General features: G+C 37.7%; 3 protein-coding genes across 8 annotated transcripts; all 3 read left to right on the plus strand.

Annotated features, from left to right (window-relative positions):
* Positions 37,985–96,946, plus strand: FAAH2 (fatty acid amide hydrolase 2). 6 transcript variants are annotated; one of them, XM_013986212.2, is made up of 4 exons: positions 37,985–38,338; positions 47,532–47,614; positions 95,106–95,174; positions 95,258–96,946. In XM_013986212.2, exons 1-4 carry the CDS (start codon positions 38,147–38,149, stop codon positions 95,355–95,357), a joined length of 444 nt encoding a protein of 147 aa, XP_013841666.1. In that variant the 5' UTR covers positions 37,985–38,146; the 3' UTR covers positions 95,358–96,946. The 6 variants fall into 5 exon arrangements, with proteins under 6 accessions (XP_013841666.1, XP_005673746.1, XP_013841662.1 ...); XM_005673689.3 differs by having other exon boundaries at positions 95,276–96,946; XM_013986210.2 differs by lacking the exons at positions 95,106–95,174; positions 95,258–96,946 and adding an exon at positions 66,751–69,083.
* On the plus strand, positions 79,406–82,482 carry LOC100511853 (putative germ cell-less protein-like 1-like). Its single transcript, XM_003135138.4, has one exon. The coding sequence runs from the start codon at positions 80,467–80,469 to the stop codon at positions 81,973–81,975; it is 1,509 nt and encodes a 502-aa protein (XP_003135186.1). The 5' UTR covers positions 79,406–80,466; the 3' UTR covers positions 81,976–82,482.
* On the plus strand, positions 140,149–143,535 carry LOC100511114 (zinc finger X-linked protein ZXDB). Its single transcript, XM_003135136.4, is given in 3 exon segments — positions 140,149–140,632; positions 140,635–142,302; positions 142,305–143,535. Coding segments are annotated over 3 exon segments (2,427 nt in total). The 5' UTR covers positions 140,149–140,247; the 3' UTR covers positions 142,679–143,535.

Genomic DNA, 144,179 nt, shown 5'->3' on the forward strand with positions numbered 1-144,179 from the left:
GACCACATATTGGGACACAAAGTGAATCTCAATAAATTTCGGAGCATAGAAATTATCTCAAGTATCTTCTCTGACCACAATGCCATGAAATTAGAAATCAACCATGGGATAAGCAAAGAGAAAAAACCTACTCCATGGAGACTAAACAACATGCTACTAAAAAACCAATGGGTCAATGAGGAAATCAAGAAGGAAATTAAAAACTACCTTGAAACAAATGATAATGAAGACACAACCTCTCAAAATCTATGGGATGCTGCGAAAACAGTGCTCAGAGGGAAATTTATAGCAATACAGGCCTTTCTCAAAAAAGAAGAAAGATCCCAAATGGACAACTTAACCCTCCACCTAAACGAATTAGAAAAAGAAGAACAAAAAAGTCCTAAAGTCAGCAGAAGGAAGGAAATTATAAAGATCAAAGAAGAAATCAATAAAATAGAGACTCACAAAACAATAGAGAAAATTAATAAAACCAAGAGCTGGTTCTTTGAAAAGGTGAACAAAATTGATAAACCCCTGGCCATACTCACTAAAAAGAGGAGAGAAAGAACCCAAATCACCAAAATTAGAAATGAAAAAGGAGAAATCACAACGGATACAGCAGAAATACAAAAAACCATAAGAGAATACTATGAACAACTGTATGGCAACACGTTTGACCATCTGGAAGAAATGGACAATTTTCTAGAATCTTACAGCCTGCCAAAACTGAATCAAGCAGAAACAGACCAACTGAACAGACCGATCACTAGAGATGAAATTGAAGAGGTCATAAAATCACTCCCTACAAATAAAAGTCCAGGACCAGATGGCTTCACAAGTGAATTCTATCAAACATATAAAGAGGAATTGGTGCCCATCCTCCTTAAACTCTTTCAAAAGGTTGAAGAAGAAGGAATACTCCCAAAGACATTCTATGAGGCCACCATCACCCTCATTCCAAAACCAGGCAGAGATACCACAAAAAAAGAAAACTATCGGCCAATATCATTGATGAATATAGATGCAAAAATTCTCAACAAAATCTTAGCCAACCGAATCCAACAACATACCAAAAAAATTATACACCATGACCAGGTTGGATTCATCCCAGGTTCGCAAGGATGGTTCCACATACGCAAATCAATCAGCATCATATACCACATTAACAAAAAAAAAGTCAAAAATCATATGATCATCTCAATAGACGCAGAAAAAGCATTTGACAAACTCCAACATCCATTCATGATCAAGACCCTCACCAAAGTGGGTTAGAGGGAACATTCCTGTATATCATCAAAGCCATTTATGATAAACCCACAGCAAATATAATCCTCAATGGGGGAAAACTGAAAGCCTTCTCACTCAAATCTGGAACAAGACAGGGATGCCCACTCTCACCACTGCTCTTCAACATCGTTTTGGAAGTCTTAGCCACAGCAATTATACAAAAGAAATCAAAGGCATCCATATAGGAAGAGAAGAGATCAAACTGTCACTGTATGCAGATGACATGATTCTATACCTAGAAAACCCTAAGGACTCAACCCCAAAACTCCTTGAACTGATTAATCAATTCAGCAAAGTGGCAGGATATAAGATTAACATTCAGAAGTCAGCTGCATTTCTGTATACCAGCAATGAAACATTAGAAAAGGAATACAAAAAACTATACCTTTTAAAATTGTACCACACAAAATCAAATACCTCGGAATACACCTGACCAAAGAGGTAAAGGACCTATATGCTGAGAACTATAAAACCTTCATCAAAGAAATCAAAGAAGATGTAAAGAAATGGAAAGATATTCCATGTTCCTGGATTGGAAAAATCAATATTGTGAAAATGGCCATCCTACACAAAGCAATCTACAGATTCAATGCAATCCCTATCAAATTACCCATGACATTTTTCACAGAACTAGAACAAACTATCCAAACATTTATATGGAACAAAAAGACAACTTACAGAATGGGAGAAAATCGTTTCAAATGATGCAACTGACAAGGGCTTAATCTCTAGAATATATAAGCAACTTTTACAACTCAACAGCAAAAAACCAATCAATCAATGGAAAAATGGGCAAAAGACCTGAATAGACATTTCTCCAAGGAAGATATACAGATGGCCAGCAAACACATGAAAAAATGCTCAACATCGCTGATTATAAGAGAAACGCAAATCAAAACTACCATGAGATACCACCTCACACCAGTCAGAATGGCCATCATTAATACATCAACAAATAACAAGTGCTGGAGGGGTTGTGGAGAAAAGGGACCCCTCCTGCACTGCTGGTGGGAATGTAAACTGGTACAGCCACTATGGAGAACAGTTTGGAGATACCTTAGAAATCTACACATAGAACTTCCATATGACCCCGCAATCCCACTCTTGGGCATCTATCCGGACAAAACTCTACTTAAAAGAGACACATGCTCCCGCATGTTCATTGCAGCACTATTCACAATAGTCAGGACATGGAAACAATCCAAATGTCCATCGACAGATGATTGGATTCGGAAGTGGTGGTATATATACACAATGGAATACTACTTAGCCATAAAAAAGGATGACATAATGCCATTTGCAGCAACATGGATGGAACTGGAGAATCTCATGCTGAGTGAAATGAGCCAGAAAGACAAAGACAAATACCATATGATATCACTTATAACTGGAATCTAATATCCAGCACAAATGAACATCTCCTCAGAAAAGAAAATCATGGACTTGGAGAAGAGACTTGTGGCTGCCTGATGGGAGGGGGAGGGAGTGGGAGGGATCGGGAGCTTGGGCTTATCAGACACAACCTGGAATAGATTTACAAGGAGATCCTGCTGAGTAGCATTGAGAACTATGTCTAGATACTCATGTTGCAACAGAACAAAGGGTGGGGGAAAAAATGTAATTGCAATGTATACATGTAAGGATAACCTGACCCCCTTGCTGTACAGTGGGAAAATATATAAAAAAAAAGTTGCACATGGTATATCAGTAAAATATTAGTGGGACTTTGTGAAATGAAGGGAATAAAGAAAAGCCTTATTTTCTGACAGTAAAGAAAAAAAAAAGAATTCAGAACCATCAGACCACCTTTTCAACAATTGCTAAAGGAGTTATCAAGGTTTAAAAGAAAAAGCCACAACTAGAAACAAGGAAATTATGAGTGGGATACCTCACCAATAGAGGCTAACATAGAGTAAATGTAGGAAAATATCCACACACAAATTTATCAAAACCAGCAATTGTGAGGAGAGGAAAGTACAAATGCAAGATATTAAAGTGCATTTGAAATTAAGAGATAAGAAACTTAAAACAATTTTGTATATGTGCATAATACTGTCAAGACTTTATGGGAACCACAAATCAAAAAAAAAAAAAGGAGTTCCCGTCGTGGCGCATTGGTAACGAATCCGACTAGGAACCATGAGTTCGCGGGTTCAGTCCCTGCCCTTGCTCAGTGGGTTAACGATCCGGCGTTGCCGTGAGCTGTGGTGTAGGTCGCAGACGCGGCTCGGATCCCGCGTTGCTGTGGCTCTGGCGTAGGCCGGTGGCTACAGCTCCGATTCGACCCCTAGCCTGGGAACCTCCATATGCCGCGGGAGCGGCCCAAGAAATAGCAACAACAGCAACAACAACAACAACAGACAAAAAAAAAAAAGAGGCAAAAAGACAAAAAAAAAAAAAAAAAAAAAAGGACAACAGACACACATACAAAAAAAAAACAAAAAAAAAAACAAGAGTTCCCATCCTGGTGCAGCAGAGACAAATATGACTAGGTAGGAACCATGAGGTTGTGGTTACAATCCCTGGCCTCATTGAGTGGGTTAAGGATCTGGTGTTGCTGTGAGCTGTGGTGTAGGTTGCAGATGCAGCTTGGATGTAGCATTGCTATGGCTCTGGCATAGGCTAGCAGCTTTAGCTCCGATTAGACCCCTAGCCTGGAAACGTCCATATGCCACAGGCGCAGCACACAAAAAGCAAAAAAAAAAAAAAAAGAAAGAAAAAGAAAAAACAGTACAAATACATCACCAAAGATAGTCATCAAATCACAAGGGAAGAGAACAAAAGAGAAAGGGAAGAAAAAAGTCCAATATCAACAAAGAAATTGAGAACAGCAATAAGTACATATATATCAGTAATTACATTGTGAGTAAATGGATTAAATGCTCCAACCAAAAGCCATAGACTGGGAGTTCCCGTCGTGGCGCAGTGGTTAACGAATCCGACTAGGAACCATGAGGTTGCGGGTTCGATCCCTGCCCTGCTCAGTGGGTTAACGATCCGGCGTTGCCGTGAGCTGTGGTGTAGGTTGCAGACGTGGCTCGGATCCCGCGTTGCTGTGGCTCTGGCGTAGGCCGGTGGCTACAGCTCCGATTCAACCCCTAGCCTGGGAACCTCCATATGCCGCGGGAGCGGCCCAAGAAATAGCAACAACAACCACAAAGACAAAAGACAAAAAAAAAATAATAATAAAAATGTCAAAAAAAAAAAAAAGCCATAGACTGGGTGAGTGGATACAAAAAAACAAAACATGTACACATGCTGCCTACAGGAGACCCATTTCAGATCTTGGGGCACATCCAAACTGAAGGTAAGGGGATAGAAGAAGAAATTCCATGCAAATGGAAATCAGGAGAAAGTTGGAATAGCTTATTCATATAAGACAAAATAGACATTAAAATTTAAAAATGTTACAAGAGACAAAGAAGAACACTACTTAATGATCAAGGGATCACTTTAAGAAGAAGATAACAATTTTAAATATAACTTCAACCAACATAGGATCACTAGAATATATAAAACAAATGCTAACAGCCATAAAATGAGAAATCCACAGTGATAAAATAGGAGGGACTTTAGCACCCAATTAGATCTATGGACACATAATCCAAACACGAAATCACTAAAAACCACAAGACTTAAATGACACATTAAACTAGATAAACTTAATTGATATTTATATAATGTTACATCCAAAACCAGCAGAATACACATATTTTTTTCTTTTTCAGTTTTTTATTTTTATTTTATTTTATTATATATAATGATTTTTATTTTTTTCCATTATAGCTGGTTTACAGTATTCTGTCAATTTCCTACCGTACCTGCATCAGAATACATACCTTTCTCAAGTGCACAGGAACTTTTTCCAGAATAGATCACATTTTGGGCCGCAAAGCAAGCCACAGTCAATTTAAATAAAATTGACAGAACATTGTAAATCAACTATAATGGAAAAAATTAAAATATCAAAAAATAAAAATATAAATAAATAAATAGTTAAAAATGGAAATCATATCAAACATTCTTTTCTGAACACAATGCTATGGGACTAGAACTCAACCACAAGAAAAACATTGCAAAAAAAATATACAAACATATGGAGGTAAACAATATGCTACTAAACTACCAATGGATCACTGAAGAAGTCAAAGAGGAAGTCAAAAAATACCTAGAGACAAATGACAACAAAGAAGCATGATGATTCAGAACCTTTGGGAGGCAGCAAAGGCAGTTCTAAGAGGGAGGTTTATAGCAATATAAACTTTCCTCAGGAAACAAGAAAAATCACAAATGAATAACCAAAATTACCCCTAAAACAACAAGAGAAAGAAAAACAAATGTCAAATTTAGTAGAAGGAAAGAAATCATAAAGATCAGAACAGAAATAATTAGCAATGGATCCTACTGTATAGCCCTGGGAACTATGTCTGGTCACATATGATGGAGCATGATAATGTGAGAAAAAAGAATGTATACATGTATGTGTAACTGGGTCACCTTGCTATACAGTAGAAAACTGACAGAACACTGTAAACCAGCCATAATGGAAAAAATAAAAATCATTATATAAAAAAAGATCAGAGCAGAAATAGATGATAGAGAAGACAACAGTAGAAAAGACAAATGAGACTAAAAACTGTTTTTTTGAGAAAATCAACAAAATCGATACACATATGTTCAAATAATGTATGAAAAAGAAGGCAAGAATGTACAATGCAGAAAAGACATTCTCCTTGATAAGTGGTTCTGGGAGAAAAGGACAACTACATGTAAAAGAATGAAATTAAACACTAATTCCATACAAAAAAATAATATCAAAATGGAATAAGACCTAAATGAAAGACCAGATACTGTAAAATTCACTGAGAAAAACATAGGCAGAACACTCATGGGCATACATTGCACAAATATCTTGTTGGATCCATCTTCTAGAGTTAGGACAGTAAGACCAAAATTAATCCAATGGGACCTAATCAAACTTAAATGATTTTTGCAGCAAAGGAAACCATTAACAAAATGAAAATACAACTCACAAAATGGGGAAAAAAATTTTGCAAAGTGACTGACAAATGATTAATACCCAAAATATAAAAACATCGCATACAGCTTTATGTCAAAAAACCAAACAACCCAAATAAAAATGGTCAGAAGTCCTAAACTGACATTTCTCCAAAGAATATAGAGAGATGAACAAAAAGCACATGAAAAAAATGCTCAGCATCACTAATTATTAGAGAATTGTGAATAAAAACTACAATTATGTATCACCCCACATCAATCAGAATTGCCATTCCCCCCAAAATTCTACAAACAGTAAATGCAGGAGAAGGTGTGGAGAAAAGGGAAACTTACTACACTATTCACGGTAGTATAAGCTGGTGCCATTGCTATGGAGAACAGTATGGAGGTTCCCTGAAAAACTAAATACAAGAGTTCCTTCTATTGTATAATGGGTTAAGAATGTAGTGGCTTGGGACTCTATGGAGACATGGGATAAATCCCCCCCCCCGACACAGTGGTTAAAGCATCTGGTGGGAGTTCCCGTTGTGGTGCAGTGGTTAATGAATCCGACTAGGAACCACGAGGTTGCAGGTTCAGTCCCTGCCCTTGCTCAGTGGGTTAACAATCCAGCGTTGCTGTGAGCTGTGGTGTAGGTTGCAGATGTGTCTTGGATCCCACATTGCTGTGGCTCTGGCGTAGGCTGGTGGCTACAGCTCCGATTGGACCCCTAGCCTGGGAACTTCCATATGCCACGGGAGCAGCCCAAGAAATAGCAAAAAGACAAAAAAAAAAAAAAAAGCATCTGGTGTTCCCCAGCTGTGGCAGAAGTACAAAGAACTGAAAGAGACTGTCGTAAGCAACTTTATGTCAATAAAATGGAAAACCTAGAAGAAATGGACGGATTTCTATAAAGGCACAACCTTCCAAGACTGAAACAGAAAGAAATAGAAAACATGAATAGGCCAATCACAAGTACTAAAAATTGAACCTCTGATTACAAATTTCCTAAAAACTAGATGGCTTCACAGGGGAACTTTATCAAGTATTCAGAGAATATTTAACACCTATTCTGCTGAAACACTTCCAGAAAATTTTAGAGGAAGGAACACTGCCAAACTCATTCCTTGAGGCTTCTAACATTCTAATACCCAAATCAGACAGACACCACAAAAAGAAGAAAATTACTGGCCAATATTATTGATGAAAATAGATGCAAAAATCCTCAAAAACATATTAGCATACTGAATCCAATGATATAATAAAAGCATCATACACCATGGTCCGGTGGGATTTATCACAGTAATGCAAGGATTCATCAATATCCACAAATTGATGTGATATGCCACACACCACATCAATAAACTGAAGACTAGAAACCATATAATCACCTCAATAGAGACAAAAAAAGAAAACTTTATGATTGAACACCCATTTCTGATAAAAACTCTTCAGAAAGTGGGCATAGAGGGCACCTACATCAATATAAAAAAAGCCATATATTACAATCACATAGCTAACATCATTCTCAATGGTGAAAAAATGAAAGCACTTCCGCTAACATCAGGAGCAAGATAATGATGTCTAGTTTCATCACTTTTATTCATCATAATTTTGGAAGTCCTCACCACAGCAATCAGAGAAGAAAAAGAATTAAAAAGAATCCAAACTGAAAAAGGAGCTAAACTATCACTCTTTGTGAATGACATAATATAGAAAATATTAAAGACACTACTAAAAACTGTTAGAGCTCATCAGTGACTTCAGTAAGTGTGCAAGATACAAAATTAATACATAGGAATCTGTTGCATTTCCAAATACTAACAATGAAAGATTAGGAGTAATTGGGGAAAACACATCATTTACCATCACATCAAAATGAATAAAATCTCTAGGAATGAACCTACCTAAAGAAACAAAAGACCCTGAATAGCCAAAGCAATATTTAAAAAGGAAAATGAAACAGGAGGAATCATACTTCATGACTTCAGACTACACTACAGAGCTATAGTCATCAAAACACAATAGTACTGGCACAAAAACAGAAATATAGATCAATTGAGCAGGATAGAAAGCTCAGAAATAAACCCAAGCACATATGGCCAACAAATATATGATAAAAGAGGCAAGAACATACAGTGGAAGAAAGTCTCTTCAATACATGGTGTTGGGAAAACTGGACAGCTACATGTAAAAGAATGATTGGAACATTCTGATACTATAAACAAAAATAAACTCAAAATGAATTATAGACCTAAACATAAGGCCAGATAATATAATGAAACTCCTATAAGAAACACAGGCAGAACACTCTTTGACATAAATCACAACAATATGTTGTTCAATCTCCTTCTTAGAATATTGACAATAAAACAAAAATAAACCAATTTAAACCAATAAACCAATTAAAGGTGAAAACTTTTGAACAGCAAAGGAAACCATAAAAAAGGACAACCCAGAAAATGGGAGAAAAAACTCTACAAATGAAACAACCAAGAAGACATTAATCTCCAAAATATACAATCAGTACATAAAGCTTTTATTTAAAAAAACCCACAAAAACCCATTAAAAAACTGGGCAGAAGATCTGAATAAACATTTAACCAAATAAGAAATACAGATGGCCAAAAGAACATGAAAAAATCCTCAACATCACTAATGATTGGATAAATGCAAATCAAAAATACAATGAGGTATCAATTCACAAAGGTTAAAAATCAGCATCATCAATAAGTTATCAAACAGGGAGTTTCCATTGTGGTTCAGCTGGTTATGAACCCAACTAGTTTCCATGAGGATACATGTTTGATCCATGGCCTCGCTCAGTGGTCTGAGGATCCAGCATTTCTGTGAGCTGTGGTGTAGTTTGCAGATGTGGTCCGGATCTGGCATTGCTGTGGCTGCAGCTCTGATTCAGCCCCTAGACTGGGAACATCCATATGCTGCAGGTGTAGCCCTATAATGCAAAAAAAAAAAAAAAAAGTTTACAAACAATAAATGCTAGAGAGTGCATGGAAAAATGGGAACCATCCTACACTGTTGGTTGGAATGATAATTGGTGTAACCACCCAGGACAGTATGGATGTTCCTTAAAAAAATTAAATATAGAGCTACCATATGATCAAGAAACCCCAAACCTAGGAATAATTTTGGAGGAAACCATAATTTGAAAAGATACATGCACCTCAATGTTTATCGCAACAATATTTATATTAACCAAGACATGGAAACAACCTAAATGTCCATCACCAGAAGAATGAATAAAAACACATATAAGCAATGGAATATTACTCAACCATAAAAAGAATGAAATATTGCCATTTGCAGCAACATATATGGACCTAGAAATTATCATACTAAGTAAAGTCAGACAGAGAAAAACAAGTATCATATGATATCACTTATATATGGACTCTAATAAAGAGTGGTAAGAAGAAGGTGGTATCAAGATGGTGGAGGTGTAAGACTTGACATTAACCTTCTCCCAGAAACAAATTTTAAAAAATCTATGTGTAGGACAATTCACACAGAACACCTACTGAACACTGTCCCGAGACTTTAAACCTCCCAAAAGGGTGAGAAACCTTCCACATAACTGGGTAGAACAAAAGAAAAAATGAGAGAGAGAAAAAAAGGAATCAGGACAGGACCATCACTCCTTAGAGAAAGCTGAGAAAGAGGAAAGGAACCTGCACTCTGGGAAGACACGTACCTGATAGAGAGATCAGTTAAGACAGAAGGACCTCAAAGCCACAGGGAAAAGCACAGCAACTGGACTGAGGAGGGCAAAGCAGAGAGAGAGAGCCACGAAGATCATCAGTATCACTGACCACAGACACCACAGTTTAAGATGCTCAGGTGGAGACTGGGTGCTCTGAATTAGGTTCTAGAGGTCAGTTCTATTGAGAGGACTAGGGCTGGCAGTGTAGAGATAGCTTGAAGGACCTAGCAAACAGTGTAGCAAGGGCTGGGTAGTGGAGTGCTATAGCCAAAGGAACCTGGAATAAGGTCTGTGCCTGTAGGAGAACAAGGCACCAATTCTGGGGAGGACAATGATGTCTAGGAACATCATTCTCTGGACACATGTGGACACTTGGAGGATGTGTCTATGGGCAATAAAGCACCTCTTATAGAGGCAATGGGAAAGGGCCCTCTGCACCTGCTATGCATGATGGCAACTCCTGCATGGGATAAGCAGGATGGAGTGTTTCTTGCATGGTCAACAGTTGGCAGGGGCAAACCACCCCAATTATCTGTGACTTCAGTGATGAGTGTCTGCAAAAGGGCACCACCTGTGGTCCCAGTCACCTCAGAGCTCAGCACAAAGGAGGACAGTGGAAGAGAGCAAAACCACTGATGCTCTCACTCCCATGGGAACGTGCATGCCCAGCAGCTGCCACTGTCAAATGCTAAACAGGCTCTGTCTAAACTTGCACTAGGCTCCTTGTCATTTCCCAGGGCCCTGCAAATAGGAGCAGGCTCCACCATCTTCCTGTGGGTCCTTGCTACTGTCAAGGTCCCAGCAACCAGGCAATGGCTACCAGCCCTTCCCATTCCCTCCAAGTAGCTTAACACACAAGCAGCACCCTACCAAGGGGATAACAGCCTGCTGACACTAAGGAAATATATATCAACTGCCAAACTCATATACAAAAAATAAATAGTAAGCCTACACAAAATACCCAGGGCGGCACTTGCATATTAATAGCCCTCCAAGACTACAGTAGTTGGTATCCCTAGACACATAGAATAAGAAAAAAATATAAGCAAAACAAAGATGCTCAGGAACCATTCTCAGTTAAAAGAACAGGAAAATTCCCTGGAAGGAGCAAAGAAACAGACCTCTACAGTCTAACAGAAACTGAGTTCAAAAAGGGATTGTGAAAATACTGAAGGAATTAAGGGCAAATATGAAGTCATTAAGAGTGGATATAAAGAGTAATGCAGATTATTTAGAATGGAAATAGAAAAAAATAAGGAGAAGCCAAGAAAAAGTAGAAAATATATTTGTAGAAATGCAAACTGAGTTAAAGGCCCTGAAGACCAGAATGAATAAATCAGAGGAACAAGTTAGCAATTAGGAAAATAGAATAATGGAAATCATCCCATCAGGACAGCAGAGAGAAAAGAAAATGAATGAACATGAAAGCAATATAAGAGATCTATGGGATAATAGAAAGTGAGTCAATATACACAAAATAGGATTCCAGAAGAACAAAAAGAAAAGGTGATTGAAAATACATTTGAAGAAATTATGGCTGAAAACTTTCCAAATCTAAAAGAAATGGAAATCAAAATACAGGAAGAACAGAGGCCCCCAAACAGGTTGAACCCAAACATGACCACATGAAGACAGATTATAATAAAAATGGCAAATGTTAAAGATAAAAGAACGATTCTAAAGACAGAAGAGTAAAACAAAGTGTTAATCATTATGGAACCACCATAATGCTATCAGCTGATTTCTCTAAAGAGACACTATAGGCCAGAAGAGAATTACAAGACATATTCAAAGATTTAACAGAGAAAAAATAAGCCTAAAATATTCTATCTAGGAAGAAGGTCATTTATAATAGAAGGATACATAAAGAATTTTTCCAACAAATAAAATCCGAAAGAGTGAAATAATACTAAACCCACTCTAAAAGAAATAATGAAAGGGCTCTCTGAACAAAAAGAAATGAAGAAGAAAAAGGATGGAGTAAATCATAATTGGAAATCAATCACTTGTGTAAGCCAGTACAAAGAACTAAAAGAAAAAAAAGTATTGTAAAAGCAACAATAAACACAAGGAACAGCAAAAGGATAAACATGAGGATCTTAAAAAAAGGACATTAAAATAAGAAAATGTGGGGATGGAAAGTAAGAAAATATAGACTCATTTTTTTCCAGAAAGTATTTGAGCCTATATGAATATCAGACTAAAGCAAGCAGGAAGTGGTTAACATACTTGAAAAACGGGTATATTAAACAAAACTGGGTTAACATGCTTGAAAAACAGTAACATATTTGAAAAACAAAACCAAATGATACATTCGCACAAACTAAAAATAAGAGGACATGAGCATAAAATAAAATGAAATAATCCAATAAAAGAAGAAAGGAAAAAAGGAGGAACATAGAATCAACTGGAAAACTAGGTGAAAATGTCAATAAATACATATTTACCAATAATTACCTTAAGTGGCCATGAAGTAAATTCTCCAATAAAAAGGCAGAGATTGGCAGACTGGATTAAAAAAAAAATCCATGGAGTTCCCTTTTGGGCTTAACATTTAAAGAACCCAACTAGGATCCATGAGGTTGCAGGTTTGATCCCTGGACTTGGTCAGTGGGTTAAAGATCCCATGTTTCCATGAGCTGTGGAGTAGGTTGCTGATGCAGCTCTGAACCACTGTTGCTGTGGCTCTGATATAGGCTGGCAGCTGCAGCTCCAATTCAACCCCTAGCCTGGGAAATTCCATATGCTTCAAGAGCAGTCCTAAAAAGAAAAAAAAAAGAAAAAAAAAACACCAAGATTCTGCAATATGCTGCCAACAAGAAACTCACATTAGGCAAGGACACATATAAATTGAAAGCAAGGGGATGGAAAAAGATATTTCAAGCATATGTAAAAGACAGAAAAGCATAAGTTGCAAAACTCATATCAAAGACACCATTAAACTCCTGGAAGAGAACAGAGGCAAAACATTCTCTGACATTAACCTTACAAATGTTTTCTCAGGTCAGTCTCCCAAAGCAATAGAAATTAGAGCAAAAATAAACCAATGGGACCTAATCAAACTGACAAGATTTGCACAGCAAAGGAAACTAAAAAGAAAATAAAAAGACAACTTACAGAATGGGAGAAAAGAGTTTCAAATGATGCAACAGACAAGAGCTTAATGTCTAAAATACACAAGCAACTTATACAACTCAACAGCAAAAAAGCCAACAATCCAATGGAAAAATGGTCAAAAGACCTGAATAGACATTTCTCCAAGGAAGATATACAGATGGCCAGCAAACACATGAAAACATGCTCAACATCCCTGATTATTAGAGAAATGCAAATCAAAACTACCATGACATACCACCCCACACCAGTCAGAATGGCTATCACTAGTAAGTCCACAAATAACAAGTGCTGGAGGGGTTGTGGAGAAAAGGGACCCCTCCTGCACTGTTTGTGGGAATGTAAGCTGGTACAACCACTGAGGAGAACAGTATGGAGGTATCTTAGAAAACTACACATAGAACTGCCATATGACACAACAACCTATCCAGACAACACTTTCCTTAAAAATGACACATGCACCCGTGTGTCCATTGCAGAACTATTCACAATAGCCAACACATGGAAACAACCTAAATGTCCAAGGACAGGTGATTGGATTAGGAAGAAGTGGTATATATACACAATGGAATACTACTCAGCCATAAAAAAGAACAACATAATGCCATTTTCAGCAACATGGATGTAACTAGACACTCTCATCCTGAGTGAAGTAAGTCAGAAAGAGAAAGATAAATACCATATGATATCACTGATATCTGGATTCTAATATATAGCACAAATGAACCTTTCTACAGAAAAGAAAATCATAGATTTGGAGAATAGACTTGCAGTTGCCTAGGCAGAGGGGGTGGGAGTGGGATGTATTGGCAGCTTGGTGTTAATGGATGCAAACTATTGCATTTGGAATGGATTAGCAATGAGATCCTGCTATTAAGCACTGAGGACTATGTAGAGTCACTTATGACAGAGCATGATAATGGGAGAAAAAAGAATGTATACATGTATGTGTAACTGGGTCACTATGCTGCACAGTAGGGAAAAATGTATTGGAGAAATAACAATAATAAAAAAATGAAAAAAAATAAAACTAAGTCCATAAAGAAAGATGAATAAGGACACTAATGAAAAAATGATCCATTCAAGAAGCTGATAATACACTCATTAATTATTATTGAATTAATTACTATTGCATTAATTATTAATTACTATTGAAGTACACAGATACGTACAACAAATACTAACATACATAAAAGGAGAAATTGATGGGAATACAATAATAGTAGGAAACATTAACATCCCACTCACATTAATGGACAGATCCTCTAGACAGAAAATCAAGAAAGCAACAGAGATCCTAAAGGAAACAATAGAAAAGTTAGACTTAATGGACATTTTCAGAATATCACATCCAAAAAAAAAAAAAAACAGAATATACATTCTTCTCAAGTGCACATGGAACATTGTGAAGAATTGATCACACATTGGGGCACAAAGATAACCTCAACAAATTTAAGAGTATAGAAATTATTTCAAGTATCTTCTCTGACCACGATGGCATGAAGCTAGAAATCAACCACAGGGAAAGAAATGAGAAAAAAACTGACTACATGGAGGCTAAACAACATGGTACTAAATAACCAATGTGTCAATGTGTATATAAGGGAGGAAATTAAAAAATACCTCAAGACAAAGATAATGAAAAAGCAATCATTCATAATGTATGGGATGCTGAAAAGTCAATGCTTAGAGGGAAATTCATAATGATAAGTGCCTTCCTCAGCAAAGAAGGAAAATCTCAAATCAACAACTTAACCTACAACCTAAAAGAATTAGAAAAAATAGAACAAACAAAACCTAAATTCTGCAGAAGGAAGGCAATAAAAAAGATCAGAGAAGAAATCAATACAATTGAAATTCAAAAAATAGAAAAAATCAATAAAACCAAGAGCTGGTTCTTTCAAAGGGTAACCAAAATTGATTAACCTCTGGCCAGTATCACCAAGAAGAGGAGAAAAAGAGCTCAAATAACAAAATAGGAAGTTAGGAAGGAGAAATTGCAACAGAAATACAAAATAAAAGAGAATAAGATGAGTAATTATATGTCAAAAAATTTGACAACCTAGGAGAAATGGACTAATTTCTAGAGACAAAACTGCATCAAGAAGAAATAAATCAATTGGACTGACCAATCATTAGAAATAAATTGAATATGTAATAAAAATACTCCATACAAACAAAACTCAAGGAACAGGTGGTTTCAAAGCCAAGTTCTATAAAACATACAAAGAAGAACTTACACCTATCCTTCCTAAAATTTTCCAAAGTATTAAAAGAGAAGGAACACCCCCAAAGACATTCTATGAAACCAGCATCATCCTAATACTGGAACCAAGCAAAAATACTACAAAAAAGAAAATTATAGGCCATTTTATTTGATGAATATGGACGCAAAATTTGCCCACCAAATTTAAGCCAAATAAGCCAAACAGTACATAAAAAAGATCACATGATCACATACAACTAAGTGGGACTCATCTCATGTTCACAAGGATGGTTTATCATATGGAAATCCATCAAAGTCACACAGCACATTAACAAAAGTAAAGAAAAAAAACATGTGAACATCTCAATAGATGCAGAAAAAGTATTTGACAAAATCCAATATCGATTCATGACATTCTTACCAAACTGGGTATAGAGGGAACATAGCATAACATAATTAAAGCCATTTAAGAGAAACCCACAGCCAAAATAATACTCACTGGAAAAAAGCTGAAATCCTTCCCACTAAAATATGGAACAAGACAGGCATGCCCACTCTTACCACTTTTATTCCACATGGTATTGGAATCCTAGCTGCAACAATCAGACAAAAGATACAAATTGTATCCAAATTGGCAGAGAAGAGGTAAAATTCTCCTTCTATGCAAATGACATGATACTGTATATAGAAAACCCTCAAGAATCAAAAAAACTACTGGAACTGATTAATGAATTAAACAAAGTGGCAGAAAACAAGATTAACATTCAGAAATCAGTTGGGTTTCTGTACACTAAAAACAAAATATTTGAAAAGGAATATAAAATTATAATAACTTTCAAAATCTCACCCCAAACAATTAATCACATAGGAATAAACCTGACAGAGGAAGTGAAAGACTTGTATGCTGAAAACTATAAAACATTAATCAAGGAAATTAAGGAGGATTCAAAGAAATGGAAAGATATCCGATACTCCTGGATTGTAGGAGTTAATACTGTTAAAATGGCTATACTCCCCAAAGCAATTTACAGTTGAGTGTGATCCCTATCGAACACACATATCATTTTTTCACAGAACTAGAAAAAAACAAAAATTCACATGGACTTTAAAAGACAGAGAATTGCCAAAGCAATCCTGAGGAACAAAAACAAAACAGGATGCATAACTCTCCCAGACTTCAGACAATATTATAGTACTACTGTAATGAAGACAGTGTGGTACTGGTACAAAAATGAACATACAGACCAATGAGACAGAATAGAGAACTCAGAAATAAATCCAGACACCTATGGTCAATTAATCTTTGACAAAGGAGGCAAGAATATAAAATGGGAAAAAGACAATCTTTTCAGCAAGTGTTGCTGGGAAAACACGCAAAGCAATGAAACCAGAACACACCCTCACACCATGCACCAAAATAAACTCAAAATGCCTTAAAGACTTAAACATAAGGCAAGACACCATAAAACTCCTTTAAGAGAGCACAGGCAAAACATTCTCAGACATCAACTGTACAAATGTTTTCTTAGGTCAGTCTCCCCGAGGCAACAGAAATTAAAGCAAAAATAACCCAATGGGACCTAATAAACTGACAAGCTTTTCACAGCAAAGGAAACCATAAAAAAGGCAACCTATGGAATGGGAGAAAATAGTTTCAAATGGTGTAACTGACAAGGACTTAATCTCTAAAGTATAAAAACAACTCATACAACTCAACAACGAAATAACAATGCATTTGAAAAATGGGCCGAAGACCTGAAAATATATTTCTCCAAAGCGGAAGTATATATGGCCAAAAGGCACATCAAAAAATGCTCAACATCATTAATTATTATAGAATTGTAAATCAAAACCACATTGAGGAACCACCTCACACCAGTTAGAATGGCGGTTATTAACAAATCAATAAATAACCAGTGCTAGAGAGAGTGTGGAGAAAAGGGAACCCTCCAGCACTGTCGGTAGGAATGTAAATTGGTACAACCACTATGGAAAACAGTATGGAGGTACCTCAAGAAACTAAACATAGACCTTCACTATAACCCAACACACCCACTCTTCTGCATATATCCGGGTATAACTTTCATTGAAAAAGACACATGCACCTGTATGTTCATTGCATCACTATTCACAATAGCCACGACATGGAAACAACCTAAATATCCATCGACAAATTAATGGATTAAGAAAATGTGGTATATATACACAATGGAATACTACTCAGCCCTACAAAAGAACAACATAATGCTATTTGCAGCAACATGGATGGAACTAGAGATGTATGTGAAGTATGTCAGAAAGAGAAAGAAAAATACCATGTTATCACTTATATCTGGAATATAATATACTGCACAAATAAACCTTTCCACAGAAAAGAAACTCATGTACCTGTAGAACAGAACTGTATTTGCCACAGGGGAGGGGGAAGGAATGCACTGGAATGGGAGTTTGTGGTTAATAGATGAAAAATATTGCATTTTGCTTGGATAAGCATTGTGATTCCACTTTATAGCACAGGGTATATCTAATCTCTTGTGATGTATATCTAGTCTCTTGTATTGGAACATGATGGAAGATAATGTGAGAAAAAGATTATGTATATATATATTTATACATTATATATATGACTGGGTCACTTTGATGTACAGCAGATATTGTCAGAATACTATAAATCAACTATAATGGAAAAAATAAAAATCTTTTTAAAAAGATACATGCACCCCTATGTTCATTGCAGCTTTACTTACAATAGCTGAGATATGGAAACAACTTAAATGTCCTTTGACAGATGAATGGATTAAGATGATGTGCACACACAATTGAACACTACTCAGAACAGCATAATGCCATTTGCAGCAACATGGATGGAACTACAGTCTCTCATACCTAATGAAGTAAGTCAAATAGAAAAAGACAAATAACATATGATGTAACTTATCTATGGACTCTAATATATGGCACAAATGAACTTATCTACACCAAACTATCAAACCAATGGACATGGAGAACAGACTTGTGGTTGATAATAGGGAGGAGAAGGGAGTGGGATGGACTGAGATTTTTGTGTTAGGAGATGCAAACTATTGCATTTGGAGTGGATGGGTAATGAGATCCTACTGTACAGCACATGGAACTATATCTAGTCATTTGCAATGGAACATGATGAAGGATAATCTGAGAAAAAATGTATATATATCACTGTGTCACTTTTCTGTACAGCATAATATTGTAAATCAAGTATAATTAGACATTTTAAACTATTATACTGCAAAAATTTTTTTTTCATTTTCCCACTGTACAGCAAGGGGATCAAGTTATCCTTACATGTATACATTACAATTACATTTATTTTCCCCACCCTTTGTTCTGTTGCAACATGAGTATCTAGACATAGTTCTCAATGCTACTCAGCATGATCTCCTTGTAAATCTATTCTAAGTTGTGTCTGATAAGCCCAAACTCCCGATCCCTCCCACTCCCTCCCCCTCCCATCAGGCAGCCACAAGTCTTTCTCCAAGTCCATGATTTTCTTTTTCTGAGGGGATGTTCATTCGTGCTGGATATTAGATTCCAGTTATTAGTGATATCATATGGTATTTGTCTTTGTCTTTCTGGCTCATTTCACTCAGGAGGAGGGTCTCTAGTTCCATCCATGTTGCTGCAAATGGCATTATGGAATTTTTAATGGCTGCATAATATTCCGTTGTGTATATATACCACTACTTCCGAATCCAATCCTCTGTCGATGGACATTTGGGTTGTTTCCATGTCCTGGCTATTGTGAATAGTGCTGCAATGAACATGCGGGAGCATGTGTCTCTTTTAAGTAGAGTTTTGTCAGGATAGATGCCCAAGAGTGGGATTGCGGGGTCATATGGAAGTTCTATGTATAGATTTCTAAGGTATCTCCAAACTGTTCTCCATAGTGGCTGTACCAGTTGACATTCCCACCAACAGTGCAGGAGGGGTCCCTTTTCTCCACAGCCCCTCCAGCACTTGTTCTTTGTTGATGTATTAATGATGGCCATTCTGACTGGTGTGAGGTGGTATCTCATGGTAGTTTTGATTTGCATTTCTCTTATAATCAGCGATGTTGAGCATTTTTCATGTGTTTGCTGGCCATCTGTATATCTTCCTTGGAGAAATGTCTATTCAGGTCTTTTGCCCATTTTTCCATGGATTGATTGGCTTTTTTGCTGTGGGGTTGTATAAGTTGTTTATATATTCTAGAGATTAAACCCTTGTCGGTTGCATCATTTGAAACGATTTTCTCCCATTCTGGAAGTTGTCTTTTTGGTTTCTTTTGGGTTTCCTTGGCTGTGCAAAAGCTTTTCAGTTTGATGAGGTCCCATGGGTTTATTTTTGCTCTAATTTCTATTGCTTTGGGAGACTGACCTGAGAACATATTCATAATGTTGATGCCAGAGAGTGTTTTGCCTATGTTTTCTTCTAGGAGTTTGATGGTGTCCTGTCGTATATTTAAGTCTTTCAGCCATTTGGAGTTTATTTTTGTGCATGGTGTGAGGGTGTGTTCTAGTTTCATTGCTTTGCATGTAGCTGTCCAGGTTTCCCAGCAATGCTTGCTGAATAGACTTTCTTTTTCCCATTTTATGGTCTTGCCTCCTTTGTCAAAGATTAATTGACCATAGGTGTCAGAGTTTATTTCCGGGTTCTCTATTGTGTTCCATTGGTCTGTCTGTCTGTTCTGATACCAGTACCACACTGTTTTGATGACTGTGGCTTTGTAGTATTTCTTGAAGTCTGGGAGAGTGATGCATCCTGCTTGGTTTTTGTTTCTCAGGATTGCTTTGGCGATTCTGGGTCTTTTGTGGTTCCATATAAATGTTTGGATTGTTTGTTCTAGTTCTGTGAAAAATGTCATGGGTGATTTGATAGGGATTGCATTGAATCTGTAGATTGCTTTGGGTAGTATGGCCATTTTTACAATATTGATTTTTCCAATCCAGGAACATGGAATATCTTTCCATTTCTTTACATCTTCTTTGATTTCTTTGATTAAAGTTTTACAGTTCTCGGCATATAGGTCCTTTACCTCTTTGGTCAGGTGTATTCCGAGGTATTTGATTTTGTGAGGTGCAATTTTAAAAGGTATCGTATTTTTGTATTCCTTTTCTAATATTTCATTGCTGGTATACAGAAGTGCAACTGACTTCTGAATGTTAATCTTATATCCTGCGACTTTCCTGAATTTATTAATCAGTTCAAGTGTTTTTTGGGTTGAGTCCTTAGGGTTTTCTAGGTATAGTATCATGTCATCTGCATACAGTGACAGTTTGATCTCTTCTCTTCCTATATGGATGCCATTTATTTCTTTTGTTTGTCTAACTGCTGTGGCTAGGACTTCCAAAACTATGTTGAAGAGCAGTGGTGAGAGTGGGCATCCCTGTCTTGTTCCAGATTTGAGTGAGAAGGCTTTCAGTTTTTACCCATTGAGGATTATATTTGCTGGCGTTTATCATAGATGGCTTTGATTATATTCAGGAATGTTCCCTTTATACCCACTTTGGCGAGGGTCTTCATCATGAATGGGTGTTGGACCTTGTCAAATGCTTTTTCTGCGTCTATTGAGATGATCATATGATTTTTGAATTTTCTTTTGTTAATGTGATGTGTGATGTTGATTGATTTGCATATGTTGAACCATCCTTGTGAACCTTGGATGAACCCAACCTGGTCATGGTGTATAATTTTTTTGATATGTTGTTGGATTCGGTTGGCTAAGATTTTGTTGAGAATTTTTGCATCTATATTCATCAATGATATTGGGCGATAGTTTTCTTTTTTGGTGGTATCTCTGCCTGGTTTTGGAATGAGGGTGATGGTGGCCTCATAGAATGTCTTTGGGAGTATTCCTTCTTCTTCAACCTTTTGAAAGAGTTTAAGGAGGATGGGCACCAATTCCTCTTTATATGTTTGATAGAATTTGCCTGTGAAGCCATGTGGTCCTGGACTTTTATTTGTAGGGAGTGATTTTATGACCTCTTCAATTTCATTTATAGTGATGGTCTGTTCAGTTGGTCTGTTTCTTCTTGATTCATTTTAGGAAGGCTGTAAGATTCTAGAAAATTGTCCATTTCTTCCAGATGGTCAAACGTGTTGCCATACAGTTGTTCATAGTATTCTCTTATGATTTTGTATTTCTACAGTATGTGTTGTGATTTCTCATTTTTCATTTATAATTTTGTTTATTTGAGTTCTTTCTCTCCTCTTTTTAGTGAGTCTGGCCAGGGGGTTGTCAATTTTGTTCACCTTTTCAAAGAACCAGCTCTTGGTTTTATTAATTTTCTCTATTGATTTTGAATCTCTATTTTATTGATTTCTTCTTTGATCTTTATAATTTCCTTCCTTCTGCTGACTTTAGTTCTTTTTTGTTCTTCTTTTTCTAGATTATTTAGGTGAAGGGTTAAGTTGTCAATTTGGGATCTTTCTTCTTTTTTGAGAAAGGCCTGGATTGCTATAAATTTCCCTCTGAGCACTACTTTCGCAGCATCCCATTGATTTTGAGAGGTTGTGTCTTCATTATCATTTGTTTCAAGGTAGTTTTTATTTCCTTTTTGATTTCCTCATTGACCCCTTGGTTTTTTAGGAGCATGTTGTTTAGTCTCCATGGAGTAGGTTTTTTCTCTTTGCTTTTCCCATGGTTGATTTCTAGTTTCATAGCATTGTGGTCAGAGAAGATACTTGAGATAATTTCTATGCTCCGAAATTTATTGAGATTCGCTTTGTGTCCCAATATGTGGTCGATTCTTGAGAATGTTCCATGAGCATTTGGGAAGAATGTGTATTCTGCTTTTTTTGGATGTAGTGTCCTGAAGATATCAATTAAGTCTAACTTTTCTATTGTTTCCTTTAGGCTCTCTGTTGCTTTATTGGTTTTCTGTCTAGAGGATCTGTCCATTGATGTGAGGGTGGTATTAAGGTCTCCTACTATGATTGTATTCTCATCAATATCTCCCTTTATGTCTGTTAATATTTGTTGTATGTATCTGGGTGCTCCTATATTTGGGCCATATATGTTGATGATAGTAACATCCTCTCCTTGGATGGATCCCTTAATCATGAAGTAGTGTCCTTCTTTGTCTTTCTTTATGTCTTTTGTATTAAAGTCTATTTTGTCTGATATGAGTGTTGCGACTCCTGTTTTTCTGTCATGTCTATTGGCGTGAAATATTTTTCCCCATCCCTTCATGTTTAATCTATATGTATCCTTTGTCCTAAGGTGAGTTTCTTGTAGGCAGCATATTGAAGGTTTTTGCCTTTTTATCCACTCAGCCACTCTGTGTGTTTTGATTGGGATATTCAGTCCTTTGACATTTAATGTGACAATTGAAAGATGATTATTTATTGCCATTTTGAACCTCATTTTCCAGTTGATTCTGTGGTTCTCCATTCTTCCTTTTTTTTTTTTTTTTTTTTTGGTTGGATGGTCTCCTGTTATTATGTGCTTGAGTGTTTTTTTTTTTTCTTTTCATTTTTTGCGAATGCAACATTTGGTTTTGGCTTGCAGTTGCCCTGTTTTTTAAGTATGCTAACCCCTTCCCATAATTGTGTGTTTTAGCCTGATGGTCCTGTAAGTTCAAACACTTCATTACTATATTAAAATTAAGAAGAGAAACGTGCAAACAAACAAACAAAAAGGGTTATTTACCTCCTGACATCCCTTGCCCACATTTTATGGTTTTGATGATTCTTTTTTATTTTTTTCTTTTTAATTTTATTTTGTTTGAAGCATGTTCATGATTAAATCTGTATGCTGGCTTATTTGAGTGACTGCTCTCTGATTGTGGTTTCCTCATTCCTAGTTCTTCCTCTTTTACTTTTTTTTTCTTTTCTTTTTTCTTCCCTTTCCTTCCTTTCTTTTTGGTTTAGAGGAGCCCTTTCAATATTTCCTTTAACCTGGGTTTTGTGTTGCTGTATTCTTTAAGTTTTTGTTTGTTGGGAAAAATTCTTATTTCCCCTCCTATTTGAAATGATATTCTTGCTGGATAGAGTATTCTAGGTTGCATATTTTTTCCTTTTAGCACTTTAAATATCTCTTGCCATTCCCTCCTGGCCTGTAGTGTTTCTGTAGAGAAATCAGCTGATAGTCTTATGGGGGTTCCCTTATAGGTAACATTCTGCTTTTCTCTTGCTGCCTTTAGGATCCTCTCTTTTCACTAACTTTTGCCATTTTTATTATGATGTGTCTTGGTGTAGGTCTGTTTGGGTTCAGTTTGTTTGGGGCCCTCTGTGCTTCTTGTATCTTGAATCCAGTGTCCTTTAGATTTGGGAAGTTTCCAGCGATAATTTCTTCAAATATATTTTCCATTCCCTTATCTTTTTCTACTCCTTCTGGAATTCCTATTATGCGTAGATTGGCCCGCTTTATATTATCCCATAGGTCTCTTATATTGCTTTCCAGTTTTTTGATTCGGTTTTCTGTCTGTTGACCGGATTGTGTGATTGCCATTATTCTATCTTCCATATCATTGATTCATTCTTTTGCATTATTCATTCTGGTTTTTACTGCCCTTAGTTCAGTTTGCATCTCTGCAAATGAATGTTCTAGTTTTTCTTGGCTCCTCCTTATATTTTCTAGCTCCTTTCTGAGGGTATCTGCATTACTGTTCATATCTTCTCTTCATTCCTTCAGCATTTTCACTGTTTCCCTTTTGAACTCCAGGTCTGTCAGACTGCAGAGATCTGTTTCATTGTTGACTGTTTTAGGTGAGTTCTCCTGTTGGTTTGACTGGGGGTGGTTTCTCAGCTTCTTCATCTTGCTTGTTGTTTTCTTTCTCCTGAGGGAGTTGTACTCTCTGTTATCGGGCAGTGTTTGCCTTGTCACTGCCGTGGAATGTTTCCTGAGGGCTGGCATTGTTGGTCAATCTTTTTTGAGGCAGTGTGGCTTTTCTGGAGTGTTGATGGGGCTAACAGTGTTTCTTTGAAGCAAAGGAGGACTTCCTGAGGGCAGACAGGACTGAGAGGTCCACACCAGGATGGTAGCAGATTCCACTTGGTCATGCAGAGCTTGCTCTGGTGTTTTTAGGCTGTGGGGTTCTTGCAGGGGTTTGGTGGTGTTGGGCAGCTGTTCCTCAGGAGTGCAGCACCCACTGAGGGCTGGAGCAGTTATCTGGTTCATTGAGAATCTAAGAGGCTCTTCCCTAGGGCAGCCCAACTTAGAAGGACAGCCTGAGAATGTAGGCTGATCTTTTCACAGTCTGGCCAAGCTCGTTGTATCTTTTCTGGGCTGCAGGGGGTCCTGCCTGAACCTGGCAGTCCTTTGCAGCTGTTCTGCATGCGTGCGGCTCCCCTCCCAGATCTGGAGCACTAGCTGTGCCGCTGAAAACCAAAGAGGCTCTTATCCAGTGCAGCCCAACTCTGAAAGACCATCCGAGAATTAGGCAGATCTTTTCACGGCCCGGCCAGGCTTGTTGTAGCTTTTCTGGCCTGCAGGGTGTCCCGCCTGGAGCTGGCAGTCCTATGCAGCTGATCCACTACAGCTCAGCACCCCCTGAGGGCTTGGGTGGCTAGCTGGGCTGCTGCGAAGCCAGGAGGCTCCTCCCCAGGGCAGTCTGACTCAGAAAGACTGTCCGAGAATTAGGCAGATCTTTTCACAGCCTGGCCAGGCTTGTCATAGCTTTTCTGGGCTGCAGGGTGTCCTTCCTGGAGCTGGCAGTCCTATGCAGCTGATCCGCGAGAGCTCGGCACCCCCTGAGGGCTTTGGAGGCTGGCTGGGCCACTGCCAACCCAAGAGGCTCTTCCCCAGGGCAGGCCAACTTGAAAAGATTGTCCAAGAATTAGGCAGATCTTTTCACGGCCTGGCTAGGCTTGTTCTAGCTTTTCTGGGCTGCAGGCATTTTCTCGGGGGCTGGTTGTGTTTTGTGCTGCTCTGCGAGGGTGTAGCCCCTCCAAAGGGCAAGCAGGCCTGTGCAGGGACAGCCTCTGTGGTGGTAGGCTTCAGGCAACTGTTGAGGCCAGCCCTCCAAGATGGCAGGCAGGCCCAGGTCTGGTGAGTTGGTAGGGGGTGGTGGGCATGGGGGGAGGGGATGCACTGGGAAGCACAGCTTTCTTCTAGCTAGTGGGCTGGTAAGCTTGCTGTGGCATGGGGAGTATTCTATGGGGACCAACCCCTTCTTCTCTCCCCTCCCCAGCAGGGACACAGACCAGGCTCTTCTTCCAGATTCCCTCTGATGTGGCTTTCCACTTCCCCACCCCTAGAGTATTGCTCCCTTCCTCTGTGGCAGCTTTGCTTTCTAATCTCCCAGGCAGTCTCTGCCCCATCAAACTTGACAGACCAGTTTCTAGACCTCCCAAGCAGTCCCCACTCCATCCCCCCCCCCCACCACGAGCCCTTTCCCGGGGACTAACCTCCCGAGCCAGGTCTCGGTGCCCAGCCCCCACCCAGGCGTCTCAATTTTTGGTGACTGTGCCTGTAGTTCAGATGATCCGTTCGGTTCTTGATCTGCTTTTCAGAACTCCAACTTATTGCTACCCTCTTCTCTGCATCTGGAGATTCCTCTGGTTAGTTTGATCTTTCCCCCAAGTAGGTGACTTTCCAGGGTGCAGGATCCCTTTCTCCTCCGCAGTTCCCTTTTTGGAGCACCCGTCCAGTTCGGATTCACCTTCTTTCACTCTCCTCTTTTCTTTTGTTTTACCTAGTAATGTCATGAACTTCTTGCCATTATTGGAGTTTAGGTTCTTCTGCCAGCGATTGGTTGCTGTTCTGTGCGAGTCACTTATCCTGTAGATGTGTTTTTGTGTGTGTGTGTGTTTGTGGGAGAGAGCGAGTGTGTCCTCCTACTCTTCCACCATCTTGTCCTGTTTCTGATACTTTTGCTTTTAGATTTTTGTTGTTGTTGTTGTTGTTTTTGGGGAACCTCCATACTATTAGCTGTAGTGGCTGCATTATTTAACACCCCCACAAATGGAGTACAAGGATATCAATTTCTTCACATCCTTGCCAACACTCGTTATTTTCATTTTTTATTTTATAATGTCCATTCTAACAAATGTGAGGAGATGATTCATTGCAGTTTTGACTTGCTTTTGTCAATAATTAGTTATGTTAACCATATTTTCATATATCTGTTCACCATTTATATATCTTCTTTGGAGAATTATCTTGGGTCTTTTTTATTACTTTTTAAATAAATTTTATTGGAGTATAGTTGACTTAAAATTTTGCTTTAATTTCAGGTGCACAGCAAAGTGAATCAGTTATACACATGAATACCATCCATTCTTTTTTCCCCCATATAGGATATTGCAGATGATTGAGTTGATTTCCCTGTGCTTTACAGTAGATCCTTGTTAGTCACCATATTTACATATAGAATTGTGTATGTGTTAAGCCCAATCTCCTATTTTATCACTCCCCCCACACCATGGTTTCCCTTTTGGTAACAATAAATTTGATTTCAAAATCTATGAGATTTTTCTGTTTCATAAATAAATTCTTTTCTATCCTTTTTTATTATTTTTTTCTTAGGCTATTAGTTTATCATCTTCTTTACAATTTCAAAAAGGCAAGTAATAGTCATATTGACACTTTATATTATTTTCTTTTTTAAATGATTTTAATTTTTTCCATTATAGTTGACTTACAATGCCAATTTTCTAATATACACCAAAGTGACACAAACTTACATATACATATTCTTTTTCTCACATTCTCCATCATGTTCCATCACAAATGACTAGATATAGTTCCTGTGGTATACAGCAGGATCTTATTGCTAATCCATTCCAAAGGCAATATTTTGCATCTGTTAATGGCAATCTCCCAGTCAATCCCACTCACCCCAACCCCCCTTGCAACCACAAGTTTGTTCTCCAAGTCCATGTGTTTCTTTTCTGTGGAAAGGCTCATTTGTGCCATATATTAGATTCCAAATTTAAGTGATATCATATGGTATTTGTCTTTCTCTTTCTGACTGACCTCACTTAGTATGAGAGTCTATAGTTCCACCCATGTTGCTGCAAATGGCATTATTTTGTTCTTTTTTATGGCTGAGTAGTATTCCACTGCATATATATACCACTTCTTTTTTTTACCTTTTATTTTTTCTTTCTACTGTATACCATGGTGACCCAGTTACACATACATGTATACATTTTTTTCTCATCTTCTCATGTTCCATCATAAGTGACTAGATATAGTTCCCAATGCTACACAGCAGGATCTCATTGCTAATCCATTCCAAAGGCAATAGTCTGCATCTATTAATCACAAGCTCCCAGTCCATTCCACTGCCTCCAACTCACCCTTGGAAACCACAAGTCTATTCTCCAAGTCTATGATTTTCTTTTCTGTGGAAAGTTTCCTTTGTGCTGTATATTAGATTCCAGTTATAAGTGATATCATGTGGTATTTGTCTTTCTCTTTCTGACTTACTTCACTCAGGATGAGAGTCTATAGTTCCATCCATGTTGCTGCAAATGGCATTATTTCATTCTTTTTTATAGCTGAGTAGTATTCCCTTGTGTATACCACTTCTTCCTAATCCAATCATCTGTCAATGGACATCAAGGTTATTTCCATGTCTTGGCTATTGTGAATAGAGCTGCAATGACCATGTGGGTGCATGTGTCTTTTTTTAAGTAATGTTTGTCAGGATATATGCCCAAGAGTGCGATTGCTGGGTCATATGGTAGTTGTATGTATAGTTTTCTAATGTACCTCCATACTGTTCTCCATAGTGATTTTACCAGATTACATTCTCATCTTTTCTCCATACCCCTTCCAGCATTTGTTATTTGTGGACTTATTAATGATGGCCATTCTGACTGTTGTGAGGTGGTATCTCTTGGTAGTTTTGATGTGCATTTCTCTAATAATCAGGGATGTTGAGCATTGTTTCAGGTGCTTGTTGGCCATCTGTATATCTTCTTTGGAGAAATGTCTATTCAGATCCTTTACCCATCTTTCAGTTGGGTTGTTGGCTTTTTTGCTGTTGATCTATATAAGTTGTTTTTATATTTTAGAGATTAGGCCCTTGTCAGTTGCATCACTTGAAACTATTTTTCCCATTCTGTAAGTTGTCTTTTTGTTTTGTCTTGGTTTTCTTTGTGGTGCAAAAGCTTGTTAGTTTGATTATGTCCCTTTGGTTTATTGTTGCTTTTACTTCTGTTGCCTTGGGAGACTGACCTGAGAAAACATTTTTGTCAGGTTGATGTCAGAGAATGTTTTGCCTATATTCACTTCCAGGAGTTTGATGGTGTCCTGTCTTATATTTCAGTCTTTAAGCCATTTTGAGTTTATTTTCATGCACAGTGTGAGGGCATGTTCTAGTTTTCATTTGTTTTCATCTACCTGTGAAGTTTTCCCAGCAATACTTTCTGAAAAGACTGTCTTTTTCCCATTTTATATTCCTGCCTCCTTTGTCAAAGATTAATTGACCAAAGGTGTCTGGGTTTATTTCTGGGTTCTCTGTTCTCTTACATTGGTCTGTCTGTCTGTTTTGGTACCAGAACCACACTGTCTTGATGACTGTGACTTTGTAATATTGCCTGAATTCTGGGAGAGTTTTGCCTCCTGCTTGGTTTTTGTTCCTAAGTATTGCTTTGGCAATTCTGAGTCTTTCGTGGTTCCATATAAATTTTTATATTTTTTTCTAGTTCTGTGATGTTTTCCTTTTTAATTTTCATTTATTTCTGCTCTAATATGTAATATTTCCTTCCTTCTCCTAATTTTGGACTTGCTGTAGTTTACTTTTCAAGTTCCTTTCAGGTGTAATTAAGCTTCTTTATTTAAGATATTTTTTAATATAGGCATTTATTTCTTTAATCTTCCCTCTCAGTCCTGCTTTTATGGCATCACTTAAGTATTGATACACTGTAATCTCCTTTTCCTTTCAAGATACTTTCTATTTTTCCTCTTCATTTCTTCTTTAACTCATCATTTGTGCAAGATTGTGTTGTGTTATTTCCACATCTTGCACAGTTTCCATTTTTCCTACTGGTATGATTTCTACTTTTGTTTAATCGTGGTTAGGAAAGATACTTGATGTGATTTTAATCCTCTTAAATTTTTTGAGACTTGTTTTGTGGCCTAACGTGATCTCTTCTGGGAAAAATTGTGTACGTGCTTAAAAAGAATGCATATTCTGTTGCTGTTTGGTCTAATCTTCTGTATATGTGTGATAGGAGCATTTGGAATAAAGTTTGGTTTGACTTTTATTACTTTGTTGATCATTGGTCTAGATGTTCCTTCCATTACTGAAAGTGGTATGTTGAAATTGTTAGTACTGTTCCATAGTTGTCCATAACTTTCTTATATTTGACAAATTTTGCTTCGTATATTTTAGTGCTCTGGTGTTGGATATATATTTATAATTGTTATATCTTCCTAGTAAATTGATCATTTTATCATTTTGGTAATGTCCTTCTTTGTATCTTGTGAAAATTTTTTCCTGAAATAATTTTTTTCCAAAATAAATACAGCCATCTGTATTCTCTTTTGACTCCCATTCATTTAATACCCTTTTTCATTTCTTTATTTTAATTAAGTGTGTCTTTAGATTTAAAGTGAGTCTCCTGTAGACAGCATATTTTTTGATTTTTTAAATAAATGGTACAATCTATGTCTTATAATAGATTATGTACTTAATCTATTGACATTTAAATTAATTACTGATAAGAATGTAACAACTGTTGCCATTTCATTGTTTTCTGTCTTGTCACCATTTCATCCCTTGTTTTCTCTTCTTGCTATGTTACTTTCTCTGTCATTGATTTCTTTATAGTGACATGTTTTGGTCCCTTATTTATTTGTGTATATTCTATAGATGTCTTTTTGTGATTAATGTGGGATTCATATAAAGTGTCATATAAAGTACAACCTATTTTAAGCTGATAAAAATATAATTTCAATTGCATATAAAACTCAAGTTCACTGTTTTTCTAGTTCATTCCTTCTGCTGTTGAATGCTTGTATTTTATTTTTTTTTATTTTAGTTAAGTATTCTTCACTTCTATAACTTCTATTTTGTAGTTTATTATATTTTCTATATCTTTGTTGAAATTCTGACTTTGTTCTTTCATTCTTCTCCTGAACTTTGTGAGCATATTTATAAACATTGCTTTGAATTCTTCATCAGGTAAACTATTTGCTTTCATTTATTTATTTTTTTCCCTGAGTTTTTTTTTCTTGTGCCCATGGCATCTGGAAGTTACAGGGAGAGTGATGGAGCTTGTGCCACAGCAGCAATCTGAGCCACTCCAGTGAAAATGTCATATCCTAACCCTACTGTGCTACAAGAAAACTATTCCTTGAAGTTTTATGTTGTTCTTTCATTTGGGACATATTCCTTTGTGTTTTCATTTCTCTAGACACTAACAAGGGTTTAATTAGAGTACTGTTCTTCTGGCCATGGCTATTAAGATAAGGCTTTAGGCCTCATTCATAGATATTGGCAACCTGGTGCAAATCAGAAGGGGGGTGAAAACATGGTTCCCACTGGCCTCAATCCAGAGAGCCCCTTAGTCAGCTGGAAGTTGTGTGTTAATATAGAGGTCTTTTTCGCAGTAAGACTAGGGTTATTTTTTAATCTCACTGTGGTGTGTTTTGAAGATGATAGCTGATTACAAACTGTCTCTCTGATTTTTTTTTTACAGTTCCATGATACTCATGAATACAAGCCCTGATAGACACCAAAGCCAGGTGAACAAAAGGAGCAGCCTCAAAAAATCAAGGTACTAGATACATGTACAAACTGGGGTAGCACATATATGTGCACATACATGTACAACCATGCTGAGTGATACTGGTGCTCTGGGGTGTGTCAGAGGGAGGCTATTAATATAACACCTCACCTGCAAGGTCTCTGGAAAAAATTACACTCAGCCTTTAGATGAGTGTTTAAATAGATGCCTACTCCAAGCCCCATATGTGAAGATAAGCTAATAAACCTCTTTCACAGAACGACTAAGCACCTAGGTCTCTGAGTCTCTGCCATACCCTGGAGTTGGTAGCCTATGAAGAACTATTTTTCCAATTTGTTAAAGTACTGTGAGACTTATGAGCATAAGCCTGTCTCCCCAACAAGCAAGGTGGTCTAGTTTTGTCTCTTCGGCAGTAGTTGCAAAGATCAGGTACCAGAGGAGTGTACAACCGTCCCTCCTTTCATGGAAACAAGAGTGTACTTGGAGTGAGGCAGAAGGGGAATATAGAGATGTGGTCTGTCAGCCTTTGTCTTTTGCTGGTATTTTAATAAGCTTCTAGATGTGTGTTAAATTAAAAGCTTGCCCCTCAGACTAATTATTTAAGAAATGTAAATAAGCCTCTTTCCCAGGAAGTCAGGGTGATTGTTAGGCAGCTACATTTGTGCTGAACCCTGGGTTTGGTGTGTCTGCATGTGGGCTCTTTAAGAACTCTTTCTCAGTTTGTTATATCTTCGTGAGTCTTGTGGACACAAGCCTTTTTGAATTTCAAAATCAGATGACTTGTGGGTTCATCTCTCAAGTACCAATCTTAAAAGTTGAGGTGCTATAGCCTACATTTCTCATGTGGAAGTTGAAGATGTGAGTTCCCACCCGATTGTGGATTTCTGTGCTGAAGATGGAGTTTAAGGTAAGATATTGTCTCAGTATCTCCTACCCATATTGATGTGGGTTTTTTTTCTGAATTGCTCAATATATAAGAATAGCTTAGCTAGGCTATTTTTTTTTCCAAGATAAAATGTAGCTGTAGGTTTGACATGTCCATGGGAAGTAGTGAGTGCCTAGGTTTCTATCTTGAATTGGAATTCATAGGTTTTTATACTTCCCTTGAACAGTTAAGTTATGACAATAGACCTGATTGATAATTTATGTATATATAATATAATGCCTAGGCCAAACATTGAAATATACAGGCCACATACTCAAAAATTAATCAACATTTATAGAACACTCCACCTCCAAACAGCAGATGTACACTCTTTTCAAGTGCTCATAGAACATAGACTAAGAAAGAGTATATCCTAGGCCATAAAACCGCAATACACTTTAAAAGTTGGAATCATGCAGAGTGTATTATCTGGCTGCAATGGAGCCAAAATAGAAATCAGTAATAGAAGAGTAAAAGGAAATTCTCCAAACACTTGGAAAATAAACAAAGCGTATCTAAATAATCTGCACATCAAAAAGAATGTCTCAAGGGAAATAAATAAATATATTGAAATCAATGAAAATAAATTTATTATATATCAAAATTTGTGGTACACAGGTAAAGCAGTGCTGATAGTTATAGTACAGCACTAAAAACATACATTAGAAAAAAGGAAAATTCTGAAATCCACAATCTAAGCTTTCTCCTCAATAACTTAGAAAAAGAAGAGCAAAATAAAACAGATCAGATGTAAGAAATGGAAGGGAATAAAGATAAGAGTAGAAATCACCAAAATTGAAAACAGAGAAATAATAGATAAAATCAAAGAAACAAAAAGATTTTTCTTTGGAAATTAATAAACTAAAAAAATTCCAGCAAGACATAAAGAAGAAAGATAAGACATTAGAATAATAGCAGAAATGAAATAAGAGACATCCCTACAGAGGCAGAAAGTATGAAAAGGATCATAAGGGAATTTTCCTATCAACTTTAAATACAACAATATGAAATGGAACACTTACTCAAAAAACACAATCTAGAACAGCTGACTCAATATGAAATAGATAATTTGAATAGTCCTATAGTTTAGTATTTAATTGAATTCATATTTTGAAAATTCTCTCAAAAGGAATCTCCAGGACCAGATGGTTTCAGCAGAGAATTTCATAAAGAAAAAATTAAAGAAAAATTAACACCTATTAAATACTATCTCTTCTAGAAGAGTGAAGAGGAGGCAACACTTCCTAATTAGTTTATTCAGGTATTTTTACTCTGATACCAAATTCAGATAAAGACAGCTGAATATAGAAACCTATAGAACAATAACATTTGTGAATATAGAAGCAAAAGACCTTAACAAAATATTAACAAATAGAATTCAGCAATATGTAAAATATTTATACACCATGACCATGTGGAGTTTACTCTGAAGATATACAGCTAGTTAAATGTGTGAAATTTATAAATTAATCCACCACCTTAAGAATAAAATTCATATGACCATTTCAGTGTACAAAAATTTGACCAAGTTCAACACCTATTCATGATTAAAAACACTCAGAAAAATCAGAATAGAAGAGAATTTATACTTGATGAATAACATCTAAAAAAATCTACAATTAGCATTACATATGGTGGTAAAAGTCTGAATGCTTTTCCTTTAAGTTCAAGAACAAGACAAAAATTAGTTAAAATAGTCAACTCAGTTATAATTCTTTATGCTTTATTTTATATATTCTTAAAATGACAAAATTATAGAAATGGAGAGCAGATTAGTGGTTTCATATGGGTTAAGACAGGGCTTAGGTGGATGCAAGTGGGTGTTAATATAAAAGGACATGAGAGATTCTTGTGATCATGGAAATATTCTCTATCGATTCCAATATACTGATTGTGATGGATCATTCTATAATTCGGAAGATATTATCATTGGGAAAAGCTAGGCAAATGGTACTTGGACTTTGTTCTTTTTCATACAGAATGTGCATCCATGTAGACTTGTTCATCTTTTTATTATGAATATAATGTTTACCAAAATGAGTGTATATTTTCAGATGTATGTATTGTTATGTTTATATATGTGGGTTGTAGTGGGTTAAGTGGGTAAGAGAACATAGACTCTGACAGGAGTGCTCAAAACAAAATTATGATGGTTTCATTCATTTGTTCACTTATTCAATCAACACTCTTTGAATATCTACTCTGTTCCAGACTCTGTTGATACAGAGATGACTAACTTAGGGACTTACCATAGAGGATTTCCACTCTTTTGGGGAGGGGCTTTGTTTAATTACAGTACAGTGTGCTGCGTGCCATGATAGGGCAGAATATGGTGTGCTGGAAATTCAAAATAAGAGTATCTAATCACATTGGGCATTGTAGTGGTCAGAAAAAGCTTCTTAAAATGTATGGTACCTGAGTTGAGTCATGAAGTTTGAGGTTGAATATGTTTCAGAGGTGCAGCAATAAGGGGCTGGAAGTGGATATCAGTTAAGGGAATGTTATAATAGCATATGTAGTTTTAGGTCAGCGTATTCAAGGTGGAGGATGTGTGTGTAAGTACTTCTCAGAGGGCACAAAATAATACATTGGAACATGGGAAAATACAGGACCTTGAAAATAATATTATACCTCAATTGCTTTCTTCTTTCTGTTCTATAACATACATTTCATTTTAGTCCATAGGATATGAAATTCGTATTAGCACAGTACAATATAGTCTATACATAAATATTTACAAACATATTAGGGATCATTCTAATTATTTTGAACAGCAGTTACAGTTTGGAAACCACGGTTTTAGGGGACTTCAAATAGGCTGGTGTAGTTGGAGCAAAGAATATGTGTGTGAGGAATTGGCAACTAAAACGAGGAGGTCCAGCAGCCACCATGCCTTAGTGGTCCCATCTCCATGCAAGCATCTATCTTCATCTACAGCAAAAATTCTCTACAAAAAGGAAATCACAAAAGAATGAAATTTACATGAATTTTTAGTTGATAAACAGCTGAAAAAGGATACTAAGGATAATATTGGTGGATGTAATGATAAAGGGAAAATTCAACAGACTCATTTACACAAATACTTAAAGAATCTTTAAATTTTAACATTTAACAATATTAAAAGACAGACAACAAAGTAGATAAATTACTAGGGACAGCATTATAAGTATATAAGATCTATACAAGATTTAAAGACTAGAGAGTGGGAGAAAATCTTTGCAAATGAAGTGTCCAATAAGGGATTAATCTCCAAAATATATGAAAATCTCATATAGATTTATACCAAAAAGCCACCCAATTAAATAAATGTTCATAAGATTTTAACAGCTATTTCTCCAAAGAAGACAGACAGATTGGCAAAAAGGATATGAAAAGATGCTCATCATCGGTAATTATTAGAGAAATGCAAATCAAAACCACATTAAGGTATCATCTCACACTACTCAGAATGGCCATCATCAAAACGTCTACAAACAATAAATTCTGGAGAGGGGGTGGAGAAAAAGGAACCCTCCTATACTGTGGGTAAGAATGTAAGCTGGTGAAACCACTATGGAGAACAGTATGGAGCTTCCTTAAAAAACTAAAGATAGACATACTGTATGATCCAGCAATCCTCCACCTGGGCATATATCAAAAAAAAACCATAACTCAAAAAGAAACATGCAACCCAATGTTCACTGGAGCACTATTTTAAATAGCCAAGACATGGAATCAACCTAAATATCCATCAACAGAGGATTCAATAAAGTTGTGGTACATATATACAATGGAATACTACTCAGCCATAGAAAATAAGGAAATAATGCCATTTGCAGCAATATGGAAGGACCTAGAAATTAGCATACTAAGTGACGTAAGTCAGGCAGAGAAAGACAGATATCATATGACACAACTAATATGTGGAATCTAATGGAAAGTGATACAAAAGAACTTAGAATACTTAAAGAGACTCAAAGATTTTGAAACCAAATTTATGGTTACCAAAGGGGAATGGTGGTGGGGAAGGATAAATTAGGGGGTTGGAATTGACATATGCACACTACTATATATAAACTGGATAGTTAGCAAGGACCTACTATATAGCACAGGGTAATCTATTCAATACTGTGTAATAACCTATATGGGAAAAGGATCTGAAAAGGAATGGATATATGTTTATGTATAACTGATTTCCTTTGCTGTACACTTGAAGCCAACACAACTTTGTAAGTCAACTATTTCCAATAAAATTTATTTTAAAAAGAATTTTGCGGAGTTCCCTCATGGCTCAATGGAAACTAATCAGACTAGGATCCATGAGGTTGTGGGTTTGATCCCTGGCCTCACTCAATGGGTTAAGGATCTGGCATTGCTGTGAGCTGTGGCGTAGGTCACAGATGTGGCTTGGATATGGTGTTACCGTGGCTGTGGCATAGACTGGCAGCTACAGCTCCTATTAGTCCCTAGCATGGGAACCTCCATATGCCATGGGTGCAGCCCTAAAAAGACAAAAAAAAAAAGAATTTTACAAATTAGTTTTTTAAAAGATGAAAATTCAATAGAAAATATAGGAGGGGACACAGGCAATTCACAACAGAAGGAATAGAAATGACCTATGATCATAAAAAAAGTGTTCATAATCACTCTAAACAAAATAAATACAAGTTTAAATAACAGTAAGAATCAATTCTTCACCTGTGAAATTGGTAAAGAAGATAATACCCACTTTCATTAGGATGTGAAAGACAGGTCAAACATACAACAGTATTAATATGAGCATAAATTATTTTAATGGAAAAAATAAAATTTAAATGCAGTGAGTGGTTTTAAAAAGGGACAAATTGAAGTCAATTTAAAACCAGTTAGGAAACTATTACATAATTAAGGTAACAGCAGTGCGAATGGAGAGTAGAGAATAGGCTACAGACATATTAAGATCTATAGCAGAAATAGATTTAGGAAGGAGACAAGATTAACTCTTCAGCCTCCACTTTTGATTGCTAACCGATGGTGGAAATACATAATTTTCCCTGACTTTAATAGGAAGTTTACCCACCCCCCTCCAACACATACATAGGTTTTCTCATTTTTTCCTCCTCTGGAACAGCATGTAATTTATTCCATCTCTCCAAATAGTTTTTTTGGTAGGAGTATAACATGAAAGTGATGAAATGGGCTAGGGATGAGGTACAGAAGTTTTCAGACCTCAGTCATTAGATCTTTGAATACCAGACAAAGTAGATGAGGCTTGAACCTGAAGAAAATGGGGAATTATTACAAAGCCATTAGCAAAGAAGTAACATGGTCAGATTTATATATTAAAAAGAACACTCTAAAGGAAGGAAAGGTGATCAGTTAGTTGTTTGTAGAAGTTGAGGTAAATGTCAGTGAGACCTGAACTAGGACTGTCAGGAAGGAAAGGTATTAACTGGACTTGGATGAGAAAAAAGGAAGAATCTGTGATGATTCTGAGATGTTTGGCATGGCTGACTGGGTGGATGAACATGTCCTTCATGACCCTGGAGGAGCAGCAAGTTTAGAAAGATTATGACTTTGAATGAAATGTTGACTTTGAATGAAACTGTGAAATATTCACCTGAAGATGTTAAATAGGCATTGGGTAAAAGTATCTAGGGTTTAGGAGAGAGGTCTTGGCTAGACATTTAATATTCATCAGTACTATCTGTTTGTGATCTTATAAGGATTAACTCATATGGATAGAGACAATATGTATATGCTTTTTATTTAGCTGTTTGTTGAACATACTGAGAACATACAAACATACAACACTTTTTTTCACAGGTACAACTGAAATGAATTATAACAACTACCACTTATAACACATTATTTGCGACGAATTGTGCTAAGCGTTTGATTATCTAGTGTTTACCATAACTTTTCCAAGTAAGAATATTTATTCTCATTTTTCATATGAGTACTAGACACAAAATGTAAATTGGTCAAGGCCACCTAGTGGCAGGTTTGGGGACTCCAAGGCTGGTGTTCTTATCCCTTTTCCTGAGTTAGGTTACTGGAGCACTAACAAAGGGTTGCATTAAACACAGGAAGTAGTTGGGAAGACAACTCCGCCCCTATCTCTGGCCCAGAGCCCAGCCAGTGATGACAAACAAGCTCCTGTAGAATTGTGGGTAGATAATAGACATGTAAACAAAAGGATTCCTAAATACCTCCTTGCTCATCATTTTCTTCTTTTGCCCAGCGTGCGCGCAACCTTCACGCAGTAGGACCCTGCGGAATCCAGGCTGCTATGGCACTCCCGTTCACCATCAGAATCCAGTTGCTGCTCCTGCGGGCAGTCGGCTTTCTCATCGGCCTCATAGGCCAAGCAGCTCGAGCTTTTGGCGGCCCCAAGTTTAGCTCAGGAACAACGAGGCCTGTGACTGAACCACTACTCCTGCTTTCAGGTGTTCAGCTGGCCAAGCTGATTCGACAGAGGAAGGTGGGAGAGCAACTGCAATGGCGGGCTGATTTAAAAGAGGGTAGAGGGATAGGTCTTTTCATGGACAATTCCACTAAGTTTAGTGGTGGTGGTTGTTGTGGGTAATGAGTTTAGCCTTGGTGGAAATCAGTTTACTTTCTACCCTGTACTAGGGCGACCTTTTTTCACTGGGGAAAAAAGGAGACTTGTGGGAGTTGTAGTATGCTTATACCCAGGAACATTTGCTGTGGGGATCAGTTGGACGGTTTTGGCACCTCTCACAGTCTATCCCGTCTATTTGTCCTCTTTGTGCATAATAATTGTAGGAGACTAAATCAGATGTGGTTTACAAACTGATTTTCAGTTTTAGAAACTTTGTCTCTGTATCTCTCTGTCTCAGTTGTGGTTTATAAACTGATTCTGAGTCATGGAATTTCTGTCTCCCTCTCACTCTCTCTCCCTGTTTCTTTTGGCCCTAGGTCTACCTGTTGCTTCTTGTCTAATGCATTTTTAAATTAAAAAAAAATTCCTGCTCTAGGATTATAACAGCATGGCTAATCAGAGTACATGTCAAATACTGTGCTGGGTACTTAAATATATTCTGTCTCATTGATGCAACTATCTAGGTAATATCCCCATTTTACACATGAAGAAACAAAGGTAAAAGGATTTGCACAACTGCAAAAAAATGGTGGAAATTATTAATCCAAAGACTTAAGCATCTCTCTAGAATTTTTTAGTCAGGAGCATCCATTTCTGTATCATATGAATAGCTAGTTCCCTCTAGGGGAACTAATGCTGGACTATAGTATTCTTTATTTCTCTCGTCTTTATCCCTCTGTTCTCTCATTTGCTTTTCCTTATTACTTTATTACTATAATCTAGAATGCTTATTTACACTCCAGGTAACCTTTCAGTGACATTTCCTGTTTTGTTCCTGAATCTTTTCCCATCCCCTTATCCCCCCCATGCATGCTTTTGCTAACATTTGAGGAGACAGTGAGATGTAGTGGAAAAACAGTAGGTTTCAAATTTTTGTCTCCCTTTCTACAGCTGTGTGAACCTGGACAAGGGTTTACATGAAAATTTTGCAGATAATACATGTCAAGTGTCTGGCACAGAGTAGACTGTGTAGCATAATGATTAGAAGGGTAGACTCTGGAGTCATTCTGCATGAGTTTAGAATTCCTAGGTCTCCTCCTGTCTAACTATACAGTCTCAGAAACATTCCATGCACTTTTTGTACCTTCAATATCCCATAAAGAAAATAGACATGATAATAGGATCTATCCTATAGAGTTGCTGTGAGGGTTAAATAAGTTCATAAATGTAAAACTCAAAAATAATTTTCCTATATGAGCTTTAACTATTGCTATTATCGGGTATTTTGAAATGATAGCCATTATTAATATGTTTATGTTTACTCATAAGAAGAGATTATCTACATTTAGTTTATATAAAAGAATTCTGGACAAGAGGAGAGGATACGAGAGTTTTATTTTTCCTAGTTTTCCCTCAGCCCCTCATAGGCTCTGCCTCCCACAATGCAGATATTAACAACTTCTTTCTTACTTTGTAATCCTTCTTTGTTACAGATTGTTTGACACTTCATTCATTTCTCTAGAGCAGTGGTCCCCAACCGAGGGCAGTTTTGTCCCCCAGGGGATATGTGACAATGTCTGAAAATATTTTTGATTGTCACAAATTTGCATCAAGTGGGGAGAGGACAAGGATGTTGTGAAACATGTCACAATGCACTCCATAACAAAGAATTTTCTGGCTCAAAATAAAATAGTGCCCATAAACCATTGAGTATTGAGAAAGCTGGCTTCCTTTCAGCCTTGTTGTTAGAGCCAGGGAAGAAGTCACGAAAAAAATGATGATTTGACCAATTTCTTATGTAAGATTAGGTCAATATCAGTTAAATTTTTTGTTAAGACTAGAGCCAGGGAAGAAGTCACGAAAAAAATGATGATTTGAACAATTTCTTATGTAAGATTAGGTCAATATCAGTTAAATTTTTTGTGAAGACTAGGGCTGTAGATGGAATAATAAAAGTATCATTTATAGTGTGCCTACTGTGTACTAGGAATCTTGCATATGTTATCTTAAATTTACATATCAAAGAGCAAGAAATTGGCAATTCTGGGTCTTTTATGGATCCATATAAATTTTTGGATTTTTTATTCTAGTTCTGTAAAAAATGTCATGGGTAATTTGAAAGAGATTGCATTGAATCTGTAGATTGCTTTGGGTAGTATGGCCATTTTTACCATATTAATTCTTCCAAATCAGGAGCATGGAATTCTTTACATTTCTTTGAATTCTCTTTAATTTCCTTGATTAATTTTTGATAGTTCTCAGCATATAAGTCTTTCACCTCCTTGTTTGGGTTTATTCCTAGGAATTTAATTTTTTGGGGTGTGATTTTTGAAAGGTATTGTATTTTTATATTCCTTTTCTAATATTTCATTGTTAGTATACAGAAATGCAACTTATTTCTGAATGTTAGTCTTGTATCCTGCTACTTTGCTGAATTCGTTGATCAGTTTGACTAGTTTTTGTGTGGAGTCCTTAAGGATTTCTGTATTTAGCTACAATTTTAACTCTTCTCTTCCACCTTGGATACCATTTATTTCTTTTGTTTGTCTGATTGCTGTGGCTAGGACTTCTAATACTATGTTGAATAAAAGTGGTGAGAGCTTGTCTTGCTCTAGATTTTAGCGGGAAGGCTTTCAGCTTTTCTCCATTGAATATTATATTTACTGTGGGTTTGTTGTAAATGGTTTTTATTATACGATATGTTCCCTCTCTACCCACTTTGGTAAGAGTTTCTTTTTATCATGAATGGCTGTTGGACTTTGTCAAATGCTTTTCTTCATCTACTGAGATGATCACGTGGTTTTTGACTTTTCTGTTGTTAATGTGGTGCATGACATTGATTGAATTGCATATGCAGAACAATACTTGTGAACCCATGAGGGATCCTACTTGGTCGTGGTGTATGATCTTTTTTATATGTTGTTGGATGCAGTTAGCTAAAATTTTGTTGAGAATTGTGTCTATTCGTCAAAGATATTGGCCTATAATTTTCTTTTTTGTTAGTATGTTTGTCTGGTTTTGGTATTAGAGTGATGGTGGCTTCATAGATTGTTTTTGGAGTGTGGAACAAAAACCAAGCAGGAGGCATAACTCTCCCAGACTTCAGACAGTATTGAAAGCCACAGTAATCAAGACAGTGTGGTACTGGTATCAAAATAGACATAAAGACCAATGGAACAGAATAGAGAACCTGGAAATAAACCCAGATACCGATGGTTAATCAATCTTCAGCAAAGGAGACAAGAATATAAAATGGGAAAATGACAGTCTTTTCAGCAAGTGGTGCTGGGAAACCTGGACAGCCACATGCAAATCAATGAAACTGGAACACTCCATCACACCATGTACAAAAATAAACTCAAAATGGCTTAAAGATTTAAATGTAAGACAAGACACCATCAGAATCCTAGAAAAGAACATAGGAGAACATTCTCTGATATCAACCTTACAAATGCTTTCTTAGGTCAGTCTCCCAACGCAACAGAAATAAAAACAAAAGTTTTTCCAAGGAAGATGTACAGATGGCCAACAAGCACATGAAAAAATGCTCAACATCCCTGATTATTAGAGAAATTCAAATCAAAACTATCATGAGATACCACCTCACACCAGTCAGAATGGCCATCATTAATAAGTTCACAAATAACAATTGCTGGAGGGATGTGGATAAAAGGGAACCCTCCTGCACTGTTGGTGGGAATGTAAACTGGTACAACCACTATGGAGAACAGTATGGAGGCACCTTAGAAATCTATACATAGAACTACCATCTGACCCAGCAGTCCCACTCTTGGGCATATATCCAGACAAAACTTTACTTAAAAAAGACACATGCACCCACATGTTCATTGCAGCTCTATTCACAATAGCCAAGACATGGAAACAACCCAAATGTCCATCAACAGATGATTGGATAGGAAGATGTGGTATATATACACAATGGAATGCTACTCAGCCATAAAAAGAACAAAATAATGTCATTTGTAGCAACATGGATGGGACTAGAGACTCTCTAACTGAGTGAAGTAAAGACAAATACCATATGATATCACTTCTATCTGGAATCTAATATAAGGCATAAATTAACCTTTCCACAGAAAAGAAAATCATAGACTTAGGGAATAGACTTGTGGTTGCCAAGGGGGAGGCTGAGGGAATGGGATGGTTGGGGAGCTTGTGGTTAATAGATGCAGACTATTGCCTTTGGAATGGATTAGCAATGAGATCCTGCAGTGTAGCACTTGAAACTATGTCTAGTCACTTATGATGGAGCACGATATTGTAAGAAAGTGGAATGTGCACATGTATGTGTAACTTGGTTACCATGTTGTACAGTAGAAAAAAAAATTGTATTGGGGAAATAACTATTAAAAGAAGAAATAAATCAATGGGGCCTAATCAAACTGACATTTATTGCTCTAATACCTGCTCTTTTTTGTTTATTTTCCTGGGTCATTTTCTTTCTTTCTTTTTTTTTTTCCCACTGTACAGCAAGGGGATCAAGTTATCCTTACATGTATACATTTTTTCCCCCACCCTTTGTTCTGTTGCAATATGAGTATCTAGACATAGTTCTCAATGCTACTCAGCAGGATTTCCTTGTAAATCTAAGTTGTGTCTGATAACCCCAAGCTCCTGAGCCCTCCCACTCCCTCCTCCCATTGGGCAGCTGTCCTGGGTCATTTTCTACATGCTACAAGTTCAGTTAGAGAATAAGTTGGAGATTTTGAAGATCTCTGGAATTGTATACTTTGGTGGAGTATCCAGGCTTAAGGCCTCAGCTTGATGAGTAAGGCCCTTAACTCTGGAGCCGTTTGTATACTAAACTAGAAGATTGTTTTATGATGATTGAGATCACTATTCATGTACATACTCAGAAAACATTTACTGAGAACTTCATAGGCACATAATTCTAAAGGACTAGTAGGAGTTAGCCTAATAGAAAAGATGTATGTAACTTTCTCTTATTCTTTGAATCTCTCCTATATTTATGATTATCATTCTTAATATTAACTCATTTTTATGCCCCCTCTTTCTATCACATCACACTTGTTGGGGATTTTCTGTTTTATGAGTGTTTAAACATGATTTTACTCATCGTTTTATACAGATTTTGTTATTTTGTAAATTTTTCTTGTCAGAAAATTGTATACTTATTTCCTTATACTTTTTTCATTTCTTTTTGCATTTCATTGTTTACATTTTTATAAAGAAATTATTTTTCTATTATAACTTGGATAGCTTATATTTTGTCTAACTTTATGAATAATATTTTTATGAGAAATGATATTAGCTTTAACATAGATTTTGATGAGAAATGTTCCCTTTATATTATTTTCTGGATAATTTGGAATTTTAAATTTGTTTACCTTTTAGCCCCATCGATTACAGTAGAAAAGTGTTTTTCAAAATAATTAAGCATTTTATTTTATTTTTAAATTTATTTTATTTTATAATTGTTATTTCCCCAATATAATTTTTTATCCTGCTGTACAGCATGCTGACCCAGTGGCACATACATGTACACATTCTATTTTCTCACATTATCATGCTCCATCATAAGTGATGGTGTTTTTTATTATAATTGATTTGTAATGTTCTGTCAATTTCTATCATACAGCAAAGTGACCTAGTTATACATATATATATATATATACATACACACATTCTTTTTCTCACATTATCCTCCATCCTGATCTATAACAAGTGATTGGATGTAGTTCTCTGCTTTACAGCAGTATCCCATTGCCCAACCACTGCAGATGCAACAGTTTTCATCCCCTACTCCAGACTCCCATTCCATGTCAATTCATCCCCCTCCCTCTGGCAAGCACAAGTCTGTTCTCCATGTCCATGATCTGTTTCTGTTTGGTAGATGGATCATTTGTGCCATATATTAGATTCTAGATATAAGTGATAGCATATGGTGTCTGTTTTTCTCCTTTTGACTTACTTCACTCAGTATGAGAGTCTTTAGTTCCTTCCATGTTGCTGCAAATGGCATTATTTTGTCTTTTTTATGGCTGAGTAGTATTCCATCGTATATATGTACCACATCTTCTTAATCCAGTCATCTGTTGATGGATATTTATATTATTTCCATGTCTCAGCTATTGTGAATAGTGCTGTGATGAACATATGGATGCATGTATCTTTTTCAATGAAAGTTTTGTCTGGATCTATGCCCAAGAGTGGGATTACTGGTCATATGGTAGTTCTATATTTAGTTTTCTGAGCTATCTCCATACTGTTTTCCATAGTAGTTGTACCAATTTACAATCCTACCAACAGTGCAGGAGGGTTCCCTTTTCTCCACATCGTCTCCAGCATTTGCTGTTTGTTGACTTGTTAATAATGGCCACTTTAACTGGTGTGAGGTGATACCTCATTGAAGTTTTGATTTGAATTTCTCTAATAATTAGTGATGTTGAGCATTTTTTCATGTACTGCTGGCCATCTCTATGTCTTCTTTGGAGAAATGTCTATTTAGGTCTTCTGCCCACTTTTTGATTGGGTTGTTTGTTGTTGTTGAGTTTTATGAGTTGTTTATATATTTTGGAGATTAAACCTTTGTTGGTTCAATCATTTGAAAAAATTTTCTCCCATTTCTGTGGGTTGTCTTTTCATTTTTTAATGGTTTCTTTCACTTTTCAGATGCTTTTGAGTTTAATTAGGTCCCATTGGTTTATTTGTGTCTTCTTTCTATGACGTGGTTCAACTTATGTCAAAGAGCATTCTGCCTATGTTATCCTCTAGGAGTTTTATAGTACCTGGCCTTACATTAAGTCTTCAATCCATTTGAGTGTATTTTTAACTATGGTGTTATAAAATGATCTAATTTAATTCTCTTACACATGATTGTCCAGTTTTCCCAGTGCCATTTATTGAGATTATCTTTCCCCCACTTTATTTTCCTGTCCTCTTTGTCAGAGACTAGTTGACCATAGGTGCTTCGATTTATTTCTATTTCTGGGCTTTATGTCATGTTCCATTGATCTATGTTTCTTTTTTTCTTTTCTTTTCTTATTTCTTTTTGCAAGTACCATGATGTTTTGATGACTATAGCTTTGTAGTAGAGTATGAAGGCAGGGAACATGATTCCTCCAGTTCTATTTTTCCTTTTCAATATTGCTTTAGCTATTCAAGGTCTTTTGTGTTTCCATACAAATTTTAAAATAGTTAAGCCTTTTAAAAATCATCTTTTTTTAGGTTTCTAGTATTACTGGATTATGATCATTGACCTATTTGATGTAAACTGTTTTTTCTTTTTGTGATTAAATACATGATTACTTTGTTAATGATTTCAGTAACAGAGAGAATATTCCTTCTTGATGGAATAAAAGTTCTTTCTCCGTATGTCCTTGAGCAAATTGATTGTATTGCAAAATACCCGAATATATCCTTATTTTTCACTACTTGATTTGTTAGTTTCTGAAAGAGTTATATTATTTGTTACTGTACTTTTATTTCTAATCATGTTTCCTTTGTATTCTTACAAGTTTATTCTCTAGCTATTTTCTTGCTTTTTAAATACAAAAATATAACTTATATCATCTTCATGGATTGTACCATTTTATGTCTCAGTCTTGAAATTTGCTTTATCTGATATTAGTGGTGCCAACCCAGCTTGTTTATTATTTGCATTCACTTAGTATTCTTTTTCCCATCTTTTTATGTTCAACCTTTCATTGTCTCTTTGTTCCAAGTGAATTTCTAATAAAAATGTACAGCTGAGCTGGTTTTTTTAGCCAATTTAAGTCTTTGTTCTCTGATAGAAGAATTCAGTCCTTCTTACTTATTATGATGTAATTAATTCTTTCCATTTTTGTAATGTTTATAATTTTTTATACTGGTTTTCACTTTTTCCTGTCCTTACTTTTTTTTCTGTCTTGATCTAGTTTCTTTTCATTTCATTTTCATTCTCTTTATTTAGGAATTATACTTTGCTTTTTAATTTTCTAGTGCTTATGATCCAATTTATAAGAATTATAATATATTCCTAACCTAATATCCTTGGCCTAGGTTTGTCAGATTTAGCAAATAAAAATATAGGATACTCAGCTAAATTTCAATTTCAGGTAAACAACATATGATTTCTAGTATAATTATCCCCATACAATATTTAGGAATATTTATACTAAAAATTATTTGCTAATTATCTGAAATTAAAATTTTATTCAGTATCCTTTATTTTATCTAGATATTGTAACTTAATGTGCTTTTATGTCTCTACTCCTCAACTCCTGGGTTTTGCAAAGGATATGTATAATATTAAGGTTCAAGGTATCCTGGTTATTTACTATAAAAAATACTCACTTGTTGATTATATATGCATAGTATCTCTGGACTCTAAATTCTGTTTACTTTGTTAACCAAGAATTCCAACAATGGAGACCCGGCTGAGGCAAAAATAAAATGATTTTATTGGGGGGTTGTTAAGATTGCAGCACACAGCCAAGAAAGCACCTGAATTGCATTCTGCCAGACTACAAAATGGAGGATGCTTATAAAGTAAAAAACTGCAAGGCTATGGTTAGTTATGAGAGTTGTTTATAGAGTATTACAGTGGGAGCTGACAAGAAGAGTGCTTGTTAAGCAAATATTGGGTTTCAAAATGATAATTATAACATATTGTGAAGTGGGGGGGAGGATTTTCAAACTATAAGATTGCATCTAGCAGTTGCAAGCAGATACTGTTTTGAAAATGACTGGTGGTGTCCTTGAGTTTGATACAGTCCAGAAAGTAAAAGTTCTCAGTGATACAGGAATACCTAAAATGACATCTACATTCCTACCCTGCCCTATTTTGGCTGCCTGAACTGCAGTCAGTTTTGATTTTTAAATGATATTAAATTTGTCAACTTAGAGGGGAATTGATGCTTTTTATCTCTACCCATTGTTCAGAGCCTTCTAATACTGATATCCTCTTGATTTCTTAGCTTCAGAAGAGACATATATTGTCTCCTCACAGTGGACTGCACTAGATAAATCACAGTAGATATCCCAAATGAAAATCTATTAATGCACATACCAGAATTTCATTAAATAATTGTTGAATGGATGAATTGTTCAAAAAATAAACACCCACTAACTTAATTATTGTATTTTGCAGGTGAAGTGCATAGATGTTGTTCAGGCTTATATCAACAGAATCAAGGATGTGAACCCAATGATCAATGGAATCGTCAAGTACAGGTGAACATTTTTACCCTCTCGTAGTTTTTATTCTATTGCTATTGCTATTCCATCTTGATGTATTGCTTGGATTCCAATCCACCTGTGTCCTTCCTTTGATTTCCCACTGGGACTGCTCTGACTTCTAATTCAACACTTCCTACCCTTTATTTAGCTTTTGTTGTCTTCTGTGACAATCAGAACTTAGAGTATGCCTGGAGATCAGCTTGAAGAATACACAGACGGCTAATGCTGTAGCAAGCAAGAGCCCCCCAAGCAAACTCAGGGTCTATATTTTATTAGGATTGTGAACAGAAAGCATGGGGGGCAGAGACTATAGATAAAACTTACAAGGACCACACAAGCCTGGGGGGATTATAAGTAACAGAGTCTGTTCTAACAATCATCAGGTCTTATCTTAGGAAGGTATACATTAATCTTTACAGCAGGACTGTTTGTTCTCCTTACAGGGCCCCTAAGCCTTAACTATCTAAAGTTCTTTCTTAGGGTAACCTTCTTGGCATTTCAAAAGGAAGTCATGGTTTTCCATGACCTCTTTATTCTGTTTTCTTTCCTTACTCTAGCTACATGCTTTCAAGCTTGAGGCTTATGGCCCTGTTTTCTTCCACCCACAAGCTTTTATATTTATATGTCCGCTTCCTCCTGCCTCCTATTGACTGCAACATGTTTGATGGCAAAGAACAAATTTCCATGGATTTTACATATCAAACATCCAGCACAAGGCGGGAAACTTGGTGGACATCATTGAATACTTACTGCATTAATGAGCTTTGGAAGTGACTCTAAGAGAACCCTCACTTCACCTGACACTTTCCAATGTGGATTTAGTATAGTAGATGGTATTTTTAAAAGGCATTATATGTGTGACTTCTACATCTCAGTTGCCAAGTAAACCTTTTTAGGGAGCCAGGAAGTATTAAATGACAAAACTTGGATTTGTTTCCTATAGCATCCTACACAGTGACTAGAACAATTCTTTTTTAAAAAATGAATTTTATTATATTTATTGTTATACAACCATCATCACAACCTAATTTTAGAACATTTCCCTATGAGACCCCCAGTCCACCCTCTCCCTCCCCCGACCTGTGCTCTTTAGTAACCATAAGTTTTTAAAGTCTGTGAATCTGTTTCTGTTCTGCAAGTAAGTTCATTTATATCGTATTTTTTAGATTCCAGATACAAGATACATATGATGTTTGTCTCTCACTGTCTAACTAACTTCACTTGGTGTGATAATTTCTAGGTCCATCCATGTTGCTGCAAATGGCATTATTTCATTCTTTTTTATGGATGAGTAATAGTCCATTGTATATATGTACCACATCTTCTTTATCCATTTCTCTGGCAATAGACATTTAGGTTGCTTCCATGTCTTGGCTATTGTGTATAGTGCTGCAATGAACATTGCATTACATATATCTTTTCAAGTCATGGTTTTCTGTGGATAGATGCCCAGGAGTGGGATTGCTGGATCATATGGTAGTTCTCTCTTTAGTTTTATGAGGTACTTTCATAGTATTTTCCATAGTGGTTTCACCAATTTACATTCTCACCAAAAGCGTAAGAGGTGTCCCTTTTCTCCAAAACTTCTCCAGCACTTATTGTTTTTTATTGTAGTTGATTTGCAATGTTCTGTCAATCTCTGCTGTACAGTAAAGTGACTCAGTCACTCGACAGCAAAAAATCAAACAACCCTATTGAAAAATGGGCAGAAGATATGAATAGACATTTCTCCAAAGAAGATATACAGATGGCCAACAGGCACATGAAAAAATGCTCAACATCACTAATTGTTAGAAAAATGCAAATCAAAACTACTATGAGGTATCACCTCACACCAGTCTGAATGGCCATCATTAAGAAGTCAACAAATAACAAATGCTGGAAAGGGTATGGGGGAAAGAGTACCCTCCTTCACTGTTGGTGGGAATATAAATTAGTACAAACACTGTGGAAAATAGTATGGAGGTACATCAGAAAACTAAATATAGAACTACCATATGATCCAGCAATCCCACCCTTGGGCATATATCCAGACAAAACTTTCCTTCAAAAAGACACATGCACCCTCATGTTCATTGCAGCACTATTCACAATAGCCAAGACATGGAAACAACCTCAATGTCCATCAACAGATGAATGGATTAAGAAAATGTGGTATATGTACACAATGGAATACTACTCCACCATAAAAAAGGATGAAATAATGCCATTTGCAGCAACGTGGTTTCAACTAGAGATTCTTATACTGAGTGAACTAAGTCAGAAAGAGAAAGACAAATACCATATGATGTCATCTATATCTGGAATCTAATATATAGCACACATGAACCTATCTACAGAAAATAAACAAACTCATGGACGTGGAGAACAGACTTGTGTTTGCCAAGGGGAAGGAGGAGTGAGTGGGATGACTGGAGATTTGAGTTAGTAGATGAAAACTATTGCATTTGGAGTGGATAAGCAATGAGATCCTGCTCTATAGCTCAGGGAACTATATCTAGTCACTTGTGATGGAACATGATGGAGGATAATGGGGAAAAAAGATCAATTCTTATCATATTATGATATAGGGAAAAATTTTGCAGGTCTCAATCATTCGTATATCATGTTTAGCATTTTTGTCTTGTTTGTGCAGCAACTCTGTTGTTAATATATAATACAATTGAATCACTTATATTGTCAATTATTTTTGAATGAAAATATATATTACTACAAAAAATTGAAAACTATAATTACTTGATATAGATGGTTGCTGTCTATTAACCTAAAACAAATAGCCAGATATTTCATCTGAAAGATAGATTTATTTGGGATCATAGGAGAATTGCACTTCAAGTTTTGCAACCATGGGGAGCCAAGTGCAAGTCCCTCATAGGGCAAAGGAAGGAGAATGCTTTTATATAGAGGAAAGGAAGATGGGAGGGCTATAGTAAACAAAGAGTCCATAGCTTTTCATTTGCTTAGTCCTTTCATGGAAGAAAAAGCATCTTTCTTCTTCCTTTGGAGCTCTGTTTTAGTCACAGGGCATGAGAGCTCCCCATTGTAGACCCCTACTCTATTTTTTGATGTTTCTCTTATTAATTTTTATATGTATACATAAATAAAATGAAAAAGTAGCTAGTATTATGAAATTATAAACATTTAAAACATATTTATGAAATACAAGCAGCACATCAAATGAATTTGTATCATACTCATTGTTTTAATTAATTTATTCTTTGAGGTTCTTATTCTTTTTATATATATGTATATTTTATTTCCCCAATACATTATTTTTTTTCCACTATGGAGAACAGTATGGAGGTACCTTAGAAAACTATACGTAGAACTATCACATGACCCAGTAATCCCACGCTTGGGCAAAACTTTGCTTAAAAAAGACACATGCACATGCATGTTCATTGCAGCACTATTCACAATAGCCAAGACATGGAAACAACCCAAATGTCCTTTGACGGATGATTGGATTAGGAAGCTGTGGTATATATACACAATAGAATACTACTCAGTCATAAGAAGAACAAAATAATGCCATTTGCAGCAACATGGATGGAACTAGAGACTCTCATTGCGTGAAGTAAGTAAGAAAGAGAAACACTAGGTATTTTATTTTATTTTATTTTATTTTATTTTATTTTATTTTATTTTTGTCTTTTTAGGACTGCACCCATGGCATATGGAGGTTCCCAGGCTAGGTCTAATTGGAGCTGTGGCTGTTGGCCTGATCTGAGCCGTGTCTGTGACCTTCCCCACACACAGCTCACAGCAACACTGGATCCTTAACCCACTGAGCGAGGCCAGGGATTGAACCTGTAACCTCATGGTTTCTAGTCTGATTCGTTTCTGCTGCACCACAAAGGGAACTCCAATACTAGTTATTTTATAAATGATTTCTTATCTAATCATTTCAACAGCTTTTCAAAAAATTAAAAATCCCTACATTATAGGTGTCACTGCTGTGATCCAGAGAAGTTAAGCTACTTTTTAGGGTCAAAAAGGTAGTGTGTGACAGAGTCATGATCCAAATATATAGACATCTGGTGCCAAAAACAGAAGTACAGAAAGTCTTTATGTTCTAGGAATTCTCCTTTGTCCCTTTCTTTTTTCTATGGGCCAGCTGTCTTCTAGTCACATATTCCAACATTTCAAGCAGCTCCTCTTCCCAAAGTTATTTCCACAGATTGTGCACTGTTGTATATTTGAGATGTAATTTGTGTTTAATTTGTTGACAAAATATGTGTTTAAACATATAAGAAACAGAGGGAAATTCTGCTATTTTTCTCTATTACTTTTTAAGAAATACAAGTCATAAGGAGGGAGGTATTTGGTTGTGGGGCTTATTTCTGTTTGTGAGGATATTAATAAAGTTTTGACAGAATTAAATTGTCCTTGTTGAAAGTGATGGTTTGAAACTACAAATAGGAAAGTAGAGAGGTTATTGGTGGGTGGATAGGAGAGATGGGGCAGGGCAGTAGCTATCAGAGATTGAAGATTTGCAGAGAGATAAGGAATGGATGGCTTTAGGAGAAATGTTCAGAAATAATTTTATGAAGTTCATTTACGGTATGTGTAACATCAGTGTTTTTTCCTGCTTCTCTCAAAACACTGCAAAATTGCTTTATTGTGCTAATTATAATGTTTCTATTGTACTTGAAATTAAGAATATTGGCAGTAAAATGAAAAAAAAATGTACATAAAGCACCTAGCACAGAACCTTAAATCAATTACTCAATGTAAGCTATTGTTATTGTTATGGCTATTATTACAACAGGAGCTTAGTTAGTGGATCTGACCTTATGATCATTATACACAGTTTTACTGTATTGCTATCCTCCATTTACTTGGCACTAAAACTGACTCTCTGGGTAGTTTCAGTGGTTAAAGTTACACAGCTATGAAATAGTAGGAAGAGATATGAATTCTAATTTTGCTGGTCCTTAGCTTTGTCTTTCTATTCTTGATTGACTGATAAGAAAATATTCACCATTTTATCACCTTCTTCCCAAACCTGTTCTACCTGGTCATACAAGTAAGACACCTGGCTATAACCCCGGACTCTACCTTCTTCCCTCCTTTCTGAAGTCTATTGCCCAACTCTAACTGGTCTAAAAGTTTTACTGGCTCTTCTTCTTATGCCTCATCATGCCAGTATTCTCTATTTCTTCATATCCTAGTCCCTAGCCATACTGAACCTACTCAATTTTCCTTGACTATTCTGTTCTCTGTTACCTCCATAACTTTGTATAAGTTGTTCCTTCTGCCTGGAATACCTTCCCTTTCCCCACCACTTCTATATTTGGCTGACTTGACTTTTTAGAATCCAGCTTAGGTCTTAATTACCCTTTATTTAATAATCTCAGCCTGTGTGAGGCATCTACCTTTGAGCTCCAAGAACACATTGTGCTCTTGTCATTCTTGTTTCATTCAGGTTCCAGAAGCCAAACAATTTTAACAAAAAATTTGGTATATGGACTTGTTGAAATATGTGTTTAAGGAATGAAAAAAAAACAAAATATAGCATTGGAACAACACAGAGATAATGACTGCAGGAAACACCTGTCCCCCACCCCTAGACCTGAGATAACAAAGGGAAGAGGTTGGGATTATTAGAAACATAGAAGCCCAAAGGAGGTGAATGTAGAGTTCAGACTCTGATATATGTGAAGAGGTTTCTGCTTGGCTGCTGTTGCTATCTTAGATGCTTAGAGAAGAAACCTCATAGAGCTGTAGTTCAGGTCTCTGAGGAGCAGTTGTCAGCTGACTAACACTGGTGCCTCTGAGGAGGTGTAGTGAGGCTGGTTCTAGAGTATGGAAAGAAATAGGAAGCTGGAATCACTACTGTTGCCTGGATAAAAGGCCATATTTGGTGATATGTTGTCAGGAGCAGCAAACAAACTGGAGCAAGTCAATCTCTTCACCTCTTCCCCTGCCTTCTAGTCTCTAGAATCCCATATTTGAAGAATCTAAAAGGACACCAGTTAGCAAAAGAAGACCATTTTCTGAGTCCCAATAGAAAGTGAGGGCATAGAATGCTTGGTTTGAGGCAGAGAGATAAAAGTATAATAACTGATTCAACACCACATTGACATTGTGGTCTTAATTGTCTCACCCACCGGACTTTTATATCACTCTCTCCAGAAAGCCTCCCCTGACTCCTCTCCAGTCCTGGATAGGTACACAACTTCCGTGTTCCCACAATATCCTCTTTTACCTTATTAGAGCACTAATTCTACTATACTATAAACAACATTTTTTTTTTTTACAGTTCAGCCATTAGACTGGAGTATGAAAGAGGCCAGTGATTGTGTTTTGTTCACCTCTGTATACCTTAACATCTAGCACAGTGTCAGGCACATAGAAGGAATCCAAAAAATGTTTATGGGATAAATAAAAGAAGGTGTTAGGCACTTTAGAATCATTGTATTTTGTAAATTATATACCTGAGGGTCCATGCTATTTTCCCATTTTATAAAGAATGAAACAAAGACTCAGAGAAGTTCAGAAACATGGCTAAAGTCATAAAACTACTAAATAATAGAAGGATTCCAACCTGGGTCTGTGTGACTCTATAAGTATGTATTTTTGCTGGTATATCTATCCAGGGCTGAAGAGGTGTCAGGGAAGGCTTTCTGGAGGAAGTAATGTAAAAGAAGAACTCTGAGGAATGAGAGTTCCTAAACCAGATGATAGTGCCACTGTCTATAGCCCCTGCTATACAAATGAGGGGGCTGTATAGATTCCTATCAGAGCATGAGGATAAAATCTTCCTTGGATTTTGCTCCCTTTGCTCTTGCTCTACTTAAATCGCTGGATAGGAGCAGGATTTCAGTGTATATAGATTTTAAAAGGCCTCTCAGACTTCAGGGAAGTCTTTAATTCACCCCATACTATCCAGACTATGTGTCATTCTATTGTCACAGCCTCCATTAGGACTCATTATCAGTCTATCTCCATAGAGCCAGAGTTGGGGATTCTTACCTGGGGAGCCTGGTTTTAGATTGACTAAAATTATGGGGGTTTCTTTGGTGTCAGTGGTCAAGTGTTGCCCATGGCACTGAGCCCATGTATAAGGGTATATAGTTCACTCTCTGCCCTTCTAAACTTCTCTTTGAATTCTCTGCTTTTGCTGATTATGTGTGACTTTAATTTGGGCAGTTTTAATGAAAGGTCTTTTAAGACCTTTGGAAAGTGTGCATAATTAAAGTACTAACTCTGCTCTGTACTTGGGAATAATAGGACTTTGAACTCTGACTGTTGTGCTCTATCTACCTGGTTGGGGACTACATAGGGGTCATGTGTTCCAGAAACCCTATCTTACTACCAGCAAAAATGATGTAAATAAATAGTGCTGATAACATTTTACAAATAGAACCTGTCAAAGAAGTACCTGCTATAGATCTTCATTGTTTTCCTGATATACAGGCTTATACTCTGCTTTCTAAATTTCATGTTACTGATTATCTGAGCTCCGTGATTTGGGCAATTTGATTTTGGCTTAGTCAGCTTAAATCCTAATTCTTTGATTTTCCTAACAGAAATTTCCTTTCAGCCAAATTTCTGTTGACTGTCAGATGATATTAGTAATGATGATAGTAATAGCCACCTTTTATTGAGTGGCTTGTGTGTGCTAGGTACTATCTTTATGTTTTTATCATTTTAATGACAGAGCAAGTAAGGCCTTATTGCTAACCCCTGTTTTATAAATGGTGAAATGAAGGTTTAAGAAGGTGTCACTTGCAAGGTCACATAGCCATCTAAGATCAATCTTCCTTCAAAGCTTGGATCCACTTGAATACAGAGCTTGCAGTTGGCCAGATTCTGTATATTTTCAGGAGCCAGATTGTTTTTCACATGAATATCTTGCTGTATCTAACTGGCTGTCATAGCTCACTCATTTTTTTTCCAACATAAGCAAGCTTCTCTAAAACTTAGTCAACAGTTATTTTATCTTCATCATCATCTCTTATTTACATTGACATTCGCTGAAACCTAGTGTCTGTCTATACCAGTCAACTAAAACCGCCTTGCCAATTCTATTATTTTAGATGCTTTTCACTGAAAAAACAGAAAACTCAACTTGAAATATCTAAAAACAATGAGGAAAATATATTATGCCATAAAACAGGAAGTCCTTAGGTAGATAAATCCCACAATTGATTAATTCCGAGGCTTTAAATTGTCATCAATAGCTTATGTATTCAGTCTTTTCCTTGGACATCCTAGTTTGTCAGCCTTAGTTCTCAGGGTAGATTTTCACATTGTCGTAAGATGGCTGCCATGGTGGCCAGGTGCCTCTATGTAAACCAGTTTATGGTATTTGTTTATCTGACTTACTTCACTTAGTATGAGTCTCTAATTCTGTCCATGTTGCTGCAAATGGCATTTTGTCATTTTTATGGATAAATAGCATTCCACTGTATATACGTATACCACATCTTCTTAATTCATTCATCTGTCAATGGATATTTAGGATATTTCTATGTCTTGGCTATTATGAGTAGTGAACATAGAGGTGCATTTATTTTTTCAATGAAAGTTTTGTCCTGATATATGCCCAGGAGTGAGATATGGTAGTTCTACATTTAGTTTTCTAAGGTACTTCCATACCATTTTCCACAGTGGTTGTACCAATTTATATTCCCACCAATAATGAAGGAGGGTTCCCTTTTCTCTGTATCCTCTCCAGCATTTGTTGTTTGTCAACTTGTTAATGATGGCCATTCTAACCATCAATGAGGTGATACCTCATTGAAATTTTGATTTGCATTTCTATAATAATTAATGATGTTGAGCATCTTTGTCATGTGCCTGCTGGCCATCTGTATGTCTTCTTTGGAGATATGTCTCTTTAGCTCTTCTGCCCACTTTTCAATTGGTTTGTTTTTTGGTGTTGTGTTGTAGTAGTTGTTTATATATTTTGGAGATTAAGCCTTTGTTGGTTGAATCATTTGCAAAGAATTTCTCCCATTCTTGGGTTGTCTTTTCTTTTCTTTCTTTTCTTTTTCTTTTTTTTTTTTTTTTGTCTTTTTGCCATTTTCTTAGGCTGCTCCTATGACATATGGAGGTTCCCAGGCTAGGGGTTAAATCGGAGCTGTAGCTGCCAGCCTACACCAGAGCCACAGCAACACAGCATCTGAGCCAGGTCTGCAACCTACACCAAGCTCACAGCAAAGCCGGATCCTTAACCCACTGAGCAAGGCCAGGGGTCGAACCTGCAACATCATGGTTCCTAGTCAGATTCGTTAATGACTGCACCACAATGGGAATGCCTGTCTTTTCATTTTTTAATGGTTTCCTTTGCTGTGCAGAAGATTTTTAATTTAATTAGATCCCATTGGATTATTTTTATTTTTATTGACCTTATTCTAGGAAGTGAATCAAACAAGATGTTGCTGTAATTTATGTCAAAGAGCATTCTGCCTATGTTTTCCTCTCAGAGTTTTATAGTATCTGGCCTTACATTTAGGTCTTTAATTCATTTTGAGATTATTTTTGTGTATGGTGGTAGAGAATATTTGAATTACATTCTTTTACATGCAGCTGTCCAGTTTTCCCAGCACCACTTATTGAAGAGACTATCTTTGCTTCAATGTATGTTCTTGCCTCCTTTGTCATAGATTAGTTGACCATAGGTGCTTGGGTTTATTTATGGGATTTCTATCATGTTACATTGATCATTGATCTATGTTTCTTTTTTTGTTCTAGTACCATACTGTTTTGATTACTATATCTTCAAAGAATAGTCCTAAGTCAGGGAGCCTGACTATTTGAAGTCTTTTGTGTTTCCATACAAATTTTAAAATATTTTGTTCTAGTTCTGTAAGGAATGTCACTGGTAATTTGATAGGGATTGAATTGAATCTGTAGATGGCCTTAGGTAGTATTGTCATTTTGACTGTATTGATTCTTCCAATCCAAGAGCATGGTATATCTTTCCATCTATATGTTTCATCTTTCATTTCTTTCATCAGTGTCAGACTTTTCAGAGTACAGGTCTTTTGTCTATTTAGGTAGGTTTATTCCTAAGTATGTTTTCTTTTTGATGTGATGGTAAATGGTATGGTTTCCTTAATTTCTCTTTCTGATTTTTCATTGTTAGTATATAAAAATGCCATAAATTTCTGTGTATTAATTTAGTATCCTACAACTTTACAAAATTCATTGATGAACTCTAATAGTTTTCTTGCAGTGTGCTTAGGATTTTTCAGGTATAGTATCATGTTATCTGCAAACAGTGATTGTTTTACTTATTTTTTTTTCCAGTGTGGATTTATTTTATTTCTTTTTTTTCTCTGATTCTGATGGCTAGGATGTCCAAAACTATGTTGAATAACATTGGTGAAAGTGGACATCCTTGTCTTGTTCCTGATCTTAGTGGAAATGTTTTCAGGTTTTTAAAATTGAGAGCGATGTAAGCTGTGGGTCGTCATAAACAGCTTTTATTGTATTGAGGTAGTTCCCCTCTATGCCCACATTCTGGAGAATTTTTATCAGGAATGGGTGTTGAAATTTGTCAAAAGCTTTTTCTGCATCTATTCAGATGATCATATTGTTTTTATTTTTCAGTTTGTTGATATATCACATTGATAGATTTGTGGATATTGAAGAATCCTTGTATCTGTGGGATAAACCCTACTTGATCATGTTGCATGATCTCTTAAATATGTTTTGTATGTGGTTTGCTAATATTTTTTGAGGATTTATGTGTTCATGTTCATCAGTGATATTCATCTGTAATTTTCTTTTTTTGTGGTGTCTTTGTCTGGTTTTGGTATTAGGCTGATGGTGGCTCCATAGAATGAGCTTGGGAGTGTTCCTTCTGCTGCAATTTTTCAGAAGAGTTTCAGAAAAAGAGGTGTTTTTCTCTGAATGTGTGCTAGAAATCAGCTCTGAAGCCATTAGGTCCTGGACTTTTGTCTTTTGGAAGTCTTTTAATCACATTTTCAATTTCAGTGCTTTAGATAGGTCTATTCATATTTTCTATTTCTTCCCGGTTCCATCTTGGTAGGTTGTACTTTTGTAAGAATCTGTCCATTTCTTCTAGGTTTTCCATTTTATTGGCATACAGTTGCTCATAGTAGTCTCTTATAATCCATTGTATTTATGTGGTGTCAATTGTAACTACTTTTTCATTTCTAATTTTATTGATTTGAACCCTCTCCCTTTGTTTCTTGATGAGTCTGGCTAAAGGTTTATCAATTTTGTTGCTCTTTTCAAAGAACCAAATTTTGGTTTCATTGATCCCTATTGTTTTCTTTGTCTCTATGTTTTTAATTTCTGCTCTGATCTTTATGATTTCTTTCTTTTTCACTTTGGGCTTTGTTCTTCCTTCTTTAGATGTTTAAGGTGTAAGGTTAGGTTATTTATTTGAGTTTTTCTTCTTTCCCAAGATAAGATTGTATTACTATAAAATTCCCTCTCAGAACTACTTTTGCTGTGTTCCATAGGTTTTAGGTTATTGTATCATCATTGTCATTTGTCTCTATGTATCTTTTAATTTTCTCTTTGATTTCTTCAATGATCCATTGCTTGTTTAGTAGCATATTATTCAGATTCCAGGAGTTTCTTTTTTTCTTGTACTTTCTGTTCTCATAGCATTGTGCTCAGAGAAAATGCTTGAAATAATTTCAGTTTTTTAAAAATTTACCACAGCTTGATCTGTGGTCCAAGAAGTGATCTATTCTGGAGATTGTTCTGGATGCACTTGAGAAGAAAGTGTATTCTGCTGCTTTGGGGTGAAAAGTTCTTTAGATATCAGTTAGATCTATTTGTTCTAATGTATCATTAAAGCCTGTGTTTCCTTGTTGAATTTCTGTCTGGATGATCTGTCCAATTGCTGTAAGTGGGGTGTGAAAGCCCCCTCCCCCACTATTATTATGTTAGTGTCAATTTCTCCTTTTATGGCTATTAGTAGTTGAGTCATATATTGTACTTTTATGTTGAATGCGATTATTTATAATTGATATTTCTTCTTGTATTGATCCTTTAATCATTAGGTAATATCCTTGTCTCTTGTGACCTTCTTTATTTTAAAAATTTTTTTATCTGATATAATATTACTACTCCTGCTTTTCTATAATTTCCATTTGCCTATAATATATCCTTCCAGCCCTTCATTTTAAGTCTGTATGTGTCCTTAGATCTGAAGTGATCTCTTGTAAGCAGCATATATATGGGTCTTATTTTTGTATCCATTCAACCTGCCTTTTAGTTGGAGCATTTAATATATTTACTTTAAATGTAATTATAAGTATGTACTTATTTTCATTTTCTTAATTTTTTTGATTTGCTATTTTGGGTCTTTTTTTTCCCTTCCCCCTTTTGTTGTCTTCTCTTGTTATTTTCTGACCATCTTTAGTGTTACATTTGGCTTGTTTTTTCTTTTTTATGTGTGAGTCCATTATAGTTATTTGATTTCTGGTTCTAATTATATCTTTAATTAATTAATTAATTATTTTTTACAATGTTCTGTCAATTTCTACTTTACAGCAAAGTGACCCAGTTTTATATGTATATACACCTTCTTTTTCTCACATTAACCTCCATCTTGTTCCATCATGAGTAATTAGATATACAGCAGGATGCCATTGCCCATTTATAGTCATTTGGTTTGTGGTTCCCATTATATTTTGATAAATCCATCTATATTGTGCAGAAATGTTTCTGCTTGCAGGTCTATTATTTTCAAATGCATTTTCAATGTTTGTCCTCTCCTCTTCTCATGCTTGTTAGTTTAGATATAATATTTTTCAATGGGTGATTTCCTACTTTTCTATTATCTTTGCCTTTACCAGTGAGCTTTTTCTTTTGTAGTCTTCTGGTTTCTAATTGTGGCTTTACATTTTTGGCTTAGAGAAGTTCCTTTAGTAGTTGTTGTAAAGCTGTTATGGAGGTGCTGAATTCTCTTAGCTTTTGCTTGTCTGTAAAGCTTTTGATCTCTCCATCAAATGTTAATGAGAGCTTTGCTGGGTAGAGTATTCTTGGTTCTAGGTTTCTCCCCTTTATCACCTCAATATATATTTTGTCACTCCCTTCTGGCTTGTAGATTTTCTGCTGCAAAATCAGCTGTTATGGGGTTTCCTTTGTATGCTATTTGTTGCTTTTCCCTTTTGGCTTTTAGTATTTTTTCTTTGTATTTAATTTTTGTCTGTTTGATTAGTATGCATCTCGCTGGTTTATTTTTTATGGAATTCTCTGTGCTTCCTCAGCTTTTTTGAATATTTCAAATATTAGGAAAATCTTTGGCTATAATATTTTCAAATATTTTCTCTGGACCTTTGTCTGGCTGTTCTCCTTCTGGAACCCCTATGATGCAAATGTTGGTATGTTCAATGTTGTCCCCAAGGTCTCTTAGATTCTCATCAGTTCTTTTCTTTTTTCTTTTTTCCTTTTAAAATTTTATTTATTATACTTGATTTACAATATTCTGTCAATTTTCTGCTGTACAACAAAGTGACCCAACCATACACACACACACACACACACACACAAACACACACACACACACACACACACACACACACAGATACACACACACACATATACATATATACATTCTTTATCTCACATTATCCTCTATCATATTCTATTGCAAGTGGCTAGGTAATAGTTTCCTGTGCTATACAGCAGGATCTCATTGCTTATACACTCCAAATGCAATAGTTTCATCTATTAACCCCGAACTCCCAGTCCATCTCACTCCCTCCCCCTCTCCCCTGTACATTTGTACATTCTTTTCTGTACATTTGCTCTGTATATTATATTCCAGATATGTGATATATCATATGTTTGTCTTTCTCTTTTGGACTTATTTCACTTAATATGAGAGCCTCTTTTTCTGTCTATGTTGCTACAAGTGGCATTATTTTGTCCTTTTTATGGCTGAGTAATATTCCATTGTATATATATATACCACATCTTCTTAATCCATTCATCTGTTGATGGACATTTAGGTTGTTTCCATGTCTTGGCTATTGTGAATAGTGCTGCTGTGAGCATAAAGGTGTGTATATCTTTTTCAGTGAAAGCTTTTTCCAGATATATGCCCAGGAGTGGAATTGCTGAATCATATAGTAGTTCTATATTTACTTTTCTGAATTACCTCCATACTGTTTTCCATAGTGGTTGTACCAATTTACATTGCTACCAACAGTGAAGTAGGGTACCCTTTTCTCCACACCTCTCCAGCACTTGTTATTTGCTGACTTGTTAATGATGGCCAATCTGACCAGAGTGGGTGGTACCTCATTATAATTTCAATTTGCATTTCCCCAATTATTAGTGATGTTGAGCATTTTTTCACGTGTTTGTTGGCCATCCAAATGTCTTTGGAGAAATGTCTATTCAGGTCTTCTGCCCATTTTTCAATTGGGTTGTTGGGGGTTTTTTTTGCTGTTGATTTGTGTTTGTCGTTTGCATATTTTAGAGATTTAGCCCTTGATGGTTGCATCTTTTGAAAACATTTTCTCCCATTCCGTAGGCTGTGTTTTTGTTTTTGCTTCTTTTTATGGTTTCCTTTCTTCTGGAAAATCTTATAAAGTTGATTATGTCCATTGGTTTATTTTTGTTTTTATTTCTGTTGCCTTTGTAGATTGACCTAAGAGAACATTTGTAGGGTTGATGTCAGAGAATGGCGCTTTCCCACCTGTTGCTAGGCAGTTGCTGCTGCTAAGTGGCTCCTAGAGCTGAAGCAAAAAGTGTCCTGCAGCTTAGGAAAATGTGATTAGGGAACAAGGCTGTAATGGCGAATCCCACTCCTATCCAGCACTCCCAAACAATAGCACCTAGCCTCTAAGCCCAAGTACATTGCCTCTGCTTACAGCCTCAGTTCTGTTTTCCCGATACTTTAGTCCCTCCAGGCTGTTTCTGCACAGTCAACCCTGGATTTTCCGCATAGCCATCCCCAGCTCTCTCTTTGAGTCTGATTTCTAAGGCCAGAGTTTTAGTTCACAACACCTGTTGGCAACTGCATATGGTTGCCCATAGCACTGACCCATGAGTTTGTTTCCATTTTAACTGCTTCACACCCATTATCTAGAGTTCCTCCTCTGTCTTGGCTGTAGGTGGGGGAACTTCCCAGGTTGAAGGAGCTTTTCCTCTTTCCAGCTCACTCCTAGGGGGTGCGTGTCCAGTCTCCCTTTGGTTTGCTTCTTTTTCTTCTTTCTTCTTATTTTGTCCTATCTGGTTTCATGAATTTTTTCTTGCTTTATCATAATCCTGAGGTCTTTTGTCAGTTTTGAGCAAATTTTCAAGTGAATAGTTCATTCGTACTTTTTTGATTGCCATAACTTTGTAATAGAATTTAAAATAAGAAAATATGGTACTTCCAACTTTGCCTTCTTGTTAGTGATTGCTTTAGCTATTCAAGTTTTTTTTTTTTGGTGTGTGTGTGTGTGTGTGTGTATGTGTGTGTGTGGTTCCCTATGAAATTTAGGATTGCCTTTCCTATTTCCATGAAAAATACCATTGGAATTTTGATAGTGATTGAACTGAATCTGTAGGTTGCTTTTGATAATCTGTATATTTTAACACAATATTAATTCTTCCATTGCAAGAACAGGCGATGTCTTTCCATTTACTTGTGTCTTCTTTAATTTCTTTCTTCAGTTTCTCAGAGATCTCACTGAGTAGTTCTTTCATCTTCTTGGTTAAATTAAATCCTAATTAATTTATTATTTTGACACAATTGTAATTGTGTTCATAATTTTTCTGTCATGGAATTTGTTTCAGTTCATAGAAACACAGCTTATTTTTTTTGTTTATTTTGCATTGTGCCACTTTACTGAATGAATTTATTACGTCTAATGGCATTTGAGTGGGATCTTTCCAGTTTTCTATATATAAGATCAGGTTATCTGCAAACCATTTTACATCTTCTTTTCTTATTTGGAATCCTTTTATTTCTTTTTCTTGTCTAAGTGCTATGACTAGGACTCCTAGTACGATGTTAAATAGAAATCATGAGAGGAGGCTTATTTGTATTGTCCCTGATTTTTGAGGAGAAGCTTGTAGCTTTTCAATATTGAGTATGATATTAGTTGTGGGCTTCTAATATAAGACCTTTATGTTGGGGAACATTTTTTTCTACATTTAATTTGTTGAGAGTTTCTTATGATGAAAGGATGTTAAATTTTGTCAGTTCTTTTGTTCTCATCTATTGAGATGGTCACATGATTTTTATCTTTCATTTTTCTTAGTGTTGTATATCACAATTACTGATTTGTATACATTGAACCACCCTTGTGTCCTAGGGAGAAATCCAACTTTTACATGGTGTATGTCTTTCAGATTTATTTGGTAGTCTAGTATTTTTCTAGTGGTTTTCTGAGAATTTTTTATATATACATAGTCTTTTCATGTTAGTTTTCTAGGCTGTCTTTGTTATCATGGTAATGCTGTCTTATGAAATGCTTGTGGACGTACTCCTTCCTCTTCAATTTTTAGAAGATTTTGATACAGATACATTAATTTTTCTTTAATATTTGGCAGCACTCACCAATGAAGACATCTACTCCTTCAATCTTCTTTATTTGGGAGGTTTTTTGAATACTGATGCAGTCTCCCTACTAGTTATAGATCTATTCAGATTTTCTGTTCATTCATGTTTCAGGCTTGGTAAATGGTATGTTTCTAGGAATTTATCCATTTTTCTAGGTTATCAAATTTGTTAGCATATAATTTCTCATGTTTTTTTAATCCTTTTTATTTCTGTGTTATCAGATATGTGGCCACCTTTATCATTTCCAAATTTATTAATTGTCTTCTTTTTTTCTTAGTTTAGCTTAGTTATATGTTCTGTCTTTTCAAGTAACCAAGAAAAATTTAAAAAACTTGTTCTCACAGAGTTCCCTTCATGGCTCAGTGGTTAATGAATCCGACTAGGAACAATGAGGTTGTGGGTTTGATCCCTGGCCTTGCTCAGTGGGTTAAGGATCTGTCATTGCTGTGATCTGTGGCATAGGTCACAGACGTAGCTTGGTTCTGGCATTGCTATGGCTCTGACATAGGCCGCCAGCTACAGCTCTGATTAGACCCCTAGCCTGGGAACCTCCATATGATGTGGGAGTGACCCTAGAAAAGGCAAAAAAAGACCAAAAAAATTGTTCCCTCTTCTAAAAAACAGCTTAGAGAGACAAATATCATACCATATGACCTATATGTGGAATCAAATTTAAAAACATGTTACACAAGAACTTTTTGTAAAACAGAAAAGAACTCATGGATTTCAAAACCAATCTTATGGTTATTGTAGGTTAAACCATTGGAGGGAAGGGAAGAATTGGGAGGGTGGGAATATCATATACACACTACCAAATAAAATAAGTGATTAATAAGAACTTACCATATAGCACAGAAAAATCTACTCAATAGATTTTGAGGAAATCTAACTATATGAGGGAAAATAATGGATATATTTATATATTATATGTATGACTGATTCACTTTTCTGTACACTTGAAACTAACATAACATTGTAAGTCAACTATACGCCAATAAAATTAAATAAAAAACAAAAACTTAAAAGCAGGTCTTGTGCTCATTGATCTTATCTATCATTTTGAAGTCAGTATTTTATTTATTGCTGCTCTCATCTTTGTTATTTTCTTCTTTCTGCTAACCTTGGGTTTAGTTTATTGCTCTTTTTTTACTTCTATGAGGTTTAAATTTAGTTGATGTCCCTTTTTTTTCCTTAATGTAGGCAAATTTTGCTGTAAACTCTCCCCTTATCAATGACTTTCCTGCATCCCATAAATTGTCATGTGTTTTGCTTCCATTTTCAATTGTTTCAATTTTTATTTTCCTTTTGATTTTTATTGATTTTTTAAATTGTTCAGGAGTGAAATTTTTTTTGTCTTTTTAGGGCTGTACTTTTAGCATATGGTGTTTCCCAGGCTAGGGGTTGAATTGGAGCTGTAGCCACAGGCCTATGCCACAGACACAGCAACATCAGATCAAAGCTGCGTCCGCTCAACCGTAGTGCTGATGCAGCTGCCAGACAGGCAGCCCGGGGACAACAGCCAGACAAACCTAAGGTCTTGCTGGCCCCAGAAGTGCCAGCTGTCCCCAAATATTCTCCAGAAAAAGAAAAATGGATAAGGAAGAAAGGAGGAACTAAAACTAAAACAGGGTGGTGGGTCACATGGGACCACCGAGTTTACATTCCAGAACAGCTGGCCTACAAACTAGTCCACCAAGAACATGAGCTAACCCACATGGGCAAAACTGCCTTAGAGACCCTACTGGGCCGGTACTATCTCATTGCTCTTCTTCCTACACTCTGCTCCTCTGTCTCCCAAAGATGCATAACCTGTTTACAGAATAATGCCCACCAGGGGCCCCGCAGACCAGCTGGGGCACAACACTGAGGACTGTCCCCATTTGAGGATATGGAAATGGACTTTACTGAGGTCACCCCTAGTAAGGGGTACAAATATTTACTAGTTTTTATCTATAATTTTTCAGGATGGGTAGAGGCCTTCCCTACCCGGACTGAAAAGGCAAGGGAAGTAACCAAGGCACTCCTGAGAGACATTATTCCTAGATATGGAATGCCTCTGACCATCGGGTCAGATAACGGACCGGCATTTGTGGCTGAAACAGTACAACAGGTGGCAAAAGCTTTAGAGATCTGATAGAAACTACATTCTGCTTATCACCCTCAAAGTTCACGGAAAGTAAAAACGCTTGAACCGAACCCTTAAACTGACCCTGGCAAAGTTATGTCAGGAAACTGGCTTGCCCTGGATAGACATGTTGCCAGTGGCCCTCTTAAAAGTGAGATGCTCACCCCGAGTGGGAATAGGATTCTCGCTATTTGAAATCTTATATGGAAGGCCACCTCCACTAATCAGTTTAAAAGGAAACACCAGGGAGTTGGGAGACTTGGAATTACATAAACAATTACAAGGACTGGGGCTCACTATTTCTCAGATATACAAATGGGTCACAGACAGAATACCTGTGTCCTTAGGTATAACAGTACACCCCCACTAGCCGGGGGACCAGGTGTGGATAAAGGACTGGAAAAAGGAGCCTTTGAGGCCGGTATGGAAGGGCCCCTATACTTTAATTCTAACCACTCCCACTGCTCTTAAAGTAACAGAAATAGATGCTTGGATCCATCATTCTAGAGTAAAACTGGCTGGCACAGCTGATGCCCTTGGAGAGTGGGAGACTGCCCTCGATCCAGAGAGACCTCTTTGCCTGACAACACAGAAAAGGAGATGACGATCTCAAAGCCCTGCTCTGACTACACCGGAAGTTGGTCAGTCAACGCATGGCTGAAGCTTGAGGAATCGGCAGCCTGGTAAAATAAACTGCCTTACCTCTCTTCCACAAGAGACTCTCCGTCATATACTGTTATTTTATGACCAACATGTATGTTTGCTGCCTGCTGCTGTTAATCTGGTCCCCTTTGGTTCTGTCAGGATCCATGTCCTCATGTGACCTGTGCATTCGAGTGACCCGATCAGATCAAGGGGTTACATGGACTTTGCTTTACTCCACTCATTTCTCCTGTTCTGGAGAAATTCATGGAAGTTGTACTCACAACAGGACCACTTATTCTATCTGTCAACAGGGGGACCAATATACTTGCTTTGATCCATGATACTCACCAACTGAGGAATGGTTAGAAGTCTGGCGCTCTCATAAATCAGGGCAGCTAATTAATCGGACCCAAATTACCAACCCCAAGTTGCCAGTGTCAGTACTTTTTGATGCCTGTGAAGCTGTGAATGGGTCATGGACTTCTACTAGACCATGTGAAAGCCCATCATGGGAAAGAGAATATAGGCTCCAGCATAAATATATGTGCTGGGGGACCACCTGGAACGATTGTCTGGAATACACTTACTGGAGCTGTGTGGCCTGGACAACCTGGAATAAGGGAGACAAAACAGCTGTCCTTCAAAAGGGTACAGCCCCTCCAGACTGCCAGACTAAAGCTTGTAACCCAGTTAATTTCACTATTTTCAATTCCAGTGAGCCCAAATGGAAGGAGGGTTTCAAAATAAGCATTCGCATTGACGGAAGAGGCCTTGACCCTGGAGCTGTGCTACATTTCCAGAGAATCACGTTTGCACTCCAAGCTGCCTCTCACAGCATCTTTCATTCCTTTTATGAAGAAATAAGAAACACCCCACCTCCCATTCCGGCCACAACTAAGAACTTGTTCTTAGCCCTGGCAGAAACTATTGTACAAACTCTCAAGGTCTCCTCTTGTTATGTATGCAGGGGAACAAACACAGGAGACCACTGGCCTTGGCAAGCCAGAGAACTGGACCCATTAGAGCTTCATAATGAGACTGCATACCCCCAACTCACCAATGGGGTATGGCTCCTCAGAACTGCTATTATAGGGAGAAATTGTCTTGTGAGGCGGGTAGGATGGTTTAATGTTTCAGTTAAAAGCCTAACGTGTTTAGGCCTAAGGTATTATAATCTGACTGCCCAAAAGACTCAATGGTGGTCATCCTCCAATCGCTCAGAGCCCAAGCCTAATCCCTTGTCTAACTTTTCCCACCTTCGACAAGCATGGGAAGATATCAGTACTAATATCCAGTGGCGGGCACCAAAGGGATTATATTGGATTTGTGGAAAAATGGCCTATTCCATACTCCCCCAAAATTGGGCTGGGGCATGTGTACTGGGAACAATCAGACCTTCCTTCTTCCTGCTCCCACTGTCACTAGGGGAGCAACTGGGGGTTCCTATATATAGGGTACAGGGTGCCCAGAGAGACCGGAGGGCTCTCCAAATTGGAAACTGAAAAGATGATGAATGGCCCCCAGAACGGATAATTCAATATTATGGACCTGCCACCTGGGCAGAGGATGGCTCTTGGGGATATCACACCCCTATCTATATGCTGAACCACATCATCAGACTACAGGCGGTTTTAAAACTTATAACAAATGACACTACAAGGGCCTTGACTATATTGGCCCAAGAACAAACTAAAATGCGCAGTGCAATCTACCAAAATCGCTTGGCCTTGGATTATTTACTTGCTTTTGAAGAAGGGGTTTGTGGAAAATTTAACTTAAGTAATTGCTGTCTACAAATAGATGACACCAGAAAGGTGGTAGAAGAAATTGTTGACCGCATGACTAAACTAGCCCATGTACCTGTACAAACTTGGAAAGGATGGGATGCAGACAGTCTCTTTGGTAAATGGTTCTCTTGGTTGGGAGGAATTAAGACAATGGTCGGAATAGTCATGGTTATACTCGCAGGGTGCCTACTTGTTCCCTGCCTTGTACCTCTCCTGATAAATATTATAAAAGGTTTTATAAAAACCATGGTTGAAAAAAAAAAAAAAACAGCCTCCCACCTGCTACTTACTAGAGACTACCAAAGGGTTATGACTGATGATGATCTGTAAAGGGTGCAGATACACCCTGAACATCAAGAGGGGGGAATGAAATGGAGTTTTAACTAAGGAACAACCCCCCCCCTTGGCTAAGAAGGCAGCTGCAAGCCTTTCCAGCTGTGCTCATCACTATGCCACCCTTCTTGTAATAATGTAACAACTGTGTGTTCTCTGTCCAAGCCAGCAGCCCTGCTAATTAGGTACCCAGCATTGCTTATCAGTTCTGCTTCTGTAACCTTGCTTGCTCAGTTTCTTAGGGAGAAACACTGTCTGCTTGGGGATGGGGGAGGTCTGGGATGCTTACATGGGAAAATCAAGACCTTGTAGTGTATAAAAGTTACTGAGAACAAAGACCTGGTTCTCAGACTCTGGAAGTGACTCTTCTGAGCCTGCACCGGTGCTGAATAAACCTTGCTTTTCCATACCTCTGAGTGCTGTTTGTCTCCTTCCATTGCCACAATTTTTTGCGGTTTCCGCAACAATAGTTGATTTACAATGTTCTGTCAATTTCTCCTGCACAGCAAAGTGACATATATATATATATATATATATACACACACATTCTTTTTTTTCCCATTTCCTACATCATATTCCATCACAAGTGATCAGATACAGTTCCTTGGGCTTTACAGCAGAATCCTATTGCCTATCCATTCCAAATGTAATACTTTGCATTTACTAACCCCCAAGTCTCTGTCCCTCTCACACCCTCCTGCTCCCTTTTGGCAATCACAACTCTGTTCTCCAAGTCCAATATTGTCAAAATGACTATACTACACAAAGCGATCTACATATTCTATGTTTTTTAAACATTTCTTGTAACTTCCCTGTGCTCCCTTTTTTTTGATGATCTTAGATCTTTACTGTCTTCAGTTTATATTCTTTTCTTTGTATATCAACTTTCTTCTCTTCATTTAGTTTGTGTGTGTGTGTGATTTTATCTTATAGCTATTTCTTTGTTATTTCATTATGTCTAACAATGTATGTTTATTGTCCCCTTGATGACAGGTATGTAGATACAGTGGTTGGTGCCTAGTCTTGGAGTCTGCATTGATTGTAGCAGCTCATGTATATTCAGAGCTGGTGATGGGAACTGTGGTATTAACCTACCTCCCTGGTAACTTCTCAGAATGGGGTGCATGAGTTGGCAGTGGTTCACGATTCACATAATTGCTTTTGTGGCAGGGGGTAGCTCTGACTTCTGCAACCCATCCTGCTTCCAGTTAGCTTTTAGAATGATTTCCTGCAGTTGGCAAATTCGGCAGCTGCTCCTGCAGTCCCTACCTTCGTCATGGAATCTCTCAGTTTTTCTCTCTGTAGCTGCAAGGGCAGGTGCATTTCTGTAGTCACTGTCTTTGGCCAGTCAAGGGAGAATTTTCTGTTGCTCCACATCCATGGGGGTGCTCCCTATCTGTTCAAAACAGGCTCTCCTTGTTGTAGGCCCTGCACCATTCCAGGTGTCCCTCCCCATACCAGGCTGATGACAGTGTGCTCCATGTAGCTGCTGAAAAGTAAAACTTGAGCCAGTGGGCCCCCCTTGACTCCTTTGGCTAGCTGTCCAATATATGCTCCTTATGCAGTCCCATACTTGATAGTTGGCTGAGATCATAGAGCTTGTCCTATTCCTGAGGATTGTTTGTGCTGTTTCAGAAATATCTTTCTCTACCCTCCAGGTAAATTGAGGCTCTCTGCTCACCCTGGGGGCCCTATGTGAACTCCTGCACAGTCTTCACTATTTCTAAATTTACCTTTTGTCTCCTAAACAAAATGAAGCTTTCCACCTGATTAGCAGGCCCCTTCCAACTCCCAGGATAATTTGAGCTGCTTCAGAAATAATTTTCTTCTCCTCCTAGGTAAATTGAGGTTCTCTACCCATCCAGAGGGCCCCATGCAGATTCCTGCACATGCTGTGCTGCTTCCAAATTCACCTTCAGCCTCCTAGACAAATTGTGGCCTTTTGCCCACCTGCTTAGGAGGTTGCTTCTGACTCCTAGGATCATTTGCACTTTTACAGCAATATTTTCAGTATCCCCTCACCTCACTGCTGTGCTATTCTAGAGTTCCTTCCATTTGATCCAAGGGTTCCCTCAACTTGCTCCACTTTCTCTATGGCCTTAAGGGCAGGGGGCTGCTCCCAACTATTGCTAAGCAGCCACTTCTGTAGGGTCAATCCTGTATCTGGAGTAGTTGGCATCTTGCAGCCTTATTACACTTGCAGGGGGTAAGGCTATAGTGGTGGATCCTGCCCCTTCCCTCTACCACCCCCTAAAAATGGTGCCTAGCCTCCAAGCCAAACTAGGTTTCCTCAGCATGCAGCCTCAAATGTGGTCATTCCAGGCTCTAGTCCCTTCAGGTTATCTCTCCACTACCAATCCTATTTTTTTTTCCATGTAGCCAGCTCCAGCTCTTTCTCTGAGTGTGATCTCCAAAGCTGGAGTTTGAATTCCCAGCCACTGATCATATCAGCCTATATTTGGGACATTCAGGGCAGGACTGACTTTTTGTGGAGAACTGTTTCTGTTTTAACTTCTCTAAACCGATTTTACTTTTCTCTTCCAATACTCCAAATATCCTCCTCTGTCTTGGCTGGTCTCTTGGCTGGTGTTGGGCTCTTCACAGTGTGCAGGAGTTTTTCCTCTTTCCAGCTCCCTCCTAGGGGTGCAGGACCTGATCCACCTCAATAGTTCCACATATAGATGGATTTTCAATGTATTTTTGGGAGTATGTGAGCCTTATGGCCTACTCCTCTGCCACTATTTTTTCCTCCAAATTTTAATTTTTTTATGGAAACCCAAAAAACTCAAATAGCAAAAGCATTCTTGAAAAATAAAAACAGAATTGGTGGAATCATGCTCCCTGACTTCAGACTATACTACAAAGCTATAGTCATCAAAATTTATGGTGCTGGCAAAAACAAAATCATAAATATACATCAGTGGAATAGGATGGAAAGCCCAAAAATACACTGAAGCACCCATGGTCAATTAATGTATGAAAGGCAGGCAAGAATATGAAGTGGGAAAAAAGAGAGTTTCTTCAGTAATGTTTGCTGGGACTAACAGGCTCTAACACCATATACAAAAATAAACTCAAAATGGATTAAAGACCTAAATGAAAGTCCAGATAGTATAAAACACCTAGAGGAAAACAGGTCAAATTTTTTTAAGGCCATTCCCATGGTTTATGGAAGTTCCAAGGCCAGGGGTCAAATTGGAGCTACACCTGATGGCTTATGCCACAGCCACAACAATGCAGTATCTGAGCTGTATCTCCAGCCTACACCACAGCTCATGGCAATGCTGGATCCCTGACCCACTGAGCAAGACCAGGGATTGAACCCACCTCCTCATGGATACTAGTTGAATTTGTTTCCACTGCATCACAATGGGAACTGCCATGTCAAATACTATTTGCATAAATATCAAAATAGCTTTTTGATCCACCTCCTAGTATAGTGAAAATAATCAAATGAGATCTAATTAAACTTAAAAACTTTTGCACAGCAAATATAGCCATATCAGTAACAACAACAACAAGAACAAAAAGGCAACCCACAGAATGGGAGAAAAATCTTTGCAAATGAAGTAACTGACAGGGGATTAATTGCCAAAATATACAAATATCTCATACAGTTTTATATCAAAAAAGAACCCAAACAAAAAATGGTCAGAAGATCTAAATAGACATTTCTACAAAGAAGACAAATTTCCAAAAAGCACATGGAAAAAAAATGCTTGACATCACTAGTTGTTAGAGAAATGTAAGTCAAAACAACTGTGAGGTATCACCTCACACCAGTCAGAATGGCCATCAACAAAATCTCCAAACAATAAAAGTGAACACTCCTAAGCTTTTGGTAGGAATGTAAATTGGTGTAACCACTGTGGAGAATAGTATGGAGGTTACTTATAAAACTAAATATATAACAACTATATGACCAGCAATCTCACTTTTTTGCATATGTATCTGGAGAAAACCATGATTTGAAAAGATACAGACACCCCAATTCATTTCACCACTATTTACATTAGCCAAGTCAAGGAAACAACCTAAATATCTATCACAAGAGCAACAGATGAAGAAGACATGTTACATATGTACAATGGGATATTACTCATCCATAAAAAATAACCAAAAAATGCCATTTGTTGTAACATGGATAGGCCTAGAGCTTATCATAATAAGTTAAATAAGCCAGACAGTAAGAAAGACAAATAGCACATAATACCACTTAGATGTATAAACTAATAAAAATGATAGAAATGAACTTATTTATAAAACAAACAAACTCATAAATACAAAAATCAGAATTTTGTTCACCAAAGGGAAACTGTGGTTGGGAGGGATAAATTGGCTGGATGGGATTAACATATATAAAATATATAACTAATAAGGAACTACTTTATAGCACAGTGAGGTCTACTCAATATTCTGTAATAAGCTATATGGGAAAAAGAATGAACACACACACATATGTGTGTGTATATATATATATATATATATATATGATATATAAACTTATTCACTTTGTTATACATATGAAACTAATATAACATTATAAATTGACTATACTTCATTAATTTTTTTTCTCAGATGTAAATGGATTAAATTCTCCAAGCAAAAACTTGAGCTGGCTGAATGGATATAAAAATAAGACCCATATGAATGCAGCATATAAGAAACCCACCTCAGATCTAAAGGTTCATAAAGACATTCAGTGAGGGGGAGAAAAATGTTTTCCATACCAATGGAAACCAAGAGAAAGCTGGAGTAGCAATACTCATATCATCAAAACAGATGTTAAAATAAAAACTGTTATGAGAGTTAAAGGACACTACATAATGATCAATGGGTCAATCCAAGAAGAAGATATAAAAATGGTTAATATATATGCATCCAATATATCAGCATATACATATATGTGGAAATATGAATAGCCATAAAATGAGAAATCAACAGTAACACAGTAATCATAGCATACTTCAACACCCCACTTTACATTAGATAAACAGACCATCCAGACAGAAATTCAAGTAAGGAAATACAGGCCTTAAGTGACACATTAGACCAAGTGGCCTTAATTGATATATAGAGAGCATTACATCTGAAAGCAGCAGAATACACATTCAAGTGCACATATTTCTTTTTCCTGAAATATTCTCCTATTCTCTACAAATTCACCAGATCTGAATTTCAACAGCATTTTCTAAGATATATCCTATCTTGATGGATAGAACAAATAATTTACTCTTTGAGGTTCAGATTCATTGATATATCTGTTATTTATATCTTTTTGCTATTTTGAAATAGTTAACTACTAACTCATTTGAAAAACAATGTCTATATTAATCATTTTATATGTCATCATATATAAAATTATTCTGTGATTTTCTGTTTGTCTGTTTGGCATTCATTCATCATGTAGCCAATTACATTAAGAGTATTTTCTTATTTTCTTTATTTTTAATGTTCTGTCATTTAGGGACAGATCATGGCAGATATTACCAATCCAAGTGCTACCCTTTTCTTAGGAATTGCAAACAGCTTGTCATAGAGCGGGCCTTTCACATACAAGCCAACAAATATTGAGTCTATAGCATCAACCATCTCACCTAAGTGTCACACACCCAACCAATATTTCCTCTGCTCTAAAATATCCCATAGCTAGTTACAACAAGAGACCATACCTATATCCCAAAGCCCACAGGAATTGTTGAAACTATCAGTACCTTACACTGACATACCTTGCCTTTCCCATGGAAATCCCAATACAGATTCCAGTCTAGACTGTCCCCCTGTTTTTATATTCTGACACTTGCCCCAAATATCACATTTTTGTAGCGACCCAGTGTGTTATGAAATCACGCCCCTCCCCGGGACCTGTGAGTAAAATAAACTTATTCCTCTCAACTCTCATTCTTGTTTCATCCTGTGCCACATGGACTTCCATACCATTTCCAACATGCATGTTTTGAGAACAAGGCAATATCATAATACTTACAAATCTCCACAAAGAGGGAAATTTGCTCTTTTAAACAAAAGTATTTCATAGTCACGAAATTTCCAAGCAGTTTCCAGGTGTATATATTTGAGAAACCATATTCTATTTCCTTCAATCTCACCCTAGATTCTTTTAAATAAAATATTTGGAAGTATGAAAACCAATAATATCTTAATATTAAAAAAATACATGGATGAGTTACTACTGTGGCATGAGAGCAACAATACTTCTGCAGCAGCAGGGAGTGGGTTCAATTCCTAGCCCAGTGCAGTAGGTTAATGATAGGGCATTGCCACAGCTGTGGCTTAGGTTGCAGCTCCAGCTTGGATTTTATCCCTGGCCTGGAGCAGCAGGCATCCAGAAATGAAAAAAAAAAATGAACATAAAGAAGTCCACCAATTGAAAAGAGATTTAAAGAATAATTTAAAGGGAGAAATTGGATTGCAGTAGGCTTTGCCCGAATTTATGCCCAAGAGTGGGATTTCTGGGTCATATCATAGTTCTATGTTTAGTTTTCTGAGGTATTTCCATATTGTTTTCCACAGTGGTTCCACCAATTTACATTCCCACCAATAGTGTACTAGGGTTCCTTTTCTCCACACCCTCCCCAACACTTACTGTTTGTAGATGTTCTGATGATGGCTGGTGTAGGGTGCTACCTCCTAGTGGTTTTGATTTGCATTTTTCTAATGATGACTGATGTTGAACATCTTTTCATATGTTTTTCAGTCATCTGTATGTCTTCTTTGGAGAACTGTCTGTTTAGATCTTCTGCCCATTTTTGGATGGGGTTCTTTGTGTTTTTTTGTTATTGAATGGTAGGAGGTGTTTATAAATTTTGGAGATGAATTCCTTGTCAGTTGATTCACTTGCAAAGATTTCTCCCATTTTGTGTGTTGTCTTGTCATTTTGATTAGGGTTTCCTTTGCTGTGCAGAAACTTTGAAGTTTGATTAGGTTCTATTTGTTTATTTTTTGTTTTTATTGTCGATACTCTAAATAAGAGGTAGATCTGAGAAGATGTTGCTGTCATTTATGTCAGAGAGGGTTTGGCCTATGTTTTCCTCTAAGAGTTTTGTAGTGTCTGGTCTCATATCTAGGTCTTTCATCCATTTGGAGTTTACTTTTGTGGATGGTATTAGGGAGTGTTCCAATTTCATTCTTTTCCATGTGGCTGTCCAGTTTTCCCAGCACCACTTATTGAACAAGCTGTCCTTTCTCCATTGTATATCCTTGGCTCCTTTGTCAAGATGAGTTGGCTGTAAGTGCATGGGTTTAATTCAGGGCTTTCTATCCTATTCCACTGATCTAGATGTCTGTCTTTGTGCCAGTACAATATGGTTTTGATGATTGCTGCTTTGTAGTAGAATCTGAAGTCTGGGAGCCTGATTCCTCCAGCTCCATTTTTCTTTTTCAGGATGTCTTTGGCTATTCTGGGTCTTTTGTGCTTCCACACAAACTTGAAAATATTTTGTTCGAGTTCTGTGAAAAATGTCCTTGGTAATTTGATAGGGATTGCATTGAATCTGTAGATTGCATTGGGTATTGTAGTCATTTTGATAATATTAACTCTTCCAATCCACGAGCATGGTATACCTTTGCATCTATTTGTGTCATCTTTGATTTCTTTCATCAGTGTCTTATAGTTTTCAGAGTACACGTCTTTTGTTTCTTTAAATAGGTTTACTCCTAGGAATTTTATTCTTTTGGATGCAATGGTAAACAGGATTGCTTCCTTAATTTCTCTTTCTGCTCTTTCATTGTTAGTATATAGAAATGCCATTGATTTCTGTGTATTAATTGTGTATCCTGCGACTTTGACAAATTCATGGATGAGCTGTAACAGTTTTCTGGTAGAGTTTTTAGGATCCTATCATGTCATCTGCAAATAGTGGTAGTTTGACTTCTTCCTTTCCAATTTGGATTCCTTTTATTTCTTTTACTTCTCTGATTTCTGTGGCTAGCACTTCCAAAACTATGTTTAAGAGTAATGGTGAGAGCGAACATCCTTGTCTTGTTCCTGATCTCAGTGGGAATTCTTTCAGCTTTTCACCATTGAGAATGATGTTTGCTGTGGGTTGGTCATATATGGCCCTTATCATGTTGAGGTAGGTTCCCGCTATGCCCACTTTCTGAAGGTTTTTTTTTTTATCAGAAATGGGTGTTGGATTTTTTTCAAAGGCTTTTTCTGCATCTTTTGAGAAAATTATATCGTTTTTATTCTTCAGTTTGTTAATGTGGAGTGTCACACTGATTGATTTGCAGATATTGAAGAACTCTTGCATCCCTGGGATAAATCCCACTTGATCATGATGTATAATCCTTTTAATGTATTGTTTGATTTGGTTTGATAGTATTTTGCTGAGGATTTTTGCATCTGTTTTTGGCATTTTTGATTGTCTATTATTGAACAAGTTTTGCCCTTTGGGTATGCTCTCATACTCTACTCTCCTCAGATTATTTCCCTCCCTCCCTTCTTCCCCCTCTGCAATTTATATCAAAATCAGACACACTTTTCAATCCCTCACTCAAGTTCTACTTCCTTTTCAAAGTTTGCATCAGTTACCCAGTTTACATAGGTTGCTCCTTTCTTTTAACACGTCTTTAACAGGAAGTAAATACTACCATGTTCAAGCCTTTGTGGGTACAGATTGGAGGAGAAAGACCTGAACCCAGCATCATTGCAGAGAGAGATGACTCTCCATTGGGATAACCAGGCAGTAACCTGTGGTGCTGCAATGAACTAAGGAAAATACTGACACTGTGGGAAACATGACCTGTGTGAGACTGAATGCAGTATTCTTCACTCCCCTCACAGACTATCTTGTTCATCTACTATATTACTCAGCCATTAAAAGGAATGAAATACCGGAATTTTTAGCAACATGGATGGACCTAGAAATTATCATGTTAAGTGAAGTCAGCCATACAATGAGACACCAACATCGAATGCTTTCACTGACATGTGGAATCTGAAAAAAGGACAGACTGAACTTCTTTGCAGAGCAGATGCTGACTCACAGACATTGAAAAACTCATGGTCTCTGGAGGAGACAGTTTGGGAGATGGGGGGATGTGCTCAGGCTGTGGGATGGAAATCCTGTGAAATGGGATTGTTATGATCATTATACAACTACAGATGTGATAAATTAATTTGAGTAATAAAAAGAAGAATTAGAAAAGCAGGCCTAAATCTAATGAAGGCTACTTAGGTGCTTCCAAAATCAGAGGGATGACCGAGAGAAACCAAGAGATTGAATAATGAAAATTTGTCAACAAAATTAAGAAGTAACTTGTCTCTGAGCTCTTCTATGTAGATACAGAATTAATGAGTTTACAGAGGCAACTGACATGCAACTCTGGGGAAACTATATATATATATATGTATATATATATATACATATATATATTAGATGAAAGGGAACCTCTTAAAGACAGTTTTGAGGATGTTCAGAGACAAAAAGGGCCTTAATATCTTTGTAAACAAGGACTATGCTTCCTATAAGCAGGCATAATACTGTGTTGGGTTTATGAATAAAAATGTATAAAAACTAATCATATACACTCAATAGATATAGCAAAATATATGTTCACTGATTCAATAAATATTTTATAAGCACATAGAAGACCTGGTTCTTGTTGCTGAGATTCTGACAGTGAATGAAACAAACCAAAAGTTGTTCTCTAAAAATAATCTTGAATGTTTCATTGTCTTTGTCCCTGAATATTACCCCAACTCTTTGAAAGTGAGATTGTCCTTCTTTGTGAAAAGAGAAAGGAATTTGTGCTAAAGAGAAAGAAAGACCCATAAAACTGCAGCTAAGAAGGATGGAGAACTCTATGCAACCAATTAATTATTCACTGTTTATAGGATTCGCTATACCTACTGCCTGGGCTTACTTCTGATCCTACACATAATACCAATATCCAAAGACAACCAATGGTAGAATATTGTCTATTATTTTCAGTATTTTCTTTTTGTGTGCATATACATATATGTGCATTTTTTTCTGTTTCTAAAAATTTCACTCATAATATACACACTATTTTGTATAACGCCTCTGTCACTTAAAATTATGAGAATTTTGAAATGTAATAAAATTTAATATTTAGATGTAATATGAGTTAAATAATGAATGTTGAACAAGGAAATACAGAATAATATTTATATAAGCCTTACCTTAACTTATCTGAAATTAGATGCCTTATCTGAAATGTAAAACCTTGTATTTGGAAAATCTGATTTGGTTTCTTAAGAATTAAAATATCTTAAATACAAATATCATATGATATCTAAAAAAGTAATACAGAAGAACTTATTTATAAAACAGATTTCAAAACCAATCTTATGGTTACTATATGTGAAATTCTTGGGGGGGAGGGAAGAATTGGGAGGGTTAGAATAACATATACACACTACTGTATAAAATAGGTGATTAATGGGAACTTACTTTATAGCACAGGAAAATTTACTCATTAGTTTGTAATAACCTATATGGGAAAAAAAGAATGGATATATTTGTATGTATGACTATACATCTGAAATGTATTACATTGTAAATTAGATTAGATTGTAAATCAACTCTTCTCCAATAAAATAAAATTAAAAAAAGAATGGCATCAAATTAGCTATACTGTAACTCAATCTTGGTTTAAAAAACTAATGAAAAAGAATTAAGATATCTTTATAACAAAGAATCCCATAAAATTATATATGGTAAATGAAAATTGTTAAAAGACTATGTAGGTGGATAGATAGATAGATCAGACTTATAGTATAAGGAGATAAGGAGATTTTACTCTAAGGAGAAAAAATATATAAACCTATACAGAAATAAGCAAAGATTATGAAGATGTACCTTATTAGGAAAATTTGAAATGTCTCCCTATGGAGATTTAAAAATATATATATAATTATAAAAATTACTTTTATATATAATTATATATAATTGTGTCTATATATACAAATATACATATATATACATACATACACACATGAAATGAAAGTTTACCTTCTCTAGTAATGAATATTATAAGATACCACTGTACACATTTTTTAAATTGCTAAAAATTGTAGGTAGATTACTATATTTAATACTGCTGAGAGTTGAGAAAAGAATTTTCTCGCACGCTGGCAGGAGGAATGTGAATATGCCTGATCTTTAACACTGTGATCAAAAAGCCTTTGACTCAGTCATTTCCCTTATAGAAAAGCATTCTCAAGGAAAACCTGGAGACTGAGGCCATGGCAAGTGGCCAGGCTCAGTGGACGACTGGACGCAGGGGGCGTGGCCACAGGAAAGGAGGGGCTAGGGAAGACAATGAAGAATGCGGGGCCTCTTCTGTGACGTTTGAGACTGTGCTAAAGGGTCCTAGTGAGGCTAAGGCCTAGGAGGAGGTGGCTAGCCACAGCAATGCCAAGGCAGAGAAGTCTCTGCAACAGTCTCTTTAGGAGCTCTGAGAGACCTCATCTATGGGGCTCTTGAACAGTCGAATCCTGCGATGCAGGGAGTCAGACACAGCTGAACCACAGCAGCTAGAAGCCCAGGCAGGCCCCAGTTATGTGTTTGGCAGCCGCAAGCGCAAAGAGAAGAGCGGGCCTTGCTTGGGTCCTGAATCTGAAAACAACTACGGGTTTCTAGACCAGGAGGATGATCTACAGAAAGTTGTCAGTACAAGCCAGGGTAAAAAAGTTAAGATCGCATCCGAGTATGCTTACCAAACTTTATTTTTGAATGGGGAAAATAGTGACATTAAAATCCGTGCTCTTGGGAAAGTATGGTGTTTACACAAAATGTTTTTATGTCAGTTGGACTATTTTGATACTATATTTAGAGGTTCTTGGAAAGAATCTCCCAAAGATATTATTGATCTGGAGATTAATGACCAGTATATAAATGTAGAATCCCTGCACTTTGTACTAGGCTCATTGTACAAGGATGAATGCGTCTCAATGGAGCCCCTTCAAGTTCCAGGAGTTTTGGCAACTGCATGCCTGCTTCAAGTAGAAGACTTAATTCAGCAATGTAATGAGACTATGAAGGAAACAATTAATGTGAAAACTGTATGTGGCTATTATGCAGCAGCAGAGACCTATGGGTTAGATTCTGTAAAGACAGGGTGCTTTGAATGGCTTCTCCACAATTTGATGACTCACCCAAGTGTTGAACTTTACAAAGACCTCAGTACAGATCTTATGAATTTGCTCATTTCTTCTTCTAATTTATTAGTAATGCAAAAAGAAATGGATGTATACACCACACTTAAAGAGTGGATGTTCCTCCGCCTTAACCCTGCTTGGAACGGCTCAATGAAACAGCTTTTAGTTAATGCAAACAACTGGTTTTCCAGGCACAGGGAAGGTGTTGGTAACACTGCCTTTCTTGAAACCAATCAAGGCATAGTATTTCAACCAGTATTTAAAAATTTGAGGTTTCAACATATAATCTGCGACCTGGCCTCCGCAAGAGTTATTGAACAAGATGCGCTAATACCTTCAAAATGGCTATCATCTGTTTATAAACAGCAGTGGTTTACCTTGCTTAGAGCACAACAATTCAGTGAAATTGGGCCTAGAGACATTAATGAAACAGAACTTGAAGAATATAGCATGAGATGTGGCAAAAGGATTGTCAAGGATGGAAAGTATTCTTGGAAGTGGTCAGGTTATAACTTTGGCTTTCCTTTACATGTCATCTTCACCAGCCATTATATAATTTTCAAACAGAATACTTTCAGTCAGCCATATGATGGTTCCACCTGTTTACAGAATCTAAGAAATATTGCATTCAGATTAACTTTGGTATATTTCGATTCTAGTGGAAAATTGAGTTTCAGAAAAACAACTGGTTATAAAATTCTTACCTTTGAAAGGGATGAGGAACAAGTGGTAATGAAGTTGGATAGCATAGCTCTCAGCTTCCCTTTATATATATTCTGTAACTTCCTGTTTATATCATTAGAAAATCCAGGAAATCGGTAATATTGTCAATTAGGCTATTATAGCATTTTGAAAACTTCTGATGTCTCATTTCGTTTAAACGTAATAAAGATGATCAATATCAGAAATGAAAATGACTCTTCTGAATGTGGTAACAATTACAAATCACTACTCTTTATCTTCATTTTATTTCTATGTATCTCTGAAGAAAAAGTTCAATTCCAAGCAAATATCTGTGAAACCAAATAGTCAATGATGCAAATAGTCAAAGAATAGTCTTCTTTTGCTGTACATTTACCATCAGCAAGCAAGCTCAAAATGCAAATACTAGACTGTAGTTCCAAGGAACCTAAAATAAATTAACTTATTAGATAAATTTTACCCTTGCTAATATTGAGACAAATAAAGAATTCTCTTCCTTGATGAAATTGTTGTACAAGTGTGGCTTTATTTGAAGCACTATTACAGGAGAGAATAAATAATCAGGTAAAACCTGAGATTAGGGACTCTCTTTTGGTCTCTATAATGTGCAATTTTAAATAGCCAGACAATGACAGATTACATACTATATATATAATAATATATAAATAATAATTATATATTTTATTATATAAAATATTCCATATATAAGTATATCATTATATGATATTACATGTTATTTTATGTTAAAGTATATAAGTATATGAGTATACAATATATATTACATATGTATTATATATAAATAAATATATAAAAATAAATATATTTATGTACATACATGCATATATGTATTTACAGGCTTGAAGGATCAGAGAGAAATAACTTGAAATGGTTGACTAGGCACTATATACTAATATGTATTTCTATAAACAACATTTATTCTTATGGATATGTAGACATCAATAATTTCAAAATATCTTCATTTTTTTCTATTTGTGTTTATATCTGGCTTACTTCTCAATTTTTTTTTCTTTTGCTTTTTTAGGGCTGATTCTACATCATATGGAAGTTCCCAAGCTAGGGGTTAAATTGAAGCTATAGCTTCTGGCCTACTCCACAACCACAACACCATATCCTAGCTGCGTCTGTGACCTACACCACAGCTCATGGCAATGCCAAACCCTTAACCCACTGAGCAGGACCAGCAATTGAGCCTAAGTCCTCATGGATACTATTCGGGTTTGTTTCCATTGAGCCACAATGGGAACTCCCTTACTTCAATTTTTGCCAGAGTTTGTTCTTCTTGTCTGCAGAATATTTAATGTAATATTTATTTCAAAATAGGAGCTCTTAGAAAATAAATTATTTAAAGATATGTTTTCTAAACAGTCCCTGAGCTAGAAGGGAGGGCCAAGTCTGTCTAGCTGACTAGTGCAACTTTCAAATATTTTAGAGCACCTTGAATGCTGTTTACTTTCACTTTAATATAATTGCTTTTTTCTATAAACATGTATTGATTGTATCAAAATTGTTTGAGCACTAAGCATGTAATCAAGAGTAATTTTAACATGCTTACCACAGCAGTTTTTCTTTTTCATTTACAAGGCCCTCATGTTCTCATAGGTCATCAAGAACTTGTAATAATTTACATCATGATTATCAATGACATGTATTTGTACTTTATTTGGGTTGAGAAGGTAAATTGAGAGTAATTCCATTCATCAGTACTTGTATAACAATTTTGTATGATTTCAGGTTAAAATTTTCTTGGGGATTGATCTCATGCCCCTTCAGACCCCTTAAAATTTGCCCTAGCAAATACTGTGTCTAACTTGTCTGCTTTTTACATTTTTTTCACAATTTCATTTATTTTAAATTTTTTATAAATTTTTTTATTGGAATCCAGTTGACTTACAAAATTGTGTTAATTTCATGTGTACAGCAAAGTAAATCAGTTTTGCATATACCTACACCAATTCCTCTTCAGATTATTTTCCCATATAGGTTATTAAGCAGTATTGAGTACATTTCACTGTGCCATTCAGTAGGTCCTTGTTAATCATCTATTTTATATACAGTACTGTGTCTATTTCAATCACAGCCACCTAATTTTTCCCTCTCCCCCTATGTTTCCCCTATTATAAACATAAATTTGGTTTCAAAATCTTTGAAACTATTTGTTTTGTAAGTTCTATTGTATCATTTCTATTACAGTCCATATAATAGTGATATCATCTAATATTTATCTTCTTCACTTAGTATGATAATCTCTAGGTACATCCATGTTGTAGCAAATGACATTATTTTATTTTTATGGATGAGTTATATATGCATAATGAGTATATAACTCATCCAGAATATATGAGTTATATATTCCCTTCTATATATGTACCACTTCTTCTTTATCCAGTCCACTGTTGGTGAATATTTAGTTTGCTTCTATGTCTTGGCTATTGTAAAAAAGCTGTAATGAACATTGGAGTTATGTGTCTTTTCAAGTTATGGTTTTCTCTGGACATATGCCCAAGAGTGGGATTGCTGGGTCATATGATGATTCTATATTCAGTTTTTTAAGGAACTCTGTACTATTTATAGAGGTTGCACCAGATTACATTCCCACCAACAGTTTAAAAGGGTTCAATTTTCTCCACACCCTCTCTAGCATTTACTGTTTGTAACATTTGATGATGGCCATTCTGACCGGTGTGAGGTGATACCTCATTGCAGTTTTAATTTGCATTTCTCTAATAATTAGCAAAGTGGAGCATCTTTACATGTGATTTGGCCATCTGTATGTCTTCTTTAGAGAAATGTCTATTTAGATTTTCTGCCCAATTGTTGATTGGGTTGGTTGTTTGATATTGAGCTGTGTGAGTTTTTGTATATTTTGGAGATTAATCACTTGTCAATTGCTTTGTATGCAAATATTTTATCTCATTCCATGGGTTGTATCTTTATTTTATTTATGATTTCCTTTGCCATGAAAAAGTTTTTGAATTTAATTAGATCCCATTTGTTTATTTTGTTTTCATTACGTTAGGAGGTGGATCAAGAATGATATTGCTGTGATTTATGTCAAAGAGAGGTCTGCCTATGTTTTCTCCAAGAGTTTTATCTTATCTGGTCTCATATTTACAAATTTAATCCACATTGAGTTTGTTTTTGTGTATGGTACAAGAGAATGTTCTAATCTCATTCTTCACATGTAGCTAGCTGTCTAGTTTACCCAAACCATTTATGGAGGAGACTATCCTTTCTCCATTGTATATTCTTGGTTTCTTTGTTGTGGAGTAATTAACCAGAGGTGTGCAGATTGATTTCTGGGGTTTCTATGCTGATTCACTGATATATATTTCTGTTTCTATGCCAGTACCATACTGTTTTGATGACTGTAGCTTTATAGTATGGTCCGACTTCAAGGAGCCCTAGCTCCATTTTTCTTTCTCTAGATTTTGTTGGCTATTCAGGGTATTTTGTATTTCCATACTAATTTTATTTATTTATTTATTTATTTATTTATTTATTTATTTATTGTTTTTTAGGGACACACCTGTGGCATATGGAGGTTCCCAGGCTAGGGATCAAGTCAGAGCTGCAGCTGCTGGCTTATGCCACAGACACAGCAACACCCAATCTGAGCTGCATCTATGACCTACACCACAACTCACAGCAATGCTGGATCCTTAACCCACTGAACAAGGCCAGGGATTGAATCCATGTCCTTATGGATATTGGTTGGGTTCGCTACCATTGAGCCACAACAGGAATTCCTCCATACAAATTTTAAAATATTTTCTTCTAGTTCTGTGAAAAGTGCAATTGGTAATTTGCTAGTGATTTCAAGGAATCCATAGATTGCCTTGGGTAGTATAGTCATTTTGACAATATTTATTATTCCAATCCAAGAGCATGGTAAAACTTTCCATCTGTTTATGTCATCTTCAAGACCTTAATCAGCATCTTATAGCTTTCAGAGTACAGGTCTTTTGCTTCTTCAGGTAGTTTTATTTCCTTTGATGTTAAATGGAATTTTTCCCTTAATTATTTTTTCTGATCTTTCATTGTTGGTGTATAGGAATGCAAGATATTTCTTTGTATTAATTTTGTATCCTGAAACTTTACTGAATTCATTGGTGATTTCAAATAATTTTCTGGTAATATCTTTAGGATTTTCTGCATGTAGTATCAGGTCTGCAAATATCGACAGTTTTACTTCTTTTCCAATTTGGATTCCTTTTATATCTTTTTCTTCTCTGATTGCTGTGGCTATAACTTCCAAAACTATGTTTGTCTTGTTCTTGATCTTAGCAGGAGCGTCTTCACCATTTCACCATTGATAATGATGTTAGCTGTGGTTTTGTAATATATGGCCTTTATTCCGTTGAGTTAGATTCCCTCTATGTCCACTTTCTGGAGACTTTTCTTTATGAAAAATGTGTGTTGAATTTTGACAAAAGCTTTTTCTGGATCTATTGAGATGATCAAATGGTTTTTATTCTTCAGTGTTTTGATGTGGTATGTCAGATTGATTGATTTGTATATATTGAAGAATCCTTTTCATTTCTAGGATAAATCCCACTTGATCATGATGTATGATCTTTTGGATGTATTGTTTGAATTGGTTTGCTAATATTTTGTTAAAAAATTTTGCATCTATGTTCATTAGTGATATTGGCCTTTAATTTTCTTTGTTTCTTTGTTTCTGGTATTCTTGTATAGTTTTCTTGTCAAGGTGTTGATGGCTTGGAAGTATTCTTTCGTCTGCAATTTTTTTGAATTATTTCAGAAGCATAGATTTTAACTCTTCTCTAAGTGTTTCATGCAATTTGCGTGTGAAGCCATCTGTTCCTGGACTTTTGTGGGGGTTTTTTTGGAAGTTTATAAGTCATAGTTTCAATTTTAGAGCTTGTAATTGGCTTATTCATATTTTCTGTTTCTTCCTGATTTGGTCTTGGAAGGTTATAACTTTCTAAGAATTCCATTTCTTCTAGGTTGTTCATTTTGTTGGTATATGGTTGTTTGTACTATTCTCTAATGATCCTTTGTATTTCTGTGCTGTTGGTTGTAATTTCTTTTTAATTTCTGATTTTATTGATCTGAGCCTTCTTTCTTTTCTTGATGAGTCTGGCTAAATGTTAATAGATTTTGTTAATATTTTAAAAGATTCAGCTTTTCATTTCATTGGTCTTTTCTATTGTTTTATCTCTATCATTTATTTCTGCTCTGATTTTTATAACTATTTTCCACCTACTCATGTTGGCTTTTGTTTGTTCTTCTTTCAGTAGTTTCTTTAGGTTTAAAGCTAGGTTGTTCATTTAGGATTTTTCTTGATTTCTGAGGGGAGATTTTATTGCTATAAACTTCCCTCTGAGAACTGCTTTTGCTGCATCCCATAGGTTTTGGACTTTATGTCTTCATTTTCATTTGTCTCAAGGTATTTTTGGATTTCTTTTTTGATTTTCTCATTGGGCCATTGGATGTTTAGTAGGATAAAGGTTAGTCTCCACATTTTTGTGGTTTTTTGCAGTTTTTTCCCCTTGTGGTTGATTTCTAGCATTTCAGAGACCAAGAGGGATAAGATATGACTTAAATTACAAGTTTACTATGCTTTTGGTTTGACAGAGTATCTAAAATGATGATCTTGAGTTACTTTGGAAAAATATAGAGCATAACAATAATATTTTTATATTGCTATCATTACTCCTTTTTTCATGTGTAACAATGAATAAGATACTTGAGGAAAATGTGGTAAATGACTAAGCAGCCATCTGGGGAGTACTACAGATAACATGTGTAATTCCACTTTTTCCTACTGTTCTCCTTCAAATTTAGAATCTTCATTTCATAAAAGTTCCAAATTTTTAAAATCCAGAATTGAGAAATCATTTATTTAGACTCATATCTCCTCTGAAGATGGAATAGAATACAGATATACTCAAACCATTTATCTTAGGACCCACAGCAGCTCACTGAGTGACCAAAAGTGAACTTTGAAGACAACCAATAGCCATCTATAATGAGACAAAGATATATTTTCTGATGAGAATTCAAGTAGAAATGGATAAATTTTTTATTGCTCATGTATGCTAGTGTCTCATATAGCCAATGTCATATCATGATCCATATACATTAACACTTGACTCTATATGTTATACATGGATGAGGGATACCCCTAGCAGAATTTATATAAAGCTGTCAGCAATAGTATCAAACCTACAATTAGTTAACCATCCAGTTTGCTTTGGAAAACACCATCAGGAATGGAAAAATACTGTAGGTCTTATTCTGTGGTAAAGGAAAAAGAGATGTAGAGTGACATAGTCCTGGGACTCATCACCTATAAGAATAAGAGGTAACATAACAGGATTAAGTGACATATATTAGAAAATTGTAGTACTAGGAGCTACTACTACAAGGTAGGAAGTGTTCATATTTAGTTTTCCATTGTGCCAGTATAATTCAGAAAATGATATATAATTGTACTGGATGGATTCATTCACACTTTCATTTTCATTTTGTCTCCAACAGTCTGAGGTTCACCATCTCTTAAAACCAATTGTTGCCCTGACTCTCCCAAGCACCGGTCCCAGGGTGTTCATTGTCCCCTTAGAGAGTCAAAAGCCCTCATACTATATATTCTTAGATATACTATAACTCATTAGCCTATATGCCTGAAGCCTAAATGGACCCACCATGATAGTGGGAAAAAATAAATGCTTTGTGTCAGTGGTGCCAAAACTAAACTTCATGTGGAATTAACATCTTGGAATAGACATTTGATTTTCTTTGTACACTATATTCCTTCTTTCTGAAATGTTCTTCTGTCCTGTTCTCTACAAATTCTGATTTCAATTCCAGGAACTTATCCTAAGACTCTTCCTATCCTGATGAATAAAGCCAATCTTTTCTGCTCTTACTGTCCTAGACAAATGTTTCCATTATTTTATTAACTAATAATGGATATTAAAAAAAACTGCCTACTTTCAGTGGTAAAAGATGAGCAGATACATTTATACTTACTCTTTCAACATTTTTGAAGGTTAATATTTCCTTAATTAAAAATATACAATCCAAAATTTATAATGAGACTAATATGAAGATCTATTTTAACATTCAAACTTCATAAAATATATTAAGCAGGAGTTCCTGTTGTGACTGTGGAAAGGAAAATGACTAGTATCCACAAGGATGTGTGTTTGGTCCCTGACCTTGTGCAGTGGATTAAAGATCCAGCATTGACGTGAGCTGTTGTGTAGGTCACAAACAAGGCTCAGAACTGGCATTACTGTGGCTGTGGTGTAGGCTGGCATCAGCAGTTTCGATTCAACCCATAGCCTGAGAACTTCCATTTGCTGCATCTGTGGCATGGGTGTGTGGGTGTGTGTATATATATGTGTGTGTGTGTGTGTATTTATTTAATGTGTATATATATATTATATATATATATAAATAATATATATATACACAAAGCTATTTAGATTGTTTAGACAGAATAAAAAAAAATTGTTGATTTGCATATTCAAACATATTTTAGGTACTCTGTCCAATAATTTGTAATTATCTTGACCCAAAACTAAGCAATGGATTTTTAAAAAACAATTTTACTAATTTTTTTGTCTTTTGTATTTTTAGGGCTGCACACATGTCATATGGATGTTCCCAGGCTAGGGGTTTAATCAGAGCTGTTGTTGCTGGCCTACACCAGAGCCACAGCAATGCCAGATCAGAGCCACATCTGCAACCTACACCTCAGCTCATAGCAGTGCTGGATCCTTAACCCACCAAGCAAGGCCAGGGATCGAACCCACAACCTTATGGTTCCTAGTCAGATTCTTTTCTGATGCACCAAGGCAGGAACTCCTAATTTTTTACTTCATTTTTGGAATACCAAAAAATATTTTTTTCTACAGATAATTACTGAAAAGTTTGTTCAGATTTTCTACTCATGCTTCAATCTTGAATGATCGTATGTTTCTAGAATTTTATCCATTTCAATTTGTTGTCCATTTTTTTTGTGGTAAAAGTGTTCATAATGGTCTCTTATAATCCTTGGTATTTATTTGGTGTCAGCCTTCATGTCTAATTTTTTCCATTTAAACTGATTTTTTGAATTATAGTTGATCTACAATATTGTACCAATTTCTGCTATAGAGCAAAGTCAATCTGTTTATCTATCTATCTATTATCTATCTATCTATATATATCTCTATATATATAGAGAGATATATATATATGAATTTTTCCCTTATATCTTCCCCCATATGTTCTATCCCAAGAGATTGGACACACTTCCCTGCGCTATACCCCATTGCTTCTCATTTCCAAATGTAACAGAATGCATCTATTAACCTCCAAATCTCAGTCCATCACACACCCTCCCCTCTCCCCCTTGGCAACCACAATTTGTTCTCCATGTCTGTGACTCTATTTCTGTTCTGTAGATAGGTTCATTTGTGCCATATTTTAGATTCCACATATAAATGATATATATTTGTTTTTCTCATTCTGATTTACTTCACTTAGTATGATAATCCCCAGTTGCATCCATGTTGCTGCAAATGGCATTATTTTGTTCTTTTTATGACAGAGTAGTATTCCATGGTGTATATGTACCAAATTTCTTTTATTAATTTTATCTTAATTTTATTTTTCCCATTATTATTATTTCTATTAAAGTATAGTTGATTTACAATGTTTCATCAAGTTCTGTTGTACAACAAAGTGACCCAATCACACACATTTCCCTATGCTGTACAGTAGGATCCAATTGCCCATCCACTCCAGATATAACAGTTTGCATCCCCAGCAACCCCCCTGCCACTCCATCCCTTTCCCCCCCATCCTGAAACCCCAAGTCTGCACTTCTTGGCCATGCTTTCTTACTGTTTTTTTTGTTTCTTTGTTTGTTGGTTATTTTTAAATAGGATCATCTGTTCCATATTTTTGATTCTACAAATGAGTAATATCATATGGTATTTGTCTTTTTCTTTCCGGCATGCTTCACAGTTCATATTTTCAATTTCTTCCTGGTTCAGTCTTGGTAGGTTGTACCTTTGTAAGAATATGTCCATTTCTTTTCAGCTGTCCATTTTATTGGGTTTAGTTGCTTATAATATTCTCTGATCCTTTTTATTTCTGTGGAGTCAGTTGCAATTTTCCCTTTTGCATTTCTAATTTTGAGCCATCTCCTTTTTTTTTCTTGATGAGTCTGGCTAAAGTTTTATCAATTTTGTTGATCTTTTCAGAGAACCAACTTTTAGTTTCATTAATCTTCTCTACTATTTTCTTTATTTCTATTTCATTCATTTCTGCTTTGATATTTATGATTTCTTTCCTTCTGTTTATTTTGAGCTTTGTTTATTTATCCTTCTCTAATTCTTTTAGATGCAAGCTCAGGTTGTTTATTTGAGCTTTTTCTTCTTTCTTGAGGTAAGATTGTATTGCTATCAACTTTCCTCTCAGAACTGCTTTTGCTGTGTCTCATAGGTTTGGGTCATTGTATCTTTGTTGTCATTTGTCTTTAAGTATTTTTTTATTTCCCCTTTGATTTCTTAAATGATCCATTGGTTGTTCAGTAGCATATTGTTTAGCTTCCAGGAGTTCGTGGTTTTTGCTGGTTGTTTTCTTGTAGTTGATTTCTAGTCTCATAGCATTGTGGCTGGAGTAAATGCATGGGATAATTTCAACTTTTTAAAATTTACCAAGGCTTGATCTGTGGCCCCAAATGGAGTATATCCTGGAAAATGTTCCATGTGCACTTGAGAAGAATGTATATTCTGTTGCTTTGGTATGGGATGTTCTATAAATATCAGTTAAATCTATCTGATATAGAGTATCATTTAAGGCATGTTTTTCCTTTTTGATTCTCTGTCTGGATGATCTGCTTCTTGATGTAAGTGTTATGTTAAAGTCCCCTGCTATTGTTGTGTTGTTGTTGATTTCCAACTTTATGGCTCTCAACAGTTGCCTTATATATTGAGGTGCTGCTATGTTAGGTGCATTATATTTACAATTGTTATTTATTCTTCTTGGTTTGATCCTTTAATTATTAGGTAGTGTCCTTCTTGATCTCTTGTAATTTTCTTTATTTTAAAGTCTATTTTGTTTGATATGAATATTGCTACTCCTGCTTTACTTTGATTTCCATTTGCATGTAATATCTTCTTCCATCATATCACTTTCAGTCTGGGTGTGTCTTTGGGTCTGAAGTGGGTCTCTTGTAAATAGCATAGATATGTGTCTTGTTTTTGTATACATTCAGCCAGTCTGTGTCTTTTGGTTGGATCATTTAAGCCATTTACATTCAGTATAATTATGGATAAGTATGTACTTATTACCATTTTGTTAATTGCTTTTAATTGTTATTTTGGGTTTTTTTTTCTCTCTTCTTTCTTTTCCTTCCCTTCTTTTATTGTCTTCTCTTGTGATTTGCTGACTATCTTTATTGTCATGTTTGGATTGCTTTTCTTCTTTTTAATGATGTTTATTTTTTCCATTATATCTGCTTTACACTGTTCTGTCAATTTTCTACAGTACAGCTGAGAGACCCAGTCTTATATGTGTACCTACTATTATACTTATTATTTTGCTTTGCAGTTCTCTTATTTTCAAATGCATTTTTGATGTTCTGGATTTGTCTTCTCCTCTTCTTATGTCTGCTAGTTTTGATATTCTTTTTGCTGATGGGTGATTTTCTACCATTATATTATCTTTGTCTTTAACACTGATTTTTCTCTTTGAAATTTTCTTGTTTCTATGTGTGGCTTTTTCCTTTCTGCTTAGAGAATTTACTTTATTAGTTGCTGTAGAGCTGGTTTGGAGCTGCTGAATTATTTTAGCTTTTGTTTGTCTGAAAATATTTTGATCTCTCCTTCAAATCTGAATGAGAGACTTGCTGGGTGTGTATGCTTGGTTTTAGGTTCCTCCCCTTCATCACCTTAAATATATCTTGCCACTCCCTCCTAGCTTGCTGAGTCTCTTCTGAAAGATTGGCTGTTATGTATGTTATTTGTTGCTTTGTTTCTTTTAATATTTTTTCTTTGTATTTAATTTTTGTCAGTTTGATCAGTATGTGTCTCACTTTGTTTCTCTTTGGCTTCATCCTGCGTGGGATCCTCTGTGCTTCCTTGACTTGAGTGAGTGTTTACCATATTAGGGAAATTTTCAGCTATAATCTCTTCAAATATTTTTTCTGGCCCTTTTTCTCTCTCTCTCTTCTCCTTCTGGAACCCTTAAGATGTGAATGTTGGTATGTTTGATGTTGTCCTAGAGATCTCTTAGGCTCTTCTCCATTCTTTTCATCATTTTCTCTTTATTTTTTTTCTGTGGCAGTGACCTCCACCACTCTGTCTTCTATGCCACTTATTCATTCTTCTGTCTCCATTATCCTGCAGCTGATTCCTTCTAGCGTATTCTTCATTTCAGATATTTTGCTGTCCATCTTTGTTTGTTTGTTCTTTAGTTCCTCTAGGTCTTTGTTAAACATTTCTTGTAACTTCTCAATCTGTGTCTCCATCTATTTTCCAAGCTCTTGGATCATCTTTACTATTATCACTCTGAATTATTTTTCAGGTAGATTACTTAGCTCCTCTTCATTTCTTCGTGTGTGTTTTTGTCTTGTTCCTTTGTCTGAAAGTTATTTCTTTGTCATATCATAGTTTTTAACTTTCTATATTTATTGTCCCCTTGATGACAGGTATGTAGATGCTGTGGATGTTGCCTTGTTTTGAAGTTCACTGAGTTGTTAATGGCTCAAAGTGACAGGAGTGGTGGTATTATGCTACCACCCCTGAGGCCAGGTGGCTTTTATGAGTGAGGTCTGTGTGAATCTTGCTAGTAGTTCACAGTTCACAGGATTGCTTTCTTGGTGGTGGTGGGAGGTCAGGACTGGCTTTTATGATTCTTATTGCTTCCAGGGAGCTCTCATGACCATTTCCTGTGATTGGCAATGTGATCAGTTGAACCAACAATTCCTCCTCTTTACAGAGAGGTTCTAGGGATTTCCCTCTATAGCTGGGAGGGCAGGCACTACTCCATAGTCTCCCCTTTGTTTGTGCAGTCTAGGGGCTGTTCTTTGTAGCCCCAGGGGAAGGGGATGCTCCTTCACTATTGCTAAAAGGTTTTCTCTGTAGCTGAAAGGCCTGCACCATCTGGAAGTACTTCTTCCTCCCAGGCTTATAATAGCATGCTCCCTGTAGCTGTTGAGCTATAGAAACATGCACCTGTGGGCCCCTCTCAGCTGGCCATGCATCATACTCTGCTTCCATGGTTCCCTGGTTGGATGGTGGCTGGAATCCTAGAACTTGTGCTTTTCCTGAGATCACTCCACCAATCCACTAGGCTGTTTGTGTCTCCCAGGTTATGTGAATTGCTTCCAGGTTCACTTTGTCCCTTCAGTAAGCCTTTTGAGGTTTTCCATCTGCCCAACTAGGCTCTGTCAACTTCCAGGGCCCCTTGTGCTGTTTCCAAGTTTTCTTTCTACATCTCCTGTGTAGATTACAGCTTTTCGCCTGTGCCCTAGGTCTTTCGTGATTCCCAGGACCTTTTGTGTTATTTCTGAAAGAGCTTTGCCAGTTCAATGGACTTTTCACAGCTCTTAACCCTCCTAAGAAGACTTGCATATTCCCAGGATTCTTTGCACTTCTTCCACGATACTTTTCACCACCCTCTATGTAAATTGTGACACTGTGTCAGCCTAGAAGGCCCCTTGCAGAACCCAGACAGTCTGTGTTGTTTCCCAAATTAACCTCTGGGCTAGATTGTGGCTCTGTGCCCACACCAAATGCCCTTTTCAGAGTCCCATCCCTCTGAACTGTTTCAGAAGTAACTTTATTCATCCCCTAGAAAATATGCAGGTTTCAGCATTTTTAGCAACATGAATGGATCTAGAAATTATCATACTAAGTGAAGTCAGCCATACAATGAGACACCAACATCAAACGATTTCACCGACATGTGGAATTTGAAAAAAAGGACAGACTGAACTTCTTTGCAGAACAGATGCTGACTCACAGACATTGAAAAACTTATGGTCTCTGGAGGAGACAGTTTGGGGGGTGGAGGGATGTGCTTGGGTTGTGGGATGGAAATCCTGTGAAATTGGATTGTTATGATCATTGTATAACTACAGATGTGATAAATTCATTTGAGTAATAATAAAAATAAAAAAAGAAAATATGCAGGTTTCCATCAGCTCAGGCTTCTGTATTCTGGATAGTCTGGGTTTTTTCCATAAACACTTTTTTGCCTCCTAGGTCGATTCTGTGTGTGCACACACCCAGAAGACCCCTTGTGGAATCCCAGGATCTTTTCCTGTTTCCAAGGTAACTATCTCCACCCCAGTACCCCATACCATCCTCAGAGGGCACTTGTAGGGTCCCACACCTCTACACTGTTTCTTAAATAGCTTTCTCTCCCCACCTAGGCAATTCTCCACCAGCTCAGGAGACCTCCTGCTGAATTCTGGGTCCTCTGCACTCTTTCCGAAATCATGGTCTCTGTGCTAGGCCATTTGCAGGTCTTCACCCACCAGGAAGGCGCTTGTGCACTCCCAGGAGATTTCCCTGTTTCCAAGGTGACTTTCTCCACCCAGGTAGGGAGATCAAGGTTCTGTGCCTTCCCCAAAGGGAACTTGCAGAATCCTGCCCCTCTGCACTGCTTCAGAAGTAACTTTCTTTGTCCCCTAAGAATCCAGAGGTCTCTGGCAGGTGGGGAGACTTCCTGCAAAATTCTGGGCTCTCCACACTGTCTCCCAAATCATGTTCTGTGTGATACGCCAATTGCAGGTCTGTACCTATCAGAAAGGAATTTGTGCACTCCCAGGAGCTTTCCATGTTTCCAGAATGACTTTCTCCACCTCAGTATGGAGGTCAAAGTCCAGAGGTCTCCATGATCTCAGGATATGTCCTGCCAAATTCCAGGCCCTCTGCACTGTTTTCTTTTCCCTAGGGGAAACAGAACTCTCCACCCACACCAAGGGCCACCCAAGAGCCCCTGAGCCTCCTGTGCTGTTAGAGCAGTCACTTTAGTGTTCCTCTGCCTGGCTTATGGCTGGGGCTGTGTGGACTGTGTTATTCCCATGTTCCCTATGTCTGCTCAAAGGGTCCCCTCTGCTAGCTCCACTTTCTCTGTATTCTTAAGGGCTGTGGGCTGCTCCAAGTCTGCTAAGCAGCCCCTGCTGAAGGGTAAAAGCTGGAACTGGGGCTGTTGGAGTCTTTCAGTCTGAGAGTTTTTGTGGGGCGTAAGGGTATGATGGTGCATCCTACCCCTTCTCTACAGCTCCCCAACAATGGTGTCTGGCCTCAAAACCCTGAGATTAAAGCTTCAAATGTGTTTATTCTAGATTCCAGTCCCTCCAGGCTGTCTCCATGCTACCAATTCTAGTTTTTCCCCAGGTTGCCAGCCCGAGTTTTCTGTCTGAGTCTGATCTCAAAGCTGGAGTTTCAGTTCCTGGCCCCTGTCTGCCCCTGCTTATGGTTGGGAAGTGCAGGGCTACTACACTGATCATTTGTAGAGGACCATTTCCATTTCAACTGCATTAGTATGATTTCTGTGTTCTCCTCCAATACTCCAAAGTCCTTTCTCTGAGCTGGTCTCCTTGCTGGTGTGCAGGGGATTTCGCTGGGTGCAGAGTTTTGTTTTTCCTCCCTTTCCAGCTCCCTCCCAGGGGTGCAGGGCATGGGTCCTGACCCACATTGTTTCTCTTTTCTGTCCTATTTTTTTCTTTCTTTTGTCCTATCCAGTTTTGTGAAGATTTTCTTTCTCTATTGGAATCTTGAGTTCTTTGATCAGCCTTCAGTAAGTCTTCTGGGAAAGTAGTTCCACATATAAATGTATTTTTGATGGATCTGTGGGAGTAAGTGAGTCTCACGTCCTCTGATGCCATTTCTTAAGCCATTCATCTGTCGATAGATAGTGAGGCTATTTCCATGTCTTGGCTATTGTCAATATTGTTGCAATGTAAATAGGGGTTCATGTGTCTTTCACATGTGTCTTTTGTTGTTGAATTATAGTGTTGTCTGAATAGATGCCCAGGAGTGGGATTGCTGGATAATATGGTAGCTCTATATCTAGTTTTCTGAGGACATTCCATACATTTGTCCATAGTAGTTGTACCAATTTACATTTGCACCAACAGTGAAGGAGGGTTCCTTTTCTCCATACCCTCTCCAGCATTAGTTTTTGTAGACTTACTAATGACGGCCATTCTGACTTGTGTTAGGTGGTAGGTAACTCATTGTAGTTTTTATTTGCATTTCTCTAATAAAAAGTGATGTTGCACATCTTTTAATGTGCCTAATGTTTATTTGTATGTCTTCTTTGGAGTAATGTCTATTTATGTCTTCTGCCCATTTTCCAATTTTGTTGTTTTTGTTGTTGTTGAGTTGTATGTATTGTTTGTATATTTGGGGGATTAAGCCCTTTTCTGATGCATCATTTGCAATTATTTCCCCCCATTCTGTAGGTTGTCTTTTGCGTTTTTATACTTTCCTTTGATGTGTAAAATGTATATATTTGATTAGGTCCCATTTGTTTATTTTTGCTTTTATTTCTTCACCTTGGAAAACTGACCTAAGAAAACATTTGTACAGTTGATGTCAGAGAATGTTTTGTCTATGTTATCTTCTAGGGGTTTTATGGCTTCTTTTATTTTGTTTAAGTCTTTAAGCCATTTTGAGTTAATTTTTATGCATGGTGTGAGGGTATGTTCTAGTTTCATTGATTTACATGCAGCTCTTCAGTTTTTATGTTTTTTTTTTCCCTCTCAGGAATGCTTAGGTAATCCTGGTTTTTTTTAGGGTTCCATATGAATTTTTGGATTACTTGTTCTAGTTATGTGAAAAGTGTCATGGTCAATTTGATAGGAATCATGTTAAATCTGTAGATTGTTTTGGGTTGTATTGCCATTTTAACAATATTAATTCTTATAATCCAGGAGCATGGGCTATTTTTCCATTTCTCTGAATCCTCTATAATTTCCTTTACTAATGTTTTATAGTCCTCAGAATTTGTCTTTCACCAACTTGTTCAGGTTTATTCATAGGTGTTTAATTTTTGGAGGGTGTAATTTTAAAAGATTTTTTAAATATTTCTTTCTAATATTTAATTGTTAGTACACAGAAATGCAATTCCTGAATATTGATCTAGTATCACTCTACTTTGCTGAATTCATTTATCAGTTCAAGGATTTTTTTGTGTGGAGTCATTAGAGTTTTCTATATATACTATCATATCATGTGCATAAAGTGACAAATTTATCTCTTCTTTTCCAATATGTGTACCTTTTTCCTTTGTCTGATTGCTATGGCTAGGATGTCCAATACTATGTTGAATAAAAATGGTGAGAAGGGAACTTTGTCTAGTTCCAGATTCTAGTGGGAAGTTTTTCAGCTTTTCTCTGTTAAGTATTATATTGACAGTGGGTTTCTCATAAATGGCTTCTATTATGTTGAGCTATGTTCCCTCTATACTCATCTTGGTAAGAGTTTTTACCATAAAAGGATGTCAAATTTTGTCAAATCCTATTTCTATAACTATTGAGATAATCATGTTTTTTTTTTTAACATTTCTTAATATAGCTTTGACATTGATTGATCTGCAAATGTTGAACCATACTTGTGAACTTGGGAAAAATACCACTGGGTCTTGGTGTATGATTTTTTTTTTCATATTTGGATGAATTTGCTTGGTTAAATTTTTGCTGAGATTTTTTGCATCTTATTCATCAAAGACATTAGCTTGCGGTGTTCTTTTTTGTAGTATCTTTTTATTGTTTTGGTATTAGGGTGATTGTGGCTTCATAGAGTGTATTTTGGAATGTTACTTTTCTTTAATCTTTTGGAATCATTTAAGAAGGATTAGTATGATTTCTTTGTATGCATGGTGTAATTGACATGAGAGACCAACTTGTCCTGGACTCCTGCTTGTGGTGAGTGTTTTATTACATATTCAATTTCATTTCTAGTGATTGGTCTGTTCAAATAATCTATTTCTTCTGGATTTAGTTTTGCTGGTTTTTTTTCTAGAAATTTGTCCATATCTTCTAGATTGTTAAATTTGTTGGCATATAATTTTTCATAGTATTCTCAAGTTTTTTTTTTTAATTTCTGCTATATCCATTGAGATTTATTTTTTTAATGTCTTATTTTGCTTAATGTGTTCTCCCTCACTCCTTGGTGAATCTGGCCAGAGGTCTGCAATTTTTTTTACCCTTTCAGAGAAACATATCTTACTTTTAGTGATTTTTTCTATTATTTTTAGTCTGTATTTTATTTTATTTCATTTTTTTTAAATCTTTTATTTGTATGTATTTTTTTACTACTGTACAGCATGGTGACTCTGTTACACTTACATGTATACATTCTTTTTGTTCACATTACATGTTCCATCATAAGTGACTAGACAGAGTTCACAGTGCTATACAGCAGGATCCCATTGCTAATCTATCTGGAAGGCAACATTCTGCATCTATTTACCCCAAGATCCCAATCCCTCCCACTCCCTCCCCTTGCCCCTTGGCAATTGCAAGTCTATTCTCCAAGTCCATGATTTCTTTTCAGTGGAAAGGATCCCTATGCCATATATTATATCCCAGATATAAGTGATATCATATGGTATTTGTCTTTCTCTTTCTGACTTACTTCACTTAGGATGAGACTCTCTAGTTCCATCCATGTTGCTGGAAATGGCATTATTTGTTTTTTTTTATGGCTAAGAAGCATTCCAATGTGCACATATACCACATCCTTCTAATCCAATAATCAATAAGTGGACATTTGGGTTGAGTCCATGTCTTGGCTATTGTGAATAGTGCTGCAATGAACATGCGGGTGCATGTGTCTTTTTTAAGGAAAGTTTGCCTAGATATATGCCCAAGAGTGGGATTGCTGGGTCATATGGTAGTTCTATGGACAGTTTTCTAAGGTACTTTCATACTATTCTCCATAGTGGTTGTACCAGATTATATTCCCACAAACAGTAAAGGAGGGTTCACTTTTCTCCACACCCCTCCAGCATTTGTTATTCGTGGACTTCTTATTTATTTATTTATTTAAATTACTCAAACAAATTTATCACATCTGTAGTTGTATAATTATTATAACAATCCAATTTCACAGGATTTGCATCCCATAACCCAAGCACATCCCCACACCCCACAAACTGTCTCCTCCAAGAGACCATAGGTTTTTCAATGTCTGTGAGTCAGCATCGGTTCTGCAAAGAAGTTTCATCTGTCCTTTTTTCAGATTCCACATGTCAGTGAAAGCATTTGATGTTGGTGTCTCAGTGTATGGCTGACTTCACTTAGTATGATAATTTCTAGGTCCATCATGTTGCTAAAAATGCCGGTATTTCATTCTTTTTAATGGCTGAGTCATATTCCATTGTGTATATGAACCACATATACTTGATCCACTCCTCTGTTGATGGACATTGAGGTGGTTTCCATGTTTTGGCTATTGTAAAGAGTGCTGCAGTGAACATCCGAGTACACGTGTCTTTGCAAGTCATGATTTTCTCTGGATAGATGCCGAGGTGTGGGATTACTAGATCAAATGGGAGTTCTATGTTTAGTTTTCTGAGGCATCTCCATTCTGTTCTCCACAGTGGTTGCACCAATTTACATTCCCACCAACAGTGTACTAGTGTTCCTTTTTCTCTACACCCTCTCCAGCACTTATTGTTTGTAGACATTTTGCTGATGGCCATTGTGGCTGGTGTAAGGTGGTACCTCCTAGTGGTTTTGATTTGCACTTTTTTTTTATTATTTTCCCACTGTACAGCAAGGGGGTCAATTCATCCTTAGATGTATACATTGCAGTTACAGTTTTTTTTCCCCCACCCTTTCTTCTGTTGCAACATGAGTATCTAGACATAGTTCTCAATGCTATTCAGCAGGATCTCCTTGTAAATCTATTCTAGGTTGTGTCTGAGAAGCCCAAGCTCCCGATCCCTCCCACTCCCTCCCCCTCCCATCAGGCAACCACAAGTCTCTTCTCCAAGTCCATGATTTTCTTTTCTGAGGAGATGTTCATTTGTGCTGGATATTAGATTCCAGTTATAAGTGATCTCATATGGTATTTGTCTTTGTCTTTCTGGCTCATTTCACTCAGGATGAGATTCTCTAGTTCCATCCATGTTGCTGCAAATGGCATTATGTCATCCTTTTTTATGGCTGAGTAGTATTCCATTGTGTATATATACCACCACTTCCGAATCCAATCATCTGTCGATGGACATTTGGATTGTTTCCATGTCCTGGATATTGTGAATAGTGCTGCAATGAACATGCGGGTGCATGTGTCTCTTTTAAGTAGAGCTTTGTCCGGATAGATGCCCAAGAGTGGGATTGCGGGATCATATGGAAGTTCTATGTATAGATTTCTAAGGTATCTCCAAACTGTTCTCCATAGTGGCTGTACCAGTTTACATTCCCACCAGCAGTGCAGGAGGGTTCCCTTTTCTCCACAGCCCCTCCAGCACTTGTTGTTTGTGGATTTATTAATGATGGCCATTCTGACTGGTGTGAGGTGGTATCTCATGGTAGTTTTGATTTGCATATCTCTTGTAATCAGCGATGTTGAGCATTTTTTCATGTGTTTGTTGGCCATCTGTATATCTTCCTTGGAGAAATGTCTATTCAGGTCTTTTGCCCATTTTTCCATTGATTGATTGGTTCTTTTGCTGTTGAGTTGTATAAGTTGCTTATATATTCTAGAGATTAAGCCCTTGTCAGTTGCATCATTTGAAACTATTTTCTCCCATTCTGTAAGTTGTCTTTTTGTTTTCTTTTGGGTTTCCTTTGCTGTGCAAAAGCTTGTCAGTTTGATGAGGTCCCATGGGTTTCTTTTTGCTCTAATTTCTATTGCTTTGGGAGACTGACCTGAGAACATATTCATGATGTGGATGTCAGAGAGTGTTTTGCCTATGTTTTCTTCTAGGAGTTTGATGGTGTCCTGTCGTATATTTAAGTCTTTCAGCCATTTGGAGTTTCTTTTTGTGCATGGTGTGAGGGTGTGTTCTAGTTTCATTGCTTTGCATGCAGCTGTCCAGGTTTCCCAGCAATGCTTGCTGAATAGACTTTCCTTTTCCCATTTGATGTTCTTGCCTCCCTTGTCAAAGATTAATTGACCATAGGTGTCAGGGTTTATTTCCGGATTCTCTCTTCTGTTCCATTGGTCTGTCTGTCTGTTTTGATACCAGTACCACACTGTTTTGATGACTGTGGCTTTGTAGTATTTCTTGAAGTCTGGGAGAGTGATGCCTCCTGCTTGGTTTTTGTTTCTCAGGATTGCTTTGGCGATTCTGGGTCTTTTGTGGTTCCATATAAATGTTTGGATTGTTTGTTCTAGTTCTGTGAAAAATGTCATGGGGAATTTGATAGGGATTGCATTGAATCTGTAGATTGCTTTGGGTAGTATGGCCATTTTCACAATATTGATTTTTCCAATCCAGGAACATGGAATATCTTTCCATTTCTTTACATCTTCTTTGATTTCTTTGATTAAAGTTTTATAGTTCTCGGCATATAGGTCCTTTACCTCCTTGGTCAGGTGTATTCCAAGGTATTTGATTTTGTGAGGTACAATTTTAATAGGTATCGTATTTTTGTATTCCTTTTCTAATGTTTCATTGCTGGTATACAGAAATGCAGCTGACTTCTGAATGTTAATCTTATATCCTGCCACTTTGCTGAATTGATTAATCAGTTCAAGGTGTTTTGGGGTTGAGTCCTTAGGGTTTTCTAGGTATAGTATCATGTCATCTGCATACAGTGACAGTTTGATCTCTTCTCTTCCTATATGGATGCCTTTTATTTCTTTTGTTTGTCTAACTGCTGTGCCTAGGACTTCCAAATCTATGTAGAAGAGCAGTGGTGAGAGTGGGCATCCCTGTCTTGTTCCAGATTTGAGTGAGAAGGCTTTCAGTTTTTCCCCATTGAGGATTATATTTGCTGGCGTTTATCATAAATGGCTTTGATGATATTCAGGAATGTTCCCTCTATACCCACTTTGGCGAGGGTCTTGATCATGAATGGATGTTGAACTTTGTCAAATGCTTTTTCTGCGTCTATTGAGATGATCATATGATTTTTGACTTTTTTTTGTTAATGTGGTGTATGATGCTGATTGATTTGCGTATGTTGAGCCATCCTTGTGACCCTGGGATAAACCCAACCTGGTCATGGTGTAAAATTTTTTTGATATGTTGTTGGATTCGGTTGGCTAAGATTTTGTTGAGAATTTTTGCATCTATATTCATCAATGATATTGGCCGATAGTTTTCTTTTTTGCTGGTATCTCTGCCTGGTTTTGGAATGAGGGTGATGGTGGCCTCATAGAATGTCTTTGGGAGTATTCCTTCTTCTTCAACCTTTTGAAAGAGTTTAAGGAGGATGGGCACCAATTCCTCTTTATATGTTTGATAGAATTCACCTGTGAAGCCATGTGGTCCTGGACTTTTATTTGTAGGGAGTAATTTTATGACCTCTTCAATTTCATTTCTAGTGATCGGTCTGTTCATTTGTTCTGTTTCTGCTTGATTCAGTTTTGGCAGGCTGTAAGATTCTAGAAAATTGTCCATTTCGTCCAGATGGTCAAACGTGTTGCCATACAGTTGTTCATAGTATTCTCTTATGGTTTTTTGTATTTCTGCTGTATCCGTTGTGATTTCTCCTGTTTCATTTATAATATTGGTTATTTGGGTTCCTTCTCTCCTCTTTTTAGTGAGTCTGGCCAGGGGGTTGTCAATTTTGTTCACCTTTTCAAAGAACCAGCTCTTGGTTTTATTAATTTTCTCTATTGTTTTTTGAGTCTCTATTTTATTGATTTCTTCTTTGATCTTTATAATTTCCTTCCTTCTGCTGACTTTAGGACTTTTTTGTTCTTCTTTTTCCAATTTGTTTAGGTGGAGGGTTAAGTTGTCTATTTGGGATCTTTCTTCTTTTTTGAGAAAGGCCTGGATTGCTATAAATTTCCCTCTGAGCACTGCTTTCGCAGCATCCCATAGATTTTGAGAGGTTGTGTCTTCATTATCATTTGTTTCAAAGTAGTTTTTAATTTCCTTCTTGATTTCCTCATTGACCCATTGGTTTTTTAGGAGCATGTTGTTTAGTCTCCATGGAGTAGGTTTTTTCTCATTTCTTTTCCCATGGTTGATTTCTAATTTCATGGCATTGTGGTCAGAGAAGATACTTGAGATAATTTCTATGCTCCTAAATTTATTGAGATTCACTTTGTGTCCCAGTATGTGGTCGATTCTTGAGAATGTTCCATGAGCATTTGACAAGAATGTGTATTCTGCTTTTTTTGGATGTAGTGTCCTGAAGATATCAATTAGGTCTAACTTTTCTGTTGTTTCCTTTAGGATCTCTGTTGCTTTATTGGTTTTCTGTCTAGAGGATCTGTCCATTGATGTGAGGGGGGTATTTAGGTCTCCTACTATGATTGTATTCTCATCAATATCTCCCTTTATGTCTGTTAATATTTGTTGTATGTATCTGGGTGATCCTGTATTTGGGGCATATATGTTGACAATAGTAACATCCTCTCCTTGGATGGATCCCTTAATCATTAAATAGTGTCCTTCTTTGTCTTTCTTTATGTCTTTTGTTTTAAAGTCTATTTTGTCTGATATGAGTGTTGCAACTCCTGCTTTTCTGTCATATCTATTGGCGTGAAATATTTTTCCCCACCCTTTCACTTTCAATCTATATGTATCTTTTGCCCTAAGGTGAGTTTCTTGTAGGCAGCATATTGAAGGTTTTTGCCTTTTTATCCACTCAGCCACTCTGTGTCTTTTGATTGGGGCATTCAGTCCATTGACATTTAAGGTGATAATTGATAGATGATTATTTATTGCCATTTGAATCTCGTGTTCCAGTTGATTCTATGGTTCTCCATTTTTTTTTTTTTTGGTTGGATGGTCTCCTGTTATTATGTGCTTGAGTTTTTTTTTTTTTTCTTTTCATTTTTTGCGAATGCAACATTTGGTTTTGGCTTGCAGTTGCCCTGTTTTTTAAGTATGCTAACCCCTTCCCATAAATGTGTGTTTTAGCCTGATGGTCCTGTAAGTTCAAACACTTCATTACTCTATTAAAATTAAGAAGAGAGACATACATACAAACAAAAAGGTTTATTTACCTACTAATATCCCTTGCCCACATTTTATGGTTTTGATGACTCTTTTTTATTTTTTTCTTTCTAATTTTATTTTGTTTGAAGCATATTCATGATTAAATCTGTATGCTGGCTTATTTGAGTGACTGCTCTCTGATTGCAGTTTCCTCAGTCTGAGTTCTTCCTCTTCTTCTTCTTCTTCTTTTTTTTTTTCTTTTCTTTTTTCTTCCCTTTCCTTCCTTTCTTTTTGGTTTAGAGAAGCCCTTTCAATATTTCCTTTAACCTGGGTTTTGTGTTGCTGTATTCTTTAGGTTTTTGTTTGTTGGGAAAAATTTTTATTTCCCCTTCTATTTTAAATGATATTCTTGCTGGATAGAGTATTCTAGGTTGCATATTTTTTCCTTTTAGCACTTTAAATATCTCTTGCCATTCCCTCCTGGCCTGTAGTGTTTCTGTAGAGAAATCAGCTGATAGTCTTATGGGGGTTCCCTTGTAGGTAACATTCTGTTTTTCTCTTGCTGCCTTTAGGATCCTCTCTTTATCACTTACTTTTGCCATTTTTATTATGATGTGTCTTGGTGTGGGTCTGTTTGGGTTCAGTTTGTTTGGGGCCCTCTGTGCTTCTTGTATCTTGAATCCAGTATCCTTTAGATTTGGGAACTTTCCAGCGATAATTTCTTCAAATATATTTTCCATTCCCTTATCTTTTTCTACTCCTTCTGGAATTCCTATTATGCGTAGATTGGCCCGCTTTATATTATCCCATAGGTCTCTTATATTGCTTTCCAGTTTTTTGATTCGGTTTTCTGTCTGTTGACCAGATTGAGTGATTTCCATTATTCTATCTTCCATATCACTGATTCATTCTTCTGCATTATTCATTCTGGTTTTTACTGCCCCTAGTTCAGTTTGCATCTCTGCAAATGAATGTTCTAGTTTTTCTTGGCTCCTCCTTATATTTTCTAGTTCCTTTCTGAGGGTATCTGCATTACTGTTCATATCTTCTCTTAATTCCTTCAGTATTTTCACTATTTCTCTTTTGAACTTCAGGTCTGTCAGACTGCAGAGATCTGTTTCATTGTTGACTGTTTTAGGTGAGTTCTCCTGTTGGTTTGACTGGGGGTGGTTTCTCAGCTTCTTCATCTTGCTTGTTGTTTTCTTTCTCCTGAGGGAGTTGTACTCTCCGTGATCAAGTAGTGTTTGCCTTGTCACTGCCGTGGAATATTTCCTGAGGGCTGGCATTGTTGGTCAATCCTTTTTGAGGCAGTGTGGCTTTTCTGGAGTGTTGATGGGGCTAACAGTGTTTCTTTGAAGCAAAGGAGGACTTCCTGAGGGCAGACAGGACTGAGAGTTCCACACTGCGATGGTAGCAGATTTTACTTGGTCATGCAGAGCTTGCTCTGGTGTTTTTAGGCTGTGGGGTTCTTGCAGGGGGTTGGCGGTGTTGGGCAGCTGCTCTTTAGGGGTTCATCACCCCTTGGGGGCTGGAGCAGCTATCTGGGTCACTGAGAACCTGAGAGGCTCTTCCCTAGGGCAGCCCAACTCAGAAGGACAGCCTGAGAATGTAGGCGGAACTTTTCACAGCCTGGCTGAGCTTGTTGCAGCTTTTCTGGGCTGCAGGGGGTCCTGCCTGGAGCTGGCAGTCCTAAGCAGCTGGTCCACTATAGCATCCCCTGGGGGCTTGGGCGGGTAGCAGGGCCGTTGGAAACCGAAGAGGCTCCTCCCCAGGGCAACCCGACTCAGAAAAACCGTCCCAGAATTAGGCTGATCTATTCACAGCCTGGCTAAGCTTGTTCTAGCTTTTCTAGGCTGCAGGCCTTTTCTCTGTGGCTGGAGCTGTTTGGTGCTGCTCTGCGGAAGTGTAGCCCCTCCAAAGGGCAAGCAGGCCTGTGCAGGGACAGCCCCTGCGGTGGTAGGCTTCAGGCAATTGTTGAGGCCAGCCCTCCTGGATGGCAGGCAGCCCCAGGTCCGTGAGAGCGTAGGGCGTGGTGGGGGTGGGGGGAGGGGATGCACTGGGAAGCACAGTTTTCAGCTAGCTAGCGGGCCTGTAAGCTTGCTGTGGCATGGGGGGTATTCTATGGGGACCAACCCCTTCTTCTCTCCCCTCCCCAGCACGGTCGCAGACCAGGCTCTTCTCCCAGGTTCCCTCTGATGTGGCTTTCCCCTTCCCCACTCCTGGAGTATTGCTCCCTTCCTCTGCGACAGCTTTGTTTTCTAGTCTCCCAGGCAGTCTCTGCCCCGTCAAATGGTTTCTAGACCTCCCAAGCAGTTTCCGCTCTGCCCCGCCCCCCTAGCCCGGGGACTAATCTCTGGAGCCGAGGTCTTGGTGCCCAGCCTCCGCCCCCCAGGCGTCCCCCGGCCCTTTCTCAGGAATTAACCTTCGGAGGCAAGGTCTCAGTGTTCAGCCCCCACCCAGGCGTCCCCCGGCCCCCTCTCGGGGACTAACCTTCAGCGGTGAGGTCTCGGTGCCCAGCCCCCACCCAGTCGTCCCCAGGCCCTTTCCCGGGGACTAACCTTCGGAGGCGAGGACTCGTGCCCAGCCCCCACCCAGGCGTCTCAATTTTTGGTGACTGTGCCCGTAGTTCAGATGGTCCGTTGGGTTCTTGATCGGCTTTTCCGTACTCCAACTTACTGCTACACTCTTCTCTGCATCTGGAGATTCCTCCGGTTCGTTTGATCTTTCGCCCGGTAGGTGACTTTCCAGGGCGCGGGATCCCTTTCTCCTCCGCAGTTCCCTTTCAGGAGCGCCCGTCTTGCTCAGATTCGTCTTCTCTCACTCTCCTCTTTTCTCCTGTTCTGCCCAATAATGTCACGAATTTCTTGCCGTTATTTGAGTTTAGGTTCCTCTGCCAGCGATTGGTTGCTGTTCTGTGCGAGTCATTTATTCTGTAGATGTGCTTTTTTTGTTGTGTTTGTGGGAGAGGGCGAGCGTGTCTTCCTACTCCTCCGCCATCTTGTCCTCTCTGATTTGCATTTCTCTAATAATGAGTGATGCTGAACATCTTTTCATGTACTTTTTGGACATCTGTATGTCTTCTTTGGAGAAATGTCTGTTTAGATCTTCTGCCCATTTTTGGATGGGGCTGTTTGTTTTTTTGGCATGGAGCTACAGAAGGTGTTTATAAATGTTGGAGATGAATTCCTTGTCAGTTGATCCACTTGCAAATATTTTCTCCCATTCTGTGGGTTGTCTATTCGTTTTGTTTAGGGTTTCCTTTGCTATGCAGAAACTTTGAAGTTTGATTAGGTTCCATTTGTTTATTTTTTGTTTTTATTGTCAATACTCTAAATAAGAGGTAGATCTGAGAAGATGTTGCTGTCATTTATGTCAGAGAGGGTTTGGCCTATGTTTTCCTCTAAGAGTTTTGTAGTGTCTGGTCTCATATCTAGGTCTTTCATCCATTTGGAGTTTACTTTTGTGGATGGTATTAGGGAGTGTTCCAATTTCATTCTTTTCCTTGTGGCTGTCCAGTTTTCCCAGCACCACTTATTGAACAAGCTGTCCTTTCTCCATTGTATATCCTTGACTCCTTTGTGAGGATGAGTTTGCTGTAGGTGCATGGGTTTAATTCTGGGCTTTCTATCCTATTCCACTGATCTAGATGTCTGTCTTTGTGCCAGTACAATATGGTTTTGACGATTGCTGCTTAGTAGTATAGTCTGAAGTCCCAGATCCTGATTCCTCCAGCTCCGTTTTTCTTTTTCAGGATGTCTTTGGCTATTCTGGGTCTTTTGTGCTTCCACACAAACTTGAAAATATTTTGTTCGAGTTCTGTGAAAAATGTCCTTGGTAATTTGTTAGGGATTGCATTGAATCTGTAGATTGCATTGGGTATTGTAGTCATTTTGATAATATTAACTCTTCCAATCCATGAGCATGGTATACCTTTGCATCTATTTGTGTCATCTTTGATTTCTTTCATCAGTGTCTTATAGTTTTCAGAGTACACGTCTTTTGTCTCTTTAAATAGGTTTATTCCTAGGTATTTTATTCTTTTGGATGTAATGGTAAACAGGATTGCTTCCTTAATTTCTCTTTCTGCTCTTTCATTGTTAGTATATAGAAATGCCATTGATTTCTGTGTATTAATTTTGTATCCTGTGACTGCGAAATTCATTGATGAGCTGTAACAGTTTTCTGGTAGAGTCTTTAGGATTCTCTAAGTATAGAATCATGTCATCTGCAAATAGTGGTAGTTTGATTTCTTCCTTTCCAATTTGGATTCCTTTTATTTCTTTTACTTCTCTGACTTCTGTGGCTAGCACTTCCAAAACTATGTTTAAGAGTAGTGGTAAGAGCAGACATCCTTGTCTTGTTCCTGATCTCAGTGGGATTTCTTTCAGCTTTTCACCACTAAGAATGCCTTTAGCTGTGGGTTTGTCATATATAGCCTTTTTATGTTGAGGTAGGGTCCCACTATGCCCACTTTCTGAAGTTTTTTTTTTGTATCAGAAAATGTATACATGTAAGGATAACTTGATCCCCTTGATGTACAGTGGGAAAATAAAATAAAATAAATAAATAAAATAAAAACAATAAATGGGTGTTGTATTTTGTCAAAGGCTTTTTCCGCATCTATTGAGAGGATTATACGATTTTTATTCTTCAGTGTGTTAATGTGGTGTATTGCATTGATGGATTTGTGGATATTGAAGAACCCTTACATCCCTGGGATAAATCTCACTTGCTCTTAATGTACAATCCTTTTAATGTATTATTGGTGTGGACTTCTTAATGATGGCCATTCTGACTGCTCTGAGGTGGTATCTCATGGAAATTTTGATTTGCCTTTCTCTAATAATCAGGGATTTTGAGCATTTTCTTCATGTGCTTGTTGGCCATCTGTATATCTTCCTTGTAGAATGTCTATTCAGGTCTTTTGCCCAATGTTCCATTGGGTTCCTGGCTTTTTTGCTGTTGAGTTGTATATGTTGCTTCTATAATTTAGAGATTAGGCCCTTGTCAGTTGCATCATTTGAAACTACTTTCTCCCTTTGTAAGTTGTCTTTTTGTTTTCTTTTTGGTTTCCTTTTCTGTGCAAACTTGTCAGTTTGATTAGGTCCCATTGGTTTATTGTTTCTTTTATTTCTTTTGCTTTGGGAGACTAACCTGAGAAAATATTTGTAAGGTTGATGTCAGAGAATATGTTGCCTATGTTCTCTTCCAGGATTGATTGTGTCTCGTCTTATATTTAAGTCTTTCAGCCGTTTTGAGTTTATTTTTGTGCATGGTGTGAGGGTGTGTTCTAGTTTCATTGATGTACATGTAGCTGTCCAGGTTTCCCACCAACACTTGCAGAAAAGACTGTCTTTTTACAATTTTATGTTCTTGCCTCCTTTGTCAGAGATTAATTGACCATAGGTGTCTGGGTTTATTTCTGGGTTCTCTATCATGTTTCATTTGTCTCTATGTCTGTTTTGGCAGAAGTACTACACTGTCTTGGTGACTGTGGCTTTGGAATATTGCCTGACGTCTGGGAGAGTTATGCCTCCTTGTTTTTTGTTCTTTAGAATTGCTTAGGCAATTCTGGGTCTTTTGTGGTTCCATATAAAGTTTTGGATTGTTTGTTCTAGTTCTGTGAAAAATGTCATGGGTAATTTGATAGGGATTGCATTGAATCTGTAGACTGCTTTGGGTAGCATGGCCATTTTTAATATATTAAGTTTTTGAACCCAGGATCATGGAATATCTTTCCATTTCTTTTCATCTTCTTGAATTTCCTTGGTTATTGTTCTATAGTTCTCAGCATATAAGTCCTTGCCTCCTTGGTCAGATGTATTCCCAGGTATTTGATATTTTGTGGTGTAATTTTAAAAGGTATTGTATTTCTGTATACCTTTTCTAATATTTCATTGTTAGTATACAGAAATGTGTCTGATTTCTGAATGTTAATCTTATATCCTGATACTTTGCTGAATTTGTTGATCAGTTCAAGTAGTTTTTGAGTTGAGTCCCTAGGGTTTTCTATATATCATATCATGTCATCTGCATGCAGTGAGAGTTTTACCTCTTCTCTTCCTATTTGGATGCTTTTAATTTCTTTTATTTGTCTGATTGCTGTGGCTAGGACTTCCAAATCTATGTTGAATAACAGTGATGAGAGTGAACATCCTTGTCTTGTTCCAGATTTTAGCAGGAAGGTTTTCAGCTTTTCTCCAATGAGTGCTGTATTTGCTGTGGGTTTGTCATAAGTGGATTTCATTATGTTAAGGAATGTTCCCTCTATACCCACTTTGGTAAGAGTTTTTTTCATGAAGGGATGTTGGACTTTGTCAAATGCTTTTTCTGCATCTGTTGAGATGATCATGTGATTTTTGCCTTTTCTTTTGCTAATGTGGTGTATGATGTTGATTGATTTACATATGTTGAACCATCCTTGTGACCCTGGGATGAATCCCACCTGGTCGTTTTGTGTGATCTTTTTGATATGCTGTTGGATTCAGTTAGCTAAAATTTTGTTGAGAATTTTTGCATCTAAATTCATTAAAGATATTGGCGTATAGTTTTCTTTTTTGGTGGTATCTTTATCAGGTTTTGGAATTAGGCTGATTGGTGGCATCATAGAATATCTTTGGGAGTGTTCCTTCTTCTTCAAACTTTTGGAAAAGTTTAAGGAGGGTGGGTATATGTTTCTCTTTGTATGTTTGGTAGAATTCACCTTTGAAGCCATCTGGTCCTGGACTTTAATTTGTAGGGAGTGGTTTTATGACATTTAATTTCATTTCTAGTGAGCGGTCTGTTCAGTTGATCTGTTTCTTCTGAATTCAGTTTTGGCAGGTTGTAAGTCTCTAGAAAGTTGTCCATTTCTTCTAGATTGTCAACTTTTTGGCGTATTACTGTTGATAGTATTCTCTTATGGTTTTTTGTATTTCTGTAGTATCCATTGTGACTTCTTTTTCATTTTTTATTTTTTTGGGGTTTTTTTTTCTTTCCTCTTCTTGGTGAATCTAGCTAGAGGTTTGACTATTTTGTTTACTTTTTCAGAGAACCAGCTCTTCATTTGATTGATTCTGTATATTGTTTTTTATTGTATTTAAATTTTGTTATTTTGATTATAGCATATGTCTTGCTGTATTTCTTCTTTTGTTTATTTTGTATGGAATTCTACATGCTTTTCCAATTGAGTGAGTTTTTCCTTTCCCATATTTGGGAAAATTCCACCTCTCATCTCTTCAAATATTTTCTCTGGCTCTTTATCTCCTTCTTTTCTTCTGTCCCAGAGTTCCCTTAGGCTCTTCCCTGTTTTTTTTTTTTTCACTCTTTTTTATCTTTTCTGGAGCAGTGTTTTCCACCACTCTGCCTTACACCTCATTTTTATTAATTTTTCTGCCTCATTAATGTGCTATTGGTTCCTTCTTGTTTATTTTTCACTTCAGCTATTGCACTATTTATCTTGCTCTTTAAATCCTCTAGCTCTTTGTTAAACATTCCTTTTAAGGTCTCAATCTCTGTCTCCATTCTTTTTCCAAGATTTTTGACTATCTTTAAAATCATCCCTCTGTGTTATTTTTCAGGTAAATTGCCTATCTCCTCATCACTTAGTGTTTTTTGTCTTGATTCTTTTTGTCTTTTTTGTCTGTTTTTGTCTTGATTCTTTGTCTGAAAGCTGCTTATTTGTAGTCTCATAGTGTCTACCTTTCTGTTTATCATCCTCTTGACGTTTAGACATTGAAGCTGGTGCCCAGCCCTGGATTTCTCAGGCATGGTAAAAGTTCACGTGTTCCCAGAACATGCATTGGGAGCAATGCTATCATACTTATTCTCCTGTAGCTGGGTGGCTGCTAGGGATAGCAATAGGGTCTGTAAGGCAAATGGTAGTATTTCACCATTCACAGGATTGCTTTTGTAGGTCAAAGGGGTAGCATTGTCTCTTACAGGCCCTCTTGCTCGTAGGTAGCTTTGAGCGATATATATATTTTTTGTAGCTGTAGGATGTGTATTTCCGGTTATCCCTTCCCCAGCCTTGCTGCTGGTGGGAGTGCTCTCTGTAGGCCTGCAGATCTGAATGTGGGTTAATGGGCCTACCCAGTTCCTTTGGTGTGGAACAAGTGACACTGACATGAGCCTTCACAGGGCCACTGGCAAGGGCCCTATATTTTGTGCTTTTCTCTGGTTGGGCAGCCATAAGTTCCCTCAGAGAGCAGGCACCAGTGGCCCTCTCATGGTAATGTGCACTGCTGCCAGCATCTCTTCTGGCAATGATTGGACACTACTGATGTGAGCCTCTGCAGATTCTCTGGGTAGAACTAAGTCACCTGGGTTTTCTCTGATCAACAGGGCGTGGGCAATCACAGCCCTCTCATAGGAATGGGCACTGCCACAAGCAGCTCTTCTGGCACTGTGCCACTGGTGCAAACCTCTGAACATTCTCTGGATGGAGCTTAGATGCCTGTGATTCCCCTGCTCAAGTAGATCACTGCCCTCGCAGGGCATGGGCACTGCCACCAGCAGCTCTGCTGGTGCTGCCCCACTTGGTCAAGTCTCTTCAGCTTCTCTGGGCAGAGCAAACACCCCTGTGTTTTCCCTGATTGACAGGTAGTGGACACAGGCACCCATCTTGCTGGAATGGGCACTGCCACCACCAGCTCTTCTGGTCCTGATTGGGTGCCACTGTGGGAGCCTCTGCAGATTCTCTGGGTAAAGCCAAAATGCAAGTCTGTAGCCCTATGAGTGGGCCAATTCCAAGACATTGCTAGGCAGCTGCTATTGTCAAGTGGTTCCCCGAGTTGAGGCAGGCAGTGTCCTTCAGCTTGAAAAAGCAGGCACAGGGAAAAAGGCTTCTGTGGTGGATCCAGCCCCTTCCTTCCAGCACCCCCCTCAAACAATGATGTCTAGTCCCTAACCCCAACTGTGTTGCCTCCACTTAGATGTTCTCCATTGTGGTCACCCTATACTCTAGTCCCTTCAGGCTGTTTCTGCATGGCTAACCCCTGTTTTTCCCCCTCATAGTCAAACCCAGCTCCCTCTTTGGGTCTGATCCCTAAGGCCAAAGTTTTAGTTCCCAACACTTGCTGGCACCTGCCTATGGTTGCCTGTTGCCTGTAGCATTGACTGTGGTGTACTGTCTCCTTTTTAACTCTTCACATCATTTGTCTAGAGTTCCTCCTCAATTTTTGGCTGATCTCATTGCTGGTAGGGAAACTTCCCAGGGTGCAGGATCTATTCCTATTTCCAGTTCCCTACAGGGAAATCAGGTCCTGTCACATTTCCTTTTGCCTTTTTGCCCCATGTTTTTCTTCTTTGTTCTTTCTTATATCCTATCTGGTTTTGTAATATTTTTCTTGTTATCATAATCGAGGTCTTTTGTCAGTTTTTTGCAAATTTTCTGTGTGAATAGTTTTACATGTAGTTGTATTTTCAATGTATTTGTGGGGGTAGGTGAGCCTTATGTTCTGCTACTCCACCATGTTAGACCTCTTGGCTTTGTTTTAAAGTCTATTTTGTCTGATATGATTATTGCAGCCCCCACTTCCCTGTCATTTCCATTGGAATGAAATATTCCATAGCCTCACTTTCAATTTATATGTGTCATTTGCCCAAAGGTGGGTGTCTTGCAGCATATTGTAGGCTCTTTTTAAAAAATCCAATTCCCCCCTCTATTTCTTTTGATTGGAGCATTCAGTCCATTGACACTTAAGGTAATTATTGATAGATATGCATTTATTGCCATTTAAACCTTGTTTTTCAGTGGATTCTATGTTTCTCCTTTGTTCCTTTCTTTTTTTTTTCAGTTGGATGATTTTATTTTATATTATGCTTGTGCCCTATTTTGTTTTTGTGACTGTTATGTTTGTTTTGTATTTCTATATGCCCCCTTTCAAGTGTGTTAACCCTTTCCTATATCTGCTTGCTTAAAACTCATAATCATATAGGCTCAAACATATTTTTTAAAAAGGAATCTATATTTCCTCACTCTCTGTATCCACATGTTATGATTTTGATGTCCTTTTTTTACATCTTCCTGTTTATCCTTTTGCTGTTCCTTGTGTTTATCATTACATTCACAGTTTATTTTTTCTTTTGGATGTGTATGCTGACTTATTTAAGTAATTACCTTCCAAATGTGATTTCCTCCATCTTACATCTTCTTTCTTTTTTCCTATTTAGAGGAGACCTTTTAATATTTATTTTAGAATGGGTTTAGTATTTGCTGCATTCTTTTAGTTTTTGATTGAGAAATTATTTTTTCTCTCCTTCTATTTTAAATGATAATCTTTCTGGGTAAAATATTCTAGGTTGATTTTTTTTTCCCTTTTAGAATTTGAATATATCTTGCCACTCTCTTCTGGCCTATAGCATTTCTCTAGAGAAATCAGCTGTTAACTCATGGGGCTTCCCTTTCATTCACTCTTTGTTTTTCTCTTGCTGTCTTTAGAATACTTTAGATTCTAGGCTCTAAATCTACATCTAGAATAAGTCTAAATCTAGAATCTAAATTTACATTAACTTTTGCCATTTTTATTATTTGTCTTGGTTTAGATTTGTTTGTGTTCAACTGGTTTGGGGCCCTCCATGCTTCTGGTATCTGAATATCATTTCCTTCTTTAGATTTGGAAAGTTTTCGGCCATAATTTCTTCAAATATATTTTCAATCCTCTTTCATTTATCTTGTCCTTCTGAAATCCCTATTAAGCATAGATTAGCATGCTTTTTGTTACCTCATAGATTTCTTATGTTGCTTTTTTTTTTTAAAATTTGGCTTTCTGTTTACTGTCCTGATTGAGAGATTTCCATTATTCTCTCTTCCAAGTCACTTATTCATTCCTCTGCATTATTCATTCTAATATTCAATGTTTTTAACTCATCTTTCATCTTTGCAAATGAATTTTTAAATTTTCCTTGGCTACTCATCACAATTTCCAGTCCTCTTTTAAAGGAATCATTGTTATTGTTGATATCTATTCTTAATTCTCTCAGTATTTTCATACATCTTTTGAGCTCAATGTCTAACTGACTGCAGAGCTCTCTTTCATTGTTTGCTCCTTCAGGGGAATTCTCCTGTTCTTTTTACTGGGAGTGGTTCTTGGGCTTCTTCATTTTTATTACATTTTTCTTATTCTGTGAGTTTAGGTTAATCAAAAAGAAATAATCTACTGTAGTCTTGGAGGGTTATTTTTATGTGAGAGCATCCCTGGGTAGCTTGAAAGAGTTTATGTTTTTGTTTTTTGTTTGTTTGTTTTTGTTTTTGGGGGGTGTTTTTGGTGTGAGTGCTGCTTTTGGTTTGATTCCTTGCTCTTTCTTCATTGTGTGCGGATGGTTACCATCTTGATAGGGGATTTGCAAATGTTTGGCCTGCATATGCTTCCAGGGAAGTGGGAGAAATGAGCAGTGCCTACAAGCAGCACTTGGTTGCTAGGCCCTTGTCAGTGTGAGGACCTTGGTGAAGGTGGGGTGTTAGGCTGGTGCTAGTTACAGTGTCCTGGACAGTGGCTGTGACACTCAGGAATGTGGGGCTGGGGCCCAGAGACTGGCCCGGGTAAAGATGGGGCATGTGCATTCCCTGGAAATTGAGGGCAACAAGTGGCATCCAGTCACAGAGCTCCTTGCATCAGCAACCCCTGAGGTGACTGGGGTCACAGACAGAGCCTGTTCACAAGACCCTTAATAGTGGTGTCCTGTGTCCTCTTCAGGAATCTGAAATGGCAGCAGTGGTTTGCACCCACACCCAGTAGCCAATTCAAGAGGTGCCCGGCTGTCCAAGAACCTGAGCATGCAGAGAAAGATGTTCCTATGTTAATTCCAACCCTTCTCCTCTTATCCTCCCCAACAATGGCTCCTTGCTTCTCCTGTGGGCTCAGGCCTCCTCCTGCACTCCCTTGGTTGTGGTGCACTCTGCCCAGCTCATGGCATACACTCTCTAGCCCCCTTCCAGGCTGTTTCCATGCAGCCAACACTTGACCTCTTCCTGGAACTGACCTTTGTAGTCTGAGACTCAATGCCCAGCCCCTTCCCAGGTGTCTCAGGCAGTGGTACTGTTGGTCTGTGTAGCTCTCTCTCTGCATTACCCTGGCTGGCTACTGTGCTTTTCTCTAATGCTTTGAGGTTCTTCCTACATTGCAGCTGATTGCTCCATCAGTTAGGTAAACTCCTAGGGTTCGGAATCCTTTCCTCTTTCACAGTTCCTTCTCAGGACTGTTCATTCTCTCCTGATTCTCCCCTTATCTCTTACTTTTGTTCTACACACTTATGTGGAGGGTTTCTTGCCCTTTTTGGAAGTCTGAGGCCTTCTTTCAGTGTTGAGTAGATGTTCTGTGCAAAGCATTTCACAGGTAGAGGGTTTATTTTTTTAATGTGTTTTTGGGAGAAGGTGAACACCAGGTTTTACTCCACCATCTTAATACCACCCATAATATCTCATTTTTCATTTATAATTTTATTTATTTGTGTCTCTGCTCTTTTGTTCTTGGTAGGCCTAGCAAAAATTGTGAATTTTATCTTAAAAACTTAATTTCCTTGATCTTTACTATTGTTTTCTCTTCTGTATTTCACTTATTTCTGTCCTGTCCTTTATTTCCTTCTTTCAGTAAGGTTGGCCATACTTTATTTGTTTGTTTGTTTTCTTTTGGGTATAAAGTCAGGTTTTTAATATGACATCTTTCTTTTTCCTCAATATTTCTTTAACATATGCATTTATCACTATAAAATTCCCTCAACATTGCTTTTTACTACATCTCATAATTTTTATGTTGTATTTCCATTTTCATTTGTTTCAAGACATTTTTGATTTCCCTTTTGATTTCATCTTTGAACCATTTGTTCAGAGATGTGTTGTTTAATTTCTACATATTTGTGAATTTTTCAGTTTTTCTTATTGATTTCTAATTTCATACAATTGTTGTCATAATTGGCACTTTAATTTCAGACTTTTAACATTTGCTGAGACTTGTTTTGTGATCTATAATCTATACTGGAGAACACTTCATGTGTGCATGAGAAAAATATGCCTTCCATTCATCTGCTCATGTTGGATGGAATATCCCCTCCATGTCTGTTAGATATAGTTGGTCAAAATATGCTTCAAGTGTTCCCTTATTGATTTTACTTTTGGATGATGTATACATTTTCAAAAGTAGAATATTCAAGTCTCCCACTCTTATCTTTTACTCTTCAAATATTTAATATTTTCTTAATATATTTAAGAGTTCCAATGTTATCATATACAGATTTATAAATGTTTGCCTTGAAGAGATGATCACTTTATCATTATAAATGACCTTCTTTGTCTCTTTTGGCTTAAAGTCTATTTTGTCTGATATAAGTAGAGCTACACTTATTTTGTGGGGTTTCTACTTGCACGGAATATATTTTTTCTTAGCTTCACCTTGAGCCTCTGTGCATTCTCCAAGCTGAAGTGAATGTCTTGTAGGTAGCAAATAGTTCTTTTTCTTTTCCTTTTTAGGTCCGCATCTGAGGCATATGGAAGTTCCTGAGCTAGGGATCAAATTGGAGCTATGGCTTCTGGCCTACACCACAGTCACAGCAATGCAGGACCTGATTCTGCACCTGCAACCTACACAGCAGATTGTAGCAATGCAAGGTCCTTAATCCACTGAGCAAGGTCAGGGATTAAATCCACATTATCATGGATACTAGCTGGGTTCTTAACTTGCCTAGCCACATTGGGAACTCCTGGGTTTGGGTTTTCTATCCATCCAGGCTCTCTGTGGCTTTTTTGAGGGGTAGGGCTTTTTTTGTCTTTTTAAGGCCACACCTGCAGCATATGGAAGTTTCCAGGCTAGGGGTCGAATCACTGCTATAGCTTCTGACATATGCCACAGCCACAGGAATGTGGGATCTGAGTTGTGTCTGCAACCTACAACAGAGCTCACAGCAATGCCAGATCCTTAACCCACTGAGCGAGGCCAGGGGTTGAATCTGCATCCTCATGAATGCTAATCAGATTTGTTTCCACTTAGCCACGACAGGAACTCCTCTCTGTGACTTCTGATTTGAGAATTCAATCCACTTATATGAGTAATAATAGCTAAGTAAGGATTTGCTGTTGTCATACTGTTAATCGTTTTATGGATATTTTTACTTCTTTATTCCTCTCTTCCACTCCTGCTGTATTCCTTTGTGAATAGAAGATTTTCTATAATGGTATACTTTGACTTCCTATTCTTGTCTTGTCCATTGGCATGAAATACCTTTTCCTATCCCCTCATTTTGAATCTATATGTGTTCTTTGCCCAAAAGTGATTCTCTTTTAGACAGAATAATGTAGGTTTTTTGCTTTATTATCCAATCTGCCACTCTGTGTCTTTTGATTGGTACATTCAGTCCATTGACATTTAAGGTAATTATTGATAAATATGTATTTATTGCCATTTTAAACCTTGTTTTTCTGTTGACTCTATGTTTCTCTTTTGTTCTTTTCTTTTTTTGGTTGGGTGATTTCCATTTATTTTATGCTTGCATGCTTTTTCTTTTTAGTTTTTGTGAATGTAAAGTTTGGTTTTGATTTGTGGTTGCCCTATTTTATTAAGTATGTTAACCCCTTCCTGTATCTGCTTGCTTTATCCTGATTGTCATATAGGATCAAAAACATTCTTAAAAAAAGACATTTGCTTACTTTCCTTCCCCACATTCTATGATTTTGAAGTCCTTTTTTAACATCTTCATGTTTTCCTTATATTGATCCTTGTGTTCATTGTTGCTTTTACAGTAGATTTTTATTTTTCCTTTTAGATCTGTATACTGGCTTATTTAAGTGATTGCTTCCCAATTGTGATTTCCTCCATCCTATTTCTTCTTACTTCTTTTTTATTTAGAGAACTCCTTTCAGTATTTCTTTTAGAATGTGTTTAGTATTGCTGTATTATTTTAGCTTTTGTTTGTTGGAGAAAATTCTTATTTCTCCTTTGATTTTATTTATTTTTTATATTTACCTTTTATTTTTTTCTAATGTACAGCGTGGTGACCCAGTTACACATACATGTATACATTATTTTTTCTCACATTATCATGCTCCATCATAAGTGACTAGACATAGTTCCCAGTGCTACACAGCAGGATCTCATTGCTAATCCATTCCAAAGGCAATAGTTTGCATATATTAACCCCAAGCTCTCAATTCATCCTGCTCCCTCCCCTTCCTTCTATTTCAAATGTTATTCTTTCTGGGTAGAGTATTCTAGGCTGCAAATATTTCCCTTTAAGAACTTTGAATATATCTTGCCCCTTTCTTCTGGCCTGTAGTTTTTCTGTAGTGAAATCAGCTTTTAGCCTTATGGGGGTTCCTTATAATTAACAAATTATGTTCTCTTGCTGCCTTTAGAATCCTCTCTTCATCTTTAACTTTTGCCATTTTTAGTATAGTATGTCTTGTTGTAGACCTGTTTGGATTCAACTTGTTCGGGGCCCTCCATGCTTCCTGTATATTGATATCCGTTTTCATTAGATTTGGAAAGATTTCAGACATAATTTCTTCAAATATATTTTCAATACACCCTTCTTTTTCCTCTCCTTCTGGAATTCCTATTATGTATAGATTGGCCCACTTTATATTTTCCCATAGATCTCTTATATTGCTTGCATAATTTTTTATTTGGTTTTCTGACTACTGTCCTGATAGGGTGATTTCCATTATTCTCTCTTCCAAGTCATTAATTCATTCCTATGCATTATTCATTTTGCTCTTTGGCGCCTAGGCTCAGTTTGCATATTTGCAAATGAATTTTCTAATTTTTCTTCATTCCTCCTTATATTTTCTACTTCCTTTCCAAAGTAATCTGCATTATTGTTTACATCCACTCTCAATTACTTCATATTTACACTTAATTCCTTCAGTATTTTCACTATTTCACTTTCTTTTGTTTTTTTTTGTTTTTATTTTTTATTTTGTTATTTTTATCACATTTTAAATTATTATTTCACAAATAGAATTTTTCCACTGTACAGCATAGTGACCCAGTTACACATGCATGCTTACATTCTTTTTTCTCTTATTATCATTCTCCATCATAAGTGACTAGACATAGTTTTCAATGCTTAAAATCAGGATTTCATTGCAAATCCACTCCAAAAGCAATAGTTTGCATCCATTATCCCCAAGCTCCCAATCCATTCCACCCCCTCTGCTCTCCCTAGGCAACCACGAGTTTATTCTCCAAGTCCGTGATTTTCTTTTCTATGGAAAGGTTCATTTCTGCTGTATATTAGATTCCAATTATCAGTGATATCATATGGTATTTGTCTTTTGCCTTCTGAATTACTTCACTCAGGATGAGAGTCTCTAGTTGCATCAATGTTGCTGCAAGTGGCATAACTTTGTTCTTTTTTATCTCTGAGCAGTATTCCATTGTGTGTATATACCACTTCTTCCTAATCCAATCATCTGTTGATGGACATTTGGGTTGTTTCCACGTCTTGGTTATTGTGAACATGAACATGCAGGTGCATGTGTCTTTTTTAACAAAAGTGTTGTCAGGGTATATGCCCAAGAGTGGGATTGCTGGGTCATATGGTAGTTCTATGTATAGTTGTCTAAGGTACCAGCATAGCGTTCTCCATAGTGGCTGTACCAGATTACATTCCCACGAACAGTGCAGGAGGGTTCCCTTTTCTCCACACCCTTTCCAGCATTTGTTATTTGTGGACTTCTTAATGATGGCCATTTGACTGCTCTGAGATGGTATCTCATGGAAATTTTGATTTGCATTTCTCTAATAATCAGGAATGTTGAGCAATTTTTTCATGTGGTTGTTGGCCATCTGTATATCTTCCTTGTAGAATTGTCTATTCAGGTCTTTTGACCATTTTTCCTTTGGGTTGCTGGCTTTTTTGCTGTTGAGTTGTATAAATTGTGTTTATATTTTAGAGATTAATCCTTTGTTGATTGCATCATTTGAAGCTACTTTCTCCCATTATGTAAATTGTCTTTTTGTTTTCTTTTTGGTTTCCTTTGCTGTGCAAAACTTGTCAGTTTGATTAGGTCCCATTGGTTTATTTTTCCCTTTATTTCTGTTGCTTTGGGAGATTTATCTGTGAAATAGATATTTTGCCTATGTTCTCTTCCAGGTTTGATGGTGTCTTGTCTTATATTTAAGTCTTTCAGCCATTTTGAGTTTATTTTCATGCATGGTTTGAGGGTGTTTTCTAGTTTCTTTTCCTCATTTTCCTTGTAGTTGATTTCCAGTTTCATGCCAGTGTGGTCAGAGAAGATACTTGAAATAATTTCTATACTCTTAAAATTTGTTAAGGATAGCTTTGTGCCCCAATATGTGATCAATTCTTGAAAATGTTCCATGTGCAGTTGACAAGAATGTGTATTCTAATTTTTTTGAATGTAATGTCCTGAAAATGTCAATTAACTCAATATTTCTAATGTTTCCTTTAGGATCCCTTGCTTTATTTATTTTCTGTCTAGAGGATCTGTCCATTGCTGTGAGTGGGGTGTTAAATCTCCTACTACACTTGTATTCCCATCAATTTCTCCTTTTAATTCTGTTAGTATTTGTTGGAAGTATCTGGCTTATCCTATTAGGGGCATGTATAATGATTGTAATGTCCTCTTCTTGAATGGATCCTTTAACCATAAATAGTATTCTTCTTTGTCTTTCTTTATGACCTTCATTTTAAGGTCTACTTATATTTCTTTCATGTTTTTTCGTTCGGTTTTCTGTCTGCTGTCTTGATTGGGTGATTTTCATTATTCTATCGTCTATGTCACTAATTCATTCCTCTGCATTATTCGTTCTGGTCTTTACTGCCTTTAGCTTGGTTTGTATCTCTGCAAGTGAATTTTCTAGTGTTACTTGGTTCCTCCTTATAGTTTCTAGTTCCTTTCTGAGGGAATCTGCATTACTGCTCATATCCTCTCTTAATTCCTTCAGTATGTTCACCATCACCCTTTTGAACTCAAAGTCTGTCAGACTGCAGAGGTCTGTTTCATTGTTGACCACTTTAGGTGAATTCTCCTGTTGCTTTAACTGGGAATGGTTTCTGAGCTTTTTCAAGCCTGTGTTTTACATTTTCTATGAATTTGGGGAAGCGAAACTGTAGTTTGGCACAGTCCAGGGTGGGCCAGCATGGGTGGCTCTACACAGGTGGGGAAGGGTGCTGGGAGCATGCAGCAGAGCTCAGTGGGGCTCCTCGCCTTGGGGGATGGGTGGGGTGTTGTGCCTGGAATGCTCTGCTCTCTGAAATACAGCAGACAAGTAGTTTTCTATTGGCCTGCCCCTCCTCCTCTACCCCTCCCAACAATGGCGGCTTGTCTTCCTGTAGGTCAGGACCTTCTCCCAGGTTCCCTCTGCCATGGCTTTCCACTCCTGAGCCCTTAGGGTATTGCTCCCTCTGCCCATGGTGCACCCCTCCCTAGTCCCTTAGGCTGTCTCCACACTGCCAACTGCAGCCCACTCCCCAGGACTGACCTCTGGAGCCTAAGTGCCAACCCCCACAGGAGCGTCTCAGGCTGTGGTGTCTGTGCCAGTGGTTCATATCACCTGTGCATCTCTCACTCTGCTTTTTGGTTCTCAGTCCAGCTGCTGCACTTTTTTTGACTTCTTGGAGTTCCCTCTGACTTGTCTGATCTTGTGTCAGTCAGGTGGCTTCCCAGGGTGTGGGTTCCCTTTCTCCTTCACAGCTCCCTCTGGGGAGTGCTAGTACTGTCCTGATTCCTTTTCTTTCTCTTTTTTTCTTCTGTTCTACCCAGTTATGTCAAGAGTGCTTTGCCCTTTTTGGAGATTTAAGTTCTTCTGCCAGCATTCAGTTGATGTTCTGTGTTAATTGTTTTACATGTAGATTTTTTTTAATGTGTTTGTGGAAGAGGGTGAGAGTGTCCTCTTACTTTTCCACCATCTTTCCTCCTATTTCCCTTTTGAACTCAGTGTCTGTTAGACTGCAGAGATTTGTTTCATTATTTGCTTCTTCAGATGAATTCTTCTGTTCTTTTAACGGGGGATGTTCCTGAGCTTCTTCGTCTTGCTTATATTTTTCTTTTTCTATGAGTTTAAAGAAACCAAACTGTAGTCTTGGAAGGCTATTTCTATGCAAGAGAGCTCCTTTGCATTTTGTGGGGGGTTACTATTTCTTTTGGCATGGGTGTTTGGATATTTGCTGTCTCTTTCTTTGGTGTAAGCAGGCTGTTATCCCCAGTGTGCTGAGTGTGCTTCCATGGAGGCGGCAAGTTGTAGGGCTTGTAATCAGTGCGTGGTTGCTGGGCTCTTGACAGTAGCAAGTACCTGTAGGAAAGTGGTACTCCTAGTTCTAGGGCCCTGGGAAGTGTTTTAGCTCATTTTTCAAATCTAATGAGCTTTAGGTAGATTTAGGAAGTACCATGAGCATAAGGCAGTGGCAGTGTCCAGGTGTGTGAGTTCCTAGGGTAGTGAGATCAAAATCAGGTGGTGTTCAGTCACAATGCACTCCTCTGTGGTGCCTTCTGATGTGATTGTGGCCACAAGTGGTTCCTGTTCATGGAACCTTAGTTGTGGCAGGCTATACCCACCTTTGGAATCAGAGAGAACTGCAATGTTTGCCCCCACCACCTGTGTACCACACAATAAGCACCCTATCCCACTTAGCCCACACAGGAGGTGTTGCACAGGCTGATCCTAGTTGCAGGGTCCTGGAAATTGACAGTGATCAAGCATGTGGCTGTGACAGCAACAGGGCTGGTGTATTCCCAAGGTAGTGAGAGCAACAGTGGGTGGTTCTCAGTTGCAGTTCACTCTTTCTTGCCAACCTCTGAGGTGACTGGTCAGTAGATAGAGCCTGTTCACAGACCCCTAGTGGTGGTATTCCTCTGGTTTCTGAAATGACTGCTGTGGTTTGTCTCTGCCACCTGTAGGTCATGCAAGAGGCATCACAACATGTTTACCCCCACTTCTGCTGCCCTTAGACCACACAAGAGATTCCTGGCCACTGTATCCCACACAAAAAGTGCCCAGTCTCCTGTACCCCTACAAATGACCTCTTGCCCCCTGTAGCCTGTGCCAGAGGCACCACACCCTCTGAGAGCCCACTCGAGTGCTGAGATATTCTTATAGTGGTTATCTATAGTGGTCCAACCCTCCTACTCTTGCCCTCCCCAACAATGTCCCTTTGCTTCTCCTGTGCCCAAGACCTCCTCCTCAGTTTTCTTGGCTCTGGCATTCTTCTCCCCAGCATGTGAGAAACTGCTTCCTAGCCCCTCAAGCTGTCCCCACAAAACCAGTCCTAGTCTTCTTCCCAGAACATACCTCCAGAGCCTGAGTCTCAGTGCCCAGCACCTGCCCAAGTGTCTCAGGCTGTGGTGTCCAGTGGTGTGGTGCAGATGATCCATCTGGCTTTTACCTTCTTTGCTCTCCTCAGTCCATCTGCTGTACTTTTCTCAGTGACTTTGAGGTGCCTCTCCCTCACAGCTTATCTCCTCATCAGTTAGGTGGCTTCCCAGGGTGTGGTTCCTTTTCTCTTTCACAGCTTCCTCTAATTAATGCTAGTCCTGTCCTGATTCCTTCTCTCTCTCTCTCTCTTTCTTTGTTCTTTTGTTCTACCCAGTTATGTGGAGGTTTCTTGCCCTTTTTGGAGATTTATGTTCTTCTACCAGTGTTCAGTAGATGTTCTTTGTGAACTGTTCTACATGTAGATGTGTTTTTTTGATATGTTTGTTGGAGAAGAGGAGTGTGACGTCTTACTCCTCTGACATCATTATGTTGCCACGTAATCTTCTATTTCTTTACTCAAAATCTTATTTTTTATTTTATTTTATTTTATTTTATTTTATTTTATTTTCCCACTGTACAGCAAAGGGGTCAGGTTATCCTTACATGTATACATTACAATTACAGTTTTTCCCCCACCCTTTCTTCTGTTGCAACATGAGTATCTAGACATAGTTCTCAATGCTATTCAGCAGGATTTCCTTGTAAATCTATTCTAGGTTGTGTCTGAGAAGCCCAAGCTCCCGATCCCTCCCACTCCCTCCCCCTCCCATCAGGCAACCACAAGTCTCTTCTCCAAGTCCATGATTTTCTTTTCTGAGGAGATGTTCATTTGTGCTGGATATTAGATTCCAGTTATAAGTGATCTCATATGGTATTTGTCTTTGTCTTTCTGGCTCATTTCACTCAGGATGAGATTCTCTAGTTCCATCCATGTTGCTGCAAATGGCATTATGTCATCCTTTTTTATGGCTGAGTAGTATTCCATTGTGTATATATACCACCACTTCCGAATCCAATCATCTGTCGATGGACATTTGGATTGTTTCCATGTCCTGGATATTGTGAATAGTGCTGCAATGAACATGCGGGTGCATGTGTCTCTTTTAAGGAGAGTTTTGTCTGGATAGATGCCCAAGACTGGGATTGCGGGGTCATATGGAAGTTCTATGTATAGATTTCCAAGGTATCTCCAAACTGTTCTCCATAGTGGCTGTACCAGTTTACATTCCCACCAGCAGTGCAGGAGGGTTCCCTTTTCTCCACAGCCCTTCCAGCACTTGTTCTTTGTGGATTTATGAATGATGGCCATTCTGACTGGTGTGAGGTGGTATCTCATGGTAGTTTTGATTTGCATTTCTCTTATAATCAGCAATGTTGAGCATTTTTTCATGTGTTTGCTGGCCATCTATATATCTTCTTTGGAGAAATGTCTATTCAGGTCTTTTGCCCATTTTTCCATTGATTGATTGGTTTTTTTGCTGTTGAGTTGTATAAGTTGCTTATATATTCTAGAGATTAAGCCCTTGTTCGTTGCATCATTTGAAAATATATTCTCCCATTCTGGAAGTTGTCTTTTTGTTTTCTTTTGGGTTTCCTTGGCTGTGCAAAAGCTTGTCAGTTTGATGAGGTCCCATGGGTTTCTTTTTGCTCTAATTTCTGTTGCTTTGGGAGACTGACCTGAGAACATATTCATGATGTGGATGTCAGAGAGTGTTTTGCCTATGTTTTCTTCGAGGAGTTTGATGGTGTCCTGTCGTATATTTAAGTCTTTCAGCCATTTGGAGTTTCTTTTTGCACATGCTGTGAGGGTGTGTTCTAGTTTCATTGCTTTGCATGCAGCTGTCCAGGTTTCCCAGCAAGGCTTGCTGAATAGACTTTCTTTTTCCCATTTGATATTCTTGCCTCCCTTGTCAAAGATTAATTGACCATAGGTGTCAGGGTTTATTTCCGGATTCTCTCTTCTGTTCCATTGGTCTGTCTGTCTGTTTTGATACCAGTACCACACTGTTTTGATGACTGTGGCTTTGTAGTATTTCTTGAAGTCTGGGAGAGTGATGCCTCCTGCTTGGTTTTTGTTTCTCAGGATTGCTTTGGCGATTCTGGGTCTTTTGTGGTTCCATATAAATGTTTGGATTGTTTGTTCTAGTTCTGTGAAAAATGTCATTGGGAATTTGATAGGGATTGCATTGAATCTGTAGATTGCTTTGGGTAGGATGGCCATTTTCACAATATTGATTTTTCCAATGCAGGAACATGGAATATCTTTCCATTTCTTTACATCTTCTTTGATTTCTTTGATTAAAGTTTTATAGTTCTCGGCATATAGGTCCTTTACCTCCTTGGTCAGGTGTATTCCAAGGTATTTGATTTTGTGAGGTACAATTTTAAAAGGTAGTGTATTTTTGTATTCCTTTTTTAATGTTTCATTGCTGGTATACAGAAATTCAACTGACTTCTGAATGTTAATCTTATATCCTGCCACTTTGCTGAATTGATTAATCAGTTCAAGGAGTTTTGGGGTTGAGTCCTTAGGGTTTTCTAGGTATAGTATCATGTCATCTGCATACAGTGACAGTTTGATCTCTTCTCTTCCTATATGGATGCCTTTTATTTCTTTTGTTTGTCTAACTGCTGTGCCTAGGACTTCCAAATCTATGTAGAAGAGCAGTGGTGAGAGTGGGCATCCCTGTCTTGTTCCAGATTTGAGTGAGAAGGCTTTCAGTTTTTCCCCATTGAGGATTATATTTGCTGGGGTTTATCATAAATGGCTTTGATGATATTCAGGAATGTTCCCTCTATACCCACTTTGGCGAGGGTCTTGATCATGAATGGATGTTGAACTTTGTCAAATGCTTTTTCTGCGTCTATTGAGATGATCATATGATTTTTGACTTTTTTTGTTAATGTGGTGTATGATGCTGATTGATTTGCGTATGTTGAGCCATCCTTGTGACCCTGGGATAAACCCAACCTGGTCATGGTGTAAAATTTTTTTGATATGTTGTTGGATTCGGTTGGCTAAGATTTTGTTGAGAATTTTTGCATCTATATTCATCAATGATATTGGCCGATAGTTTTCTTTTTTGCTGGCATCTCTCCCTGGTTTTGGAATGAGGGTGATGGTGGCCTCATAGAATGTCTTTGGGAGTATTCCTTCTTCTTCAACCTTTTGAAAGAGTTTAAGGAGGATGGGCACCAATTCCTCTTTATATGTTTGATAGAATTCACCTGTGAAGCCATGTGGTCCTGGACTTTTATTTGTAGCAGGGACTGCCTCAACTGATAGAGCGAGAGAAAACCCTTGAAAATATTAATAATTAAATAGAATTACCACTGAGCCATGCTGGGAACTCACAATGCTGGATCCTTTAAACCCACTGTGCAGGCTGAATCAAACCTGCATCCTGGCATGGCAGAAATACTGCCAAGCCCATTGCTTTACAGTGGAAACTCAATAAACATAACTGATATTAACAAGAACCTAGAAAACAAAAAAGATCCAATAAAGAAATAGATAGCTCAGATTTCCCACTCTGGCACAGTGGGTTAAGGATCCAGCATTGTCTCTGTGGCAGCATGGATTCCCTCCCCCCGCAACTGTGGGTTAAGGATATGTCATTACCCTAGAGTGGCATAAGACTCTGCTGCAGCTTGGATTTGATCCCTGGCCCAGGAACTTCCATATGCTATGGGTGTGGCTGAAAAAAAAAAAAAAGAAGCTCACTATCTGAGATAAAAAAAGCACTCTAGAAGCAATTAATAACAGACTAAACGACAGAGAAGAATGCATAAGTGATATGGAAGATAGAATAATGGAAATCATTCAATCAGAATGGTAGGAAGAAAGGCAAAGAAATGCCTGCGATATATGAGACCTCTGGGGTAACACAAAATGCACCAACATTTGTACTACAGGGGATCCAGAAGGAGAAGGGAAATGGGTATTGAAAATGTATTTGAAGAAATCATGACTGAAAATTTCCCAAACCCAAAGCAAGAAACAGATATTCGGGTACAGGAAGCACAAAGGGGCCCAAACGAGATGAACCCAAGCAGATGCACACTAAGGTACGTCATAATTGAAATGGCAAAAAATAAAGAAAGAACCCAAAAGCATCATGAGAAAACACAGAGGCACCTCAGTAAGGGAACCTCAGTAAGGCTACCAGCTATTTCCTCTGCAGAAACTTCGCAGGCCAGAATGGAATGGTTTGATATATCTAAAGTGATGGCAGGGAAAAACTTGTAGCTTAGGAACACTACCCAGCCAAATCATCATTTAGGAGATATAAGGAATGTCTCAGATAAACCAATACTAAGAGTTCATCAATACACAACTAACCCTGAAAGAAATGGTGAAGGGTCTTATCAAAGCGGAAAAGACGTAAAAATCCATAGGAAAGATGAAATCTCACTAGGAAGGCAAACATATAATAAAGACTGAGGATATAATAAAAAGTAAGTAAGCCAGGACAAAGTTGAAAAGGCAAAAACTTGTAAAAGCAACTATAACTACAATAAATAGAAAAGGGAAAAGCTGTAAAGCTGTAAAATAGTATATCAAAACACAAAATGTGGGAGTACAAATGTAGATTTTTTTTTAGAAGTTTTTGAACTTTAAGAACTACCATTTTAAAGCAACTAGATATGCTAGCTGTAGGTCAACATATATGAACCTCATGGCAACCACAAATCAAAATCCTACAATAGATACACAAGAACCAGAGAGAAGGGAACACATGTTTACCACTAAAGAAAATGTGAAACAATAGGGAATAAGAGAGGAAGAAAAGAATAGGTGAGAAAAACAGAAACAACCGAACACAAGTAATAAAAATGGCAGTAAGTTTAATTTCTTTAAACGTCAATGGAATAAATGCCAGATGAAAACTAATTTTAAAAAGACCCATCCATATGCTGCTAACAAGTGATTCACTTCAGAGCTAAAGACGCACTGAAAGTCTGGGGATGGATGAAGATACTTCATCCAAACAGAAATAACAAAGTGGGGGTAATGATACTCATATCATGCAAAATAGACTTTAAAACAAAGGCTTAGCAAAAGACAAAAAGGGCACTACATGATGAGAAAGGGATCAATAAAAGAAGAAATTGGAGTTCCCTTCGTGGCTCAGTGGTTAATGAACCCGACTAGTATCTAAGAGGACGCAGGTTTGATCCCTGGCCTCGCTCAGTGGGTTAAGGATCTGGCACTGTTGTGAGCTTTGGTGTAGGTTGCAGACACCGCTCGGATCCCACTTTGTTGTGGCTGTGGCGTAGGCCGGCAGCTATAGCTCTGATTGGACCTCTAGCCTGTGAACCTCTATATGCCATGAGTGCGGCCCTAAAAAAAAAGAAAAAAAGGAAAAAAAAGAAAACAAAAGAAAAGAAGAAATTAAACTCATTACTGTATATGCAGCCAATATAGGAATACTTAAACATATAAATCAAATAATAACAGATATAAATATTTTAATTGGCAGTATACAATAATAGTAGAAGACCTTAACACTCCACTTACATCAATGGACAGATTATCCAGACAGATAACCTATAAGGCAACAATGATCATAAATAACACAATAGACCAGTTAGACGTAATAGATATCTACATCCCAAATCGACACAGTACACATGATTTTCAACGGCATATGGAATGTTCCCCAGGATAAACTAGGTCACAAAACAAGACTCAAGAAATTCAGAAGGATATAAACTATATCAAGCATTTCTCTCAACCATAGGAGTAAGAAACTAGAAAGTAACTAAAAAAAAAAAAAAAAAAAAAAAAAAAAAAGAAAGAAAGAAAAAAAGGAAAAGAACAAACGTGTGGAAACAACATGCTGCTAAAAAACCAATGGGTCAATGATAAAATCAAAGAGGAAATCAGAAAATACCTTGAGCCAATTGAAAATGGAAACACAACTTCCTAAAAATCTACGGGGTACTGCAAAAGCAGTTCTAAGAGGGAAGTTTATAGTGATACAGGCCTATCTGAAGAAACAAGAAAAATCTCAAATAAACAATCTAACCCTCTGTGTAAAGGAATTAGAAGAATAAACAAAGTCCATAGGTAGAAAGAAAGGAAATGTTAAAGCTCAGAGAAGAAATGAATACAATAGAAACAACTACAACAAACAATGATTAACACAACCAAGAGCTGGTTCTTTAAAAAAGTAAAAATAATTGATAAATCTTTAGCCTGGCTCATCAAGAAGAAAATACTATGGTCCCAGATAACAAATAGAAATGAAATAGAAATAACTACAGAAACCATGGAGATAAAAAAAAAAAAAAAATCCTAAGAGAATAGTACAAATTGTTATATGCCAACAAATAGGGCAACAGAGAAGAAATGGACAAATATCTATTAGCACCATGCTCTAACCAACTAGCCAGCAGGACAACCATCTATAAATATACAAACTGCTAAGACTGAATCGGGAAGATATAGATGATCAGAACAACAAATCACTAGTAGAGAAATTGAATTTGTAATAAAAATACTCCCAGCCAACAAAACTTCAAGATTGAACAGCTTCACAGGGAAATTATTCCATATAAAGAAGAACTAATCCTTATTATTCTATCTTTTCCAAATCATTAAAGAGGATGGAAGATTCCCATTTTTTCTTCCTATGGGGCCAACGTTACCCTGATACCAAAACTAGACAGAGACACTTAAGAAAAAAAGAAAATTGGCGGCCAATAACTTCAATGAGTATAGATGCAAAAACCTTCAATAAACTGTTAACATAATATTAGCAAAATATTACCACCACATCCAACAATACATTAAAAAAGGATCATACATCATGATCAAGTGGGATTTATTCCAGTGTCACAGAATGGCTCAACATTCACAAATCAATCAATGTGGTCCATCACATTAACAAAAGGAAGGATAAAAAAAAAATCACATGATCCTGATCCTCTCAATAGATGCAGGAAAGGCATTTGAAAAACTTCAGCACAAATTCACTTAAAAAAAACTCTCATCAAAGTGGTTATAAAAGAAACATCTCAACATAATGAAGGCCACTTGAGATAAACACACAGCCAGCATAATACGCAATGGTGAAAAGCTAAAAGCATTTGTGTTAAATTCAGGAAAAAGAGATATGGATGCCTACTCTAGCTGCAATCATACAAAAGGAAAGAAAGAAGAAAAGAAAGAAAGGAAGTAAGAAAGAAAAGAAAAGTTCCACAATTGAAGGTGAGAAGTAAACCTGTCACTCTACAGATGACATGTAGCTTTATATAGAGAACCTAAAGTCTCCACCTCAAAATTAGTAGAACTAACAAAAAAAATCAGCAAGGTTGATTCATAATGGATACAGAAATGCCTTGCATTTCTATACACTAATACTGATATATCAGAGAGAGAAAGTACAAAAAAATAAATCCTGTTTAACATTGCATCAAAAAATACCGAGGAATAAGCTTAATGAAGGAGGCGAAACACTTGTACTCTGAAAACTATAAAACATTGACGTAGGAAATTAAATATGATTCAAAGGAATGGAAATATAATCCCATGCTCCAGGATTGGACGAATTAGTATTGTTAAAATGGACATACTAGCAAAGCAGGCTACAGGTTTAAAGCAATCCCTATCAAAATACCAGTGACATTTTTCGCAGGACTAGAACAAATAACTTTAAATTTTGTATGGAAACAAAAAAGACCCCGAATTTCAAAAGCAATCGTGAGAAATAAGGACAAAGCTAGAGGTATCACACAACCTGACATCAGACTATACACCCTGACCTCATCTACAATAATCAAAAGAGCAAGATACTGGCGCAAAAACAGACAGATAGATCTATGGAACTGAATAGAATCCAGAAATAACCCCACGCACCTATTGTCAATGTATGACAAAGGAGGCAAAAATGTACCATGCAGAAGAGACAGTCTCTTCAGCAAGCGGTTCTGGGAAAACTGGTCTGTGACATGTAAAACAACGAGGTGAGAACATTCCCCCATACCATATACTAAAGTAAACTCGAAATGGATTAAAGTCCTAAATGTAATAATGGAAACCATAGAAATCATAGGCAGAACACAGTTTGCCATAATTTGTAGCACTATTTTTTTCAATATGTCTCCTAAGGACAGAAAACAAAAGCAAAATTAAATATATGGGATCTAATTGAAATCTAAAAACGCTTGCACAGCAAAGGAAACCATTGACAAAACAAAAAGACAACCTACGGAATGGGAGAAAATATATTTGCAAAAAATTTGACCAACAACTGGTTGATATCCAAAATATACAAACAACTCCTACAATTCAATATAAAAACTGAAACAACCCAATAAAAAAAATGGGCAGAAGACCTGAATAGACATTTTTCCAAAGAAGACATACAGGTGGCTAAGAGGAACTTTAAAAGCTATTCAATGTCACTATGAGTAGATAAATGCAAATCAAAACAATAAAGGAGATATCATTTCACACCTGTCAGAAGGTCTATCATCAAAAAGTCTACAAATAACAAATGTTGGCATGGATGTGGAGAAAAGGGCACCCTTATTCGCTGTTGGTGGTAATGTAAATTGGTGCAGACACTGTGGAAAACAGTATGGAGGTTCTTCAAAAAGCTAAACACAGAAATACCATATGATCCAACGATTCCACTCCTTGGTATAAACCTTGAAAAAATGAAACCACTACTTGGAAAAGATACAAGCAGCCCAATGTTATTAACAATAACAGCCCTCTTTAAAATAGTCAAGATTAGAAATGATCCAAACAGATATTTGGATTAAGAAATGTGGTGGTATTTGTGTATGTGTGTTTAGCCATAAAAATAGAATGAAATTCTGCCATTTGCAGCAATGTTTAGTGAAATAAGTCAGAGTAAGACAAACCCTGTATGTATCATTTATATGTAGAATCTACAAAAAGATCCAAATGAATGCATATGCCAAACAGAAACAGATTCACAGACATAAAAAACTTGTGGTCATCAGATGGGTAAAGGGAGGTGACAGAGACAAATCAGGGATGTGGGACTAACAGATACAAACCACAAGGTATAAATTGATAAACAAGGATATACTATGTAGCAAAGGAATCAGAGCTATATCTTCTAATAACATAAAATGGAGTAAAATAAGCAAAAATACTGCATCACTATGCTGGACACCTAAAAGTAATATCATATTTCAATAAATTATACTTCAATTTAAAAAAACGTAACCTTTTAAAAAATACTTACCATATGAATGCTCCCAGAATATGTGATGGGAATATATTTGGTCACAGATATTTGGAAACAGTTTGGCAGTTTCTTATAATGTTAAACACACGCTTATATTGCTACTCTTTAAGATTTTTAACTAAGAGAGATGACAGCATAGGTTCATACAAAGACTTGTATATCAATATTAATAGCAGTTTTATTTGTAATGGTCAAGAACCAAAAACATCCCAAATAGCCATACAATGGCATTGCGCAGCAACAAAAAGAAATCTTTTATTGCTTTAAATATATCATGAAAAAAAATCTCAAAATAATTATGACCAGTTAAAAAAGACAACAAAAAGAGAATATAGCATAGGATTCCATTTATATAAAATTCAAAAAAATTCACACTAATTCATAGTGAGGGAAAGCAGATCAGTGGTTGCCTAGGGATAGGTAGGGACAGGGATCTATAGAGATGAAAGCAACATAAAGGGGAATAAAGAAATTTTTGGAGGTGATAGATATGGTCACTATTTCAATTGTGGTAAGGGCTTTATGAAATTTTACGTAGGGATTCTTTTGCTGTTTTTTTTCTGTATTTTTTGTTCATTTAAAAATGTTTTATTGTAGTTGATTTACAAAGTCGTGATAATTTCTGTGATAATCACAACAAAGTGATTCAGTTATTCTCATACATATACCCATATCCATTATTTTTCAGATTCTTCTCCCATATAGGTTATCACAGAATATTGGGTAGAGTTCCCTATTCTATAGAGCAGGTCCTTGATTGTTTTTAAATTTAAAGAATGGAAAAGTGTTTGGAGTCAAATAACCCTCAAATAATTTAAGGCCTGCAACTTACTAGCCAATTAGCTTTTCTTTAAAGTGAATAACAAATCAAAATCTTCAAGATTTTTTTCTATTTATATTAATGCGCTATTGCTTTTTTGCATTCTCAGTCATATTTTACAACTGTTTCTTTATATGCTATAAATATACTTTTTTTCTCTACAGTTAGTAATGCATATCTCAAGCAAGGTCATGCTTTTCAGTTTGATGGTCCAGGAGCCTGTCTCATTCTGATGTGAGCCACTTCTGGGCACAAATATGTTTCAGAAGTCTGACATTTAAGGAACACTTTGGACTAGGTACCTGCTGTTGGGAAAATGACAAGGCGATGGGCAGTTGTGGCAAACATGACGTGGTAAGTCAATACTCAAACATACTAACTGGGTAAGACTATTCTGTTCCCCCCCAATTCCAGCCACTTCCTGTCTTCAGTTCTTTTTCCCAGAACTTCTTCCTCCTTCGAGATCCTACTCCAAGGCTGTAGGCCAGCCCACAATAGACTTTGGGGATGTGCTTCTTCTTGGAAAGGCAAGTCATGTGCAAGACGGGCTGAGACAAAATGCAGCCAGAGGTTGGGAACAATCCTCGGCTTGGACCTGGAGAGTTTAGGTGATGCTGAAGAAGAAAATCAACTATGTGAGTCCAGTGGGCTTTGAAGCAAGCGCCTTGCATCTGCATGTGCAAGTTAAATATCACAAAGTTAGCACCACAAAGTTAAACATCACAGAGAACTCAAAGCCAAAGCGCAGGTTCAGGTGAAGCCGGCTAACTGCAGCTTGGGGCCCTGGGGAACAAATTCCTAGAAGAGGTCAGGAGGGAGTTGAGGACACAGTGAAATGAACAGAAGTTGAATGTAAATGTGGATAGATGGCGGTTTCTATCTTCACCAGATCACATGGATGAAAGTCAAGTGAAGTACAGCATGTACCTTTCTGAGAAGTTAAACCTACATCAGGACATGGAGAGGATTAAACCTCCAACAGGTATGGAGAGGAGAGGGTCAGTCAGGTCCTGCAAAGTTCCCTGCTGAGCTAGGACAGTCTTTCTCAGCCATGCCCTCTGTTGGCAAACAGTGAGAAATTTTCCAGATGGAATGTGGCTTAGGCATCAGTCCCTGGTTCATTTTCTGGTCCCAGAGAGATCCTCCATAGGGAGAGGACTGCCCCTGTGAGTTCTTTTCTTGAGATCAAATTTGTCTGAGCCAGTCAGAAAGGGCCAAGCTTGCAGATGGCAGAGAATTGGGGTCTGGGCGAGGTTTTGGAGTGGCCATGCAATTCCTGAGTGTGGTTTGGGGTGTTTGTAGTAAGAAGAAAGGGAGAGCAAAAGAAAACTCTTGCACCCATACAATTCTTGAGGGGAAACTGGAGGTTAATGTAACAAAGTCTGGGCATCTTCAGAAATTTGATTATGTTCTGAGTGCGGATACAGGGCATGGGGAAGGTTTCTGCAGTCCAACAGTTGTCAAGTTTGCCCAAAGCACAACTGGTCCCCAGGAGTAAACACAGATTGTACCCTGGCCCTATCCCCTCTTCTCTTAGTTGCATCAGAAGAAACAAATACTTGGATTTTCAGGAACTACTAAAACTTGGCTCTCGCTCTGCATTCTCTGGCAGAACACAGTGGCAGGTTGGAGTGAACACCACAGAGAATAAGACTGTACCTTTGTGCTGTTGACACTTCCTCCTTTTTCTCCCTTCTACTCTTTCACCGGGGTTCAGGAGTGACAGGTTAAGGGTCACTCCTGTTGTCAGTGGGAGGATGTGACCCTTGATGGGTTCCTCCCAGCCTATGCCTCATGGGGAGCTCCCAAATTCCCCTTCCTCCTGTAGGAAGAGACACAGCAGCTGCAGCTGCACAGATTGGAGGTGTGTAGCTACACAGATTGGAGGTGTGTACCTTCACAAAACCTGGTTTCCAGTGAATTCTACCAAGCGAGAGTACATGCCTGGTGGTGACAGCTTCAGAGAGCTGCACTTCCTGTTAGTGAACAAGTTTCACATTTCACATTTGTGTCTCATCATTGCCAGGGTGGCAGTTAAGACAGTCTGGGCAGCAGGTCCGACCAGCATTTAGAGGATAAACTCACTGTTCATATTCAGGTCCTCCTGTACAAGGTCTCAGGGTTCTTGGGATAGGAAGCCAGCCAAGTCCTGTGTGTGAACAGAAGGCTGTCGGTTAATTTGTCTTGTTGGCTTTTGAACAGATGAGGTGAATATGCTTTATACACCGGCACTACTAGGAAGAGAGTACAAGATTCCATGGATGAGTGACTATTACAGTATTTTTTTTCTACAGACTTAGTGGTATGTTTTTGGACACTTCAAAATAAAGTTTTTTATTTTTTTAAATTAAATTGTCTCCCCTTCACAGTATAAGTTGCCAGTTCCATCACTAAAGAATGGATCATTTGTCACTTAAGAATAGCAACATTGTGTGCAGATTTTCTCCCATCAATGTTTTTCCATTTTGGAGCCTAAAAGTGCAGTTAAAGCCCTCAAATTGCCAACATTGGTAAATATATATATATATATATATATATATATATATATATATATATATGAGAGAGAGAGGGAAAACCTACTCAACACTATACACAAACATCACTTGTAGGTGGATTATGACCTAACTGTGAAAGGCAAACCATGAATATGGGAATCAATTTCTTGAAACAGGAAAGCACTAACCATGAGGAAAAGAATGAAAAATTTGACTATGTTATAATTAAGATCTTCTGTTCACAAAGCACAGCATAAAGCAAGAGAAAATACAAACAACAAAGCAAAGGAATATCTTGGCCACACACAGAAAGAAGCACCAGTGGACTGGTATTTCAAACATGTAAACAACTCATTGGGTTAGTAAGTACAAGATAGAAAATAGAAAAGTGTGAAAGAGTTGAACATGAATAGGCCTGTCACAGAGGAGAAAACCCCAAAGGCTCATAAACATGAGAATGTGCAAAAAGTTAATAATCATAGTAAAAAATAAATTAAGTTCTGGCAATACTTGGTGTAGATGAGTATCTGCAGGATGGCAGGAACTCTGTATTACTGGTGGGATTGTAAATTGGTACAACCAAACAGAAAATAATTCAGCATCATGTAGAAAAGCTGAAGATGTGCACACTCAATGGGCCAGTGTTCTGTTCTTACATGTACACCTGAGACTTTTAAACATGAGTCCCATGAAAAATGCCCACAAATGTTCATTGCATCATTGTCCATAATAATGGCCCCAAACCAGAAAACGACCCTAATGTCCATCCAGTGTAGGATGTACAATTATATCACAATCACTTTGCTAAAATCATGCACTGGAATGCTAGTCAACAATGGAGACAAAATATCTACGGTTACTAGGAATGGCATGGTATGATTCCATTAAAATAACTTCATATACACTATATTGTTTAGGGATGCATACAAAAGTTGTAAAGTTGTATTTTAAAAAAAAAAAAGCACTGAAGTGGTTATCACAAAGTGAAGATATCGACTACCTCCATAGGGGAGGGTGTGGGTTGTGACTGGGAGGAAGTGGTGGGTGTATTCTGGAAGGCTGGCCATGATGGTCTATTTCTTGACCATGGTCCTGGCAATATGGGTGTAAATTGTAAATTTTATAAACTATCTAAACGTGACAGATAATATTTTATGCACTCCTCTATACCTCAAATTTGAAAAAATGCTTCCTCCAAAAAATATAATAGAAAAATATGCGATGTAGAAATTTTGATGAGGTTTGAGTTGTTATGGATGAAGAAGTTGATCTTTTCATCAAGACATCAGCAAATGTCCATTATCTTTAAAAGCGAGGAGGGGGGGAAGAAGGGGTTATTTAAACTATAGGTACCCCATAATCTGGTCATCACTCTAAACCTTTCTCTCGCCAGATAATTCACCCTGTATCCATATCAATTCCCAACTCACTGATGGCAGAAAAATTGGAAGGATCACCATCTACGTTAATAAGACCTTTAGGCATCACAAGCCAAATCCATAACAATGAGATGAGGCCACCAGACTTGAATGCAAGAAGGCACACGGGGCCTATTGGGCATGGCCATCTGTGCCTTTTTCTCAGGCGAGTCCACTGCAATAACTTAGGGTTAGGGTTTAAGCTATCACATTTAACTGGCGCTCTTGTCCAGAGACCTCCATGTGCTGGGGAATCTAGAGTAAGCTGAGGAATGTCCTCATCACGCTGCGAGATTGGGCATGAAATTTGCCAAGGTGCAAACAACGTTGGAAGAGCAACGAGTTGGTTCAGGTTGTGCACTTTATATAGGGAGAACTCAGGAGTGGGTTGGGTTTTCCAGAGTTCAATTAAAATGTTTCATCCTCCAGGCTTTGTGTTGTTGGGCTGAACAGTGCTAATCTGTTTTGGCCCCACCTCTTACTCATTCTAGCCTCTACACCAAGCAGAACGACAACAAAAAATTAACTATGTGACAGTTTCTCCTGAGGACGTTGCTTAAGACAATTCTGGGTTACGGAAGTTGTCCTTGAAAAATTCTTAAAAGACAGCATTTTCAGTAGGAATTGCTAGCACCATGGCAGTTTAATGTTGACACACAGTGTATTCTCTCAGGAATTTTCTCTCATCTATCAACCCAGCCAGCCAGCCAGTAAACAATGTTTAACACATGCTAGGTACAAACCACCATGTTTAGCACTGGGGAGGGCGGGGGGTGTGTTTATTTTGGTACATACACTGAGGTGCTGAATTACGTTGCATTTAGCAGAGAGACACCTAAGGTATTCCAGCACCATTTTCTGAGTGAACGGTCACTTCCCCTATACCTGGGAAGACCTCTTTGATTTCCCACTAATTGGGACTGTAGAACTTATTTATGTACACGAAAGGCTCTGCCCCTGGGCTTTCTATTCTGTTCTAGAGACCCAGTACCAGAATATTTAAATCACGGTGGCGTTAAACACGTTTTAATATCTGATAGGGCCAGTTTCTGCGCATTGCACTTTTTTTTTTTTTTTTTTTTTCCTTTCAGGAACGTGTTCGGGCCCGCGGCAGGGGGCGGGGTCGCGCCTCCTCCGCGGCTCTGGTTCCAGTGGAGTCTCACGGACGCGGAGATGGAAATCCCGAGGCTGCTCCCGGCTCGCGGGACGCGACAGGGCGGCGGCGCTGGCAGCCCCGGGGGCGGCGGCCGGATCCACGGAGGTCCTGACCCGCGGGCGGGCCAGGCCCCCGCGCGCCGCCTCCTGCTGCTCCGGGGCCCCCAAGATGGCGGGTCCGGGCGGCGGCGTGAGGAGGCCCGCGCGGCCTCCTCGGGCCCCGGCCAGAGCCCGTCGGCGCCTAGGCCCGATCGCGGCAGCGGCGGCGGCGGCAGTGGCGGCGGCGATGACTTCTTCCTGGTGCTTCTGGACCCGGTGGGTGGAGACGTAGAGACCGCGGGCGCGGGCCAGGCCGCAGGGCCCGTGTGGAGGGAGGAGGCCGGGCTGGGCCCGCGGCTCCAGGGGGCGAAAGCGGCGCGAACCCTGAGGGCCGCCCTGCGCTGGGCCCCAGCTGCCTGTCTGTTATCCCCGCCCCAGTCCCGGCCCTGGCCCCGATCCCCGCCCCAGGCCTGGGCCCCGCCGCGGCCTTCGCGGGCACCGTCACTATTCACAACCAAAACCTGCTGTTGCGTTTGGAGAACGGCGTCCTCACCCTGGCCACGCCCCCGCCGCCAGCCTGGGCGCCTGGGGTCGCCCCTACCCCTCAGCCCCGGGGTCTGATCGCCCCGCAAGCGGGTATCCCGCATGCCGCGCAGCCTGGCGACTGTCCCGAGCTGCCGCCAGACCTCCTGCTGGCCGAGCGGGCGGAACCCGCGCCGGCCCCAGCGCCCGAGGCGGAGGCGGAGGGCCCAGCTGCTGCTGAGAGCCCCCGCGGGCCCCCTGGGCCGGGCCAGGGCGTGGTGCTGTACCTGTGTCCCGAGGCGCAGTGCGGACAAACCTTCGCCAAGAAGCACCAGCTGAAGGTGCACCTGCTGACGCACAGCAGCAGCCAGGGCCAGCGGCCCTTCAAGTGCCCCCTGGGCGGCTGCGGCTGGACTTTCACCACCTCGTACAAGCTCAAGAGACACCTGCAGTCACACGACAAACTGAGGCCCTTTGGGTGCCCTGCAGAGGGCTGTGGCAAGAGCTTCACCACCGTGTATAACCTCAAAGCACACATGAAGGGCCACGAACAGGAGAACTCATTCAAATGTGAGGTGTGTGAGGAGACTTTCCCCACACAGGCCAAACTCAGCGCCCACCAGCGCAGCCACTTTGAGCCAGAGAGGCCCTATCAGTGCGCGTTTTCGGGCTGCAAGAAGACGTTTATCACAGTGAGTGCCCTCTTTTCCCATAACCGCGCCCACTTCAGGGAACAGGAACTCTTTTCCTGCTCCTTCCCTGGTTGCAGCAAACAGTACGACAAGGCTTGTAGGCTGAAAATTCACCTTCGGAGCCACACTGGCGAGAGACCGTTCCTTTGTGATTTTGAGGGCTGTGGCTGGAACTTCACCAGCATGTCCAAACTCCTAAGGCACAAAAGGAAGCACGATGATGATCGGAGGTTCATGTGCCCTGTGGAAGGCTGTGGGAAATCTTTCACAAGGGCCGAGCATCTCAAAGGCCACAGCATAACCCACCTGGGCACAAAGCCTTTTGTGTGTCCCGTGGAGGGCTGTTGTGCCAGGTTCTCTGCTCGCAGTAGTCTCTACATTCACTCCAAAAAACACTTGCAGGATGTGGACACTTGGAAAAGCCGATGCCCAGTCTCCACTTGTAATAAACTCTTCACATCCAAGCATAGCATGAAGACCCACATGGCCAAAAGGCACAACCTGCGCCAGGATCTCCTAGCTCAGCTAGAAGCTGCAAATTCTCTTACGCCCAGCAGTGAACTTACCAGCCAGGGGCAGAATGACCTCAGTGAGGCAGAGCTTGTGTCTCTCTTCTCTGATGCACCTGGTAATAGTTCTGCTGCAGTCCTGGACACAGCATTGGTGAACTCTGGGATCTTGACTATTGATGTGGCTTCTGTGAACTCAACTCTGGCAGGGAACCATGTCCCTGCTAGTAATAATAATTCCTTAGGGCAGGCAGTGGATCCTCCCGCCTTGATGGCCACAGGTGACCTTCCTCAAAGTCTGGATACCTCACTCTTTTTGGAACAACAGCCGCCGGTTTTCAGCAGAGCCCCTTAGATATGGATGATGTCTCAACTCTAAGTGTGGGGACATTGGGATCTCTGGGCTCTTTGGCTATGAAAAACTCGAGTCAAGAGCCCCAGGCGTTGACTCCCAGCAGTAAGCTAACAGCAGACACAGATGCTCTGACTCCTTCAAGCACCCTTTGTGAAAGCAGTGTCTCAGAACTACTGCCGCCAACCAAAACGGAATGGAATGTACATCCTGACTCTGACTTTTTTGGACAAGAGGAAGAAACCCAGTTTGGATTCTCCAATCCAGCAGGGAACCATGGGTCTCAGAAAGAAACAGATCTTATCACAGTGACTGGCAGCTCATTTTTGGTATAAACTAAACTCTCTTCATTCCTTGCCACGTGGCTTACTTTTATTGATGACACTCGATTTTAAGAATTCTAGACTAAATGTTTAACTGCAGTCATTTCTTTCAGGTTTGAAAAAGAACAGAGCCCTGGGCTGCAAGCTTGGAGATTTAAATTCTGATCTTGAGACTGGAACTGACAAGTTGTGTGACCCTGAGCAAGTCACTTATCCTATCTGAGCCTTAATTTCCTTATTTATAAAATGAGCTGGTTTGAATAGCCTGTTTCTAAGGTCCTTTCAACTCTGTGATTCCTTGATAAGATGCTTATTTCCTTGAAAAAAATTAAGACAATTTTAAGTGATGTTGCATGTGCTTGTTTTCACACATGCATAATGCACATAATATTAAAATGAACATCCATGTACTTGACACTAAAGTTCAGCTGTTATCAGTTCATGGACATTCTTATTTATCTACTCTCCATTATCACCCTCTTCCAGTATTATTTTTTATTTTTTTTTTATTGTGCTTCATTTTATTGTGTTTTGCAGACGTGGCATTTTTTTTTTTTTTTTTTTTTTTTTATGATAGGCTGTGTTGGGCAAAGTGCCAGGGCTTTGATGTGACTCAGACTTAGAAATATTGACTTTGTGGTGTTGAATAAGTGGCCTTAAATAAGTCATTTCTTTTCACTAACTTTAGTTCCCTAGGTGTAAAGCTGTCATTGTAATTTACATATACGTGATGCATCTTAGAGTTGTTTTTCTATTCTAGTAGTTTTAAAGGAAAATGTTTTGTATTTTGGCATGTTTTAGCAAATTTTTATTACCTTTCCTGCCCCTCTTATTCCCTTCCTCAAAGAGAATAAATTAGTATTATTTGAGATCACACTTGTGCAGGCGATAAGACTTTATGTGGGTTAAGAGGCAGGAAAGGGAATCTCTTTCTTCCACAGACTGAAAATTTTCTCCACGCATTTCTGTGACTTTGCCATCATGTCCATTAGACCAAATTATAGTGTCTTTGTTCTGCATTTAAAGCCATCCAATAGAGTGACTGGAGAACCTGTGCTTCCAAAAAAATCTGGGAATGGACCAGAGTAAGATTTTCTCCCATCTGTGCTCCAGAGAGCTTATTGTTTGTCTTCTCTTTGCATTTTGAGTAAATATTGTGTCTTTTGTGAATATAGCATTTTAGAGTTAGCACTTTCACAACTGTTATGTTTCATTCTCATAATTTTGTGAGCTAGTTGTGGCAAAATTTCAACTATAATCATTCTAAAATTTATCTAATTTGCATTACAAATGAATTTTACTTAGTAACTCTGCAGTGTGTATATATATATGTATACATATATATATAGTCCTAATTGCATGTATATGTATATATACATATAAACAATTTATATATAAATCAACTTTCATTCTACTTTTCTGAGTTTCACGATCACTTTTGTTTATGACCACTTGTTCTATTCCAACTTAGTTGATGTCTGTTACCTTCTACCAGCTCTGCTCCCTCTCCAGC

This window comes from Sus scrofa, chromosome X (genome assembly GCF_000003025.6).
Source record: "Sus scrofa isolate TJ Tabasco breed Duroc chromosome X, Sscrofa11.1, whole genome shotgun sequence".
Taxonomy (NCBI): domain Eukaryota; kingdom Metazoa; phylum Chordata; class Mammalia; order Artiodactyla; family Suidae; genus Sus; species Sus scrofa.

Coding starts and splice junctions, on each gene's coding strand:
- FAAH2 (XM_005673687.3), top strand. CDS start 38,147: ATGGCACTCCCGTTCACCATCAGAATCCAGTTGCTGCTCCTGCGGGCA. Junction 38,339..47,531: donor AGCTGATTCGACAGAGGAAG/GTGGGAGAGCAA, acceptor TGTATTTTGCAG/GTGAAGTGCATAGATGTTGT. Junction 47,615..67,603: donor AATGGAATCGTCAAGTACAG/GTGAACATTTTT, acceptor TTTCAATTCCAG/TGAGCCCAAATGGAAGGAGG.
- LOC100511853 (XM_003135138.4), top strand. CDS start 80,467: ATGGGGCTCTTGAACAGTCGAATCCTGCGATGCAGGGAGTCAGACACA.